The sequence below is a fragment of the Stegostoma tigrinum genome, chromosome 1 (assembly GCF_030684315.1).
Source record: "Stegostoma tigrinum isolate sSteTig4 chromosome 1, sSteTig4.hap1, whole genome shotgun sequence".
Classification (NCBI taxonomy): domain Eukaryota; kingdom Metazoa; phylum Chordata; class Chondrichthyes; order Orectolobiformes; family Stegostomatidae; genus Stegostoma; species Stegostoma tigrinum.
The window spans coordinates 160627192-160771370 of record NC_081354.1 but is presented as its reverse complement, the minus strand read 5'-3'; the positions used below and the strand labels follow the sequence as shown (position 1 = coordinate 160771370).

Genomic DNA, 144179 nt, shown 5'->3' with positions numbered 1-144179 from the left:
AGTTACCTGTATGTGGTCTTTGTGACACATCTGTACAGTTGGAATCATTCCATGATAAGTTAACGCTCCAAGTAATGGGTTATTTAAGAATTTGTTACACTCAATAGTAAATTACCAAATGAGCTTGAATGTTTGCCAAATATGAATATGATCTTGCAAGCAACGAGCCTCAGAAATCATGTAATGAGATATCGGTTACTGCTGAACTGTTATAGAATGGCTTAAATAGAACAACAATCCAACCCAATAAATTTTCCATTACGGCCAATGAAAAGCAAGATGGAAAAATATTTCTCTGATGAAGGGTCTAGGCCCAAAACGTCAGCTTTTGTGCTCCTGAGATGCTACTTGGCCTGCTATGTTCATCCAGCTTCACACTTTATTATCTTGGATTTTCCAGTATCTGCAGTTCCCATTATCTCTGGAAAAATATTTACCACTTTGTAATTTGCTTCAATAAATCTCGTTCCACCTCTGTTCAAACAATTGGAAGATCATGTTTCTCTTTTGCTTTATTACTACTTTGACCATTTCCATATATCCTGAAACTTAAAACTAACTCCTTGATTTTTTTTAAAATACACATTTGAATGTTTTCACATTGGGATAGTTTGGAACTTCATTCTTTAAAAATATATATTCTACTTAAGTAATGAACATTCCATAACAAGATCATATGGGAAAGAGTATTGTACAAAAGGCTGGCCAACTAGCCTGTAGATTAACAGCAGTAAGATAAGCGGAAAACTGATAGTGTCGATTCCTAAACATATGGATTTAAACCTGGTCATCTCTTTTGGCATGGAACATTAAGACTGTCAGTCTTTCTACTTGGGAAGATTTTCTCATGGTCATTCTTGCAGCTCCTAGAGCCTGGGATGGAGTAGCGTGGTTGATGTTCATTGAATTTGGTACTATTGGTCAATACTATTGGGATATTCCTTCATGCTTACCCCTGAATCTGTCTCTGATGAGGTTATATGGAGTCTCAATACAAACCATGCCTATCAGTATGGGAACTTTTTCATCCAGCTTTCAGCCAACTAACCTGTTTATTGTGGATTGCACTGGGTAATAATTTGTTTTCTCAGTTGAAGAAACTACATTTGAATAGACAGATTCGTCTTCAGTGAAGGTTCAGAAAATGCCTATATGGCCATTTTTATGAAGGCTACATTAAAAATAGTTGAGAATTATGGCTGTATTTCTATTACTTACCATAAAGGGACAGTATTGTTCAAACATCACAACAATTCAAACAGACAGGCAAACAATTACAGCAACTCTCCAACATAGCAATGTTAATTCACCACAAAGAAAATAGCAGTTTTGTTCTACAGATTGTCACAATTTAATCTTGTATCACAAGCAAACACATGAAAAACGCTCTTCATGTCATCTGCTTAAATTGAAAATATGATGGTAGAGTGGATGCTACCAAACTAGAATAAAAGAAAAAAATCCTGGAAATATTTAGCAGGCCAAGCAGCATTTGTGGAACTGGGATCAGAATTAGAGTCTCAGGCCAACAACTTTTAGCACAATGTTCATTCTCAGCTTTTAAACAAGGAGTTAGATCAACTGGTAAAGGAAATGCATATTGGGTTATAGAGAAGTCAATATATCTATATTACCCTCAAGGGGGTAGGAAAACAGTGTGGAGTTGTTATAGTGAGAACAAGATATTTATAATTTAAAACTCATAACTGTAGATGAGCTTAATGATCTTTCTTTGTTCTGAGCTTATGTTTTATGAGCACAGAGTCTTTGAACCATAAAATTCGATGTGAAAACAAGCTTCTAAATGGTATGGAGATAACAAGGTGTGGAGCTAGGTAAACACGGCAGGCCAAGCAGCATCAGAGGAGCAGGAAAGCTGATGTTTTGGGTCTGGACCCTTCTTCAGAAATGGGGGAGGGGAAGGGGATTCTGAAATAAAGAGAGAGAGAGAGAGAAGATGGGTTTCAGTTTCAGGGCCGAAGAGATTACCAGAGGGTTGCAGTGGGAGAGAGATCCACTGAGGTCTTTCCGGAGGGAGGAGGGTAACTTCTTCAAGGTAGGCAACCTTTGAAGAGGCTTCGCAGTGGGTTTAAAACTCACTCAGAGATAGTAGAAACTGCCAATGCTCTAAACGGTATGTTTTACGCATGTTCTTAGTTCGCGGCAATTGGGATGATTCTTATTTTTACTATTTCTACAAATTCTTTGGTTCCTGCTTCATCTCAAACATCCCATGCCCACTGTAACAAGTACCTCAAACCAAAAACCTCTTCTCAAGTGGAGCCAGCAGCTTACCAGGAAGAAAATGCATGGTGACATTTTACACAGGGGAATGGTTTTCGAGATGATCTCCTTTGAAATTATCAGAACAAAAAAAACTTATTTTGAATGAAACATAGAAGATAGAAACAGAAGTAGATGTTCCGAGTCCTCGAGCCTACTCTGCCATTCGTTGTGATCCTGGCTGATCATTGAGCTCACTACCGTTATCCTGCCCTCCCACATATCCCTTGATCCTTTCAGCCACAAGAACTATATCACTTCCTTCTTGGAAACATCAAATGTTTTGGCCTCAACCACCTTCTGCAGTAGTGAACTCCACAGGCTCACTACGCTCTAGGTGGAAACGTTTCTCCTCGTCTCAGTCTTAAAAAGGTTTACCCCTGATCTTTAAACTGTGGACTGTGGTTCTGGAGTATGCCTGCTCCCAATGCTCCACTGCCCCACCTCCACCAAGGCACATAGACACACACACACCTCCTTCCTTCTCCACCTCAGTAAAAGTGAATCATGATTTCAGGAAGATAAGAAAGCAAATCTTGAAAATTGAGTAAAATATCAATATGAATCTTAGAGATTTCTAAAAATTCATTCATAGAATGTAGGCACTGGCTAGACCAGCATTTATTGTGCATCCTCAATTGCCTGCAGTCAACCACATTGCTGTGACTCCGAGGTCAAGTATCAGCCAGACCAGGTAAGGTTAGCAATTTTCTTCCTTAATAATACATTAGTAAACCAGATGGGTTTTTCTGACAATCAAAGCATTCTTAATTCTAGGTTTTCTTTTAAGAATTGAAATCAAATTCTATCATCTGCCATTGGTGGGAGTCAAACCCAGGTCCTGATGAAGGGTGTAGACCTGAAATGTCAACTGTCCTGCTCCTGTAATGTTGCCTAACCTGCTGTATTCCTCAAGCTCCACACTGTATTGTCCCCAGAACTTAAGCTGAGTCTCTAGATTAACAGCCCGGTGATAATACCATTAGGGTGTCAGCTCCCCATGTCAAAAAATGCCAGATACGTGTAAAAATGGTTCACTTCAATTTCGTATTTAAAATACCACCTGAAGATTTGGCACGTTTTGTTGTTAAGTATTGCATAGGAGATGGTTTCAGACAAAAACAACAAAGATTGCTTCAGGATTGACTCCCATATGTTGTGATGCTGTGAGAATTGAGCTAATTTTAAAGATTTAAAGGGAATTAATCCAAATCTGTAAAATACTGAGATGGTCAGGTAATGTAAATGTAAGCACACTATTTAATTTGGACTTTGAGTGCAGAACTAGAAAGAGCTGAGTTATACCTTTAAGGAAGGGATGGAAAATATTAATTCAGAACGCAGCATTTTGGCTTGGAGTCTCCAGAAAATAGTCATTTTTCTACCTCTGAGGAAATTGCAATCTTAATATGATAAAATTTTACACGCAGCTTGAATGCAACACACTTCTTTCTAACATTAAGATCTTAGAAACAGAGCAAAGGAAATTGAGGGTATAAGGGTCATGTTTGGCGACAATTGGGAAAATCTTATTGTAAAAAAAATTTGATGGGAGACAGGAAATGGTTGGCACTCGAAGAAATATGATAAGATCCACAAAGGATATGCATTGCTCTAAGGCACATTCGCCCGAAAAGGAAGGTGGGTCAATTGTGTGAAAGGAATGAAGTCAAAGAGTGCATTAGGTCAAAGAAAATGGCTTTTATTAAAATTGGAAAGAATGATAAGCTTGAGGATTGGAAACTAATTAGGACCATCAAAGATGAACCAAGAAGCTGAAAAGGAAAGCCAAAGGAGAATATGAATGCAAGCTAGTGAGCAACATGAAGGAGGGTGGAAATGTTTCAAGCAATGTGAAATGAAATAGATTAGAAAGGATAAATATGAGCCCATTTATCATGGGGGCAGGAGAATTTATAACGGAATGCAGGGAACTGACAGATAAACCAGGCCGTTACTTTGCATCTGTTTTCACCATGGGAACAGACAGATCTTCCAGAAATATTAGGTAACAGTGATTGAATAATCAAAGAGCTAAAAAAAATTCATATCAGTAAAGGGGTAAACCTTGAAGAATGATTTTGATTGATGTTTGAAAAACCTCCAGGACCAGATGAGTTTCATCCCAGACTATTGAAGGAAAGAGGCAATCTAGATAATAGGTGCATTGATGATTATCTTTCATAATTCTACAGTTTCTGGAAAGGACCCTGCTAACTGGAAGGTAACCCTGCTATTTGAGAAGGGAGGAAGAAGAGTGCAGAACTGCAGACCTGTTAGCTCAATGTCCACTGTAGTGAAAGAGTTAAGAATCAGATCCTTTTATAATGGATTCTAAGTGGCTTGACAGGGTAAATGCTGAGGATGTTTCCCTGCGTGAGAGGGTCTAGGACCATAGGGCATAGTCTCTGAGTAAAGGGGTACCAATTTAAAACTGAGATGAGTGGGAATTTCTTCTGAGCTATTGGATCTCCTTGCCACAGAGAGCTGTGGGGACTGAATCCTTGTGTATATTTAAGGCTGAGATAGATAAATTTACAATCGATAGGGGAATTGAGAGTTACAGGGGAAGAGTAAGAGCGGATGTGAGGAATGTCGAATCAGCCATGATTCCATTGAATGGTGGAGTAAACTCAAGGGGCTGAATAACCTAATTCTGGTCCTATATCTTATGGTCTTGTGATCATTGAGCATTTAGGAAAAGGCAACATGTTTGACAAACATTTGATGATGTTACAAGTAATATGGAGAGACAGCAAATATTGTGTATTTGAATTTTCCGAAGGCAGAAAAGGAGAGCAAAGGAGCTATATGTAGTTCTTGCCTAGTTCATTCACAGGATGAGGGTGTCACTGGCTAGGCAGCAGTCATTGCCCATCCCTAATTGCCCAGAGGGCATTACGAGTCAGCCACATTGCTGTGGGTCTGGAGTCACATGTAGGCTAGACCAGATAAAGATGGCAGTTTTCTTCCCTTAAGGACATTAGTGAACCAGGTGGGTTTTTCCAACAATTGACAATGGATTCACAGACATCTTTAGACCCTTAAATCCAGATATTTTATTGAATTCAAATTCCACCATCTGCCAAGGCGGGATTCGAATCCAGGCCCCAGAACATTATCTGGGCCTCTGATTAACAGTCCAGCAATAATACCACTAGGCCATTGGAATTGCACTGGCCTGACAATGATTGGAGTTTAGAAGAATGAGAGATGATGATTGAAAAAAAACATTTACTCATGTCTCCTTTAATCCTCTAACTACCTTAAATCTATGCCTGTGGTTAGTGACCGCTTCCCCACTAGGGGAAGAAAGGTATCCCCCATCCACTTCAATCAAGCCCCACATTATTATGTACATCTCAATAAAGTTATCGCACAGCCTCCTAGCCAGCTCCACAATCCTAGCCAACCCAAATTTTCCATATAGCTGCAATTTTCATGTCCAGGCAACATTCATACAAATCCCTTCTGTGCTCCTCACACAATTAGGACTTTCTTGTAATGTGATAACTAGAAGTGTACACTACGCCAGCCTAGCCTGTATCCTACATAGTTTCAGCATTACATACTTTCTTTTATATTCAAAAACTCATCCACAGTAGTATGTATGCTATAAGGTGGCCACTTGGTCCAGTATTAAATACAGATGATTCAATTTTAAGGTGATTCTACCAAGCAATGAGTTAGCATCATTTTGGTCAGTTCAGTAGCTAAAGAAAATTATGAAGCCATAATAAGTTTTTAAAAGCAAAAGTTGATTACGGTTGTAACAGCTTCTCTTGGTCTATGTAGATAAAACACTAGTGAAGGCAAATGTAATTCCATTGCAATCAGAAATAGGGTATGTTATAAATTGGGAACAAAGAAATCAGAGGTGGCTGAGAGTCATGGTGCCAAGGTGTACAAAGGAGGAGCCATTAAGAGAGTGGGCCAGTGTAAGATTGGCCATTGGTCAAGAGGTTTTGGCGTGAAGAGGCTCAGCAGGGGTAACAGGTAAGTGCAGGTAAGAGCTCTTTAACTCTATTTTCTTTTTGCCCAGACTGAAGGCAGTGGGAATGGCAGTTAGGGCAGTAGCATGGTCCTCTTCAAGGATGCGGGAGATCAGGAAGATTTCCATTGTCCCTGGTGGCTATCTCTGTGAGAAGTACATCCAGCTGCAGCTCCTGACAGACTGCGTTAGGGAGGTGGAGCTGAATCTGGATGCACTCAGGATCATCTGGGGTGCAGAGAACATCAGTGGTAAGAGCTTTAGTAAAGTGGTCACTGCTAAGGTGCAGGCTGTAGGTAGCTGGGTGACCACCGGAAGGGGTAAGTGTGCAAGGCAGATAGTGCAGGATTCCCCTGTGGCCATTCCCCTCAATAACAAGTATACCGCTTTGGATACTATTGATGGTGATGACCTTTTAGGGGTTAGCAGCTATATATAGTCAAGTCAGTGGCACTATGGTCAGCTCTGAGGCTCAGAGGGAAAGGGTGCAGTCAGACAGAGCGATACTGATAGGAGATTCATCTGTGAGGGGGGCAGACAGGAGATTCAGTGGCTGCAGAATAGATACCAGGATGGTATGTTCTCTTCCAGGTGCCAGGGAGGATGCCTCGAGCGATTGCAGGTCATTCTGAAACGGGGAGGGTGACTGGTAAGGCAGACAAGCTCAGAGCATGGATTGGCTCTGGGGACTGGAGTACTATAACCATAACAGAAACATGGCTGAGAGAAGGGCAGGACTAGCAGCTCAAGTAAGCACAGAATGGGGAGTTGCCCTTTTGATACGGGAAGACATAACCAGTGCCTAGAGAGGATATTCTTAAGGAGACATCAAATGAGGCCATATGGTTAGAACTTAGAAACAAGGAGGGGATGGTCACTCTGTTGGGACTGTATGGGCCCCTATCTTACTCAGCAGCCTCCTGTGCAACACCTTGTCAAAGGCAAAGGCATTCTTGAAATCCAGGTAGATAAAATCCATTGGCCTACCCTGCTCATTACCTCCTCAAAGAACTGTAGCAGATTTGTCAGGCATGACCTCCCCTGGATGAAACCATGCTGACTTTGCCCCACTTTACCATACACTTCCAAACATTCAGAAATCTCGTCCTTCACAATGGACTCCAAAATCTTACCCACGACCAAGGTTAGGCTAATCAGCCTGTTATTTTCCAACTTTTGCCTTACTCCCTTTTTAAACAGGGGAGCCACATTAGGATCCTCTGGGACCCTCCCTGACTCTAGCAATTCCTTAAAGATCACCATTAACGCTAACAGCTATCTCAGTTAGAACTCTGGGGTGTAGTCCATCTGGTCAGGTCATTTGTCCACCTTCAGGCCAATCAGTTTCACTAGCACTTTTTCTTTTGGGATGGCCACCATTCGCAGGTCTGCCCCCGGCTCATTAATTTTTGGGATATTATTCAATTTTCTACCGTGAAGACTGACGCAAAGTAATTATTCAGTTCCTCAGCTATTTCCTTGTTCCCCACTACTATCTCTCCAGCGTCATTTTCCAATGTCCACTTTTGCCTCTCTTTTGCCCTTTATATATCTATAGAAACTCTTATAGTCTTCATTTACATTACTGGCTAGTTTACCCTCATTTAATCTTCTCTCTTCTCATTTTTTAGTTGTTGCCTTCTGTTGGTCTTTATAAGCTTCCCAGTCCTCTGGTTTCCCACTGTGCTTCGCCACATTATATGCTTTCTCTTTTGCTTTTGTTATCCCTGACTTCCTTAGTCAGCCATGGTTGCCTCATCCTCCCTGTACCATGCTTCTTTTTCCAAGGAATGAATTTTTGCTGTGTCTCCCGAATTATTCCCAGAAACTCCTGCCTTGCTGTTCCACTGTCTTTCCTGCTAGGCTCCACTTCCAAACAATTCTGCCCAGCTCCTCCCTCACACCTCTGTAGTCAACTTTATTCAGCTGTAATACCATTAACTCTGATTCTATCTCCTCTCTCTCAAGTTGCAGAGTAAATTCCACCATATTATGATCACTGCCTCCTAAGGGTTCCTGCACCTTAAGTACAAGTCTGCCTCACCGCACAACACTAAATCTAGTATTGCCTGTTCCCTCGTGGGCTCCACCACAAGCTGCTCCAAAAAGCCATCTCGCAGACAATCCACAAACTCCTTTTTTTGCAATCCACTACCAACATAGTTTTTCCAGCCCATCTGCATATTAAAATCACCCATGTTAACTGTAACGATGCCCTTCTTGCGTGCCTTTGCTAGCTCTTGGTGGATAAGTATGGCAGGTTATATGAACCTTGGATGACTAGGAATGTTATGGCCTTTGTCAAAAAACAAAGAAAGGAAGCAGATGTGAGGTTGAGGAGGACAGAAATTGACAAAGCCTTTTAAGTATACAAGGAAAGTAGAAAAGAACTTAAACAAGGAAATAGAAGGGCTAAAAAGGCATCATCCAAAGTTATTAGCAAAACAGGATGAAAAGGAGAATCCCAAGGCTTTTTATACATATATAAAAAGCAAGAGGGTAGCTGGGGAAAGGGCTGGCCCACTCAAGAATAAAGGAGGGAATCTCTGCACGGAGCCAAAAGAGGTAGGTAAGCTCTTAAATAAATTCTTATTGTTATTCACCAGAGAAGGAATTGGTGGAGGATGAATAGACCACACTTAGAATATTGTGTACAGTTCTGGTCACCACACTACCAGAAGCATGTGGATGCTTTGGAGAGGATAGAGCAAAAGGTTTATTAGGATGTTGTCTGGTATGGGGGATTTTAGCTATGAAGGAAGGTTGGATAGACTAGGTTTGTTTTCACTGGAACGCAGGAGATTGAGGGGCAACCTGATAGAAGTTTACAAGATTGTAAATGGCATGGATAGAGTGGGAAATATGAGATTTTCTACCCAAGGTGGAGGGGTCAATTACCAGGGGACACAGGTTCAAGGTACGCAGTGGTTGCGGGGTGGCGGCGGAGGGGGGTGGGGATGGCGTTGATTAAGACATGAAAGAGACATGTTTTTCACACAAAGGGTGGTGAGCGCCTGGAACACACTGCCAGAGGTGATAGTGGAAGCAGGCACAATAACAACATTCGAGCAGCACCTGGATAAATACATAAATAGGAAGGGAATAGAGGGATATGGATCCTGTAAGTAAAGAGAGTTTTATTATGGAAGGGCAAAGCATATTAGCACAGACTCAGAGGGCCAAAGGACCTGTTCCTGTGCTCTATTGTTGTTTGTATGTGCATACGAAGGAGGAGGGTGACAGCCCTTCGAATCTCCTCCACCATTCAATAAGGGGTGACGCAGCAGTTCAGTGGTTAGCACTATTGCCTCACAGTGCTGGGAATCTGGGTTCGACTTCAGCCTTGGGTGACTGTGCAAACTCTACACACATTCTCAGTGTTTGCACGGGTTTCTTCTGGGAGCTCCAGTTTCCTCCCACAGCCCAAAGATATGCATGTTAAGTTGACTGGCTATGCCAAATTGTTTTATGTATTCAGGGTTATGCAGGCTCAGTGGATTAGATACAGTAAATATGGGGTCATGGGGATAGAGTGGGATGCTCTTCAGAGGGTCAGTGAAAACTCAAATGGGCCAAGTAGCCTGCTTCCACACTATAGGGATTCTATGATTCTAAGACCCGTTTGTAACCTCAAATCTACATCCCCTCACTTGCTCAACAAGAACATACCTACTGGTCCAAGTTATTCTCATAAGACAGCCTCCACATTCCATGTATTTGTCTGGTAAACTTCCTCTGAATTGCCCAATGTAGCTACATGCTTAAATAAGCTGACATCATGTATAGCCCAACACACCCGCGCCCTGTGTAACTGAAGTATAAACTCTTGCTTTTTTATTCCATTCCCGTAATAGCAAATGACAAAACTATTTGCTTTTCTGATTACTTACTGTGCCTGCGTATAAACCCTTTGCAATTCATGCACACACCCCTCTATATTTGGAGTTCTGCAACCTCCGATCATTTAGATATGCTTTTTTGTTCTTCCTGCCAAAATGGCTTCATATTTTCACGTTATACTTTATTTTCCACATCTTTGCCCATTCACTTTAAACTATCTAGCTATATCATTTTGTAGCCTCATGTCCTTTCTACTATTCTTGCTTTTCTACTTGCCTATGCAAGGTCAGCAAATTTGACAACCACATCTTCCATTCTTCATCCAAATCATTGTTATAAATTACAAACAGTTGAGGTTCCAGCATCAATCTCTGTGGTGTACCACAAATTATATCTTCCCAGGATTAAAAAGGGCCATTTATTCCTCTTGCTGGTAGCCAGCCAATTGTCTAACCATGCCAATAATGCTAGCCCTACACCACAAACTTCTCACTTCCTCAGTAACTTTTCACACAGTACCTCATCAAACGCCTTCTGGAAATGCAAGTACAATACATTACATCCACCAGCTCCCCTTTATCTACAGCATGATGTCTCCTCAAAGAACTTGAACAGATTGGCTAAACATGATTTCCCTTTAACAAAAACATGCTGATTCTACCTAACATTTTCCCTATGACAAGTCTTCTGACCTGCCACTTGATCTTACACAAGTATATGTTTTGTTTTCTCTTGGTACGATATTTTGTTTAATATTCCTGTTAATCAAGGATGGCAGGTTCATTTCTTGGAATTCTTCTTATTCGTTGGACTGTAATTGACTGTTCCAAAATATCCCATTATATGTCTGCAATTGCAGCCTTTAATTTTAAAACCCATCCTCTAATCCAAGTTAACAATTCACTTTAGCCAGTTCCCAAAAAATTGCTACACTATTAATCCAGATACCCAAATAACATGGTGGACCTAGGTTCAAATCCTGCCATGGCTGATGGTGAAATTTGAATTCAATAAAAATCCTGAATTAAGAGTCATATGATAACCACAGAACTGTTTTTGTCTGGAAAATCAATCTTGTGACAAGGAAAGCCCAGGATTAGGCTTGCTGTAGCGGCAGCTGTGTGTGTGTGTGTGTGTGGGTGTGTGTCTGTGTGTGTGTGTTGGTTGACATAGCTTTATTGGCAGAGACAGGAGGGGAGGAAAGAGCAAGTCACACCTAGGTGAAAAACCAGGAAGCTCCTAAACAATCAGCCCAAGAGAAAAACCAATACTGCTGGAACTGAGGCCATCAAAAAAAAACACCACAAAAGACAACACGGCAACTAGCATGTGGGAGCATGCTGTCTTTACTCCTCCATTCTACAGAACTGCTCTGGGAAGAGTAAAGCTCTCTCATCTGTCACAGGTCCTCCAATTTCTTTGCCTAACTAACTAATGCACAGTATCTCAACTGCTGCCTCTCATTAAAATTTATATAAATTATCGACTGCCCTATTCAGTAAACTCTAATCATTAACCTCCCAAATGTCAACGTTCATCACTTCTAAATGCCCTGTATCCTTCAAGAGCAGATACTAATCCACATCAGCCTGCAGTCTATAATGGCTACAAAGTCATATTTATGCATTTCTATTTGTACTGTCCATTCATCTGCTTTGTTTTGAACACTACATATATTCCAGTTTGGACTCTTGGTTTCATCCTTTCACTGTTTGTAAATTCTAGTCTTACCCGTTAGTTTTCTGACTGGTTCTCTCCCTCCCCCTTCATTTCAGTTTGCGTATTAAAACTTCTGATTTAACACATCTCCCCAGACTTTATGCCATGCCCCCACCATTTTAGTTTAAAATTGTGTCTACTTCCTTTGTTGTACAGTTGGCAAAACCACTCATCCCAGGATGTTCAAGTGGAGATTATCCCATCAGTACAGATCCCATGTTCTCCAATCCTGATAACTAGTGCCCTGTGAAGTGGAACTGAGTTCTCCCATATTGTACTTTGAGCCATGTTTACAAGTCTTTCTAATCTGATGTGCCCTCTGCCAATTGCTGGTGGCTTGGATAAAAATGCAGTGATTATGACCTTTGAAGTTTTGCTTAATTTGATGCTTAACTCCTCATACCAACTTAATTCTCCTGCCCATGGTCTTTGGCACATACATGAACTATGACCACTAGATTCTCTTTGCCAAGGGCTAAGCAGATAATCTGAACCTTGACACCAAGCGGGCCGAAGGCGGAATCGGCACCACATCATGCTCCCACGAGGAGCTCAAACAGTTCATCCACTTCAACACCTTCCACCCCAACTTTAATTTCACCTGGACCATCTCTGATACTTCTCTCTCCTTCTTGACCTCTGCTTCCATCTCTTGCAAACACCTGGAAACCAATATCCATTTTAAGCCTACCGACTCCCACAACTACCTAGAATACACCTCTTCCCACCCACCTTCCTGCAAAAATGCCATCCCCTATTCCCAAATCCTTTGCCTCGGCCACATCTGCTCTCAGGATGAGGCATTCCACTCCCGTACATCTCAGATGTCCTCATTTTTCAAGGACTGCAACTTACCCCCACAGTGGTTGAGAACAGCCTCGACCTTATCTCTTGCATCTCCCACAAATCCTCCATCATACCACCTCCCCACAATAACAACCAAAACAGAATCCCTCTCATCCTCACATACCACCCCACCAACCTCCAGATCCAACTCATCTTCCAACACTTCCACCATCTGCAATCTGACTCCACCACCAAAAACATTTTTCCCTCCCCACCCTTATCTGCTTTCTGGAGGGACCACTCTTTCCGGGATTCCCTTGTCTGCTCCTCACTCCCCTCCAGCCCCACCACACCTGGCATTTTTCCTGCAACTGCAGGAAGTGCTACACCTGCTCCTACACCACCCCTCACACCCATCCCAGGCCCCAAGCAGATCTTCCACATCAAGCAGATGTTCACCTGCACATCTGCTAATGTAGTATACTGTATTTGCTGTTCCTGTTGTGGCTTCCTCTACATTGGGGAAACCAAGCGGAGGTTTGGGGACCACTCTGCGGACCACCTTAACTTGATTTGCAACAACTGCACCTCCCAGTCGCGAACCATTTCCACTCCTTAGACGACATGTCCATCCCGGGCCTCCTGCGGTGCCACAATTATGCCACCCAAAGGTTGCAGGAACAGCATCTCATATTCTGCTTGGGAACTCTGCAGCCCAATGGTATCAATGTGGACTTCACAAGATTCAAAATCTCCCCTGCTCCTCCCCCTCCCCCTCCCAAAACCAGCCCAGCTTGTCCCTGCCCCTCTAATCTCGCCTCCCGCCCATTCCTTCCTCCCCCTCAAGACCCACCCCCATCTCCTACCTACTAGCCTCATCCTGCCCCCTTGACCTGTCTGTCCTCCCTGGACTGACCTATACCCTCCCTAGCTCCCCACCACTCACCTTTACTGGCTCCACCCCTGCCTCTTTGACCTGTCTGTCTCCTCTCCACCTATCTTCTCCTCTATCCATCTTCTATCTGCCTCCCCCTCTCTCCCTATTTATTTCAGAACCCCCTTCCCCTCCCCCACTTCTGAAGGAGGGTCTAGGCCTGAAACGTCAGCTTTCCTGCTCCTCTGATGCTGCTTGGCCTGCTGTGTTCATCCAGCTCCACACGTTGTTATCTCAGATTATCCAACATCTGCAGTTCTGACTATCTCTAGGCGACAAAATCATCTGGACTGAAGCACTTTGTGTGAGAATGATGTCACTCATTATACTGTATCCTACCCTAAAAGTACATTCCTGAACCACAGTGCTATAGTCAGTTAGCTCATACACCATTCATCCCTGCAACTCATTCAAACAAGCAGAAAGAAACACTATCCAGTTGCAACTGCAAAAGCTGAGGTTCCTATGCTACTGTCCTCTAGGTTCCCTTACCTGCCACACTGACCAAAGTAGATGACTCAGCCCTAAGGAAATGTGACTGCTTCCCAGTACAGAGAATCCAGGAGACCTTTCCCCCTCCCTGCTGAATCGTAGTGTCTTTCATTCAGCCTCCAGCTTAAATCAAGCAACAATGGCTCAAATTTCAAAACAAAAAACTAAATATGTGTTTGCTCTGTACCAAACTGGCATACCAAGAATTCTCACTGTGCTGCAACTGTGATACATGATCCAATCTGCCCTCTTTACCGCATGCTCCAAAAATTATTTTATTCAGTTTTATATTTAATTATGTCTTTACATTTTATTAACCTTACCACCAGTTGGTACACAATGGTGAATTTCAGGAATAGATTTTAATTACACACCAAATACTCAGCTACAGGAGAAGAAGCTGGTTAAGAAACAATTCCTGAGGATGAACATTTAGTGAGAGCAAAAGCAACAGAGCATCTTGAACGTCTTTCATTTTTCTCTCTTAATCACTTAACTCCGACAATTTATTGATAGATGTACATGCTCAGACAAATGGCCTAACACAAAATGATGATCTAGTTTCTACTGGTTCTTAACTAAGCTACTCTTTCACTAAAAGCTTTGCTGTTTAAGGCCAGCAACTGCAGAACTTGAAGTGTAGATTCCAGTTTAAGCTAATTAAAAACTGAATTGGATTTGGACACCTCTATGTGCCACAGGGCAAGAGTTATAGATGTGGGGGGGGGGGCAATTATAATGCGATTAGGCAAGACTTAGGGGACATAGAATGGGTTAGCAAAATGTAGGGGATGGGGACATTTGAAATGTGGAGCTGGTTTAAGGAACAGATATTGCGTGTCCTTGATAGGTATGTCCCTGTCAGGCAGGGAGGAAGCGATAAGGTAAGGGAACCGTGGTTTACTAAAGAAATTGTATCTCTTGTTAAGCGGAAGAGGGAGGCTTAAGTGACGATGAGACGAGATGGTTCAGATGAGGCGATGGAGAGTTACAGATTAGCTAGGAAGGATTAAAAGAGAGTTAAGAAGAGCAAGGAGGGGACATGAGCAGACATTGGCAGGTAGAATAAAGGAGAACCCTAAAGCTTTCTATAGATATGTGAAGAATAAGAGGTTGACTTGGGTAGGAATAGGGCCAGTCAAAGACAGAAGTGGGATGTTGCGTGTGGACCCTGTGGAGATTGGAGAGGTACTAAATTATTATTTCTCATCGGTTTTCACTGAGGAACAGGAGAATATTGTAGAGGAGATGACTGATTATGGGCTACTAGAATTGAAAAGATTAAGGTTAGTAAGGAGGAGGTGTTATCAATTCTAGAAGATGTGAAGGTAGATAAATCCCCTGGGTCAGATGGAATTTTTCTGAAGATTCTCTGGGAAGCTAGGGAGGAGGTGGGGGAGCCTTTGGCCTTGATCTTTGAGTCCTCATTGTCTACAGGTTTAGTACCAGAGGACTGGAGGATTGCAAATGTTGTGCCCTTGTTCAAGAAGGGTAGTAGGGATGATCCAGGTAATTATAGACCTGTGAGCCTTACGTCTGTTGTAGGAAAAATTTTGGAAAGGATTATAAGAGATAGGATTTATAATCATCTAGCAAGCAACAATTTGATTGGAGATAGCATGGATTCGTCAAGGGCAGATCATGTTTTACAGGCCTCATTGAGTTTTTTGAGAAGGTGAGCAAGCATGTGGATGAGGGAAGGGCAGTTGACATGATGTACATGGACTTCAGTAAAGCCTTTGATAAGGTTCCATATGGTAGGCTACTGGAGAAAATACAGAGGCACAGGATTGAGGGAGATTTAGCAGTTTCGATTAGAAAGTGGCTTTCTGTAAGAAAGCAACGAGTGGTGGTTGATGGAAAATATTCAGCCTGTACTCTGGTTACTAGTGGTGTGCCTCAAGGATCACTGCTGTTTGTCATTTTTATAAATGTCTTGGACGCAGGCATTGGTAGATGGGGTTAGTAAGTTTGCAGATGACACTAAAGTCGGTGGAGTGGTGGACAGTGTGGAAGAATGTTGCATGTTGCAGGGAGACTTGGATAAACTGCAGAATTGAGCCGAAAGGTGGCAAATGGAGTTTAATATGGATAAATGGGAGGTGATTCAGTTTGGGAGGAATAATAGGAAGGCAGAATACCGGGTCAATGGAAAGATTCTTGGTAGTGTGGATGTGCAGAGGGATCTTGGTGTCCATGTACATAGATTCCTGAAAGTTGCCACCCAGGTTGATAGTGCTGTTAAGAAGGCTTACGGTGTGTTAGGTTTTATTGGTAGAGGGATTGAGTTCCGGAGCCGTGATGTCATGCTGCAACTGTACAAAACGCTAGTGCGGCCTCATTTGGAATATTGTGTGCAGTTCTGGTTGCCCCATTACAGGAAGGACGTGGATGCATTGGAAAAGGTGCAGATAAAATTTACCAGAATGTTGCCTGGTCTGGAGCGCAGGCCCTATGAAGAAAGGCTGAAGGACTTGGGTCTGTTCTCATTGGAGAGAAGGAGGCTAAGAGGGGATTTAATAGAGACATACGAGATGATCAGAGGATTAGAAAGGGTGGACAGTGAGAGTCTTTTTCCGAGGATGATGACTTCAGCTTGTATGAGGGGGCATAGCTACAAATTGAGGGGTGATAGATTTAAGACAGATGTCAGAGGCAGGTTCTTTACACAGTCATAAGGGTGTGGAACACCCTGCCTGCCAAAGTAGTTAACTCAGCCACATTAGGGGCATTTAAACAGTCCTTGGATAAGCATGTGGACAATGATAGGTAGTGTAGGGGGAGGGGCTTAGATTAGTTCACAGGTCAGCACAACATAGAGGGCTGAAGGGCCTGTTCTGCGCTGTATTGTTCTATGTTCTATACCTCATGAACAAATAAAAATGTGAAACCTCAACTATGTTATGCAACAACTGCATTCAGTCTCCTTCAATGTAGTATACTGCTTCTGGATTCAAGGCATTGGTGATTTGCAGGAAACTCCCATGTGCATTCCAACTTCTGCATTTCTACCTTCCCGTTAATCTTATTGTTCACATATAAATTAAAGTTACCTTTCCCCAACACCCATCTCAACATCTTTGTAGTGGAAATTAGGTCACACCTATTTAAAAATCTATATAGGATTAAATGTAATGCTAAGTGATATCTCAATTTATTTCATTTATGTTTTAATATCCTCTTAGGCAGTCCCTCAGGATCAAGGATGAATTGCTTTCGAGTTCAAAATTAATGTACAACCTGGACTTTGCAATGTAGAGGGGATAATGGGAACGTCAGATGTTGGTGAATCCGAGATAACAAGGTATGGAGCTGGATGAACACAGCAGGCCAAGCAGCACCTTAGGAGAAGGAAAGGTGATATTTTGGGCCTAAGCCCTTCGTCAGAAAGACACTGTTGGCAGTATTTCTCTCCAAAGCTTTGGAGGTACATGTTACAGGTGCCCAAATCCCTGAAGCATAAGTGCAGGTATCATCAAAACTCTAAATTAGGTGGCTTCAGACCCTGATCCTCTAGTATTCTTTTTCTGTCCGCTGTAAGCTAAGTTTGCACATTGGAAGCATAGGCAAATATCATCTTGAGGGATACGGGAAATTGTCTGGATTGACAAGATTCTGGACAACAATCTTAATTTTGCTGTGGGAATGGGTTGGAAGACCTTAGTAATTGAGATGATGAGGAATTTCTTCAGCCACAGGATTGAGAATCTGTGGAAATGATTGCAGCAGATGGCTGTGGAGGTCAAGTAATGGATTGCATTTAAACTGAGATAGGTTCTTGATTAGTAAATGGATCAAGGGATACAGGGAGAAGGCAAGAAAATGGGGTTGAGATACCCATCAGCTGCGATCAAATGGTGTAGCAGATTTGAGGGGCCAAACGACCTAATTCTGCTCTTCAGTCTTACTGTCTATGCAGATAATACTCAAATGATCGTAGAAATAATTTTATTTAGGAAGATGCTTTATGCAAATTGAGAGACCAAAACAGAAATAGTGTTCAAGAAAACAAAAGGATTGGTAAGAAAAATAAGTTTGAATCGTGGGCAGAAGAGAAAACATAGTTCCCTGGTTCTCTTTATGCCTGGGCATCAGGAGTAGCCTCCTGTACACAAGTACAGTACACTCTGCCCATGATAGCCTGAATTTACTTTGCAATTCACATCCTTTAATTAGTTCACTTATTCAGGAAAGATGTGTCTCAGTAGAGCTTCACACCCATCAATGAAGGGTGTAAACACAGCAACTGCCAAAACCAAAAGACCAGCAAGCTGTTCGACTGGCTCCTAGGTCAACGTGCTGCCTGCTTGCTACACAAAGTGACCGTATTTTTCTAGTCAATCCCTGGCAAACAATGTAGATAAGAGCCAGAATTATAGATGATCATCCTTTTCCTGTATTTTGCATCCAAGTGTAACCTAGGCACAAAGAAATGTAAAAGTTACTTCTTTGTTACATTGCACAGTCAAACATGAAAAAAAAATCCACATTCTCCTTGCCGACTGCCACTCCCCACCTCTCCTTTTTCATTTTACAGACTTCTGTGGAGAAAAATGCCTTCCTATTAAACTTTGCAGAAGATGATATTTTTAAACACCAGTTTCACATTAGTATGGGTGGTGAGATATGCAGAGTGCATTTATAGTGCCAGTGCCGTTTTCTAGTTGCATAACCTGGTGACTCACTTCAGCTTCCTGCTGTATCTTCGAGCTGAAATAGACTTAAACACACCCCACAATTAACCACCAACTCCAAATTAAAAATGTAATCTCCTTATTCTGGACGGACAAGTTGACTTTGTTATGACTCCAGTGGGAATAACACGCTGGAAATGGAGCTCCACAATTCCACACGCTGTATGGAAAGTGTAAATATCTTACTCAAATCACTAAACACAATAATTGTTTCACTTCATTATTGCTAACTAGAGCAAAAAATGATTTACATCAGGCTTTCCATTGAACTCAAAATAACATGTTTAATAAGGCTAAACCCGAGACTCTACAACTGTGGTGTCTCCCACCCGCCCTCCTCCTCTAACCTAGTTAATAAGGCAAGGTTCATTCTAAACTTTCTACATTGAATATAAGCTTGTTATTAATTTTATAGCAACTTGAACTAAGCTTTCTACTTTAGTACTGAGTGGGTGTTCAGATAAGTGGGGTATGGATGCTAGGGCAATTGCTTGCTCCTCCTGCAGAATGTGGCAAGTGGGAGACAATGGCACACGTCTCCGCCGGCTACATCTGCGGGAAGTGCACCCAACTCCAGCTCCTTGAAAACAGCGTTAGGGAAATGGAGCTGGAGCTGGATGAACTACGGATCATTCGGGAGGCAGAGGGGGTAATTGAGAGGAGTTACCGGGAGTTGGTCACTCCTAAGGCTCAGGACAAGGATAGATGGGTTACAGTTAGGGGGAGGAAAGGGGACAGACAGACAGTGCAGAGATCCCCTGTGGGCATTCCCCTCAGCAATAAGTATACCGTTTTGGATACTGCTGGGGGGGATGACCTACCAGAGGAAAGCCAGAGTAGTCAGTTCTCTGGCACTGAGCCTGACACCGTGGCAAAAAAGGGAAGGGGGCAGAATAGAAAAGTACTCGTGGTAGGAGACTCCATAGTTAGGGGAATCGACAGGAGATTTTGTAGTCAGGATCGGGATTCCCGGAAGGTATGTTGCCTCCCTGGTGCCAGGGTCCGGGACATCTCCGATCGGGTGTATAAGGTTCTAAAAGGGGAGGGCGAACAGCCTGAAATCATGTTACATATTGACACTAATGATATAGCCAGAAAAAGGATTGGGGATATAAAAAGTGATTTCAGGGAGTTGGGATGGAAGCTGCAAAGCAGGACGAACAGAGTAGTGTTCTCTAGTTTACTACCGGTGCCACGAGATAGCGAGGCGAGGAACAGGGAGCAGACGCAGCCTAACACGTGGCTGCACAGCTGGTGTAGGAGGGACGGCTTCAGATATGTAGATAATTGGGATGCCTTCTGGGGAAGGTGGGACCTGTACAAGAAGGACGGGTTGCATCGGAACTGGAAGAGTACCAATGTCCTGGGTGGAAGGTTTGCTCGAGTAGTTAGAGAGGGTTTAAACAAGTATGGCAGGAGGGTGGGAACCTGAGCCGTATACCGGAGGTGAGAGTTGATGCAGGTGAGGCAATAGCGAGAGGTAGACCAGCTAGTGGGAAGGATTTTCCTGGGAAGGAACCAAGGGATCAGTTAAAGTGTGTTTGCTTTAACGCAAGGAGTATCAGGAATAAAAGTGATGAACTTAGAGCACGGATCAGTACCTGGTGCTATGATGTTGTGGCCATAACAGATACACGGGTTTCTCAGGGGCAGGAATGGTTGCTGGATGTTCCAGGGTTTAAAAAGAATAGGGAGGGGGGAAAAAGAGGAGGGGGTGTAGCACTACTAATCAGAGAGGTTATCACAGCTACAGAAGCTTCCATTGTCAATGAAGATCTGCCTTCTGAGTCAATATGGGTGGAAATTAGGAACAGCAAGGGAGTAGTCACCTCGTTAGGGGTTTACTACAGGCCCCCCCCAATAGCAGCAGGGAGATTGAAGAAAGCATAGGTCGGCAGATTTTGGAAAAGTGTGGACGCAGTAGGGTTGTTGTAATGGGTGACTTTAACTTTCCCAATATTGATTGGAACCTCCTTCGAGCAGAAGATTTGAATGGAACTGTTTTTGTAAGGTGTGTCCAGGAGGGTTTCCTAACTCAGTACGTTGACAGGCTGACGAGGGGAGAGGCCATTCTAGACTTGGTGCTCGGAAACGAGCCGGGGAAGGTATCAGATCTTGTGGTGGGAGACCATTTTGGTGATAGTAACCATAACTGCCTCACATTCTCCATAGCTATGGAGGAGGAGAGGATTAGGCAAAATGAGAGAATATTTAATTGGGGAAGAGGAAACTGTGATGTGATTAGACATGAGTTAGGAAGCAGGGACTGGGAGCAATTGTTCCATGGTAAAGGCACTATAGACATGTGGAGACTGTTTAAGGAACCGTTGTTGCGAGTGATGAACAAATATGTCCCTCTGAGACAGGCAAGAAGGGGTAAGATAAAGGAACCTTGGATGACGAGAGCGGTGGAGCTTCTCGTCAAAAGGAAGAAGGTAGCTTACATAAGGTGGAGGAAGCTCGGGTCAAGATCAGCTCTAGAGGATTACAGGCAGGCGAGGAAAGAGCTCAAAAGTGGTCTGAGGAAGGCCAGGAGGGGGCACGAGAAAGGCTTGGCAGAACAGATTAGGGAGAACACAAAGGCATTTTACACTTATGTGTGGAATAAGAGAATGGTCAAAGAAAGAGTAGGGCCGATCAGGGATAGCATAGGGAACTTGTGTGTGGAGTCTGAGGTGGTAGGGGAAGCCCTAAATGAGTTTTTTGCTTCTGTCTTTACGAAAGAAACGAACTTTGTAGTGAAGGAAACCTTTGAAGAGCAGGTGTGCATGCTGGAATGGATAGAGATAGAGGAAGCTGATGTGCTGAAAATTTTGTCAAACATTAAGATCGACAAGTCTCCAGGCCCGGACCAGATTTGTCCTCAGCTGCTTTGGGAAACGAGAAATGCAATTGCTTCGCCACTCGTGAAGATCTTTGCATCCTTGCTCTCCACTGGAGTCGTACCCGAGGACTGGAGAGAGGCAAATGTAATTCCTCTCTTCAAGAAAGGAAATAGGGAAATCCCCGGCAAATACAGACCAGTAAGTCTCACGTCTGTCGTCTGCAAGGTGTTAGAAAGGATTCTGAGGGATAGGATTTATGACCATCTGGAAGAGCATGGCTTGATTAAATGCAGTCAACACGGCTTTGAGGGGGGCAGGTCATGCCTCACAAACCTTATCGAGTTCTTTGAGGATGTGACTAGAAAAGTTGATGAGGGTCGAGCTGTGGATGTGGTGTATATGGACTTCAGTAAGGCATTTGATAAGGTTCCCCATGGTAGGCTCATTCAGAAGGTCAGGAGGAATGGGATACACGGGAACTTAGCTGTCTGGATACAGAATTGGCTGGCCAACAGAAGACAGCAAGTGGTAGTAGAAGGAAAATATTCTGCCTGGAAGTCAGTGGTGAGTGGTGTTCCACAGGGCTCTGTCCTTGGGCCTCTACTGTTTGTAATTTTTATTAATGACTTGGATGAGGGGATTGAAGGATGGGTCAGCAAGTTTGCAGATGACACAAAGGTTGCAGGTGTCATTGACAGTATAGAGGGCTGTCGTAGGCTGCAGCAGGACATTGACAGGATGCATAGATGGGCTGAGAGGTGGCAGAAGGAGTTCAACCTGGATAAATGCGAGGTGATGCATTTTGGAATGTCGAATCTGAAAGCCGAGTACAGGATTAAGGATAGGATTCTTGGCAGTGTGGAGGAACAGAGGGATCTTGGTGTGCAGATACATAGATTCCTTAAAATGTCCACCCAAGTGGACAGGGTTGTTAAGAAAGCATAGAGTGTTTTGGCTTTCATTAACAGGGGGATTGAGTTTAAGAGTCGTGAGATCTTGTTGCAGCTCTATAAAACTTTGGTTAGACCGCACTTAGAATACTGCGTCCAATTCTGGTCGCCCTATTATAGGAAAGATGTGGATGCTTCAGAGAGGGTTCAGAGGAGGTTTACCAGGATGCTGCCTGGACTGGAGGGCTTATCTTATGGAGAGAGGTTGACTGAGCTCGGACTTTTTTCATTGGAGAAGAGGAGGAGGAGAGGGGACCTAATTGAGGTATACAAGATAATGAGAGGCATACATAGAGTTGATAGCCAGAGACTATTTCCCAGGGCAGAAATGGCTAACACGAGGGGTCATAGTTTTAAACTGGTCGGAGGAAAGTATAGAGGGGATGTCAGAGGCGGGTTCTTTACACAGAGTTGAGAGAGCATGGAATGCGTTGCCAGCAGCAGTTGTGGAAGCAAGGTCATTGGGGTCATTTAAGAGACTGCTGGACATGCATATGGTCACAGAAATTTGAGGGTGCATACATGAGGATCAATGGTTGGCACAACATCGTGGGCTGAAGGGCCTGTTCTGTGCTGTACTGTTCTATGTTCTGTGTTCTTCAAACAAGTAGCAAACTAGTTATCAACTAAGCCACACACAAATTAAACAATATCTCCTTAATCCCAAACACACATTTACGCATAACAGGGCAAAATGACATACATGACTGCAGAGATACGGGCCGGAGGTGGAAGAGGAGGGAAAATTAGGCAAAAAGAGTAAAACAAAATAACATCCCTCTGGGGACAAATTCAGATGACAAAAAGTGCTGACATCAGTTCCTTCAAGTTCCAGTCAATGATATTAGATTTCTGGACAGGTTCCAGAATGGAACATCTTCAGACTGGAGTTCAGATTTATCTAAAAAAAAAGTGTCCTGATATTTGAAATTTTCAGGTTGAGAGTTTGTTGACTAGCTCAGAGCTGGCTTGTTCTCATTCAGATGTTTTGTCACCATGCTAGGTGACATCATCAGTGGAAGCCTCCAATGAAGTGATGTTGTTCTATTCCACTTGGAATTTATACTGTCTGGTCCGTTATGGTGAGTAGTATCATTTCTGGTTTTGATCTGTACGGGTTTGTATACGGGGTCCAATTCTACGTGTTTGTGGATTGCAGTATGGATGGAGAACCATGCCTCTCGGAATTCCCGTGCTTGTCTAAGTTTGGCTTGGGCTACAATGATTGCCTTATCCCAGTTAAACTGATGGCCTTCATTGTTCGAGCATACCAATATTAAAAGGAAAATTTGTCATGCTGCTGGCTGATTTTCATCTGGTCTGATGGCTAGTTTCCTTCCTGACTGTCCAGTATAATGTTTGTGGCTATTGTTGCATGGCATTTTTAAAACCATGTTCATTCTGCATGTTGTGAGAATGGGGTCTTTAATCCTTGAGTGTTTGTCAGAGTGTGGCTGTGGGCTGCCATGATTTCTAGTGGTCTTCAGAGTCTTGCGGTTAGTCCCAATATGTTCTTGATGTATGGCAGTGTGGCCGGTGTGTTAGGGTGTGCTGTTTCCTCCTGTTGTTGTCAGTCTTGTAGGCACGTGGATGAAGTTGTGGGGATATCCATTTATAGCGAGGTGCTCTTCCTCTTCCCTGCATCGTTCTGGAGTGTTGTAGCGTTATCCGTCCTTTTTAAACAGTGTCCTAACGCAGCTTTGTTTGTGGGCATTCGGGTGGTTGCCGTGGAAGTTCAGGAATGGATCAGTTTTGATCAGTATAGGTTGCTTTTCTGTACACTTAGGTTTGGAACTACCCATTGATCATACACTCAATTTTAACATCCAGAAACTGAAGTTGATTGTTGTTTTCTTCTTGTGAATTTAATCCCCACAAATATGCTGATGAAGTGGTGGGTCTCTTCTAATTTGTTGCATTTAATAATCAAAGTTATCGTCTATGTACTGGATCCATCGTTTAAGTAAAAAGGTGTGGGATGGTGGTGTTCTAGTCTTTGCATGACTGCTTCTCAGGACTCATTGCAGATTGGTGGTCCCATTGTTGTGTTTGTACACGACATTAAAGACCAAGTGTGGGGTGAGGCAGAAGTCGAGGAATTTAAGTACATTGACACTGCTGGTCTGCGCAGATGTTTCCTCTAGTAACGTGGCCACTGTTTCTTTGGCTAGTGGGACGTCAATTGACGTGAATAAAGCAGTGCTGTTAGAGGATACCATAATCTTGTCACTGATTTATGTTCTTGGAAATCTTTCAAGGCAGTCCTGGGTTGAGTGAACGGAATGGGGCGATCAGTCAACTAGGTGTTTCAATCTGTTGCAGGTCTGTCCTTAGCCAGTTTGTGAAGGAGTGCCTGGATACTGACTCTGGGGGGCAGGGGGCGGAAGGGAAGGTGGTGGGAGAAGAAAGCAGGTGGAGATGATGTCTGGTTTGTGTACTTTGGGAAGTCCACTGAAGCGAGGGGCTGTTTATGCCTTCTGGTTTTGTTCTTCTGTAGTCCATCTTGGTTATCTGCCCTACGCCCTTTAGTCTCTTCAGTGCCTGGGCGATCCTATTACCCAGCTTTAGTGTTAGGTCTATCACCACCTGTCAGTAAGTGGTTGTATCTGCAAGCAATGCCTGTGCTGTGCTTTCTTAAGGTAGCCTGGTTTGCTCATAATTATGGTCACATGCCCATTGTCTGCTGGTAGGATTATGTCTTTTGTCTTTGAGTTTCTCTCGTGTTTTTCTGTGTGCAGGTTGTCCCCTTTGTTCCTTCTGTGTAGTGTGGGGATTAGTTTGTTGGATGGTTTGTTGTGTTTTGTCCACAAGTCTATTGTCTTTTAATATAGTCTCCAGGGCAACCATGAACTGTGGAGCTGGATGAACACAGCAGGCCAAGCAGCATCTTAGGAGCACAAAAGCTGACATTTTAGGCCTAAACCCTTCCCGAAATGTCAGCTTTTGTGCTCCTAAGATGCTGCTCGGCCTGCTGTGTTCATCCAGCTCCACAGTGTTATCTCGGATTCTCCATCATCTGCAGTTCCCATTATCTTAGCCGTGAACTCTTGTTACAGAGCTTTTGGAACTGCCGATGCTGGTGAATCTGAGATAACAAGGTGTAGAGCTGGATGAACACAGCAGGCCAAGCAGCAGAGGAGCAGAAAGCTGACAAAGGTACTCAACCCGAAATTTCAGCTTTCCTGCTCCTCTGATGCTGCTTGGCCTGCTGTATTCATCCAGCTCTACACCCTGTTATCTCAGCCATGAAGTCTGTTCTGTTTGCATCTTTGTTGTTATAGTTCAGTCTCCACAGTGGCAGCAAAACAGCATGATGAACTCCTCTTAAGTGTCAGTACACTCAGACAACGAAGGCCATCAGTTTAACTGGGATAAGGTAACCATCGTAGCCAAAGCCAAAACATAGACATGAACAGGAATGCCTAGAGGCATGGTTCTCCACCCGTACTGCAATCAACAAAACATAGAATTGGACCCCAGATACAAACGCATACAGATCAAAACCAGAAATGATACTGCTCACCATAACAGACCAGACAGTATAAATTCCAAGCGGAACAGAATAACATCGCTTCATTGGAAGGACAACGTCACCTAGCATGGTGATGAAACATCTGAACAAGAACAAGCCAGCTCAGTGAACTAGTCAACAACCTCACCCATATTCTGAGCTACAGATCTTTGCCAAAACTTTAAAAACTTTCCGGTTGTTTCTAAACCTTTCTCGATGAAACAGTTTGAAAATTTCAGTTGCAATGTCTAATGGATGTTGAGAGAAACAGCACTGCTTATTCGTGCAAACTTCAACAGCCAACCACAGCTTCTAGGCATGTGGTGAAGAAACAGCATCTACCTCAGTTCAGAAACTGTTGCTAGGCAATGGCATTATAGATCCATTCAGGTTTTCTGGGTCTGTTTTCTTAATTACAGAAATACACCTTCACCCTTAACTCGGAAAACACTTTGCTGGATGCTGCTTTCCAAAGCAATTTCATTATAAAAGTCAGCAAATATGCCACTGTCTCCTGCAACGTTGACCTAATACACAGACATTAAGTGTCATACAGCACAAACAGACCCTTTGGTGCAACCAGTCCATGCCAAACATAATTCCAAACTAAAAACTAGTCTCACCTGCCAGCTCCTGGCTCATTTCCCTCCAAATCTTTCCTGTTCATATATCCATCCAAATGTCTTTTAAATATTATAACTGTACCCACATCCACCACTTCATTAGAAAGTTCATTCCATATATGTGAACCACTGTAAAAAATAAAAAATTGCCTCATGTCTTATCAGGTCACCTCTCAACCTCTGACATTCCAGTAAAACAAAAAGATCCCTGCTTATCCAGCCTTTCTTTATAATTCAAATCTTCCATACCCAGCAAACATCCTGGTAAATCTCTTCTGAGCCCTCTCCAGCTTGATAATTTCCTTCCTGTAACTGGGCAACCAGAACTCCAGAAGAAGCCGCACCAATGTCCTTTATAACCTCTATGCAACATCCTAATTCCTATATTCAAAGGACTGAGCAATGACGGCAAGCATTCCAAACTCCTTTTAACCATCCTGTCCGTGTGTTATGGAAACTTTAAAGAATTACTTACCTGCACCCCTAGGTCCCTGTTTCTACAACGCCAAGGCCCTACCATTAATCGTATAAGCCCTACCCTTTTGTTATACCAAAATGCAATACTCACATTTATCCAGATTGAACTCTTGCCGATTTTTAGCCCATTGACCCTTTTGATCAAGATCCCTTTGTAATCTTAGAAAAACTTCACTATCTACAATGCCACCAATTTTGGGGTCATCTGCAAACTTACTAACCAGGCCACCCATATTCTCATCCAAATCATTCATATAAATGGCAAACAAAATAGGACCCAGCACTGATCCCTGAGGAACACTGCTGATCACAGGCTTCCGGTCTAAAAAGCAACTCTCCACCATTGTCTCCTGCCATTCAGCCAAATATGTATCCATTAGCTCACACTGAATCCCACATCTTAAGTAATCTTGTGACAAAACCTTCGTAGGCCACTAATAGCCAAACATGCCCATATTCTAATTCTCAGAATCTATATATATGCAACCACAATTTTAAGAAGTGTAGCATTACTTATTTAGTTACATGTAGTTCTTTCCTTCATACCTTCTAAGCTATGTTCAAAGAAAACCAGATGTCCTCTTGCTGATAAACTACTTTGACTGATCCTGAACAAATGGCATAATGATCTCTCAGGCAAAGTGTTAGTATCTGAGTAGTGGGCTAGTTTTTGCCCTTTTTAAGATGTGAACTTTGCAGCATCCTTAAACACGGGTGAGGTCCCGGAGGACTGGAGAATTGCTAATGTTGTCCCCTTTAAGGAGGGAGGCAGGGATAATCCAGGCAATTATCAGCCAGTGAGCCTGACGTCAGTGGTAGGGAAGCTACTGGAAAAAGATACTGAGGGATAGAATCAAGCCCATTTTTTTCCAAATGGGAATAAAGAGATGGCAAGACATGACCATGTCTTAGCAACTTAATAGAATTCTTCAAGGACGTGACAAAGTTGATTGATGAGGGAAAGGCTGTAGATGTCATATACATGGACTTCAGTAAACGTGTTAAGGTCCCCCATGGCAGACTGATGGAGACAGTGAAGTCACATGGGGTCCAGGGTGTGCTCGCTAGATGGACAAAAAAAAACGGGCTAGGCAACAGGAGACAGAGTAGTAGTGGAAGGGGGTTTCTCAAATTGGAGACCTGTGACCAGTGGTGCTCCTCAGGGATCTGTGCTGGGACGTGTTTGTGATATATTAAATGATTTGGAGGAAGGTATAGGTGATCTGATTAGCAAGTTTACAAATGATATGAAGATTGGTGGAGTAGCAGATAGTGAAGGGGATTGTCAGAGATTACAGCAGAACAGAGATAGATTGGAGAGTTGGGAAGAGAAATGGCAGATAGAGTTCAATCCGGGAAAATGCGAGGTGATGCATTTTGGAAGATCTGATTCAAGAGCAAACTATACAGTAAATGGAAAGTCCTGGGGAAAATTGATGTACAGAGAGATCTGGGTGTTCAGGTCAATGTTCCTTGAAGGTGGCAACGCAGGTCAGTAGAGAGGTCAAGGCGGCATACAGCATGCTTTCCTTCATCGGACAGGATATTGAGTACAACAGTCGGCAGGCTATGTTGCAGTTGTATAAGACTTTGGCTCGGCTACATTTAGAGTACTGCATACAGTTCTGGTTGCCACATTACCAAAAGGATGTGGATGCTTTGGACAGGGTGCAGAGGAGGTTCACCAGGATGTTGCCTGGTATGGAGGGCGCTAGCTACGAAGAAAGGTTGAGGAGATTAGGATTATTTACATTAAAAAGACGGAGATTGAGGGGGGGGGACCTGATTGAGGTCTACAAAATAATGAGGGGTATAGACAAGGTGGATAGCAAGAAGCTCTCCACCTCCACCCCCCCTCCCCCCAAAAGAGTGGGGGACTCAATTACTAGGGGTCACGAGTTCAAAGTGAGACGAGGAAAGTTTATGGGAGCTATGCGTGGAGAGTTCTTTACGCAGAGTGTTGTGGGTGCCTGGAGCGCATTGCCAGCGGAGGTGGTAGACGCAGACACGACAGTGTCTTTTAAAGATGTCTCTGGACAGGTACATGGATGGGCAGCGAGCAAAGGGATACAGACCCTTGGAAAACAGATGACCGGTTTAGACAGAGCATCTTGATCGGCATAGGCTTGGAGGGCCGAAGGGCCTGTTCCTGTGCTGTAATTTTCTTTGTTCTTTGAACTACAGAAGGTTAAGGGAACAATCAACCAACCGCTGACCTGAAATCAAAACCAAAGGCAGGCATTTGGTCTTCTGAATGCAAGTATGTAGTTTAAAATATAAAAATTCCATTAGTTCTAATCATTCACTGTTGTAACCTCTCAAGTTACATGAATTATTGAAGGGTTTAAAATCAGGGAGCAATTTATCAAAATTTGCACAGGTTATATTAACTACAAATCCACCTTAATTATATGCTGCTTCTTTTCAGTAGCACATTTCCTCCCAATTTAAGGCCACTTCCACCGCAAAGATATCTCCCACCCTTTAGCAACAGTATCTTGCACTTAAAGAGAGCAACAAATACCTCAAACGCAGAAGCAGTATTATCAAAACAAAAATGCAAGTCTAATCATTTCTGGGGATGGATGAAATAGGCATCATGACATTTTGTGAAGTGTTCATTGAGAATTCAGGGCACACTCCAATCATTATATCATAGCTCACAATACTGCCCCACATTCACACAAAATACAAACAAAGAACATCAGAATTAAAACTTTATTAGTGTATTCACTTAGTCTGCATATGCAACAAGCCTGAAGATATTTTCCTTTCAAATTCACCAGTTCTACCAATACAGAATTCTACTAGTAAAACAAGCTCACAAGTAGAATGGTGAAGGCTCTGCTAGTTTTCCTTTAAAAGGTCTGGCCCATTTTCTATTATTTGGTGCTACTTTCTTTCATTCCCAAAACTCTATGGCAAGCAGAACTGTCTCTGATGGCCTACAAATAGCCACAGCTGCACACCTTTTGGAAGCATTAACACTTGCCATCTCGGTTCTCAAAAAAAATAAGCTATCACTAGTTGCACTTACAAAGTACAGCACTAGTGTAATGTAAAAGGAATAAACAAAGAATTTAAAAAGCAATCCTGTAGCTGCCACAAAAATGATAATATGACAGACAGCTAGATCACAGAATTATTAGCAAGTTGTACATTTGTGTTCTATTTTACAAGTTACAGAGCCCCTCAAAAAGATCCCACCTGTAGCCACCCTGCCAAACAAATAGAACACATTAAAATGTATTCCCTAAGATTTTTGGGTACATGAATTTGGAGTGTTTGAGGATCATGAAGAACATGTACAGCTATAATCCAGTCATTATACTAAAATTGCAAGGTAGATTGTGTCTTTTTGTGGATATTTCTTAAACATAATTCAAAAGTGAAGTCAAATCACTGCTTCAAAGAAGCAATGCTTAAATGAAAACGGCAATACTAAAATGATTAAGACACTCCATTTATAACTTTACGCTACATTTCAGTGCTTTTTACAGCTTGGGGGAGGAAGGAGTAGAAAGTTAAGAAGTGTTTGTGATCAATTTCTACCTTCCTAATAGGGAATATTTAGCCTAATTGGATATTCTGCAAATATGAGAAGTCCAATTTAAGATTAAAAAAGACAATTTAAATCAGTAATAGATATTTACAAGATGCAACCAACGTTCATTACATTTTAAACATGATACTGCACTGGCAAAATGACTAAATGCAAAATTGACTAAAAACACTGAGGCAGCAAGTCCCTCAATTGTACTCTTTCAGCCAATGCTTAAAAATATGATTCATATAAACTTGTCTCTCCTCCCCTTCCACCCCATCTTTCCAGAAATGATCCTAAATCAGAATTCAACTTAAATGGAAATGGCACAGATCTCATCCAGAGGTAGCAACTCAAATGAAGAGCATCAACTGGCATCTATCAATAATAAACCCAAATATTTTCAATGCCACTTTAAATAATGTATTATGAAGAAAAGAGCCCTTTCAAACAAAGCCCTAATCAGCAATACTGTTAACTTCAAAAATTGCTCAACAACTTGCTGGAACAATCCTTCTGCTGGATCTGTTACTACCCCAGTTTCACAAATTTTCAGTGCTAGGAGAGGGAAAACAAATTTAGGGCAATATTAAAATTTGCACAATTAACAGGAAAAGCCAAGTACAATATGGCAAATTATCTGGTATGTGTGAAGGGTCTTCTAGTTTACCATTAAGACTGTCAGTGCCACTTTGGACAGTTTTAGAAGCCCTGACAAATACGAACTTTTGTCCCAAGATTTTCCCCAAATAGTGACAAAAGGAAATCACAGCAGGGACTTCAGTAAAAGTTACTGTAACAGTATGCAGAAGAACAGCTACAACCTCTGCTTAATACCAGGATTTGTGCGAACAGCATCAGTACCATATACATTCTAAAACAAATTTAAATGAAGTAGAGGCTAAAATAGCTTACAAGTTTCTCATTTATACACCATTTTGAAACAACATGATCAGAATTAGGCTCAACAGGTACCAAAAGTTAAATGAACTGTACTAAGCTGTTTAATCCAAGGTCCAACTATTTAACAATTTGATAAAATACTGTAAAATTTATGAAGTACTCATTTTATCCCCCCAAGTTCACTTAGGTTCTTATGAGCTACATTCAGCAGGAATTTATGCTAGTTTGATACTTTACCTAAATTGAATAATATGCCAGATCTGACTACAGTTCTGTACATTTCCCTCTGCTGACCATCTCTGAAAGTGTCTGTATAGTGAAATGCCAGTTTCAGCTACATTCATCTCTTCTAGTGGCAAATCCAAATTTAACTAACTTTGGCTGTCACAACTCAGTATTTCTCCAGCAGTAACAGCATCATGGCAATCTTTGGGAATTAAACTCACTTACCTGCCAGTGATATTTTGTTTTAAAAACAGAGAATTTATGGCAGTTTTAATCCAATGTGGAAACTAAATTCATGCTATGTTTCCCACTGCCATCGACTTTTCGATTTCTCATTTTAAATTCATTAGTAACTGTTATCTGCAATGTGTATGAATTATATTAAGGTACCCGTCAGATTTTAATTAATTGAAGGCAGGAAGGGGGCTGGTGGGGATGAGACAAGGATACAGGTTTCATTTAATGAAGAATCCCTAACTAAGTGTGTGTAGAATCACAATTGAAATACTGTACATGTCATTGATGGACCTCAGGCACTCAACGTGCATTAACACAATGTCATTTTACACAGCTTTCCCTTCACCCTCAGCCATAAGCTATATTCACGTGTTTAATACACAAATACATTTGTCATAATCTGGGTGTGGGGTAATAAAACTCAACAAGGTGCTTAAATTGATGAGATCAAGTGCCATTCTTTTTGATTTTGTTTTGTATTAACAGTCTCTGGGATAACACAAGTACTAAAACAGAAAAGCTGTTTAAGTCTGTTGATTGGACTCCATCTTATGTTTAGTCCCATCTTGATACTGAAATAGGAGTATAGTTATTTACGACATGCTTGAACAACGGACAGAGGGGGACCCCATTTGGGTTAAAACTTTGTCAAGCCATTGCAAGGGTCCATTCAGGTGAAGTTCAATCCAACAAGGAGTGCTCGTCACAGTCTGCCGTCTAAAAGAACAAAGTTGAAGCAATTAGTGCAATGTAATGCAGGTACAATATATTACAGTCAGACTAAATTATAATAGATTTTAAAATTAACAGGGTAGGTTTGGAATAGGAGAAAGATAGTTTGTCAAGAATAAAATCTTCCTGCCCCAAAACAGCAACTGCATTTACCTGGATGTGAGTTTGCTCGCTGAGCTGGAAGGTTCGTTTTCAGACGTTTCGTCACCATTCTAGGTAACAGTGAGCCTCCGACAAAGCCTCCTTCGTCAGAAGCTCACTGATGTTACCTAGAATGGTGACGCAACGTCTGAAAACGAACCTTCCAGCTGAGCGAGCAAACTCACATCCAGAACCTCAACCTGAGCTACAAATCTTCTCAAAACAAGCTAACTGCATTTACCCTTTTAATTCAAATAATAATATCACCAATTGATTCAAAATCTTATCAGTGGGTACACACCACTATGAACGTTAATCCAGATTTATACTCCAGTGCAATACTGAGCAAGCCTTGTATTGTCATGGATGCCCACTCTTGGATAAAAGGTTAAAACCAGGAAACCTTTAATTTCTTTAGATTGGTATAACAGATCAAAGTACAATTCAAAGAACAACAGACAGCATTCCAGTCTATTAGACAACATTCTTCCATTGGCCATCACCACTGTTACAACTATTTGGTTATATTTTAGTTTTTCGTCAGTCATTGAGGAATATCAACTGTTTGACACATTCACTTTTCAAAATTAATGCTTTGGTTATAAACAGCTCTGGTGAATTTGGTAGACTTACAAGTTTCATTAGAAATGAGCGTTTCTTAGCTTTATAAATGGAGGCAGTACTAACGTAATTAGGCTATGGTTCCCAACTTAAAGACTCACAACAAGCATGTTTTAAAAAGGTGAAGATCTGGTGCTTGCCTCACTTAAAGTAGTTCGAGAGCTTTAACTATCACAAGACAACTTATTTACATAACACTCAGAATTGTTACGGCACAGGAAAAAAAAGGTATTGACACATCACGGCAGCACCAACTCTTCAAACGTGCATTACTCCGTGCTCATCTCCTCTTTCACTTGCACACTAGTTCTATCCAACTAATTATCCAATGCTCTCTTGAATACCTCAATTGAACATGCCTCCACCTCATTTCCAGGAAGTGCATTCTATACTGTAACAAGTTTTTTCATCCCTTTTGCAAATCACTAATATCCATGCCTTGTCATTCTTGTTCTCTTTCTTTTAAGCAGGAAGAGCTTCTCCCCATCTACTTCATCCAACTTGACCAAAACTTTTGAACATGTCTACCAAATCTCCTTTGTCTTCTTCCCTCCGAGGAGAACAGTCCCCAACTTCTTCAAATCAATTCTCATAATTGAAGATTCTATTCCTGAATCAGGATTCCATTCTTGTAAATCACTTCTCATACTAAGGCATCCATAATTGTACACAGTACTGTCGCTGAGGCCCAACAAGTGTCTCATTCAAGTTCAGTAACTTATTTTTATACTCTATGCTCCTAATAAGCTGAGGACAGTTAAATAGAAACGAGTTACAGACAGAGGCACAGATCAGGTCAAATGAAATCAGAAAATTCTCTATTGCTAAATGCAGGTGATTAAAGTGAGACACGACAATCGATTAGATGATTGAAATATTTTAAGGCAATTGAACCCATTAACAGCAGTTGCCGCTGCATTAAATATTGAAGCTAAGAAATGACGGTAATAAATGAAAGCTTGTAGTCACTAGCTACATTAGCACTAGCGTACAAGTAAAGCAGCCATTTGACCCAATTGGCCAATGCCAAAAATTTATGCTCCACACAAGAATCTTCATGCTCATTATCCAACCCTAACATGTCCTTCTACTCTTCTCTCTATGATGCACTTTTCCAAGCTCTCCTTAAAAAGGCTATTCACCTTATGATCACAAGTTTTACATTCAAACTACTTTCAAGGCAAAGTCATTTCTCCAGAATTCTTTATAAAGCTTACGAAATGACAATCTGGCATTCATAGTGCTCATTTTGAAGTCCACTACAAATGGAAACACCTCTTCCCCTACTTGATCATACTGCTTTAAATATCCTCAAAAGCAGCCAGAAAGCTTAATGTTACACAGTTAATTTTTCCAAAATTGTTGTTAGATAGTTATAAAAATACTCAGTGGACTCTCTGTGGGTGTAATCAATAAGGATTAGCTGGGTGAAGAATAGCCTCACGTCATTCATCCCCACTGTTACCAGACTTATGAACAGACCTCTGTTGATATCACACTATTCTGCATTCTATTATCCTGACACACTTATGTAAGGTAATGATTTGTCAGAATTGCATGCAAAGCAATACCTTTTGCTGCATCTTGATACATGTGACAATACTAAATCAAATCAAAAGCAGTACCAAGCAAATATGATAACTAAAGTGAGCTTGGAGAACGATCAAATATAATACTTGATAGTCACAATTACACGGTGGCATGCCACTATCTACATTTTAGAACAGAGAACAGTACAGCACAGGGACAGGCCTTTCCGTTTAAGTCTGTGCCAACCTTGATGCCATTCTAAACTAACATCTGCCTACATGTGGTTCATAACCCTTTATTTCCTATTTGCTCATGTGGCTGTCTAAATGCCTCAAACTTTTCTATCTTACCTTCTCCTACTACCTCCACTGGTACCTACCTCCCTGTTTTGAAACAAAAACTGCCTTGCACATCTCCTTTAAAACTTTACCCCTCTCACTTTAAACTTGTGCTCGCTAGAATTTGAATTTCTAACCTTGGGGAGAAAACAAGATTCCTGACTATAAATGCCTCTCAATTTTATATACTGCTCTCAGGGTGCTCGTCAGCCTTTGAAGCTCTAGAGAAAACAATCCAAGTCTGTCCAACTTTTTTGAAGGCAGAATACTGGGTCAATGGAAAGATTCTTGGTAGTGTGGATGTGCAGAGGGATCTTGGTGTCCATGTACATAGATCCCTGAAAGTTAACAGCACTATCAACCTGAGTGGCAAGAAGGCATATGGTGTGTTAGGTTTTATTCGTAGAGGGATTGAGTTCCAGAGCCATGATGTCATGCTGCAACTGTACAAAATGCTAGTGCGGCCTCACTTGGAATACTGCGTACAGTTCTGGTCGCCCCAGTACAGGAAGGACGTGGAAGCATTGGAAAAGGTGTACAGAAGATTTACCAGGATGTTGCCTGGTCTGGAGCAAAGGTCTTATGAAGAAAGGGTGAGGGACTTGGGTCTGTTCTCATTGGAGAGAAGGAGGCTAAGAGGGGATTTAATAGAGACACACAAGATGATCAGAGGATTATATAGGGTGGGCAGTGAGTTTTTTTCCCTAGGATGATGATGTCGGCTTGTAGAAGGGGGCATAGCTACAAATTGAGGGGTGATAGATTTAAGACAGGATGGCAGAGGCAGGTACTTTACTCAGAATGGTAAGGGCATGGAACTCCCTGCCTGCCAATGTAATTCACTCAGCCACATTAAGGGCATTTAAACAGTCGTTGGATAAGCAAATGGATGATGATGAGATAGTGTAGGGAAATGGGCTTAGATTAGTTCACAGGTCGGTGCAACATCGAGGGCTGAAGGGCCTGTTCTGCACTGTATTGTTCTGTTTTCTTTACAGCTAATACACACCAATCTGGCAACATCCAGGTAAACCTCTTACAACTTTTCCCAAAACCACTACATCCTTCCTATGCTGTGAATAGCCAGAACTTTATAATACTCCAAATGTGGCGTAAGGTTTTATATAATTGCTACATGACTTGTCAATATTTTAATATTCAATGTCCCAATCCATGAACGTAAACATGCCATGTGCCTTTTTAAAATTTGATTCTCCCCACCAATGCTACCGCCAACTTGCAAAGTAAAGGCAACAAATTCTTCTGGGCAGGAATGCAGATTGCAATAAGTGGACAGAAATCACCTCTTGTCCATCCCATCCATGTTCACTTCTTTCATTATTCAGTCTAAGTGGGCTTTGCTAACTGGGCCGGCATTCATTGCCCATTCCTAAATGCCCTCTTGAACTACTGCAATTCATTGGGTGTACGTAGACCCACAATGGTCCTAAGAATTTCAGATTTTAGCCCATCAACAGTGGAGAAACAGTAATATATTTCAAGTCAGGATAGTGAGTGACTTGAAAGTAAACTTTCAGGTAATAATATGATGGTAGTGATTGTAGTAAAGTCACCATAGTCCCAGAGGATCGTAGGGCTCCCCTGATTAGAACAAGCTGACTGGTGGAGTGTTTAACCAGATGGGCATCAGACCCCAGGCAAGGGGTACGTTAGAGAGGCAGGACCTCAGCTGGACTGGGTATCAAACATCACTGTTCGCATCATTCTGTAGCCAAGCCAGTTATACAGCCAATGAAGCAAAACCCCCTAAGCATCCTGGAAATAAAGGTTTTCTCTATCAACCCGCTCCTGTCACACAACACATCCCCAGGACCATCAAAATCCAGTGTGCCCCTGGCCAATATGGATCATGTTCCATACCACAGGAGTAACCCCTCAGTGTGAGCAGACAAAATCCACAGTGACTCCAATGCATCAGTGCGCCTTTTGAATGCCCGAGGAACAGAATGTTCCAAGTCCAAGACCTTAAACCAGCACTAAGCTCATAGTATATGAAGGAGTATGATCCCTAACCTTTGATCTGCATCACAAACATGGATCATGTTCACCAGACACCTCAAATCCCTGGAGTTACTCCAGTGCTGCCTTCACAAAATCTTGGAAACCCAGATGCATGACCAGCTACAATCAGCAGGCCCATACTGTCCACATGCCCAACACAAAATTTCCAAAACAAGTGCTCTATTCAGAGCTCCACGATGGTAAGTAATCACCAGGAGGGTACAGAAACAAAAAGGACATTCTGAAAGCCCCCCAAAATAAATACAACATCGTGACTGACAAGCAGATATAACTTGCCCTAGAACACACAAACTGGAGAAGCCGCATCCACGAAGGAGCCAACCACTAAGCATCACCAAAGAACACAAAGGCTAAACACGTGCAGGGGAAAGAGTGTGCAGAATTCAGGACACGCCACCACCTGCCTCATCAACACAACCTGTGGCAGTCTGCAGCTCCACGACTGCACAATTCAGGAACCCCACCACTACCCTAGAGAGAGACCTAGCAAAGATGCTGGCACAGTGATATTTAGAACATTGAACATACACATGAACAGGACAGGCCCTTCGTCCTTTGATGTTGTGCCGACCTGTCATACCAATCTGAAGCCCATCTAACCTACACTATTCCATGTTCATCCATATGCTTGACCAATGACAACTTAAGTGTACTTAAAGTTGGCGAATCTACTAGCGTTGCAGGCAAAGTGTTCCATTCCCGTACTACTGAGTAAAAAAACTACCTCTGACATCTGTCCTATATCTTTCACTCCTCAATTTAAAGCTATGCCCCCTCGTGCTTGCCGTCACCATCCTGGGAAAAAGGCTCTCCTTATCCACCCTAACTATCCCTCTGATTACTTTATATGTCTCAATTAAGTCACCTCTCAACCTTCTAACAAAAACAGCCTCGAGTCCCTCAGCCTTTCCTCCATACCAGGCAACATCCTAGTAAATATCCTCTGCACCCTTTCCAAAGCTTCCACATCCGTCTTATAATATGATGACCAGAACTCTGCGCAATACTCTCAAGTGCAGCCACACCAGAGTTTTGCACAGCTGCAGCATAACCTCATGGTTCCAGAACTCAATCCCTCTATTAATAAAAGCTAAAACACTGTATGCCTTCTTAACAACCCTGTCAACCTGGGTGGCAGCTTTCAAGGATCTGTGTACACGGACACCGAGATCTCTCTGCTCATCTAAGTTTTATCTAACATTTAGTTCAACAATGGTCTTTGAAGCCTCCTAATTAACTTGTACCACGCTCCCTCAGATGAATCAGTATCCTGGTCATTGAACACTACTTGGACACAGAATTTACTCTCTGGGTGACTTCAGTGTCCATGAAGTGGCTAAGAAGCTCAACTACTGATGGTCAAATCTGAAAGGACGTAGCTGTTAAGACTGGGTCTGCAGCAGATGAAGGAACCAGAAGATGGAGGTGAGATTTTAATTGGGTACTTTGTACCTGTAATCACTGGTATAGAAATTAGTGAAGAGGAGTGATATACATGAACAAATTCCAATTTGGCATTAGATTTCTTAAAAAAAAATTTAAAATTGAATAATTTCTCAGCCTCCATGGAAGGGGACTGCAGGGGCCCTGACAAAGGCAGTTAATGGGGCAGGGTTGAACTAGAGAACTACAGGTCACTGAGTCTAACATCAACAGCTGGGCAACTTTGTTGCCTTTTTTAATTTCACTCATGGGACATGGGTGTCACTGGCTATGTCAGCACTTATTGCTTGTCCCTCGTTGCCCTTGAGAAGGTGCTAGTGAGCTGCCTTCTTAAACTGCTGCAGGCCCTGTGCAATTCACGTGTACCAGAGAGGCAAGGATTAATCAAGCACAGTCAGCGTGGCTTTGCCAGGGGAGATCAGGTCCGAAAGGTTTGACCGAGTTCTTTGCAATGACCAGATATATTGTTGAGGGTAGTGAAGTTGATTTGTCTACTTGGGCTTCAGTGAAGTTTTTGACTGTGTCTCACAAGAGAGACTGGTCAAGGTGGTCAGAACCCACAGGGGTGCAGGGTACTTCGAAAAACTGAATTAAAAATATGGCCTCAGGCAGAGGGTGATGATCAGAGGTTGTTATTGTGACCAGAAAGCCCAGTGTCCAGTAAGGTTCCATGCTGGGATTTTTGCTGTTTATTTTTACATTGAATAGTCTACACACAGACTTGACGTCTGTTGTTAGTGTTGACAAATGGCACAAAAATTAGCGTAGTAACCCACACAGGTGAGAAAGCCTTAGGCTACAGGACAGTATAGATGAGCTGGTCAGGTTGGCAGGACAGTGGCAAATGGGATTTAAATCAGGAAAAATGAGGTGATGCAGTTTGGGAGGACGAACAAGGCAAGGGAGTATTTAGCAGCTGGTAGGACATACGTTGCACGCTGAGGAACAGAGAGATGCTGGTGTGCACAGCCACTGATTCTTAAACACATCAGGTGGATACGGTGGTTAAGAAGGCATGTGAGATGTTTGCTTTTATTAGGTGAGGCAATGAATACAAAAGCAGGAATGTTGAGAACACAGACACAGAAGTACGCCACATAGCCAAAGAAACTACACTTTTTTCCTGAAGGAGGGCCTACACCCGAAACGTCAGCCTTCCTGCTCCTCTGATGCTGCTTGGCCTGCTGTGTTCATCCAGCTCTACACCTTGTTATCTTTGTTAGATTGTTAATGTGGGAAAATGTGAAATTATCCAATTTGAGAGAAAAACGGACAAACAGCATGTTTAGTAAAGACAAGAGCCTCTAGCAAATATTTGGTATGCAGAGGATTCTTGTCTGCAAAACACAGATTTAACACAGTTAACAATAAGACCAGCAAATGATCCTATTCTTTATTGCAAGGAGATTGGAGTGCAAGAAAAAAAAGCAGTTTTGTCACAATTATAGTCAGGGGTGAGACCTGGAGCATGGCATACATTCTTTGATTTATTCATCCAGAGGAGAGATGTAGTTGCATTAGAAGCAGTTTAAAACAGGTTCATTACATTGATTCCAGAGATGAGGGGTTTGGCTTATGATGAGAGATTGGCTAGTTTATGCTTACATTCTCTAGAACTTAGAATGAAAAAGCTATTTGAGGTGTAAGATGCAAAGGGGGACTTGACAAAGTAGATGCATAATAATGCCCGACAATTCTCATGATCAAAAGTAATCATGTGCTCACAACCTTGCATTGTACTGCAGATACAGGAATATCTCCCAGTGCAGTCTAACAATATAAAGTTTTAAAGGATTCATAATACCAGCTGGATAAAGGGCTGTGAAATCACATTTATTGTACAAGTGATTTTTGGAAAAAAAAAACTCAAGACTCCTGATCCACGTTACCTTAAGTAGAATAGTTATTTATTTTGGCCAAGTTAGATGCAATAGCTGAGAATTACGGCTCAGCAGTGAAAATCCTCCTTAATATTGAGAAAGCAAGAAACAAAAACTACAGAAATACCATTAATTTCTCACCTGTATTCAGCACCCCAGCCTTTCACAAAACTCATCCTAATTGTGCACATTCTGGTTAATTGATAAACAGCTTCAAAGCCTTGGTTTACAGACTGAGCTAGAAGTGCTGCAAACTCCTGGTTGTTGAATATTTTCAGGTTACAACCTGAGAAACAGAATTATAAAATAGCAAATTACATCTTTCTTGGCATTCAGAATAAATTTAGAGATAATTTATACAAGAGTAAGTAGCATATGCAGAACATTTCCAAGTATTACTCAATATTGATTTGTGCAAGCCAGATCTAACATAGGGCATGGATATCTTCAGGTGTCAAAAGTATTTGTGCAGCACTATTCAATGTAATTCCCAATCATTTGTTTCTAAAAACAGGATGGAAACTATATCCCAGCAGAGCCAAACCTTGAATTTGATAAAAATCTGGGATATAAAGCTAGCCTAATGTCATAAAACCTGATGGGTCTACTAATGTCCTTTGAGGAAGGAAACCTGCTATCCACTCCAAGATTGGCCTACATGTACAATGTAACAAGGTGGGGTGCCACAGGATTTGGTCCCTGGACCTACTATTTGTAATTTATGTTAATGACTTGAGAGGAGGGTTAGAGGTATGATAGAGGCATTTGCAGATGACACTATAACATGTGGGAAAGTAAGCTCCAATAAAGAAATAAATTGACAAATGATAAGAATAGGTGAGATGAATGGGCTAAAATTTAGCATATGGAGTTTAACATAGATGGGTATGACATTATCTATTTTGATTGCAAGAGAAGAAAGGCAGCTCACTGTCTAAATGGAGAGAACTTAGGATTACATTGATGCAGAGGGATCCGCATATCTGCATGCATGAATTGCAGAAAACTAATGTATAGGTACAGCAGGTAATATGGAAGATAACTGCATTTTGGTATTTATTGCTTAAGGAACAGAGCAGTAAAAACTCACAAAGTGTTGCTGCGACATTCGTGAGACCACACCTGAAGTACGTGTACATTTTGGCCCTCTTACTCGGAGGGACGTAATTGCATTAGAAGCAGTTTAGAACAGGTTCATTAGATTGATTCCAGAGATGAGGGGGCTTATGAAGAGAGATTGGCTGGTTTATGCAGACATTCTCTAGAACTTAGAATGAGAAAGCTATTTGAGGTGTAAGATGCCAAGGGGGACTTGACAAAGTGGACACAGGACATTTCCTCTTATGGGTCAACCTTGAACAGGTCAATTTTAGGATAAGGGGTAAAAAAGTTGAAAACAGATCAGAATGAAGTACTTCTCTTAAATGGTCATGAAGCTGTGACTTCATTACCCCAAAATTGTGGTGAAGTCAGGACATCGAGTAAATTTAAGTAGAGGTTTTTAAATAAATGATGGGTTGAAAAGTTATGGAAAGGGAGGTTAGGAAAGTGGCGTGAGGCCACGATGAGATCAGTCATGAGCGTACTGAATGGCGCAGCAGGCTCGAAGGCTGAATTGCATACTCTCGCTCCTAGTTTTTATGCACTAAGCTGTCTTTTGGGCAACAGATGCTGGCCTAGCTAGCAACATCCACATCTCATGGACACATTTTTTCAAAACAATGAATCAGCATAACATGCTTCAATTCAACTAGTCTTCACACTTCAGAGAAGAACTGAGGTCAAATTACCAATGTGAAATTAAGATTTTGTATGGAATTCTCCCATATCATATTTCACCCATTATGGAAACATTAATGCTGTTTGTAATTTCAACACCCTCTGGTAATAATTGTGTGGAGATAATACAGCATGCATTTGCATTCCCAAATTATGCAATAAATCCAAGGAGATTAAGTCTACAGAAATATAATCTTCCTAGGGTAGTGCTGGTAAATGTTTCTCACTCATACCAAGCCAAATAGGTCAGCACCTTAATTTCTATTTTGGTTTCAGATTTACAGTATCCGCAGTTGTGTTTTATTTTCGGAAAATAATTTAGTTTTAGAACATCCAGAAAATGTTTTCTTGTTAAGTGACATGATCTACTTTCTTGATGACTTTCTACCTCTTCCATTTAAGGTGATACATTGAGGTGGAAGTACAGTACAAGAAATTCTAAATTTAATCTTCCATTAATACTGTTGATAAAAAAATAGAAAGAGACAGTTAACCAAAGCTCTGTATCTTGCAGTTATCAGGACAAATTTCCAATGATCACAACTAATTGTACTACAGAAAAAATAATAATCACTCACTGATCGATTAGCAAGTCAACACCAAGTGGCAGAACATCGCCATCTAGAAGGCAAACGATAGACCACATCCCAAGGTGTTTTCTTTTAAAACGATATACAGAGCTTGTGTAGCTTGGCTAGCCCATTGACAGAACAAACATCTCCCAGCACTGCTGGCTCATGGACAGATTTTTAACTGCGATCATTAAAATACTCTAAGCAGAACTTGAAGTATATAACCATTAGCAAGGAATTCATTTTTGAATAAAAGTTTAAAGTTTGTTATACAGACCAGTTTCTTTTGGTTGGAAAGCAAGAGTTCATGTTTTTAGGCACCTATTAAATCTTTCTTACCAGGTGGAATTTTGCATACTGTTGCAGGATGCCAGCTGTATCTTTGATTACAGTTTGGACTTTGAACAAAGATGGCACTATCACTCAGACACTCCGCAAAAACCTCCCCACCAATGTAGTATAACCTTACTCCTCTACCTGAAAAGAAAAAAGTAACCTGGTGAATGTTTCTCCATTATAAAATCTGCATTTTAGGAAAAAGTGCTACAAACCATGAACTAATGACAGATATTTGGTTTTTCAAAATAAAGATTATATTGGGGGAGTATTGAAAACAGTTGATCAAGAAACAAAGCATTTAAGAACAATCAATAGATGTTATTTTCCAGGCTTTGTTGATTTTAAATGGAGAGGGTGGACTTTGCACAATCACTTGATTATGTACAACAGCCTGCATTTTCACAAATTGGTGTTTTAAATAATTAGGAAGATTCATCAATATGACAATTTCAAATCAAGCCCTGTTTCACTAGGCTGAGTACTCAGCCTTGGTTCACTGGTTGGATGCTCAATTCCACAAGGCTGTGGCTATCATCCCACTCAATGCACTTCACACTGCTTAAAGACTCATGAGCGATTTAATAACAAGCATTTTTTAAAAAGATCAGAAGAGACCTCGCCAGTGGTCTAGTCAATGTTTATCGTTCAACCAACTTCAGTGAAAAACACTTAAATCAACCACATCACACCAGTGTTAGTACTGTATGACCTTGTCGTGCACAAGCCAGCTAACATATCTCTTGAATTACTGTGAAGCATTTGTTGATATCCTGTGGTCACAAAACAATTTCCATTGTTGGGTTAAGAAATATGTTGCCTTTGATAAAGGAAAAATAACCCAAGGTTTTTCAAAGTAGTGTCAACAAATTGTTTCATTTCAGGAGATATCAGGGCAGATGTGTAAAATATTGTTTTTTAAGCTGTAATTTAAGGTGGTGGAAAGAATTGCCTGTTGTCACGTACCACTGGACCAGAAACGGAACTTAAAACTAGACTGCTGTGTGCTATGTTTAACAAACATGACTCACTCCTGCTTCACCTGACTGTGCTTTAAAACTGGAGGGCTTCTCAACCCACAAGGAGGACCACACAGCATCCTCAGGCAAGGCAAAGGACAGAGGGGTCCGCCTCCTCATCAAAGCTTCTTAGCGCTCAGTGTGACGGCCCCGCCAAGTTATTGTTCCTGGACCTATAATAATGAACAGTGACGTACTATCACTACTACCCGCCATCTAGACAGCAGCTTACATCCCAGGCCATGCAGAAGTGAACAGTGCACTTGAAATATACCCTGCCACAAATAACCTTGAGATAGAATACCCAGAGGCCTTGTTCATCATAGCCAGTGATTTTAACCAGGCCAACTTCAAATGTGTTACCAAGGTACCACCAACATGTCTCCTGTCCCACAAGAGGTCCAAACACCCTGGATGATTGCTACACAACCAAGGCGCCTAATGCACTGTCCCTGCCTGCATTTTGGTAAATCAGATCATAACATGAGGGTACAGTACAGAAAGTCATACGATGCTAGTCTTGGGTAATGGACACGTTCCTATTTGATTGCTTGGAGTGGGTGGATTGGTCCGTACTTATGAACTCAGTGCCCACCTTAATGAGTAGGACATTACTGTCAAAGACTTCAGAGCAAGTGAGTAGACTATTATGTGCCAAATTAATGAGCATTCCCCAACTGGAAATGATGGGTGAACTGAAGATCCACTGCCTACTGATGTCTGGGTCTGAGGCATTCAAGGAGCACAAAAGCTGACGTTTCAGGCCTAGACCATTCATCAGAAAAGCAAAAAAAACCTTTTCTGATGAAGGATCTAGGCCCAAAACGTCAGCTTTTGTGCTGCTAGGATGCTGCTTGGCCTGCTGTGTTCATCCAGCTCCACAATTTGTTATCTTGGATTCCCCAGCATCTGCAGTTCCCATTATCTAAGGCAATCAAGACAGGAGACTCTGGCCTACACAGGAAATCTAGGTACGATCTTCACAAATCCATCAGGGATGCTAAGGTACAATGCCAGACTAAACCACACGAACATACATCGGCTGTGGCAGGGCTTTCATGACAATGGGGCTTCAAAGTAAAGTCAAGTGGAATCACATCGCACCCCTCCCTAATGAGCTCAATGAACTCTACGCTTGCTATGAACTGAAATTGAGTGAAATGGCGTCAGCTGAACACTCAGTCACTGCCACATGTCAGATCTGTCTTCTTAGAGTGAAAAGGAGATAGCTGAAGAAACAGTAGAGCTGTTAGTGGTGATCTTTCAGGAATCACTGAAGTCAGAAAGGGTCCCACAGGATTGGAAAATTGGTAATGTAATGTAATGTAATGACCCTGTTTAAAAAGGGGAGTAAGGCAAAAGACAGGAAAATACAGGCTGATTAGCCTGACTCAGTCGTTGGTAAGATTGTGGAGTCCATCGTGAATGATGAGACTTCTGAATACTTGGAAGTGCATGGTAAAATAGGGCAAATTCAGCACAGTTTCATCAAGGGGAGGTGACACTGAGCAAATCTGTTAGAATTCTGTATGGTGATAACTTAGAGATTAGACCAAGAAAAGCCAAATGAATGTAGACTTGGACATCCTGGACTTCAAGGTGACCCGTGACAAGGTGCTGCACAAGAGGTTGCTGTGTAGGATAATGGCCCATGGAGTTAGAGACAAGATACTAGCATGGGTAGAATATTGGTTGTGTGGCAGAAAGCAGAGAGTGGGGTAAAAAGGGTCCTTCTCAGGCTGGCAGCCGGTGACGCATGATGTTCCACAAGAGTCAGTGTTGGGGCCACAACAACTTTTCACTTTATACATGAATGATCTAGGATGAGGGAACTGAGGGCATTCTGACTAAGTTTGCAGATGATACAAAGATAGGTGGAGGGGCAGCAGTAATTACATGGTGGGGAGGCTGAAGATTTAAACCAGTTAGGACAGTGGGCAAGGAAGTGGCAGGTGAAATACAATGTGGGAAAATATGTTAGGTCATGTACTTTGGTAGAAAGAAGAGAGGCGTGGACTATTTTCTAAATGACAAGAAAGTTCAGAAATCTGAAGCGCGAAAGGGACTTGGGAGCCCTAGTATAGAACTCTCTTAAGGTAAACTTGCATGTTGAGTCAGCAGTTAGGAAGGCAAATACAAATGTTGGCATTTATTTCAAAAGGTCTAGAATATAAAAGCAGGGATGTACCTCTGAGGCTTTATAAAGCTTTGGTCAGACTACATTTAGAATATTGAGAGCAATTCTGGGCTCCATACCTCACGAAGGATGTACGAGCCCTACAGGTCTACTGGAAGTTCCAGAGAATGAACCCAGAAATGAAAAACTTAACAAATGAGGAATGTTTGAGGACTCTGGATTTGTACACGAACTTTCGAGGGATGAAGGGAGATCCAACTGAAACTTATCCAATACCAAACAGCCCGGTCAGAGTAGATGTTGGGACACTGTTTCCATTGGTAGAAGAGACTAGGGCCCGAAGGCAGAGCCTACCAGTAGAGATCAAGATAAACTTCTTCAGCCAGAGAGTGGTGAATTTATGTAATTCATTGCCACAGAAGGCGAAGGTGGCCAGATCATTTAAATATATTTAAGACAGAGAGAAATAGATAAGTTCTTGATTGTCAAGGGGATCAAGGTTTACTGGGAGAAAGAAGAAGAATGGGACTGAGAAATTTATCAGGGACAAATGAATGGTGGAGTACACGTGATGGGCTGAAGGCCCTAATTTCTGCTTCCATGTATTAGTCATATAGATATGCATAAATCATTACAGGTGGTAAGGTATTGGAAAAGTAGGTCATTTTAAAAAGTTCAGGATCCCACATGTACAGGACATGAAGTACAAAAGCAAATCAGGCACGATAAATCTCAAATTGTTGGTTTGACCTCAAATGAAGTTTCGCATCCATTTGTGAATGCTACACTTTAGGATGGATGAGTGTAACTAAAACAGAAACAAGGAGAATAAGAATTTTGAACAACAATTTTTAAACAAAAAACAAGCACAGATGATATATAGAATATATAGTGAACTTCCAGAAAGAAGACACCATGCAAATCAAAGACCACAGAATTTGTTTTTAATTCATTCATGGGATACGGGCTTCACTGGTTGGAACTGCATTTATTGCCATCTCCAGTTGCCCTTGCAAAAGGTGGTGGTGAGCTGCTTTCTTGATGCATTGCAGTCTATTTGTTACAAGCAAACCCACAGTTACTTCTGGGAGGGAGTGGCAGGACTTTAACCTAGCAACAGAGGGAACAGCAATATTTCTAAGACTGCGTGGTAAGAGGCTTGGAAGGAAATGTGTAGATGATGTCCCCATAGATCTGTTGGCCTTGCCTTTCCTAGATGGAAGTGGTTGTGGGTTTGGAAGGTACCACCAAAAGGAGTCTTGAAAAATTGCTTGCACAAAAGCGTCTTGTAATTAGTACACATAGCTGCAACTCCGTATCAGTGGCGAGGTGAGTGGGTGGGCTGTTTATTAAGTGGACTGTTTTATCCAGGATAGTGTCAAGCTTTTTGACTACTGAAACTGCACTCATCCAGGCAGGTTTTATTTTTGAGGAATGTTCTACCACATTTGTGTCCTGCAGATGGTGGACAGGCTTTCTTTCAGAAGTCACAAAGTTAGAGGACTGCTCGGCCTGTGACCTACTTTCATAGCCAGTATATTTACATGGCTCGTTCAGTTCAGTTTCTGAGGAATGGTAATCCTCACCAACTGCACTCGCAAGTACTCCCGATGATATCAGTTTCATTCTTGCCCATGTGCAATCCATCTAGCTTTTACTGGTTCCACCTCTCCTAGAACCAGTCCCAATGTCCGAGGCGCGCGCACACAGCTGCTTTTTCATTTTTACTGGCACATGGCACTGGTAACGCTCCTGAAATCACAACTTTGAAGCCCTGCTTTTGAATGTGCTCCATTTTCTATATACGTTGTTTGGATGGATGTTTACCAAAACCACTGACTATTCATCCTTTCACTCCAGAATGTCTTGCTGACACTCAAACATTCTTGGCCCTAGCACCGCAGAAGCATGCTGCAGTCTTGTCTGCATCCACAAATGTGCCTGCTCCTCTTCTAATTGAAAACCCTATTAATATAGTCTTTTAATACTTACTCCTCCTCTCATGTAGAGAGGAGTCATACCACAGCACATCAGATTTGGCTGTTGCTACTTTCCTGAGAGGTTATTCCCTCATTAGTATTCAAACCAGTATATCTGTTTTTCAGCAGAATGGTAGGGGATCCCTGCACTGCCTGCCTGGTAGTCATTCATTCCGAACCTGCCTGTGGTACCTTAACCTCAGTGACTACCTGTCTGTACATGGAATCCAATACACAGCCTCAGAGATACTCCTGTGCCCTGGGTCTGGAACTCAGGCTTCCAGAGGATGCAGCTGTAGCCATATTCTGATCCCAGGCAATGGAACTGTGCTACTCTTTCAACATCAAGAAGAACATCACAGCCTTGCTCTCTCCCCAGCAGCACCTCCCCTTCCCTCCTGACTTTCCTGCTTAGCTTAAACTCAGACTGCCCTTACAATCAAATAATATTCGTTACTCTAGACCCCTCCCTCCCTGGACATCTGCACTAATGTCGATGCAAACTATAAACCCAAACTAAAACAGCAATAAAAATTGTATGAATTAACACCTGACCTTACTTTTAACCAACTGCTTCCACTTGCTTGGCACACTTCCCAAACTGTTTCACTGATGGTGACTGAAGAACACAATTGCCAGTCATTGCCATTGATGAAGTGGAGGGTAGCGGGGCTAAGGACAGTACCCTGAAGAACTCCAGAGATGCTCTGGAACTGAGGTGACTGACTTGGTGTTTTGTACGGTTCCAACCAGTGGTGATTTTTCACCTCCTGATTCCCAATGACTCAGGATTTTCTGGGGCTGCAGAAGGTGATATTGAAGCATTCGTGGCCTTATGTCAAGGGCAGCCACACTCACCTGACTTCTGGAGCTCAGCTCTTTTCTCCATGTTTGAACTACAGCTGTAGTGAGGTCAGGACCAGTGTGGCTCTGGTGGAATCCAAAGTGAACAGGAAGCAGGTTGTTGCTAACCACATGCTTCTCAATAGCACGTTGGATGATACCCGTGTGTCAATTTACTGATGATCGAGAGTAAACTGAAGGGGCTGTAACTGGTTGGGTTGGATTCGATTTGACCTGCTTTGACTGTAGGACGTATGAGTAATTTTCCACATTTGTAGGGTAGATCTCAGCATTGTAGCTGTACCGGAACAGGTTGATTCAGAGCACAGCAAATTCCAGAACACAAAACTTCAGTACTCTTGTGAAGTGTATCAGGGTCCACTGCCTTTGCAATATCTAGTGCCTTCAGCAATTTTTTTTTAAAATCACAGAGCCAGATTTGGCTGCATACTGGCATCTGTGATGCTGAGGACCGATGCAGGCGGCCAAGTTGGGTCATCCACGTGGCATTCCTGCTAGAAGATCGAACAAGATGAGGCTGAAGCATTTGTAACACAGATGTGCTGCGCTGGATGACAATGACATTGTGGAGCCTTCACCTGCAGTGAGCTGTTTAATTGACTAGTACCATTCATGACTTGAGGTGGCAGGTCTGAAGTACTTATATCTGACTCGTTGGTTGTGGAATCGCTTACTGCTCATGCTGTTTGAAATGTAACTAGTCCAGGTATTGTATCATCAGGTTAACAACTCATTTTTAGGTATACCTGGTGCTACCTTGACATATCCTCCTGCACTGTCCACTGAATAAAGATTGATCCCCTAATATGATGGCAACACTTGAGTAGAACATATGCTCAACCATAAAGTTGTAGATTTGTTGGGGACACTATTCAGCTGCTGCCGCCGGTGGCCCACAACATTCTATGGATGCCCAGTCTGGAGTTGCTAGCCTTGTTCATCATCTACCCTACTGAGCACAGTGAAAGGACTGCACAACACAATGGAAGTTATTCTCAATGTGAAGATGGAACCTTGTGTCCAAAAGAACTCTGCGGCAGTCACTCTTACAGGTCCTCTTATGGAGAGATATCTGTGGCAGGCAAACTGGTGAGGCATTCTCCCAAGGATAATAATAATAATAACTGCACATCCTGATGTTAGCAGATCTTGTTCCCACCTGAGGTCCAATCTGGCAGGTAAGCTGTCTTTGCAAAGCACCTGGACCACATGGAGGTTCACCTTAAGTGACAGATGGCTAGATTTATTTAGACAAGCAGCCAAATCACATTCTGTGCAGTCAAGACATCAAGTATGTTTTACATTTGTTGATTCCCCGACCACCTGCCAAATACTTAGTCTACCAGCTTTGTCCCTTAAGTCTCAACCAGCTCAGTCAGTCATCGGTAGTAGTGTTGCTATGGCATCTTTGGTGGTGGACTTTCAAGTCCCCCACCCAGAGCATATTCTGCACTTTTACCACCCTCAGTGCTTCCTTCAAGTGCTGTTCAATATGGAGGAGGAGGAGTACTGATTCATCAGCCAAGGGGGAGGCAGTAAATGGTAATCGGCACAAGTTTCTTTGCCCATGTTTGACCTGATGCCATGAGAAGTCATTGGGTCTGAAGTCAATGTTGAGTACTTCTACAGCAACTGACTGTACGCTACTGTGCCCCAATTTCTGCTTTGTCTGTCTATCTACTGGCGCATGGCATTCTTAAAGCAAGTATGGTGATGGTAGTGTAAGATTCCGTGGAGAATGACTATGTTGAGCTCTTGCTTGACTAGTCAAAGATGGCTCATCCAACTTTGGCACTAGCTCAGAGATAACAGTAATGAGGCCTTTGCATGGTTGACTGGGCTGCATTTGGCATTATTGTTTTCAGTGCCTTTGTGAATGCCAGGTAATCCATCTGGTTTCACTCCTTTTTCCCCCCTTTCTCACAGTTAAGAATCTCAAAGCGCTAGCATCCACATTTTAGTCCATAATATGGTAGGCATATGGAATGTTGGTCTTTATTTCAAAGGGAATGGAGTACAAACGTAGTGAGGTTTTGCCAAAACTATAACAAAGCACCAGTCAAGACCACAGCTGGAATTCTGTAAACAGTTTCAGGGAAAGGTTGAAAGAACTGCAGATGCTGTGGATCAGAAACAAAAACAGAGGTTTCTGGAAAAGCTCAACAGATCTGGCAGCATCTGTGAAGGGAATCAGAGTTATGTTTTGGGTCTGGTGACCGTTCCTCAGAACTGATGGTAGCTAGGAAAACATGGGGAGGGGAGTAAGTAGTAAATAACAGGTGGGGATAGCGCCCAGAAGAGAGAACAGTCAGGCAGACAAATGAGTGGATAACACAGTCTGGCTAGGAGTATTAATAGTTGTTAATGGACACTTAGTCACTAACAATAAAGTAGAGTATAATGGCAGACAGAGATAAGAAAGCCTGGTGTACAGGTTTGGGGACTAGGCCATGGGAGAGTTCTGGCCCTTAAATTATCGAACCCGATATGGTCTAAAGGGCTGCAGGGACAAAGTGAGAAGTGAGGTGTTGATCTTGCTTGTATTGAGCTTTGCTGAACAGTGCAGCACTACTGCAAGCCTGAGCCAGAGACGTTGGCTGGAGAACAGGATGGTGTGTTAAAGTGGCACACAACTGGAAGCTCAGTTTTTTTTGTGGGCAGAATGTAGGTACTCTGCGAAGTGGACCCCCAGTCCAGACTTTGGTTTCTCCAATTTAGAAGAGACCACATTATGAGCACCAAATGCAGTAGATTAGATTGTAACCTAGTAGATTAGAGCAGGATGTGACTGCAGGTCAAGCAACTATCAGGATTTCTACTATAAAGATTGATGCTAGATATTTTTCAGACCTACTGATTTAGACTGCACGTTTTAGGAATGAGGCCTCCTCAGGAGTCAAAAGTCCTCAAATTCCTGGGATGTGACTCAATTTTATTATAGAACCAAAACTGCACACAGCTTAAGCAGGTGAAAGACAAATATTACATTCTCCAGATGGAATATATGAATGTACAATGAAATAAAGTTAAGGATATCATTCAGAAGACAAACCTTAGCAGATGAACAAAAGTGATTAAGTTGGCAGCCGAGGAAGGTGGGGGGGGGGGGGGGGGGGGGGAAGGGAGGGGGGGGGAGAGGGGGGGGGGGGAGAGGGGGGGGGAGAGGGGGGGGGGAGAGGGGGGGGGAGAGGGGGGGGGGAGAGGGGGGGGGGAGAGGGGGGGGGGGAGAGGGGGGGGGGAGAGGGGGGAGAGGGAGGGAGGGAGGGACAAAAAAAAAAGTAACATATCAAGCCTCAAAACACTCTTCCTTGCAGTTTTCAGCTGTATGAGATGAATTGTTCTGGTAAAGTACAATTACATCCTACAATGCATGAACTCAGCTTACCTAAACACTCAAAGATGTATTAAAGGCTTGTGCAGAAACAATTCACAGGAATGGCTCCAGGAATGAGGATTTTCAATTAGGCATATAGAAAGAAAAAAAATTAAGACTCCTCTCCTTACAGAAGGCTGAGCAAAGTACCCAGAAACAAACTGTTTCTACTGGTAAAAGGAGACCAAATTTTAAAGACGGTTAGCAAAAGCAGCAAGGTTACAGGAGGAATAAATATGGTAGCAAGTTTTGAGAAGATATGGTAAATATGGTAGTTTGGGTCTTGGCTGAAGAAAGGTACATTACCAAAATATTTTGTCTTGTGCTCGAAAGAAAAAAAAAAAGTTGAAGAATGCCACATTTCAAATGATCACAAAAATACATACTACAGGAGCCAAGTTTCACAAGTTAACTGATTGAGTGAGGAATTGCCATGGAGTAAGCAAAAGGGAACCATGGGTTCATGAAGCTCCTGGGTAATTCAATATAAAACCATGAAGATCTGGGTGACATTTTTCAGAGAACAGATCCTGAGGTTTGAATGCACATTGCTCTTACAGAATGTAAAATGAACCATGTTAAAAAAGTGCCATTTATGCAGCTTTTAGAATATTTGGGATTACTCAAGTGCTGCACAATTACAGAATCCCATCTAACAGCCGATGAATTGTTTTGGCACCAAACTTAATACAGCTGCTTCACACTGCAATTGCACAACAGCAAGTGCTATTAAAAACAAGATGCTGCCAAGTCCAACGCAGTATTCTGCCAACACACAATTCAGAAATATCATGCATAAATTTCAGTTACATGACGATGCCTGCACATTGGTTATATGTCAAAACATTTGGCTAGTGAAAGTCAAGCATTTGGTTGGCATTTACAGAATGAATACAAGTACTACGCTATTCAAAATAATCATGGTTGATCTTGGGCTTCAACTTCACTTCTCCACCTGCTTTCTATATCCTATTAATGAGGAGAAACAATCTTTTTCAACCTTAATTACATTAGCGATGCAGTATCCATAACCCTCTTTAGTAGGAGATGGCAATGCTACAGATTACAAAGAGGAGCAAAGATGCAAGGAGATCACAGACAGCGCGATGAATAATAAAGTTGTAATAGTAGGGGGATTTTAACTTTAATCAACTAGGACCGTCACAGTGTTTAGAGTTTGGATGGAGAGAAATTTGTTAAGAGCATTCAGAAAGAATTTCTCATGCAGTACGTAGATGGCACTACTAAAGATAGGGCAAAACTTGCCCATCTCTTGGGAAATAAGGCAGGACAAGTATTAGTGCAGCAGCACTTCAGAACCAGCTATGGAAAAGGATAGGTTTGGTCCATTAGTTGTATACTGGGGCAAGGCAAATTTTGATGCTCTTAGACAGGAATTTTCAAAAGTTGATTGGGGGAGGCTGCTTGCAGGCAAAGGGACATCAGATAAGCAGAAGACTTTCGAAAGTGAGTTAACAAGGGTTCAGGGCCAGCATGTTCCTGTTAGGGCAAAGGATAAGGCTGGCAAGAGTTCGGAACCTTGCATGTCATTGAGGCCCTGGTCAAGAAAAAGGTAGCAATATAACATGTATATGCAGCTGGGATCAAGGGAATTCTTTGAGTATAGAGGGTGTTGGAGTACATGCGACAGCAATCAAGTCGTCTAAAAAGGGGGCAGATAAAGGTAAAGGAGAACCCAAAGAGATTCTATAAGTACATGAAGGGCAAAAAAGAGTAACGATGGAGACAATGGGGTCTCTTAAAAGACAGAGGTCATCTATGCGCAGAGCCACAAGGGATGGGTGAAACCGGAAATGAATGTGTCTGGTTAAGTATTTACTGTCTAGAAAGGCATGATGCTAGGAACTTGGGGAAAGAAGCAATGTCTTGAAGGGACATTACAGGAGATGTGGTGCTGGAAGTCTTAAAACACATTAAAAAGGTAGAGAAATCCCTGGGATCTGATTAAGTATATCCAAGGACTCTGAGGGAGGCTAGGGAGGAAACTGCAGGCCCCTAGCGGAGATATTTGTATCATCGACAGCCATGGGTAGTGAAGTGCCCGAATTGGAGGGTGGCTAACGTCGTGCCATTCTTTAAGAAAGGCGGCAGGGAAATGCCTGGAAACTACTGACTGATGAGCCTAATGTCTGTGGTGGATAACTTGTTACAGTAGATTGAGAGATAGGATCTCCAGACATTTGGAGAGGGACTGAGTCACTTGGAATAGTCAGCATGGTTTTGTGCATGGGAAACTGTCTCATTAATTTGATACACAGTTTTTTTGCAGGGGTGAAGAAGAAAGTAGACGAGATTTGTCTACATGGAATTAAGCAAGGCCTTTGACGAGGTGCAGCAATATAGCAGTAAGGTAAGATGGTCCAGTTTCTTACCCCCTCCCCCTTTCCCCACTGCATCCCCACACTCCGCAAACCTTTAACTGTTTTTAATTTCAACTTTTTAAACTCTAAACCTAAAGCAAGGATATGCGTCCAGTGGCCGAGCAGGAGCTGAGCAAGCAGGCCACGTCCTGCAGCAGCAGTTGAATGAACGCTGGCTGGAGTGACATTGGCAGATCCCACGAGGACCAAGTCCCCAGAGCAGCAGATGAAGAGCGTGCTTAAGACATCGTGGGACTGATTCCTGGAGCAGCACGTTTTTGGAGGTGGTGGTTGAATCAGCCAGCCTGTGAGCTGGGTTTTCAGTTTCCCCTGTTGTGTAGGCTCCCGACAGCAGTGTGGCATGGACTGATGTAGCCTAAAGCAGGATGCTCTCAGCAGCACAGCATGGACTAGAAAGCCTGGAGCGGGACTCTGGCAGTGGCACAGCAGTGCAGAAAGTAATCTGGACTCTAAATTATCTTTCTTTATTTTATTCTGTGAATGGCACTTATATATGAGCAACAGCCCACTTTTCGTTGCATTTTATTTTGAATACATGCGACAAAAAAGGATATTCAAATATTCAAGGCAACATTTGGCATGCTTGCTTTTTTTGGTCAGAGCACTGAGTATACGAGTTGGGATGTCTTGCTGCAGCTGTACAAGATGTTGGTCAGGCCAAGTTTGGAGTACTGTGCGCTGTTCTGGTCATCTTACTATCGAAAGGATATCATACCATTAAACTAGAAAGAGTGCGGAAAATATATACTGGGATGCTACCTGTACCGAAAGGTTTGAGGATAAAGGAAGAGCTGCATGGGCTACGGACTTCTTTCCATGGAGTGTAGGAGATTGAGGAGTGACCTTAGAGGTCTATAACATCATGACAGACATAGATAGGGTGCATAGCCAACAACCTTTCCCCAAGGTAGGGAAATCTAAAAGTAGAAAACAGATTTAAAAGTGAGAGGGGAGAGGTATAAAAAGGGACAATTTCACTTGCTGCTTTGGTGGGATTTGAATCCTCTCAGTATTAGTCAGCACTCCGAAGCTGTGCTGTAGTGTCACTGGCCTAACAATCTCCCTATTTTACTAGTGAGAAAGCTTTTCTGGTACATGGTCAGATTCTAGAAACATCATCCAAACGCAAGTTATTAATTCCTCTTTAAATTTATCTGTCAGGTTCATGATCCACCCTGGAAGTCATTCAGGGTGGTTATGGGGAAATTAAGGTGAGTGAAAACAAATCAGTGGGCGAAGCGAATAGGAGGGAAATCGTGTTGTGAAGTAGATTGACAATGTTGTCACACACTACTTCATAAAACTGATACCATTATTTAACATTAAAAGTTTACATTACAATTTTTATGGCTCAATGACTGGTTTTTCTAAAAACGATTTCTGATTTTTTAAGGTTACTATTTGGTGTCTTGATGTAAATGGAATTTTCCCGAGTTGAGCAATCCTAGATGTAAAGTTCAGTCAAGAAAAATACCATCAGTAATGTGTATGAAACTGGACTATTTTGGAAAGCGATGTAGGTTCACTAAAGTTCTTTAGGGAAGGAGGAATCTGCTGTCCTCATCAGGTCTGTGTGACTCCAGATCCACAGACATCAACTTGAAACTAACCTCTGAAAAATTATTTAGAGGTTACCAATTTATTGAGAAGGCAGCTCAATTATTCAACAGAAAACAAGGATAGACTATCAATACTTCAGATATGGGCTTCACTGGTAGCTGACAAATGAATTCAAGAACATACGCACACTTACCAATGTGCCGTCTCGTCATCTCAACTGTTGCATTTCTGTTGACATTAGACAACAAACCCAGACAGAACCTTTCTGAATTTGAAGGGTCTGTAAACCCATCCACAGTTAATGAAGGCTGAGATGCATGAAAGGTTTCACCCACTCTCTGGTTTAATTCGTAGTATGCTATTGAACACCAAAATGCCGGCTCTGAATAGGTTACAGGTTGTAGATCTGAAACAGACAAGACAAGAGAATTTTAGATCAAAATCTCTTCACAATTGAACCATGGCACTTAAGGCCTTTTGTTTTCCCTAAAATGAGTTCATGGAAATCATTGGCTAGGCCAATTTCGATTAGAACTCAAGATTGGTGATGAGTTACCTTCTTCAAAGTTTAAATCCTTGGAGTGTGGGTACAGAATTATGTTAGCAAAAGGGGTGCAGACAAATGTGCAGCGATGGTGTTCCTATATATCAGCTTCCCTTGTCCTTCTAGGTACTAAAAGCCACAAATTTGGAAGCAACTATTAAGTCAAGGAGAATGTACATAGTGTAGTTTGTGAATGGCACACGTTGTTGCTACTCAGGTGGTGAAGACAGTGAATACCATCATTGCAGGTCCCTCACAGATGAGAATATCTCTTCCACTCTCAGGAGTCCACAGGTGGAGGTGCAGATTGAATACAGCTTCCATAGGCTGTTACACTTGGGGCAGAAGGTGAGACGAAGGGGTGGGTAAAGCATTTGTGTGACAGCATGCTCTTAAGCTGTTTTTGCCTGGCTTGTCTCTGCTTTATCCCCCACAAGGGCAAGTCTCAGGGCACGTGATGGCTTCGTGAATGTTTCTCACCCACTTTGGGCGGTTTTGGGAAAGTGATCCTCAGGTGCATATTTCACCAGTTGGACCTTGCTGTCACTGAAGCACCTCCTCTGTCCCCCTAGTGCTTGTCTGCCGTTTTGGGGCTAGCAGCAGAGCAGCTGCTTGAGGATTCCTGTGTAGGTCATGCAGATAATGTGCCCAGCCCACTGCTGTCAATCACAGATGGTCAGTGCCTTGATGCTGAGAATGTTGGCCTGGTCAAGGAAACTGCTGAGGATGCAGAAAGACTTTCAAAAAAAAAAAATCACCCGTGCCATGACAGGTGCCTACGACTGCTAGTTGGATCATGCCTGATCAGAGCCAGGAGCAACAAATTTGGCCTTCCAGTGAACAGAAAAGAGTGAACACTGAAGCAATCATTTGGGATAATTTATCCTGGAGGGTGTTCACTTTGAATGGTATCAGAACTACACACTTTCAATGAAAGGGAGAACATCTCATCACATTCCTGACTCGTACTTGCACACGTATTAGAGACAGGAAGTGAGCCAATGAACTCTCAGCTTTGACATGTAGTAGTTACAGTATTTATATGGCTGGCCCAGGTCAATTTCAGGTAAACGATCTCCAAAAAAAAATGAAAGCAGAGAATTCAGCACTGGCAATGCCATGTAATAAATAACAGGGAGACAATGGCCTAGTGATCTTATTGCTGGACTGTTGATCCAGAGACCCAGGTAATATTCTGGAGAGACAACAAGGTATAGAGCTGGATGAACACAGCAGGCCAAGCAGCATCAGAGGTGCAGGAAAGTGGACGTTTCAGGTCTAGACCCTTGTTCAGAAAACCTTCAGCATTTTCTGAAGGTCTAGGCCAGAAACGTCCTCTGCTCCTCTGATGCTGCTTGGCCTGCTGCTGTGTTTATGCAGCTCTATACCTTATTGTCTCAGATTCTCCAGCACTGACAGTTCCTACTAACTCTAATCTTCTGGTGATATGGGTTTAAAATTCAGTCACAGCAGTTGACGGAATGTGAATTCCAATTTTTAAAAATCTGGAGTTAAGAGTCTAACAATGACCATGAATCCATTGCTGGATTGTCAGAAAACCCATCTGGTTCACTAATGTCCTTTAGGGAAGGAAATGGATATCCCTACCTGGTCTTGCCGACACAACTCTGACTCACAGCGATGTGGCTGACACCTAAGTGCCCTCTGGGTAACGTGGGATGAACAAGAAATGCTGCCTAGCCAGTGATGCCGAAAGCCCATGAATGAATAAAGGAAAAAAAATGTAACAGGAATGGTCAGACTCTCGCTCTGTCATGAAGTGATCATGCCTGGCACCTGGGTGGAACAAATATTCCATCAAATGCAATCATAGATCTTTAAACAACATCTGATGAGTCTGTTTTAAAGAGGCTATTAATTGCCCATTATCTTCTCATGTAAATAGTACTGGCGAGTTCACTGATCTAATGGGTATAAATATTGAAGATTCAAATGCTGTTCATATGCAATAACAAGCTATTTCAAAGTGTAGTCAACATTGTATAACGTCAGAACTCACTAAGACAGTTCACTAGAAATCAAGCCCTAATATTCCAGGAGCAGCCACAAATGTTACAAGTTAAATGAAACCATCAGAAATTCCAACTTGCCTCCCAGGATAAAAACAGAATCTTACCAAGTTACCTAAGTTTATAAAACTATTCACTGTAACACCTAACTTCAACAAGAACAGTAAAATAATTTCTAATCTATGTATCTTAAAGTTTACCACCTTTAAAGCTTATACAAAGCATGAGTTGCAGGAAAAACAAGAATTCTGCACCACAAGTCCAAAGTCATAATATTAAATGCGCTTGTTTCATAATCTTCAATTCTTTGATAATACCTTGTGCATAGCACTGGCCAGTCTGTAGATCAACGGTTGCTTGGTTGATTGGGGCCAGTCTTGTCGTCTTCAGACTTATTTCTCCATGTCTGAATGTCATTTTTTTACACTTTTGCCAGAAAATTGGAGAGGAGACAATGTTACATAAAAAAATGGGAGAGGAAAAAAAAAATTGATGCTGCTAGTTTCTGGGCGTCTCCTTGTTTCTGTTCTACTCCCCTCTCATAAATTAAACGTTTGATGCTAGACAGAGCTCTTTGCAACAAAAGTTGGCACTTTTGCCAGGAGTCAAAGTAGTAACCGGATTGAGTTTTACCAAAAATCAGCCAAATGAAAATTGTTCCATGGAGGATTCCTCTCTGAAGCCAAGCAAGATTTCCCATTCTTTGAAATTTGCCTCTTTACCCACATACCATGCCCATTCAATCCTCCCTCGCTTCCAGGGTTCCAAGTATGCACAACACTTCTAAAACAGTGTGAAACAGGTAAGTGCCGCCAGTCCAGAAATGCCTTATTGGTTCCTTCTGAGCAGTTCCAAAGAGGAGGCATACCAGACTCAAAACACAAACTGTTTCTTTCAACACAAATTCTGCCAGACTGGAGTTTCTCCAACATTGTTTATTTGTTTCAAATTTCTAGCAATAATATTTTGCTTTTGCATCTTCTCTCTGCTACCTCCCATGGTTTCAGCTATTGCACCCATAGCTCATCAAGGGCCATGCTATCGTTCTCACTGTCACATGCAATCTCTTCCCTTACTCATCCACTTTGGCCCAACTCGTCCATGCCAACCAGATATCCTAAAACTGATCTAATCACATTTGCCAACATTTGGTCCATATCCCTCTAATTCACACACCCACCCAGGTGCCTTCAATTCTGACTTCTCTCCACAGATGCTACTAGACTTAGTTTTTCCAGCAATTTCTGTTCCTGGTTCTGATTTTCAGCACCCGTAGTTTTACTGCTTTTGCTTTTAAATTGGCTTCAAACAGGCACTGGCAGGATTCAAATTCATTAATACATCTGGATAGAAATAATGAGCATTATTTAAAGGCCTGTGGGAAGCAATGGCCTACTGACATTGTGGATAGACTATTCATCCAGGAACTAGCTACTTCACTGGGGACACAAGTTCAAATCCCACCATGGCAAGTGATGGAAACTGATGACCATGAAATCACTGGTTGATTGTCAAAAACACCCATCTAGTCCAGTAATGTCCTTTAGGGAAGAAACTTTGTGGCTCTCACCTTGTTTGGCCTACCTGTGACTCCAGATCCACAACAATGCTGGGTGACTCTCAATTTCCCTCAAATAACCTAGGAAGCCACTCAGTTGTATCAAGTGCTTCGAAGTCTCAAAAGGAAAGAAACCGGAGGGATCATCTGGCACTGACCGAAGCATGAGAAAAGACAATGGCAGAACAACCCAGTCCACCCTGCAAAGGCTCTTACTAACATCAGGAGGCTAGTACCAAAAATTAGGAGAAATGTCTCACAGCTTGGTCAAGGAACAGCCTTACAGTCATACACTCAATCATACCTTACAGACAACGTCCTAGGCACCATCACTACCATCTCTGGATCTATCCTGTCGCACTAGGAGAGGCCCAGTAGATGTGGTGGCAGTAGTATAGAGTCAGGAGGGAGTTGCCCTGGTAGTGCTCAACATTGACTCTCTACCCCATGGAGTCTCAGGTTAGACACGAGCAAGGCAACCTCCTGATTACCATGTACCGTCCTCCTGCAGCTGATGAACCGGTACTCCTTTACGTTGAGTAACACTTGAAGGGTGCACTGAGGCAGCAAGGGCTCAAAATGCACTCTGGGCGAGGGATTTCAATGTCCACCTCCAAGACGGCTCAGCAGCAGCACGACTTATCAAGCTGGCTGAGTCCGAAAGGACATAGCTATAGACTGGGCCTGCAGCAGATATTGGAGGAATCCAAGAGGGAAAAACATACTTGATCTCATCCTTTCCAAACTGCTGGCTGCTGATGCATCTGTCCATGACAGCATCAGTAGGAGCGACCACCGCACAGTCCTTGTGGAAACAAGTCCCACCTTCATACTGAGAATAACCTCCATCATATCATATGGCACTATCAGCATGCTAAACAGGACAGACTATGAACAGATGTAGAAACTCAAGCCTGGGTATTCGTGAGGCACTGTGAGCTATCAACAGCAGCAGAATCGGACACCTGCACACTGTCAAGTCATGGCCTGGGATATCCCTCAAACATTACCATCAAGAAAGGGATCAAAGATAATGGGAACTGCTGATGCTGGAGAATCTGAGATAACAAAGTGTGGAGCTGGATGAACACAGCAGGCCAAGCAGCATCTTAGGAGCCCTGGTTTATTGAAGAGTGCAGGAAGGCATGCCAGGATCAGCACCAAGTATACCTGAAATTGACGACTTAACCTGGTGAAGCCACCAAACAGGGTTATTGCACATCAAAATAGCATAAGCAGCTAGTAGTAAGACACAGCAAAACAATCCCGCAACCAAAAAATCAGATCTAAACTCTACAGTTGTGTCAATCTGGTCATGAATGGTGGTGGACAATCAAACTCCCTGGAGGCAGCAGCTCCACAAATACCCTCATCCTCAATGATGGGATAGGCCAGCATATCAGTGCAAAAGATAAGGCTAAAGCAGTTGCAGCATTAGTCAGCCAGACGTGCTGAGTGCATGATCCATCTCAGCCTCCTCCTGTCATCCTGAGGATCACAGATGCCATTGAGTCATATAGCACTGAAAGAGACCCTTCAGCCCAATTCCATGTCAATCAAGTTTCCTAAACTGAACTAGTGCCGTCCGTGTGTTTGGCTCATATCCCTCTTAACCTTCCCTAACAATGTACCTACTGAAATGTCTGTTAAACGCTGTAATCTGTACCTGCTCCTAACACTTCCTCTGGCAGCTCATTTCAGACTTCAGCAAATTTAAATCAATCCATATGGTAGCAATTAATGGTTGGAGGCACTGGATACTGCAAAAGCTATGAGCTCTAGAATAGTGCTGAAGACTCATGCTCCAGAACTTGCTGCTCCCCTAACCAAGCTATTCCAGTAGAATTCCAATAGCTACCTGACAAGTGGAAAATTGTCCAGTTATGTCCAATACATAAAAAGCAGGATAAACCCAACCTGGTCAATGACTGCCCAGTCTTTTGATCATCAGTAAAACGATGGAAGGTGTCATCAACTGTGCTAACTAGAGTTGTCTGCTCAGTGACACCCAGTTTGGGTCCTGCCAAGGCCACACTGCTCCTGGCCTCAGTTAAATCTTGGCTCAAAACATGGAGGAAAGAACTAAATTCCAGAGCTGTGGTGAAGACTGCATTCAACTAAGTATGGCATCAAAGAGTCTGAGTAAAACTGGAATTAATGGGAGTTGGAGGCAAACTGCCCACTAACTGAATTCATACTTGGCACATTGGAAAATGGCTGTGGTTGGTGGTCAGTCATCTCAGCTCTGGGTTACCAAGGACCAGAAACTCACCGCATGAGCAGTGGCTGCAAGAGCAACTCAGCTGAGTGACTCACCTCTTGACTCCTCAAAGTTTTTTCTGTTAAAGATGATAGACAGGCTAAGAAAATTACAGTACAGGAACAGCCCTTCAGCCCTCCAAGCCTGTGCCAACCCAGTCCCTCTAAACCTATCACCTATTTGTATCCTTCTGCTCCCCACCCGTTCATGTATCTGTCTAGATACATCCTAAATGACACTTGTGCCTGCCCTTACCACCTCCGCTGGCAACATGCTCCAGGCACCCCCCCACCATTTGTGTAAAGAACTTCCCACCCATCTCCCTTAAACCTTTTCCCCCCTCACCTTGAAATCGTGACCCTAGTAATTGAGTCCCCCACTCTGGGGAAAAAGCTTCTTGCTGTCCACCCTGTCTATCCCTCTAATGATTCTGTAGACCTCAAATCAGATTCCCCCTCAAGCTCCATCTTTCTAATGTAAATAATCCTAACCTACACAACGTCTCTTCATAGCTACCACACTCCATACAAGGCAAAATTCTGGGAGAACCTCTTCTGCACCCTCTTCAAAGCATCCATATCCTTTTGGCAACGTGGCGATCTGAACTGTACGCAGTATTCCAAATGTGGTCGAACCAAAGTCCTATAACAACTGCTACATGACCTGCCAACTCTTGTACTCAATACCCCACCCGATGAATGAAAGCACGTCATATGCCTTCTTGACCACTATCAGCTGCGATGCCACCTTGAGGGAACAGCGGACCTGAACACCCAGTTCTCTGCGCAATTTTCCCTGGGGCTTTTCCATTTACCATATAGTTCGCTCTTGAATTGGATCTTCCAAAATACATCAACTCGCATTTTCCTGGATTGAACTCCATCTGCCATTTCTCTACCCAACTCTCCAATCTATCTATATTCTGCTGCATTCTCAGACAGTCCCCTTCACTATTTGCTACTCCACCAATCTTAGTGTCATCTGCACCTTGCTAAGTAGACCAACTATACCTTCCTCCACATCATTTATGTATATCACAACGACCAGTGGTCCCAACACGGATCCCTGTGGGACACCAGTGAACACAGTTGTCCATTTTGAAAAACTCCCTTCCACTACAAATGTCTCCTGTTGCCCAGCCAGTTCTCTATCCATCTAGTTAATCCACCCGGAACCCCATGCGACTTCACTTTCTCCAACAGCCTACCAGGGGAACCTTATCAAACACCTAACTGAAGTCCATGTATATAACATCTATGGCCCTTCCCTCATCTATCAACTCTGTCACTTCCTCAAAGAATTCTATCATCAAGTTGCTAAGACATGATGTTCCCTGCACAAAACCATGCTGTCTATCAATAATAAGCCCATTTTCTTCCAAATGAAAATAGGTCCTATCCCTCTCTCTTCTCTGGCAGCTTCCTCACCACTGAAATCAGGCTCACCGGTCTATAATTATCTGGGATTATCCCTGTTACCCTTCTTAAACAAGGGGGCAACATCAGGAATTCTCCAGTCCTCCATGACCTCACTCGTGCTCAAGGATGCTGTGAAGATATCTGTTAAGGCCCCAGCTATTTCCTCTCTCACCTCCCTCAGTAACCTGCGATAGATCCCATCCAGACCTGGGGACTTGTCCACCGTAATGCCTTTCAAGATACCCAACACTTTCCCCGCACCACCACCACCCCCCCCAATGCCGATATGACCTAGAATAATCAAACATCTATCCCTAACCTCAACGTCCGTGTTGTCCCCCTCCTTGGTGAATATCGATGCAAAGTACTCATTAAGAATCTCACTCATTCTCTGACTCCTCGCGTAACTTCCCTTTACCCTTGAGTGGGCCAACCCTTTCTCTAGTTACCCTCTTGCTCCTTATGCATGAATAAGGCGGCTTTGGGATTTTCCTTAACCCTGTTTGCTAAAGATATTTCATGACCTCTTTTTAGCCCTGTTAATTCTTTATTTCAGATTGATCCTACTTTCCTGATATTCTTCCTAAGCGTTATCTGTTGTTTGCAGTCGCCTGGACCTTATGTATGCTTCCTTTTTCCTCATTGCTGGTCTCACAATTTCACCTATCATCCATGGTTCCCTAATTTTGCCCTTTCTATCCCTCATTTCCACAGGGACATGTCTGTCCTGCGCTCTAATCAACCTCTCTTTAAAAGCCTCCCAAATATCAAATATGGATTTATCCTCAAACAGCTGCTCCCAATCCCCACTCCCCAGTTCCAGCCGAGTTTTGCTTTCGTTGGCCTTCCCCCAATTTAGCATCACCACCAACATCCCCGCTGCTCCTGCATCTTTCCATAATTTGTCCACATATTTGTACCTCGATCTCACACTCGCTGTTGGGAGGCCTGTGGTACAGACCCAACATTGCTCACGCACCCTTCCTATTTCTGAGCTCTGCCCATATTGCCTCACTGCTCGAGTCCTCCACAGTGCCCTCCTTCAGCACAGCTGTGATATCCTCTTTAACCAGTAATGCAACTCCGACCTCTTTTCCCCACTTTCTATCCCGCTTGAAGCATCTGCCTCCTGGGATATTTAGTTGCTAACCTTGCCCTTCCCTCAACCAAGTCTCAGTAATAGCAATAACATCATACTCCCAGGTACCAATCCAAGCCCCAAGTTCATCTGCCTTACCTACTACACCTCTCGCATTTAAACAAATGCACCACAGACCACCTGTCCCTTCATGTTCATCTGCTCTCTGCCTACTGTTCCCCTTGGTCACACCGACATCATCTAGCTCCTTACAGGCTTTAGTTACTGCCTCCTTACTGTCCACTAACCTCATTTGGTTCCCATCCCCCAGCCAGGTTAGCTTCAACCCTCCCCAACAGCATTAACAAAAGCACCACCTAGGACATTGGATCCAGCCCTGCCCAGGTGTAGACCGTCCGATTTTTATTAGTCCCACTTCCCCCAGTACCAGTCCCAATGTCCCAAAAATCTGAACCTCTTCCTCCTGCACCATCTCTCAAGCCACTCATTTATCCTGCCTATTCTTTCATTTTTACTGACTAGCACGTGGCACTGGTAGTAATCCTGAGATTACTACTTGAGGTCCTACTTTTTAAAACTTGGCTCCCAACTCCCTAAATTCTGCTTGTTGGACCTCATCCCATTTATTATCTATAATCACATATATGCACCGTGACAGCTGGCTATTCACCCTCCCCCTTCAGAATGTTCTGCAGTCAATCTGAGACATAAAGGCACAGATCAGGGGTGTGAGGGATTACTCCCCACTTGCCTGGATGAGTGCAGCACCAACAACACTAAAGCAGCTTGACAATATCCAGGAGAAACCAGCCTGCTTCACTGGCACCACATCCACAAACATCCATTCCCTCCACTACTGACACTTTATAGCAGCAGTGTGTACTGTCTGCAACATGCCCTGCAAAAATTCATGAAACATCCTCAACAGCACCTTCCAACCCAACAACCATCTTCAATAAGGATAATAACACTGGAACACCACCATCTTCAAATTCCCTTCCAAGTCACTCCCCACGCCAATTTGGGAATATATCATCATTCCTTCAGTTTTGCATCAAAATCTTGGAATTCACTCCTTAATGGCATAGTGGGTCAACCCATCGCCAGTGGATTGCAGCAGTTCAAGGGGGCAGCTCACCACCACCTACTCAAAAGTAAATGGTACAGGCAAGAAATGCTGACCAGCCAGCAACATCTACATCCCACAAACGAATTAAACGAAAAATCATTTTTGGAAAAACTCACTTTGATCAACTAGATATGTGACAATGTGCCTTTAAGAGGGATTTGTTCTGGCCTGTTTTTCTGGAAAGCAGGTGTTGTAAACCTGGTACCAAGGTGTCTGCACTATGGAAATCAGAGTAAATAGTTTTGTTTCTCTTTAAAAACTTTAATAAACGACACGAGCAGGTGGAGTCAGGCTCACAGACCTAGAGTTTTACTTTTTCTTTCAATTGCTGAAGTTGGGGTTTGGGAGTTGAGCCTGCTGGATACACCTCTGCTGTTGCAAAAGTACAAGTGCTCTCTCTGCTGCTAGATTCAGTCAGTGTTCATTCTCCTGGACAAGAGTAGGTACCAACTGAGGGAAATTTGTTTTGTAGCATTTGGCAAAGGCAAATTCAGCAATGCTGCTACATTGGAACAGTTGATATGTATAGTCACTACAATTACAATTTCTTCACAATCACATGGTCAAAACCTTAGAACTCTCTCCTTTACAATCAGAAGGACTGCACCCGACTAAGGCAGCAACTAACCACCAACTTCGCAGCAGAAATTAGGGATGAGCAATAAATACAAAAGTCATGCCAGTAATACTGGAGCACCTGAGCGACAGGCTGGGGCTGTTTTCCTTGGAGCAGTGAAGGCCGAGAGGGAACCTATTAGAGATGCATAAGATTATGAAGCGCATTGTTAGAGTGAACAGGGCACAATTTCTCTATCCAGTGGTACAGGGATCAACACCCAGGAGGCGCTAGTGTAAGGTATTTGTTCTTATTTTTAAAAACAAAAGGTTATGGACCAAGACCTTGTAAGTGGGATTAGTGTAGTCTAACCTTTGTCGTCTGGCACAGGCATGCAGGGATGACAGACATTCTGTTCTGCAAGCTTGAGACAAAGCAGAGTGTTTGGTCAACAGCCCATCCACGACCTTTAGTATTCATTCCTCCACCAACAGAAACAGTGCAAAATCTTGCCAAAGCTCCTTTGAGAACACCTTCTAAAATGTGACTTCTGCCATCAAGAACTACAGGCAGCAGATGTAACCACCAGCTGAAAATTCTCTGCAAGTTGCCAAGGCTTGGAATGACTGCACTATTACTTTGTCATGTATTCAAAATCCTGGAGGTCCTTGCCTTAATAGCACTGTGGATGTACCTGAATCACCTAGTTAACGTAGTGCTCATAAACGAAATTAGGGATGGACAATAAACGCTAGCATTGCCTATGTTCCTATCTCAAGGGGAAGTTAAATAAACAAGAGAAAAATCATGCATGTTTCAAATATAAAAACTTTATAAATATTTTGACTTACCCAAGCTATGATTGACTGGTGACAAGGTACTTGGTGACATTTCTGCAGGAGACCCTAAAAAGAGAAGGAAATAAACAAGTTCTTTTAAAACTACATCAACTCATACAGTCTACAATGAATAATGTTAAGTTCATTTTCCTCTGCTTGTGCTATGAACTCATTTGCATTCATAAAGTTGAAGAACTCAGTGTATTAAATCACGTTTTTTAATAATCATGAAAGTCACTTTCATTTGTACAATTCTTTGCATCCATGTTGGATTTAGCAGAAAAACCAACATTTCATACCACAAAAGGCACTCATTTTCAGAGTACTCATTACTACAATTGTCAAACTTTTTAAAATTCCCTTTTAAGTTAAAGAAGCAAAACAAACTTGATCGTAAATGCAAAACATTGTTCAGCACACTCAATTCTTCACTGCTAAGTGAACCAACAAATTATGATGGTTTACTATAGATTAACCAATAAACTATTTAGCCTGCAAGAAAAAAACTCACCTGTATCCATACTTTGGTTCATTTGCTGATCACTCGTCTCGCCATCTTCACTGATGTAGCCAGGTGGTGGCGTTTCTATTAAAAGTGGAACAGATGTCATCCTAGCCATAAAGCCAAGTTATTTCTCAAGTGATCAAAGGCATAACAAGTAACGAGAACAACTTACTTTTGTTTGCACATCTGATATGCAAAACAGATTGAATGTATAAATATGAACTGGATAAAAACAGGGACAGATTTTCTAAAAATTGAAGGAACTAGTACTAAATTTTCATGGATCAGGAATGAGTGCCTAAGTATGGTGTATGTGCATTTGATCTTGGTTTTCAAAGAAAATTAGATAAGCAACTGGAGAAAAAAAACTGCAGTGCTATGGAGAAAAGGGTTGTTGAGCAGCACCAGCAAGTTGCTGTTGGAGAGAGAACGGACAGGGGTCAAAGAGCTTCCTTCTGTGCTGTTATCCTTTTATAACTACAGATACGGAACATTTTAGATGGCACATGCCACATTGCACAGAAGGAACACAAAGTAAGTTTGTTGTTCAAAGTTAGAATTGCCTTCGATGTCAAAACAGTCTAATGCCCAAACTGTCTTATTTTTCCCCACAGCAACAAACTCCGCCTTCTGTACAAAATTCAATTTGCATTTCTTCTCATTTAGCATTCCTTGGCACATCTAGACAACTTCTCCACATTTAACAGACAAACTATATGTCCCTCACCACCTGTTTCCTATTATTAAGGATCAATGTATAACCATCTATATATTTCACCTGTAATATTTTACTTATGCCTTTTACCACTTTTATCTTGTAAAATTTTGAAAGGCAAGGTCTAAAATCACATCAGCTTGCTCTTATGACTAACGCACTGTAGATAAATATCCATGTAATAAGCCCAAACAGAACAGAATTTACAATGACAAATGACTAAACGTTTCTGATGCAACACATGCCAGATGCTTTTTTCTTACATTTGATGTTTAAGATAGCTAAAATTAAACCAATTAATTACACTGCAGTTACAGATGTTGTTCTAAGATACCTGGGATATAGTTGGTCTGTGGCTCTATTCCAGCTGGAAAATTAGTGTTTTCAGGAATGGAATGTGTGTAGTCATCGAGTGGGGGCAACTCTGCTGGAATTTCTGTATGTCGTGGCACCAATACAGGAGGCAAAACTGAAACGAAAAGCAAGCATCATTAATTTTTCTGTAACAGACTTCTCCCCCAGTTGTGCATGGTGCCACAGTTACAGAATACTGCAGTATGAAAATAGCATAAACATGCTAGATAGGTATTGTATTTATTTAGAAACATCCCATGAATTCTCGGAACTTAGCATTAACAGGGGGTACCAACTTTCTTGACCTCAAAAACGTGCAACAATTCCCATTCAATGTCCACTGAAGGTTTCAAAGAATCTCATACTTGAAGCATTAAAGCATAATTAACCCAAACTGATATGGCACCTGGTGCTCCAAAAACTGACAATACCGATTCCTACTCTTCAAAGTGAAGCTAAATATTATAAAAGACAATTAATATTCTTCATTCAAACTACTACAAATAAACACTTAAAATTAACTGGGCCGTTTCTTTGAATGCTTTCCTTCTCAACATGAGAACTACTCAGCAAAGACAGTCCACGAAGACAGCATGGTGGCTCAGTGGTTAGCATTGCTGTCTCACAGCAGCAGGGACACAGGTTCAATTCCATCCTAGGGTGAGTGTGTGTGGAGTTTTCACATTGTCCCCATGTCTGCGCAGATTTCCGCCAGGTGCTCCGGTTTCCTGCCACAGTCATGCGTATTAGGTGGATTGGCCATACTAAATTGCCTGTAGTGTCCAGGAATGCATAAATTAGATTGAATAACCATGGGAAAAGTAGGGTTAAAGAAAAGCGTAGGCAGATGGGTCTGGGTGGGATGCTCTTCAGAAGGACAGTGTGGACTTGCTGGGTTGAATGGCCAGTTTCCACACCTATGATTCTATTCTATGAATCAGTATCAGAAGCCAAGCAGAGTGGAAGTCTAAAGACTACTCTGGTGAAAGACAAATAAATAACTTAGCAGACACCATTATTCTGGAGGATGTCAACACCACCAGATCATCACTAGCCTTTGAATGATTCAGGTGGCTTATGCACAAACTTAGCTTGCATTGTCGATGGCTGCAGTGGGCAGGCGATAACCTGCAAGACACCAAGTATATGCTGATACTCCAGCTGCAGGGCGACACTGGAAACAATTCACATTACTGCACAATGGTGCTGAAGTGAAGATGGGCAAGAGCATCAAGTTCCTCCAAGTGATGGTCACCGACCATCTGTCCTGGTCCACCCACAACTGACAACGGTCCAGAAAGTACATTAATGTCTCTACTTTCCCAGAAGACCAAGGAAATTTGACAGGTCCCCAAGGATTCTTCCCAATTTTTTAAAATAGGTATACCACTGAAAATATCCTACTCGGATACATCACTGAGACCACAAGAAACTACAGAGTTGTGAACAAAGCTGTACAGGATGTTGGTGAGGCCACACTGTGTTCAGTTTCGGTCACCTCGCTATAGGATGGATGTTATTAATCTGGAATGAGTGAAGACAAGGATGTTGCCAGGGACTGAGTTAAAAGGGAGAGACTGGGCAGGTTAGGTCTTTTTTCTTTAGAGTATAGGAAAATGAGGGCGATTCTTATAGAAGTGTCTAAGATCACAAGAGGGATGGAAAGGATGAACGCACTGTCTTTTTCCAAGGGTTGGAGAATCAAGGACTAGAGGGCAACTGTTTAAGCTAAGAGGGGGAAAAATAAATGGGAACCTGAAAGGCAACTTCTTCATACAAGGGTGGCATACATATGGAATGAGTTGCCAGCAGAAGTGGTTGAGGCAGGTACATTAACCACATTTAAAAAGATATTTGGAAAAATACACGGGCACGAAAAAGGTTTAGAAGGCTATGGACCAAGTGCAGGGAAATGAGGGTGACGTGGATGGACATTTCCGTCATTATGGACTAGCTTGGGTCAAAGAGCCTGTCCCCCATGCTATAGGGCTCTATGACTCAATGATACAGCCCAATCCATTACGCAAACCAGCCTTCCATCCATCTATATTTCCCCCTGCCTCAGGAAAGCAACCAACATAATCAAAGATAACAAAGTATAGAGCTGGATGAACGCAGCAGGCCAAGCAGCAGAGGAGGAGGAAAGCTGACCTTTCAGGCAAAGAACCTTACATAATCAAAGGCCTCTCCACCCCAGTTATACTGTCTTCTACCCTCTTCCATCAAGCAGAAGATATCAAAGTTTGAACACACGTAGAAACAGATTTAAGAATGGCTTCCCTGCTGTTATCAGATTTTTGAATGGACCACTTGAATATTAATTCTGATCTTTTGCTGCAACAGTCACACTGTATTCTGCTACCCTGATGCACTTTGCATGGTACAACTTGCTTGTATAGCATGTGAAGCAGTCTTCATTATCACAATACATGCGATAACAGTAAGGCAAACTCAAACTCCTCCGTTGCGCAATCAATGCAGACTTTAAATAGGTTTCTGTATTCTATTGAAAACTCAGGAGTTTTATTCAACATTAATGCAAAAACTTTGCAAACACAAACTGCAGCTACATCTTAGACTAAGCTATAATGGAATGCATAGACAAAAGGAATATCCAAAGAACATCCACAGCATGCAGTAAATTCTCCATCATTCCAGAATTACATTCGAAGTGTTAAAATCAACAGGACATTTTGTTTACACACTACAGTTTGCAACATCCTACCAGGTTTTGCAAGGAGTGCTCTACACAAATGACAGAATCCTGAAGCTCACATTTATAAATTAACATTAAAAGCCTGGCATCCTACATGCAGTTAAACTTAGCCATATGGATCTATGGTCAACATAAATTGCTTTGCTACACAGAAAACATACTATGCTCGTATACAGCGAGACCCAAAGGTCCCAAGCAAAAGACATCTTCAATGCTTCAACAATGACTTTCCTCCAAAGTCAGGAATGAGAATTTTGCCGATAATTACACAATGTTCAATACCATTTGCAGCTCCTCAGATAATGAGGCAATCCATGTCCATACACAGCAAGGTGTGGACAATATTTAAGATGGGGTTGACAGTGGCTACACTGATGACAGACAATTAATATCTCCATCAAGAGAGAATCTAACCTCCCTGTGGTAAATAGGGAGATTTACCGATTCTGGTGGCTTATACACAGGCTTATCATTAGTGACTTTATGCTACAGTTAAACAGGAAAAGTCAAATTGGCTGGATGGGAAGTTCATAGAATACTTTCAAAGACTGTACTGCTGAAAGAAACTTTCTGGACCAAACACAGTAGACTGTCAGACTTGGCATTGTACAATTAGAAGAGGCAACAGTCCAAATGGTATTATCACTGGACTGTTAATCCAGACACCCAGGAAATGTTTTGGGGACACTGGTTTGAATCCTGTCACAGCCAACGGTAGATACTGAACTGAATAAAAATCTGGAATTAGGGGTGTAATGATGGCCATGGATCCATCGCCAATTGTCAGAAAAATCCATACGGCACACTAATGTCCTTTATGGAAAGAAACTGTCTTCCTTACCTGGTCTGGCCTACATGAGACTCCAGGTGACATTTAACTGCCCTGTAGGCAATTAGCACTGGCCAAGCCAGTGATGCCCTCATCCCATGAATAAATTCTTTATTAAAAAAAACCTTATCTACAAAAGATAGAGGTCAGGAAGGTGACAGAAAGCTCTCCAAAAGTGGAGTTGAGCATAACTCCAACAACATTCAAGCAAGACACCACCCAAGACAAGGGAGAATGCTTGATTGCACCACCTTCAGTATTTACTGCCTCCAAACAACATAGTGGCAATGTGCAAAAAAGATGCAATACAGAAAGTTGTCATGGATGCTTCAAAATTCCTTACTCACAACCTCTATTACTCAGGAAGACAGGGTAACATATTTGGAAAGCACTGCTTACAAGTTCCCCTCTAAATCACACACTGTCCTGACTTGGAAATATTTCACCCTGAATATCACACGTCTAAACCCTGGAACTTCCTAACAGCACTGTAATATGCATGTACACCAGACAGATCACCCTAGTTCAGGGCAGCTGCTCACCAGCACCTTCAAGGGCAATCAAGGAAGGGCAACAAGTGCTCCTTTAAAGAAAGATTTAAAAAATAGCAAAATGGACAAAATTCAAGTTGTAAAAATTAATTTGTAAAATCTAGCTTTAGCTTGCACTCACCTGGTGTCTCCACCCTCTGATAGTGGTATGGATTGACACACACTTCATCCTTTTTAAGATTGAAAGCATATTCACAAGTTTCAATGGCTCGAAGCTCATGGTGACTGTGAAGATCAGGCCATCGCCACAAGCGACAGTAAATAACATGAGGCAAACCTTTGCGATGTGAAACTTGCAGCCGACCATCAAGTGATCTGTACAAAAGAGACAAGATAATGTAGAATGCTGAGGAAATCAGACTATAAATTCTAACTTTATAAAGTTATTACTGAGAAAGTCAGAGTTAATACCTAATTTACCAAAGGAAAATCAACTGACCACTTATTATCACCTTGTGGATTATAAAATTACGGTGGTGTCAGTGAAGGGCTAAGTGAGGGCTGCAGTTAAATTCTCAACTTACAGTACTTTGTTGCAAATCACAGAACATTCCCAGAACCAGTTACACTACAGACATCAAATCATTTTATTCATGAGATTGAGGGCATCACTAGCTGGGCCAGCATTAATTACCCATCCTCAACTAGGGTCAACCACATTGCTGTGGGTCTGGAGTCACAAAAAGGCCAGAGGAAGTAGGCAATGCAGTTTCCTACCTTAAAAAGGACATCCATGAACTAGATAGGTTTTTTCAACCACTGGTTCCACGGGCATCATTGGGCTCCAAATTCAAATTCCACTATCTGCCATGGTCAGATTTAAACCCATATCCTCAGAACATTATCTTGTCTCTGAATAATCATTTAGCATCAATCCAATTAGGCAGTCTCCTCCCCTAGGATATTATACTAGCACTTGCTGAATTCAAAAACTCAGTTAGGTTTTAGTGAATTATACATTCCACCTTAGTATTTCTTGCTTTTGGAAAGGATACCTTCACCTGTAATCCAATTACTAAACTTGCAATAGCAAATTTAACCTTACCGAAGAGGATTTAAATTCAAAATGATCATTCAGACCTAGTTTCTTGAAGATTGTTTTTATGGTATATTAAGAAAAGAAAGACTGTCACCACAAAATGTTTATTTGATCGCTAATTCATAATTGATTTGAAAATATCTATCTTCTGCCATTTTTTTGAAAAAAGTTAAAATTGTGTAAGATTAGAATGGACACATTGTGAAAAAAGGTAGCACAAACTAGCGCTGTCACCTACTGAAATCTGGAACAGCCAAACGTTGTTTGATTGAAACATGCAAAATCGTGAGGGGGCTTGACACAGTTGACATGGAGACAATATTCCCTCTCAGAAGACTTGTAATAAGGGGTCATTGTTTAATGATAAAAGGATTGCCCACTTAAGATTGAGGGTCATAGGTCTCAAACTATCATCTTTAATTGGCAGCAGAAGCAGAGTCTTTGAATATTTTTAATGCAGAGGTAGAGAGATTCTGGATAAGAAAAGGGTTGAAAAGTTAAGGATGAACAGGAGCAGGGTTGAGGTTACAATCAGGTCTGCAGTGTAAGGGGCTCAACAGACCAAATGGCCTGCTCCTGCTGCTTTTAAGACCATAAGAGATAGGAGTGGAAGTAAGGCCATTCAGCCCATCGAGTCCACACTGCCATTTAATCATGGCTGATGGGCATTTCAACTCCACTTCCCTGCACTCTCCCCGTAGCCCTTGATTCCTTGTGAAATCAAGAATTTATTGACCTCTCCCTTGAAGGCATTTAATGTCCCGTTAAACCTTCATGTTCATGTTAAATGCCTATTCTTCCTTGCACAGAAAAATGGCTTAAGAGTGATTAACAATTCAAGCCATAAGATCTGAGTAAAAGGCAATATTTCTGCTGTTACATACAGTACTGTTGCCAGATTGAAGTCATAATCATCAGTGCAGGGCAAAAAGCAAACAAAATAATTTTAATGAAATTTATATTCAATAAAACCAGGTTACAAAATCACAAGTTTGGAAATTCAAGTTTCACACTAGAACTTCAATACTTAAGCAAGACTGACACTCCAGTGCTATAAAATGACTGTTTGCATTGTTGAGGGGAATAAAAGCTGGACAGTGTGTTAAAAGTAGTCAATTGGCTAGGTTCAAGTGCTCTCCTGTTATGTGCCATTCAACCAAGATGATCAAAGAAATTAAAACTCATTCATCTCACTGCTATTTTCAAATTCTTAATAGCTGCCATGCTTGATAACATAATTGTCTGTGTTGTTCAATTTAGAAAGCTTATGAAGGGAAAAAAAAGTCTAAATTAGATTTGTTCATCGATGAATTATTGGATCATAGCAAGTCCAGCAGTTGCGATGTCGTGACTTGACCTAGGTATGTCAGTAAATTAGAAAAAACAGTCAGCCAAGATTTTCACTCATGGCAATGAGGAAGTACTCTCATGTGGATAAGAGGAGGACAACATGAAGATTCAGCAAAACTGCCCTCTTAGTCAAAATCCTGTCAAAGCAACCTCAGCGATCATACATGTAGAATGACAACTTGAGTCAGGTATCAGGGAGTTACAAACAAACAAAATCATCAGAAAAGGATAGGTGTCTCAAATGAAAAGATTAAGGAGATAAAACTACATTGAATCAAATTACCACTAAGTATGAACATTCCAATTTTATGCTCAATGAGTAGGGAAAATCAAAAAGAACAGAAGAGTGGACATTTTGGTTCACATGGAGGCTTGGTCAAGCAGTTCAAACAATTACACAACATAGGGGTTGCGTTACCATTACAGCCATTTGTCTAAGCAGCACTGAATTTCAGACATGCTCTTTGGTGCTTGCTTTACAAGAATTGCAATACTAAAGAATCAATTTTTAACCAACCAGAAGACAAATCCAAATAACAAGATGAAAACCATTAAAAGTGCAGACTTGTAAAGCACTCTTATTTTTCTTCCCCTTAGTTATAACAATTGATTAGGTGTACAAAAACAGCAGAGGCCAAAGATAGCAGGCTTCTTTGTGATGACTAAATGCAGGATGGTGAAAAAGGGAATTGTTTTGTCTTGCTGGAGAGTGTTAACAAGGTAAAACAGTTTTACATTTGACTCTAACAATGGCTTAAGATCAAACACTTTGGGTTTTGGAAATTTGAAAATATTCAGCAAATACTGCCTGACCTGAGTATTTCAGTATCTGTGGAAAGAAATGGTTAAAATTTCTGGCTGATGAGCAATCATAGAAAACGTTACAAATGTTAACATATTTTAAACAAGAACAAAGACAATAGTGCAGAAGTACAATAGGAAAGTTCAATGATGGAGTGGAAAGTGATTAAATAAGAGATAATGGGGCATGGCAAAAGGAGGCATGTATGGAACATGTTAAAATAAAAGCTGGATCTTGAGAAGGGCAAGGGTAACAGCAGAATCACTACCAGGATCTGCTGCTTAAAAGTAGTAATTATGATCTGAAATTGGTCAATGTCATTTTGAATCTGCAAAGTTCATGTGTGTCTTTGCTGCAGAAGAGCAGTAAGTTTCCCAAAGACAAATTACGAGGTGGAATGAAATGGAAGAACTCTAAAATAATCACCTTCACCATTGAGGTATTGGGAAAACTATTAGAAAGGTTGACAATTCTCAACCATATGATGTGTTGACTGGGTATTAAAGGAAGTGGCAGCAGTAATAAAATGTGAGGCTGGATGAACACAGCAGGCCAAGCAGCATCTCAGGAGCACAAAAGCTGACGTTTCGGGCCTGGACCCGCTGAATTAGAACATAGAACATAGAACAGTACAGCACAGAACAGGCCCTTCAGCCCACAATGTTGTGCCGACCATTGATCCTCATGGATGCACCCTCAAATTTCTGTGACCATATGCATGTCCAGCAGTCTCTTAAATGACCCCAATGACCTTGCTTCCACAACTGCTGCCGGCAACGCATTCCATGCTCTCACAACTCTCTGCGTAAAGAACCTGCCTCTGACATCCCCTCTATACTTTCCACCAACCAGCTTAAAACTATGACCCCTCGTGCTAGCCATTTCTGCCCTGGGAAATAGTCTCTGGCTATCGACTCTATCTATGCCTCTCATTATCTTGTATACCTCAATTAGGTCCCCTCTCCTCCTCCTTTTCTCCAATGAAAAGAGACCGAGCTCAGTCAACCTCTCTTCATAAGATAAGCCCTCCAGTCCAGGCAGCATCCTGGTAAACCTCCTCTGAACCCTCTCCAAAGCATCCACATCTTTCCTATAATAGGGCGCCCAGAACTGGACGCAGTATTCCAAGTGAATTCTCCATCAATTCTCCAGCATCTGCAGTTCCCATTATCTCTGGCAGCAGTAATAGTTATTGCACTGGCTAGATTTCAAAATACCTTGTATGTTGGAGGATTCTAGTGGATTGAAAAATAGCTAATGTAACGCATTTACTCAAGGAAGGAGGGCGATAGAAAGCAGAAAACAAGAGCCAGTTAACCCAACCTTTGTTTTAGGGAAACAGCTAGAACCCATTATTAAAAGGGAATACGGCAGAATACGTGATGCAGTTAGGTAGAGTCAACACAACTTTGTTGACGGGAAACCAAAGAGCGGCAGATACTGTAAATCAGGAACAAAAACAGAAATTGCTGGAGAACTTCTGAGGAAGGGTCACCGGACCCGAAACATTAATTCTGATTTTTTTTCTTCTTCACAGATGCTGCCAGACCTGCTGAGCTTTTCCAGCAACTTCCATTTTTGTTCCTGTATTTGTTAAAGAGAAGTTGTATTTAAACATATTGATTAGTGTTTGTTTTGAAGAATAAAATATCTAGCAGATAAAAAAGGGACTCAGACTCTTTGGATTTCCAAACAGCATTTAATAGGAACACAGAACAGTACGTCACAGGAACAGGCCCTTCAGCCCAGCATAATGCAATGACCATGATGCAATTCTAAACTAATTCCATCCACCTGTACATCATCCACACTTCTGTTCCCTGACGTTCATATGTCTAAATGTTACTTAAACTTCAATAACACATCTGCTTCTGCAACCTCCCGTGAAAGCACATTCCAGGCACCTGCTATGCTCTACATACAAGAAACTTTGCCCCTGGTATTTTGACATTTTCACTGTGGGAAACAGATGCTGACCATCCACCCTACCCATTCACCTCAAATTTTGTGTTCTTCTATCAGGTCATCACATCAAAAGATTGTTTGACAAAATAAGAACATATGGAATAGAGAGTAAATTATTAGCACTAAAATAACTGGCTAGCCAATAGAAAGCAGTCAGTAGTGATAAATGGAACTTTTCAGATTGGCAGGCTGTAAGCTTTGAGGGTGCAACAGGGACCACTGTTGAGGTCTCAACTGTGCATCCACTTCTTTCTTACGCAGGAGCTGAATGTATATCAGCTAAGGATTTTTTTTTCAGAACACCAAGATAGGTAGCAGAATAAATTGTCAAGAAGAGTGTGACAGCCTACAAAAGTGGACACAAAAAAATCTTGCAGATGAAATATAGTGTGGGAAAATGCAAACATTTATCCACTTTGTCAAAATGAATGGGAACGCTGTAACACTACTAAAGTGAATAGAAATTACAGAACTTGACATACAAAGACATCTAAGTGCATTGGTGTAAGAATAATTAAGTTAGTGTGAAGCTACAGCAAGTGACTAGGATGAGAACTAAAACATTCTTGGTTATGGGAAGGAGGGAAATGTTACTGCACCTAGACAGAACTGATCACATTTCCAGTACTGCTACTGTTACAGGTTTTTCTTATTTGAATAGTTTGACAGACTGGGCCTGCACCAACTTAAGGTGAATAAGACGTGATCTAAGGGACACAAAGATTCTGAGAGGATCTTCGTGGATATGAGGAAGACATTTGGTCATCAGGGAGACCTCCACTCGGGAACACAGCTGAAGAAATAGATACTTCCCTTTTAAAGTGGAAATGGAGAATAACTTCTTGCATAGGGTTGTTAGTCGAGGGAATTCGCTTCCTAGAAGGTAGTGGACGTGTGTAATTGGACATATTCATTGCTGACTCCGACAGATCTTTGGTAGATGAGAGAATCAAGGGGGGAGTCTACATATAGGACAGTTGGGTCAAGAGACCATAATCAGATCACCTATGCATCAAGTGGTACAATTACTCTCATGCTCCAATAGTACTGACCACCCCTTGTACAAAAGGTATTCAATTCTCCTTCAAAATATCGACCACCAATCTCTCCCTGTACGTCTCTAATGCCAAACCAGCCCTGTCGAGTTATGTGAAGGTGCTAGTGTTAGACTGGGTTCGACAAGGTCAGAAGTGTAGATTGATGATATCAAGCAAACCTGTTGGACTATAACCTAGTGTCATGTGACTTCTGTCTATGGCAACTTATCTTTGAGGGGCATTCTTCTAGGAAGAAATTCTAAACATGCAACATTGGTACGGAAGGTTACATCATGCTAATCATACAACCCATTTCCAACTTCTCCCATCCTGTACAGGTAGGTGGACATGTGCACGTGCACGTGCACATGCACGTGCACATGCACAAGTCTTTGTCAGTGTAGCAGGAGTTAGGACAGCGAGGAATGACTGGTGATGATTTCACCTGGAGGGTCACCACACCTCAGGTGTGGTTCAGAAGGTAGTTCCTTCACGGTATCCTCAGCTGGTAAAGGAATTGAACCCATACTCTTGGCGTCACTGTACATTACAAACCAGCTGTCCCAAGCCAACCAACCCATGCACGCCCCAACGCTCCTCAACAATTTCTGAAGGGTCCCAACCCAAAACATCAAGCTTTCCTGCTCCTCTGATGCTACTTGGCCTGCTGTGTTCATTCAGCTTCACACCATGTTATTTCACATCCCAACACTAAATGGCATGCCTTCAAGGGGCTCGATCACATTTTCTATATCTATTCTCATACCTTGCCATGTCTGCCTTACAGGAAGTGATGAGCTACCACTTGTCCCAACTTTCAAAAAAGTGTGGCCTTCACATTTCACACCCTCTTATACCATTTCCACACCCCTGCAGCACAACTGCACGAAACACCTTCAGCTCACCTCACCATCAGCCACACCGGGGTCCTCACAGAAGTACTGGAGATACAACATCTATCCTTTACCTCCCTTCAACCTTCTAGGACAGCAAACATTTCTTCTGCATGATGCAACAATTTACTTGTACTTCCTTGAATTTAGCGTATCTTTCTCAGAGGGAGCTACTTTGCGAACACTGGAAAAACCAAAAATCAGATCGGAATTTCAGTTTCGTAAACACCAGCAAGCATAGCCCCAAAACTTCCAACAATAGCCAGAATAAGGCTTCTACCAACTGTCATCTTTGTCCCTTTAGAGATATCTCAACAATAGCTCAAGAAACACCTCTCTCAATGAGAGATTTTGCAGTCTTCCAACACTAAATATTGTTCAACATTTTCAGGTCACAGCCAGAATTTGAACTGCATCCTCCAGGTAACAGTGCTTATTTTATCATTGCTAGTTACAACTCTGGGTGCATCTTTTGTTTCTTTACTTATCACATTGACTCAGACCTGCATTCCACCCAACTGCAGATGACGCACTTATTCTTTACTCCAACTTCCTTCCCCTTATACTACCTTAAAAGCGGTTGCATCTGTGGTTCATTCCAGTTCTGACAAAAGTTACGAACCTGAAACATTAGCTGTTCATTATGCTGCTTAACCTATTGAGCATATCAAGCATCTACATAAAATTAGCTAGGTTCAGTCATTTAAAAAAGATAGCAGATTACAAAGTTTGAGAAGATTTGTAGCTCCTGTGGACGAGGTTGTAGACTTGTTCGCCAAGCCGATGTGTTTTTGTTTGCAGACATTACATCACCCTGTCAGGCAACATTGTCAGTGCGCCTCCAGTGAAGCACTGGTGTTCTGTCCTGCTTGTGATGTGTGTGTCTCGGCTTGCTGCAGTGATTGGCACCACTTCTGATTCTGTTTCTCAGTGATCTGTATATCAGGTTAGTTATACACCCGATATACAAACCATTCAGAAACGAAACCAGAAGCGATATCAACACCCCAGCAAGCCAAGACACACACAACAAGCAGGACAGAACAGCAGCGCTTCACTGGAGGCACACTGATGATGTTAGCTAGCAGGGCGATGAAATGTCTACAAACACACCAGCTCAGCGAAGTCTACAACCTCCGATTCCAACATATTCACCTTGTACCTTTTGACAGCAAAACAACCCATGTGCTTCATGGAAGTGGAGAAGCAAGATAGGCATTGTCACATATTAGGGCAAATGACAAAAAATCTGAAGTCAAAAAGAGATAGGTGTTATGGTGTGCCTTATTCAATGAAAATGATAGTAAAATTTAGGCAGAATTCCCGAGCTGAGGCAGCTGAAAGCTCAGCCAGCAATAACAACCAGCATTAAAATAAAAGGATGTTCAAGAGGCTAAGTTTAGATAAATGCAGATACCTTGAGTTTTAAGGTTAGAAGAGAGATGTGGGTGAGGCCACAGAATTTGAAAAGGACAATGAGAATTGGGAAGCCAAAGTGCTGCACGAGCAGAAGATCAGCAAGCAAAGGTGCGAGGGCTTAACACTATTAAGGACAAAGGCAGAGTTTTGAATCAACCAAGTTACGGAGTGTAGAGTGCAGGTGACCAGTCAGGTGTATATTGGGGTAGCTAAATCTAGATGTAACAAAGATGGAAATGTGAGGCTGGATGAACACAGCAGGCCAAGCAGCATCTCAGGAGCACAAAAGCTGACGTTTCGGGCCTAGACCCTTCATCAGAGAGGGGGATGGGGAGAGGGAACTGGAATAAATAGGGAGAGGGGGGGAGGCGGACCGAAGATGGAGAGTAAAGAAGATAGGTGGAGAGAGTATAGGTGGGGAGGTAGGGAGGGGATAGGTCAGTCCAGGGAAGATGGACAGGTCAAGGAGGTGGGATGAGGTTAGTAGGTAGCTGGGGGTGCGGCTTGGGGTGGGAGGAAGGGTTGTGTGAGAGGAAGAACCGGTTAGGGAGGCAGAGACAGGTTGGACTGGTTTTGGGATGCAGTGGGTGGGGGGGTGGGGGGAGCACGGGGAAGAGCTGGGCTGGTTGTGTGGTGCAGTGGGGGGAGGGGACGAACTGGGCTGGTCTAGGGATGCAGTAGGGGAAGGGGAGATTTTGAAACTGGTGAAGTCCACATTGATACCATATGGCTGCAGGGTTCCCAGGCGGAATATGAGTTGCTATTCCTGCAACCTTCGGGTGGCATCATTGTGGCACTGCAGGAGGCCCATGATGGACATGTCATCTAGAGAATGAGAGGGGGAGTGGAAATGGTTTGCGACTGGGAGGTGCAGTTGTTTGTTGTGAACTGAGCGGAGGTGTTCTGCAAAGCGGTCCCCAAGCCTCCGCTTGGTTTCCCCAATGTAGAGGAAGCCGCACCGGGTACAGTGGATGCAGTATACCACATTGGCAGATGTGCAGGTGAACCTCTGCTTAATGTGGAATGTCATCTTGGGGCCTGGGATGGGGGTGAGGGAGGAGGTGTGGGGACAAGTGTAGCATTTCCTGCGGTTGCAGGGGAAGGTGCCGGGTGTGGTGGGGTTGGAGGGCAGTGTGGAGCGAACAAGGGAGTCACGGAGAGAGTGGTCTCTCCGGAAAGTAGACAGGGGAGGGGATGGAAAAATGTCTTGGGTGGTGGGGTCGGATTGTAAATGGCAGAAGTGTCGGAGGATGATGCGTTGTATCCGGAGGTTGGTAGGGTGGTGTGTGAGAACGAGGGGGATCCTCTTGGGGCGGTTGTGGTGGGGTCAGGGTGTGAGGGATGTGTTGCGGGAAATACGGGAGACGCGGTCAAGGGCGTTCTCGATCACTGTGGGGGGAAAGTTGCGGTCCTTAAAGAACTTGGACATCTGGGATGTGCGGGAGTGGAATGTCTTATCGTGGGAGCAGATGCGGCGGAGGCGGAGGAATTGGGAATAGGGGATGGAATTTTTGCAGGAGGGTGGGTGGGAGGTGGTGTATTCTAGGTAGCTGTGGGAGTCCCCTATTCCCAATTCCTCCGCCTCCGCCGCATCTGCTCCCACAATAAGACATTCCACTCCCGCACATCCCAGATGTCCAAGTTCTTTAAGGACCGCAACTTTCCCCCCACAGTGATCGAGAACGCCCTTGACCGCGTCTCCCGTATTTCCCGCAACACATCCCTCACACCCTGACCCCACCACAACCGCCCCAAGAGGATCCCCCTCGTTCTCACACACCACCCTACCAACCTCCGGATACAACGCATCATCCTCCGACACTTCTGCCATTTACAATCCGACCCCACCACCCAAGACATTTTTCCATCCCCTCCCCTGTCTACTTTCCGGAGAGACCACTCTCTCCGTGACTCCCTTGTTCGCTCCACACTGCCCTCCAACCCCACCACACCCGGCACCTTCCCCTGCAACCGCAGGAAATGCTACACTTGTCCCCACACCTCCTCCCTCACCCCCATCCCAGGCCCCAAGATGACATTCCACATTAAGCAGAGGTTCACCTGCACATCTGCCAATGTGGTATACTGCATCCACTGTACCCGGTGCGGCTTCCTCTACATTGGGGAAACCAAGCGGAGGCTTGGGGACCGCTTTGCAGAACACCTCCGCTCAGTTCGCAACAAACAACTGCACCTCCCAGTCGCAAACCATTTCCACTCCCCCTCCCATTCTCTTGATGACATGTCCATCATGGGCCTCCTGCAGTGCCACAATGATGCCACCCGAAGGTTGCAGGAACAGCAACTCATATTCCACCTGGGAACCCTGCAGCCATATGGTATCAATGTGGACTTCACCAGTTTCAAAATCTCCCCTTCCCCTACTGCATCCCTAAACCAGCCCAGTTCGTCCCCTCCCCCCACTGCACCACACAACCAGCCCAGCTCTTCCCCCCCACCCACTGCATCCCAAAACCAGTCCAACCTGTCTCTGCCTCCCTAACCGGTTCTTCCTCTCTCCCATCCCTTCCTCCCACCCCAAGCCGCACCCCCAGCTACCGACTAACCTCATCCCACCTCCTTGACCTGTCCGTCTTCCCTGGACTGACCTATCCCCTCCCTACCTCCCCACCTACACTCTCTCCACCTATCTTCTTTACTTTCCATCTTCGGTCCGCCTCCCCCTCTCTCCCTATTTATTCCAGTTCCCTCTCCCCATCCCCCTCTCTGATGAAGGGTCTAGGCCCGAAACTTCAGCTTTTGTGCTCCTGAGATACTGCTTGGCCTGCTGTGTTCATCCAGCCTCACATTTTATTATCTTGGAATTCTCCAGCATCTGCAGTTCCCACTATCTCTGTAACAAAGATGGAGCAGCGTTTAAGCAACAAGTGTGCGGCAACTGAGGTAGTCAGGCAGCATTGTTGGGATGATAGTACAGATAATATTGTTCGAGGGCACATTGCTTCTTCCATGCCAACAATATGGGATAAGCCAAAAGCACTCCATGGTAAACTGTGCCAGAAAGGAAGGTTTACACATTAGTAACTTTGAAACTAAACACTTCTACCACTGCAATGTTATTTTATGTGCAACATGTTACCACTCTGAAGTTACAACTTTAAAATACAGATATTATCGTACTCAGGTATTTGAGTGTTAAGGTTCTCTTTACTTGGACTACTGAGTTCTTCGCAACAGCAAAAATAAAAGAAAAACAAAGTGATAACATGCGATGATTCAATAAGAAAAAAAAAGACACCAACACATTAGGACATTATGCTCATCATCCCTGTCCTATCTTTTGAGTTATCCAATTAGTGTCACTCTGCTGCCCTTCCCCACCAGGCCGACAGTTTTCCCTGCTAATAATAAGATTTCCCATTTGGTGGTCATTCAACCTGCTTCCACTTCCTTTCAGCTAGCACAGGGAGTCACTGGCTTAATCACACTACACTATTAATTCAGAGACCCAGTAATATTCTGCAGACCAAAGTTCAAACTCCGCCACGGCAGACGAATGAATTTGAATTTATAAGAAAGTCTGGAAGAGTTCAACAATGATCATGAAATCATGTCAACTGTTAGAAAGACCCGTCTGAACAAAAAGGCTGTTCCTTTGCTGTACTGTTCTTCGGCCCACTAGCTGTACCAACGCAGGATGGTCTGTAGTTTAGAAAAGTTTATGCTCTACATTGTCCATATCACTATTTCCTGCCTTTTTGTGTATCTGCGAAGACATCAGAAGTTGCTGTAATATCTGTTTCTGCCACTTCCTCAGGCAACACATTCTGGATGGAGTTTGTGCCTAGAAAAAAAAAATTGCCTCTCAGCACCTTTAAACTTGCCCTCTTTTACCTTAAACTTGTGTCTTCCAGTAATTGACATTTCTACCCTGGGAAAGAGACTCCAACTATCTAGGTTTCTCAAATGTGTAATGTGTAAGCTTTCATCAGGTAACCTCTCAGACACCCAACATACAAGTTTTTCCAGTCTCTCAAAAAAAGTCTGTGGAGGGTAGAAAAAGCAAGCTTTTTTTCCTTTATTCTTTTTCCAATCTAGAGTAAATGGAATGAAAGCTACAGCAGTTGCATGCTCCTCTTACAGGGCGTGGGAGGTAAGGGTCACCACTAGTGTCCCTTTTGACTTAGCCTGCAAGAAGTGCACACAACTTCAGGTCCTCACAGAGCACATTAGGGAACCGGGGCTGGATGAACTCTGGATCATTCGGAAGGCTAATGGGGTGATAAAGAGTTATAGGGAGGTTATCACACCCAAGTTACAGGACGAAGACAGGTGGGTGACTGTCAGGAGGGGGAAGAGGGAATAGACAGATAGACAGTGCAGGGATCCTGTGGTCGTTGCCCTCAACGGGGGACAATCTACTGGGGAAAGCCATAGCGGCCAGGTCTCTGGCACTGAGTCTGGCTCTGTGGCTCAGAACAGAAGGGGCAAGAATAGGAGAGCAATAGTGACAGGAGATTCAATGGTTAGGAGAACTGACAGGAGATTCTGTGGTACCAAGCGAAACTCCCGGATGGTATAACAAGATGTAGAGCTGGATGAACACGGCAGGCCCAGCAGCATCAGTGGAGCAGGAAGGCTGCTGTTTTGGACCTAGAGCCTTCTTCAGAAATGAATCTTTCTGACGAAGGGTCTAGGCCTGAAACGTCAGCCTTCTGTTCCTCTGATGCTGCTTAGCCTGCTGCGTTCATCCAGCTCTACACCTCGTTAGCTCAGATTCGCCAGCATCTGCAGTTCCTGCTATCTCCCAGATGGTATGTTGCCTCTCAGACACTATGGTCAAGGATGTCTCAGATCAAGTCTACAGGATTCTTAAGGGGCAGGAAGAACAGCCAGAAGTTGTTGTACACATTTGGTACCAATGACATAGCTAGGAAATGGGCTGAGGACTTGAAAAGTGAATATAGTGAGTTAGGATGGGAGTGAAAAGCCAGGACGAGCAGAGTAGTAACCTCAGGATTACTATCGGTGCCACTGGCTAGTGATGTCAGGGATAGAGAGCAAGTGCAGGTGAATATGTGGCTACTGAGCTGGTGTAGGAGGGAGGGCTTCGGATATATGGATCATCGGGATACCTTCTGGGGAAAGGTGGGATCTGTACAGGAAGGGCGGATGGCACCTGAACTGGAGGGACAAGAATATCCTGGGCGGGAGGTTTGCTAGAGCTTTTCGGGAGGGCTTAAACTTGTTTGGCAGAGGGACGGGAACCGGAGAAACCTATCAGTCAATGGGGTAGCTGATGTACGGGCTGATACAGCAAGCAGAGATTCTGTGAGGAAGAATAGGCAGTTGATAGGGCAAAGTAGCAGTAAGTGCGATGGGTTGAGGTGTGTATTTTAACACACGTAGTGTCAGGAATAAGGGTGACGAACTAAGAGCATGGATCAGTACTTGGAGCTATGACGCTGTGGTCATTATGGAGACTTGGATAGCACTGCGGCAAGAATAGTTGTTGAGTGTTCTGGGGTATAGATGTTTCAAAACAAATAGGGAGGGAGCGAAGAGAGATGGAAGCGTGTCACTGCTAATCATGGATGGTATCACAGTTGCAGAAAGGTCGTGGAGGAGGGTTTGTCCATTGAGTCAGTATGGGTGGAAGTCAGAAACAAGAAAGGAGCAGTCACAATTAGGAGTTTTCTATAGACCGCCCAACAGCAATAAAGACATGGAGGAACAGACTGGGAGACAGATTTTGGAAAGGTGCAGAAGTAATAGGGTTGTTCTCATGGGTGACTTCAACTTCCCCAACATCGACTGGAACCTAAGTGCAAATAGTTTGGATGAAGCAGATTTTGTCAGGTGTGTCCAGGAAGGATTTCTGACTCAATATGTACATAGGCCAAATTGGATTTAGTGCTTGGCAACAAAACAGGCCAGATGTCAAATCTTAGTGGGAGAGCATTTTGGCGACAGAGAACACGACTCCCTGACCTTTACTACAGTCACGTCTAGGGACAGGAGCAGACGGTATAGGGAAGTATTAATTGGGGAACGGAAATTATCATGGGAATTATTAGGCAAGAACTGCTGAGCATAAACCAGGATCAGTTGGTCTCAGAGAAATGCATGACAGAAATACAGAGGTTGTTTAGGGAGCAGTTGCCACAAGTACTGGTTAGGTTTGCCTAACCAAGGCAAGGAAGGGGTTGTCAACAAACTTTGGATGACAAGACACGGGGAACATTTAGTCAAGAGGAAGAACAAAGCTTAAGGTTGAGGAAGCAAGGATTGGATGGGTCTCGAAAGGTCGATAAGATAGCCAGGAAGGAACTGAAGAATGGACTTAGGAGAGCCAGAAGTGGCGTGAGAAAACCTTGGTGGGTAAGATCAAGGAAAATCCCAACAGCACTCTATGCTAATGTGAGGAACAAGCAGATGGCCAGAAATGAGAGTAGGGCCCATCGGGGATAGTGGAGGCAACGTGCACAGAGTTAGCAGGTAGGGAAGGTCCTTAATACAGGCCATCTGCACGGGGAAATGCAAGTATTGTTGATCAGTACACAACGAACAACTACACCTCTCAGTTGTGAACCATTTCAATTTCACCCGCACCCACCCACCCCCACCCCAACTCCTCGGATGACATGGCCATCCTGGGCCTCCTGCGTTGCCACAATGACACCACCCAAAAGATGCAGCAGCAGCATCTTAATTCGCTTGGGAACGCTGCAGTTTAACCGTAGGAATGTGGGCTTCACAAGCTTCAAATCTCCCCTCCCCCAACCACATGCCAAATGCGGCTGCTTGGCCTGCTGTGCTCATCCAGCTTCACACTGATCTCAGATTCTCCAGCATCGGCAGTTCCTACTATCTCTGTAATGTCCTTAATGACTACTTTGGTTCAGTATTCACCAGTGACAAGGACCTCGACATTTGTGAGGACAGTGTGAAACAGGCAGATATGCTTGAACAGGTTGATGTCAGGACGGAGAATGTGCTAGAAAGTTTGAAAAACATGAGGATAGATAAGTCCCCTGAGACAGATGGGATTATACTCAAGGTTCCTACGGGGGGCAAGGGAAGAGATTGCTGCCCCTTTGGCGACGATTGGAGGGTGGAAAATGTCATTCCCTTGTTCAAGAAAGGGAATAGGTACAATTCTGGGAATTACAGACCAATTACACTTATTTCTGCGATGGGCAAATTATTGTAGAGGATTCTAAGAGACAGTATTTATGATTATATGGAAAAGCACAGTTTGATTAGGAATAGTCAGCATGGCTTTGAGGAGCGCAGATCATGCCTCAAGCCTTACTGAATTCTTTGAGGATGCGACAAAACACATTGATGAAGGTACAGCAGTGGATGTGGTGTATGTGGATTTTATCAAGGCATTTGAGAAGGTTCCCCATGGTAAGGCTCATTCAGAAAGTCAGGAGGCATGGGATTCAGGGAAATTTGGGTGTGAATACAAAACTGGCTGTCCAATAGAAGACAGAAGGTGGTAGCAGATGTAAAGTGTTGAGTCTGGAGCACAGTGACCAGTGGTGTTCTGCAGGGATCTGTTCTGGGACCTCTGCTCTTTGAGATCTTTACAAATGACTTGGATGAGAAAGTGGAAAGGTGGGTTAGTAAGTTTGCCGATGACACGAAGATTAATGAAGTTGTGGACAGCGTGTAGGGCTGTTGGAGGCTGCAACAGAACACTGACAGGATGCAGAGCTGGGCAAAGAGGTGGCAGATGGAATATATCCCAGAAAAGTGTGAAGTGATTCATTTTGGAAGGTCAAGCTTGAAGGTGACTATTACGAGGGGGCACAATTTTAAAGGTGACTGGAAGAAGCTATCAGGGAGATGTCAAGAAGTAGGTTCTTCACACAGTGGTGGGCACATTGGAACGCACTGCCAGCAATGGTGGAGTCAGATAATTTCGAGACTTAAAGCGCCTCTTGGATAGTAAAATAAAGAGTATGTGGGGTAATTTGATCTTAGTAGGATAACAGGTGGGCACAACGTCGTGGGCCAAAGGGTCTGTACTGTTCTGTGTTCTTGCGTGGAAGCAGGCCATTCAGCCCATCATGTCTACACAGACCCTCCAAACGGCATCCCACCTAGATACACATCCGACCTTATCCCTATAACCTGCATTCCCCATGGCTAATCCACCTAACCTGCACATTTTTGGACTGTGGGAAGAAACTGGAGCACCTGAAGAAAACCCTCGCAAACATGGGGAGAACATGCAAAATCCACATAGACGGTCACCAAGGATGGAATCGAACCTAGGCCCCTGGCAGCAGCATTAACTATTGAATCTCTCCAGTTATACCCTCCAAACCAGCAATACCTTAACCTTTCCTGTACTCTCTCCAAAGCCTTCACATCTTTCTTATATTGACATGCCCTACTCCAGACTCAGCATCCAACATATCCTTCTCCTTTGTGAATACCAATTTGTTAAATATTTGTTCAGGCCTCACCCACTTCCTTCAGCTCCTCACAAATTTCATCCTTTGTCCTTGAGTGGGCCTATTTGTTCCCTAGCTATCCTCTTGCACTCGATATACATATATTTGGGATTATTCTCAATCCCGTTTTGCCCAGGACTTTGCATGGTCTTTTTTACACCTCCTAAAGTTCTTTCCTGCTTTCTTTATATCGTTTGAGAACTGTCTTCAGTTTCTTAAACCTTAGACATTTTCTTTTTGACTGACCTCACCATTTCTCTCATCATCCAAGATTCCCAAATCTTGCCATCCTTATCCTTCATTTTCACAGGAACATGCTAATCCTGAACACCAAATCAACTGTCCCTTAATAGATTCTCACATGACAGATATGGATTTACCCTCAAAACAGCAGCCCCCAAGCTCTATTCCCCAATTCCTGCCTAATATTGTTAGTTAATCTTCCCCAACTCAGTATTTTAACACGTGGAGCACTCCTAACCACAAGCAACTTAGAAAGCTTATGGAATTATAGTCACTGTTTCTGAAATGCTCCCTCACAAATTTCAACCACCTGGTATCAGGGAATGAACCCAGCCAAGTCCAGCGCAGCTCTTCACCTAGTTAGGCTACTTACGTATCACTTCAAGAAACCCTCCTGATCACACCAACTAAGGAAGTTCCAGTCAAGATTGGGAAAGTTAAGAATCACCCACCACAACCACCTGGCGTTTTTGCATTTTTCCAAAATCCATCCACATATCTGTTCGGAGGCCTGTAAGACAACCCAAAGTGAATGCAACCTTCCGATTCCTGAGATCTATCCATATGGATTTACTGGATGAGCACAGAGGTGTCCACTCTCCGTACAGCTGGGACATTCTCCCCAATCAATCACATCATTCCCCCACACCTCTTAAAATCTATCACACCTGAAGCATCTAAATCCTGAGAAGTTATGCTGTCAGTCTGATCCCTCTTTCAACCTAGTCTCAATAATAGCTCCAACATCATTATTATGCATATTAATCTAAGCTCTAAAAACTCATCTGCTTTACCTGTCATACACGTTAAAACAAATGCTTTAGACTGCCATTGTTCAATACCCTTTCCATCTGTTCTTCCTTTTAGCTTGAGCACTAATGTCCTTTTGGTAAGGAAACTGCCATCTTTACCTGATCTGGCCTACTTGTAAGTCTAGGCCCACAGCAATGTAACTGGCATTTAAAGGTAATTAATTAAGGCCAATAAATATCTGAAGTCCAAATATCATTCTTGCAAACCTAAGTGGCCTAAAAAAACTCCCGATTACAAAAATTCACTCTAGCTTTTTGATGAAGTTGCAGATAGTGAGGAGGATTGTCAGAACATGATATAGATCAGTTGGTGGCATGGGTAGAAATATAGCAGATAGAGTTTAATCCACACAAATATGAGGTGATGCATTTTGGAAGGTCAAGTGCAGGTGGAAATCATACAGTGATTGGCAGAACTCTTAGGAGTATTGATAAGCACAAGGATCTGGGTGTGAAGATCCAGATCAGAGAGGCTGGCAGCACAGGTAGACAAGGTAGATTTTTTATAAACAGGCTTATAGTATGGCTGGCCTTCATTGGAAGGAGCATTGAATGTAAGGACAGACCAAGTTATTCTGCTGCTCTATAGAACTTTAGTTAGGCCACACTTGGAATATTGCATATAGTTCTGGTCACCACACTACCAGAAGAACATGGATGCTTTAGAGAGGGTACAGAAGAGGTTTACCTAGTATGAGGATGTTGCCGAGTATGGGGGATTTTCTTTTAGCTAAGAAAGGTTGACTGCAGGAGGTTGAGGGGCAATCTGAAAGGTGGTTAAAAGATTGTGAATGGCATGGTTAAAGAGGAAATTAAGAGGCTTTTACCCCCCAGGGTGGAGGGGTCAATTACTAGTTGACATGGATTCCAGGGGCACTTTGAGTGTGGGGGATTGCACTAGTCTACAGGAGATACGCAAGGCAAGTTTTTTCATGCTTAAAAAAAATAAAAAGGGTGTTGAGTGCCTGAAACATACTGCCCAAGGTGGTGGTGGAATCAGACGCAATAGTAGCATTCAAGAAACACCTAGACAAACACACGAAAAGGAAGGGACGAGAAGATGCGGACCCTGTAAATGAAGGTAGTTTTAGTATGGAATGGCAAAATACGTTGGCCCAGACTTGGGAAGGCGGGAAGGCTCGAAGGCCTATTTCTTTGCTTGTTCATTTTTAATTCCCTTTTTCTGATTGCTAAACATTCTGCTACTGGAAACATTTCCACTTTGTTTTTCCAACTGACAAACAAACATTCAAAACTTAATTGATTTTTAGTCTGCTCAGATCTAATAAGAACAATCCCAGGTTCTCTAGTATCACCATGCAACTGCAGTCTTGAACGTCAAATACCATGCCAGCAACTGCACTGGCACCTTCTTCAAAGTTTTGGTATAATTTTCAGTGTTTTGTTCAAAATTGGATTCAATACTCCAGATGGCATCTAACCTGCTAGTTATGAAGGTTCAATGTGAACTCCTTGTTTTTGCTTAGAACATTAAGGACCTCAATATCAGAACTGGAGTAGGCCAGTCAAACCCTCAAACCTATTTTGCCATTCAAGGAGATCATTGATGATCTGTGGCCCAACCTCAACACCTGTGTTTGGCCTGTATCCCTTACTATCTTGCTTAACGGAAAAATCTCTCATTTAAAATGAATAACTGATTTAGCATCGACCACCACTTGTGGAAGTGAGCTCCAAATCTCTACATGGAAAGTGTGGTAGAAGTGCCTCCTAACAAGTCTAAAATTTAGGACCAGACTATGCCCTTAATTCTACAGTCTCCGGTTTAGTTAGTTAAAGTAGGTATGCCTTCTGAAACATTAACCCAAGAATTGGAAATCAATTTACAAACTGGAACTATGGAATAATTTTAAAAACTGTCAACAAACCTGGAGTTACAATCTCGATTGGAATCATAACTCCCTTTGACTGAAAACTGTACAGAAGGGCAAATGATACATTACAATATTGCTGAAAGCTTATTTGTAACTAATTACAACGCTCAATTTTTGTTTTTCCCCCCATGATAAGTAACTAGACAGCCATCCAAGAATTAAGTATTTAGAGGAGAATTTCTTTTCAACATCAGGGCAGATGTATGTCTGACGTGAACAATGCAAACGTTACTGCTTCTTCTCTTTAGTATTTGACTCAAACCAGAGAAATCTACTGGTGAAAAATTGATATCCCAAGAATGTCCTTCTTAGCCAAGATACAGGTATATTTGTCAAAATGAAGAGGCTACACTAGTTCCACAATGAGTGGGCGAATGTGGAATAAGAAGAAAATTGAACTTCAACGAATCAAATGTTCAGGCTTATCAGCAACATAAAGCCAGTCAAAAATGTAGAGAATCATCATCCACAAAGAAACGTGCCTGTCTTACATGGAAAATACTGCTTCAGATAATCATTTCCAGAAAGGTTAATGGTGATGCTCATTAGGACTACAAGCTGTAAGTTACACAGCTGCCCAGAGGAAATGGGACAAGTGATATTCGTGGGTCAACCACATATTGCTTTCATTTGGGATCTGACAAGTTTAACAAGACAAAGCTGTCTTTAAATCTTCCACATTATTTTTCTTTAATAAATACTGGAAATACACAGGTCTGGCAGCATTGGGTGAAGTGAGAGTGAATGTGGAAATGGAATGAAGGAGTGTAGGAGATTGTGTGGGGGGCAGTGTGCAGCAAGTATAAGCAGGGTGGGTAGGGAGAGCAGGAGAGAATAGAGGTGAGGAGGTATGCTTCATCAAATACAAAAAGTTGGTTTCCGTTCTCCACCAATGCTACTAGATCTGCTTCGTTGTTTCAATCAGAATGATGGAAATAGCACTACATAGTGAAAAAAACTAAACATTTTGATTAACAATATTCAAAGTATTAACAAGACTAAATGTATATAAAAATACAAATTGCTCACCTTCCGCAAAATATTTTAAAAACACTTTTTAAAGCATGTATTATGAATATTAGCACAGCTACACTCCAGTTAACAATTTTTAAAATTACATTCCCATTGCTGATAATGGTTAAGTCAACCTAGTAAACATGATTGTTGTTTGAATAGATAACCTGTTATTCATTAATTGTAATTAGCCTTTATGTATAAGATACATATCCTTTGTATTTTGTGAATCAAATAAGATTTGTTGTAAAACCAGATTTAAAGTGAGAAAATACTGTAAGTACATATTAGGCACATCTGTGAAGAAATAAGATACGTTAACCTATTTTGGGTGTACACCCTCTTTTCAACGTAGTTGTGCCATGTATTTCCACCATTTTTTTTCTGACCTCTGTTTTAGAATCCACAAAAAGAGAAAACTAAAATAAAAACACCAAGCGTGAATTCAAACATTGACAACTCTCAAATGTCCACAAGTTAATCCCAACATCCCACTGTGTGGAAAAACAGAGCTTTTAGTGACTGTATATTCACCTGGTTTGCTCAGGAAAGCTGTAAAGGCCTGTTGTATCCCACTGATCTACTGTACCAGGTGTACTCAGTCCCCAAATTTCAGAGCATGTGCTGTGCATAAAATTAGAAAAAAAAAGGTAAACATGGGGCATGGTGTAGTGGAAAAGCTGATGGAGGGTTATACAAGTAGACAAACATAAAAATAAGTTGCTTTAAAATAAATGTCAAGATTCCAATCAAACAATAAGCTTTAGGGAAAAAAAAAGAATATGCATTTGTTCAACTTACCATGGAAGCTTACTGCATAGTGGTTGATGTTCCACAATGCATGCCAGAAACAGACATTTTTCACAAAGCATGCTTCAAAATAAAATGTTCAGTGATAAACAGGTAGGCACACATATTCCCTTCCCCAAATCTACAAAATATTCAACATAATCAAAGTAACAAAGGCATTAAAAGATAATGTGTATTGAAAATGGATATTAAACTTCGTTCAAAAGAAGGAACTTTAAAGCATTTGAATTTCTACTGTAATCACAATATGCAATATTAAAAAATAAAACCAACTTTGAAAGTGCATGACATATCTTTTAGTTTGGAAGTACACACAAGTTTTTAGGTCTACATCCGGTACCATTTTTTGAGCATGTTATTGAATCTTAGACAAACTGTGCCCAAGGGGAGAGGACAGATTTGCCAATTGCCTTTGTTAGATACTCTGGAACGATAGGGATCAGAGATTTGAGTCATTTTTAAGCAGCATGCCAAATCAAAATTCTGCAATAGTTTATAGCTAGAACAATAGTAAGCTACTACAGTCACCACAACAAATGCTATTTAGAAATAGCATATTGTGTACAGAGAAAATGTTGAACGTGGCCTTCCTGCCTTTCAAGCTGATATTCTTCTTGGTCTTTGGCCAAATGTCCACTGACTCCTTTCCAATTATCCCATACTGTAGTTGTTGAGTCTTGAAGACCTAATAGTTTTTATAACTTTCATTCTTAAACTGTAATCATGACATTTTAACTGAAATATCTCTTGCTCCGTTTGCAGACTTAAACATCAAATTTTTAACATCAGGCAGGCTAATCAGTCCTAAAAAGGAGGAAATACTAGAGAAACTTGGGCCTGGTGGCATTTGTGAACATAACACAGAGTTAACACTTCAAATCGAATGTGTCTTCTTCAGAACTGAAATGAAGTTAACTGCTTCTCTCTGCAGAGACTGCCACACCAAAGTTTCTCCAGCATTATTTCTTTTTAGATCTAATTTCCAGCATCTGCAGTATTTGACCTATCCTTGGGCTAATCAGATTTCTGGCTTCAAGAGCTCTCTGAACCATATTCCTAGGAATACTATATCTCAAAACCTAGTCACATGCCCTCTCTTCAATCCAGATATTTAGATTTTCATTTTCTCATTGAGCCACAACCTACTGTCCTCATGTAACTTGTTTTGGAAGTTATGGAAGCTCTAAATTCCCAACTTATTACCATTTTCAATTATTCCAGGGACTCTGCTAAACATTTTGATGAATCATCACTACCAGAGATCAAATCTTTTAACAGACTCCTCCTATGATACCATATGTTCACAACAGTCACACAAATCGTTCCAATCACTCTTGAACATGTAACTATTTATCAATTAACTCGAGGATTCTCAAAGTAACCTCAATGGTTACTTCTCACTTAAACATATTTACTAGATTATTTTTACTCCTACCAAGCATAGTTCTCATTGCAATTTAATTTCCAGTTTGCTCCACATTCTTTAATGAATGAAAATCATGCTCCATCTACCCAATATTCTAATGCACTTTCAGAGTCTCATTCAAGCTGCGCCATTCCCCTTGTCAATTAACATTATCCTCCCCTAGGTTGTAAACAATTAGCAGTATTTCCCCACCCATGAGTTCACGGTCCATCTCTGATGGATGCGTCTCAATGTCCAACAGACTGTAATTCTTTTCTAAAGAGTGTTCTATTCTCCTTTGAAGCAAGATTTCAGAGGTTCAACAGCACTTACCAACAAGGTTTCTCTCCCCAAAAAATTCTTCTGTTCCCAGCCCAAAGTACATCCTGCTGACCAAGACTTCCACCAAAATATCTTGTCAAGATGTCCAATATAAAGGCTTGCTGGCCTATTCAATTACTTTTTCAGGCTTTAAAAAAACACTTTCTGAAATTTGCAGAACTACTAAGTCCACGACAGCAGCCTATAAAAACCAACGTTAAAAATTCCAACAATGCAATTTATAGAAACAATTTGGATGAGAATATAGGAGGCATGGTTAGTCAGTTTATAGATGACACCAAAATTGGTGGTATACTGGACAGTGAAGATGATTATCTAAGAATAAAAAAGGGATCTTCATTACCTAGGACAACGGCCAGAGGAATGGGAGATGAAGTTTAATTTGGTTAAACGTTAGGGAGCGCATTTTGGTGAAACAATCAAGGGCATGGTCCTGGATAATGTTGTGGACCAGACAGACCTAGGGGTTCAGGAACATAATTCTTTGAAATATGCACAGGCAGGCAGGGTGGTTAAGGTGTTTAGCATGCTTGCCTTCATTGCTCAGGCCTTTGGTGAGTGGATGAGTAAGTGGAACGGAGTCTCAAAAAAGATCAGCCATGATCTTATTAAATGGCAGGGCAGGCTTGAGGAACCAGATGGCCGACTCCTGCTCCTGGTTCTTGTATTATTTGCGTATAGGAATTGAGACGCCATGTTGAGGTCGTACAAGACGTTGGTGAAGCCTGATCTGGAGTGCGGTTCTGGTCACCCTATTTAGGTTTATTAAATTGGCCAGAGTTCAGAAAAGATTTGAGAATGTTGCCAGGTTTGAGTTATAAAATAGGCTGGGACTTTGCTCACTGGAGATTGAGGAGTGACCTTAGAGGTTTACAAGATCATGTGGGGCAGAGAAAAAGTTAATAGAATGTGTCTTCTCCCCAGGGTGTAGGGGGGTGGGGGGGTGCATTTTTTCAGATGAAAGAAAGTAGTTTTAAATAAAAGGACATGAGGAGCAACTTCATTCTTTAAAAACAAAGTGGTTCATGCTTGGCATGAACTGATCCAAATGGCATTCACCACTTTTGAAAGTACATGAATAGGAAAAGTTTAGAGGGAAATGTGCTAAATGCAGGCAAGTGGGACTAGATTAGTTTGGTAAAGTGGGTGGCATGGACTAGTTGGGCCAAAGGGTCTGCTTCCACATTGTAGGAAGCTACGGGACACCCAAAAGAAAACAGGTACAATTAGAACATAGAACATAGAACATAGAACAGTACAGCACAGAACAGGCCCTTCAGCCCACAATGTTGTGCCGACCATTGATCCTCATGGATGCACCCTCAAATTTCTGTGACCATATGCATGTCCAGCAGTCTCTTAAATGACCCCAATGACCTTGCTTCCACAACTGCTGCTGGCAACGCATTCCATGCTCTCACAACTCTCTGCGTAAAGAACCTGCCTCTGACATCCCCTCTATACTTTCCACCAACCAGCTTAAAACTATGACCCCTCGTGCTAGCCATTTCTGCCCTGGGAAATAGTCTCTGGCTATCGACTCTATCTATGCCTCTCATTATCTTGTATACCTCAATTAGGTCCCCTCTCCTCCTCCTTTTCTCCAATGAAAAGAGACCGAGCTCAGTCAACCTCTCTTCATAAGATAAGCCCTCCAGTCCAGGCAGCATCCTGGTAAACCTCCTCTGAACCCTCTCCAAAGCATCCACATCTTTCCTATAATAGGGCGCCCAGAACTGGACGCAGTATTCCAAGTGCGGTCTAACCAAAGTTTTATAGAGCTGCAACAAGATCTCACGACTCTTAAACTCAATCCCCCTGTTAATGAAAGCCAAAACACCATATGCTTTCTTAACAACCCTGTCCACTTGGGTGGCCATTTTAAGGGATCTATGTATCTGCACACCAAGATCCCTCTGTTCCTCCACGCTGCCAAGAATCCTATCCTTAATCCTGTACTCAGCTTTCAAATTCTCAAATTGTTGTCCAATTTCTTATTTTGTTAGGAGTTAAAGAAACTGAACATCAGAAACTATAATTTTATACTAGGTAAGCAAAGAAGTGCAAGGTGATGCATTTTTGGGAAGGTTAACAAAGGCAGGATATAAACAGTGACTGGTAAGTCCCTAGGGAGTAACAAGAAACAAAAGAAAAGGACCCTGGTGTACAAGTCCATTGGTACCTGAAGACGTCAGCACAGGTAGATAGGATGGTGAAGATGGCATACGGGATGCTGCTCTTTATTAGATGGGGATGTAGCATATAGGAGCAGGGAACTCTTGATGCAACTTTATAAAAAGTTGCTTAGGCAACGGGTGGAATTGTGCGTGCAGTTCTAGTCGCCTTACTATCAGAAGGACGTGATTGCACTTGGGGTTCAGCCGCATGCTGCCTGGGATAGAAAGTTTCAGTTATGTGGACAGACTGGAGAGGCTGGATTTGTTTGCCTTGGAGCAGAGATGGCTGAAAGGGGTGATCTGATTCAGGTACTCAAAATTATGAAGCGCAGGCAGCATAGGTCATGAATGGCTCTTCGCCAATAGCAGACATGTCTAAAGTCACAGGACACAAGGTTAATATGAGGATCAAGTGTTTAAAAAAGGAGACTTGTGGAAAATAATAAAGGCTATTCTACACAAGTGCTATTTTAACTCACCCAGGTGGCAGATATATGGAATGTGCTGTCTGAAGGTGGTGGAGGCAGATACTTTCACCACATTTAAACAGCATCTCAAATGAGTACTTAAAATGCCAGGGCATAGGACATTATGAACAAAGCGTAGATACCAGGTGCATAGACATGGTGGGTTGAAAGAGTGGTTTCTATTGTGTACAACCTGACAAAAAGGGCAACTAGACTTGCTCTGAAATTACTTTTCAAAAGTCAGCAATTCTATTCACTTTCAGTAGGTGGTTTTTGTAATCCAATGATGTGTGGAGTACTTGAGCCAAAGGCAACTTGAAACATGTTTTGCCATTTTTTAAAATGTTTTATATAAAAGAAAATGAATGACATTGAGGGGCAATAGTATGAAATGTTAACCATCACTGAATTCTCCAACATCCTGGGGGTTACCATTGACCAAGCATTGAATTAGTCATGCAAATATGATTTGCTTTTGTAGCCACTAGAGGCCAGGAATCCTGCAGCAAAAAGTAATTCAGCTCCCAACTCCTCCAAGCCTGTACACTATTTACAAGGCAAATCAGATAGGTCATTGAATACACAATACTTGCCTGGAGGAGGAGTGCAGTTTGAACAACACTCAAGTAGCTTGCCAACCATCCAGGGCAAAGCTGCCTGCTTAGTTTGCACCACATTCACAAACATCTTCTACCTCAAACATTGTCAATCAGTACAGTAGCACCATCTACAAGATGTATTGCAGATATTTACCAGGCACTTTTATAGACAGCCCTGTTCAAACCTATGACCGTTTCCAACCAGGACAAGGGCAGCAGCTACATGGAAACACCACTGCCTGCAATTTTTCCAAGCAGCTCACCTCCTGACTTGGAAACATATTGCCATTCTACCTACAGCACAAACTGCAGCAATTCAAGGTAGTAGCTCACCACTTTCTCAAGGGCCACTAGGGACGTACTAAAACACGGGTCCAATCAGCAACACCCACATCCAATGAATAAAAAAAACACGAGTTAAAACCCAATGGTTCAGGAAAAGTACTAAAAGAATATCACTTCCTCTTGCTGTGAAGATTTAGGGTAGTTAAACAATGGCTTCATTAACTGCAAACATGGAACTTTAATTATACGGTGAACAAAAGATGCAGTTTCCTAATACAAGTAAAAACAGTACCAGAAATGACAACCTGATGTGAAGGGAACAGTGAATAGCAGCTGTTATATATTTTCCACAAGGTTAAAACCACACAGTTTTATAACACCGAAGGAAGTCATTCAGGATGTTTTGAAACAGCTCAGTTGATCTTACTTTTCACTAGTAGCCATGCAAAAGTATTGCTTTTTCCAAATTCCTACTTGAATTTACTATCTTACAAGCAGTGTAGTCTCAATCATGACTAATGCAACTGAATATCTATATCCTTTATTGGGTCTCAGAGCTCTTAAAACATTTACATCTTTCGCATTAGAATCATTAAAGCCCAATAACATTAACTGCAATATTTTGCTGTTTTTATAAAATCTCAATCTACTATTGCACTCCTTCCACCTCGGCAAGGATGGAATTTTGTAAGGAGCAACTGCCTTTTGATGAATTGCTCGCTCTACCAAACCTCATGAGGCTTCTGCTTCAAACTTAATCCAGCCCTTGCTAGAAATATGTACATTTGTTGGACATGGGCTACTGAATCATGATAAGGATGAGAAATAGACAATTCAGCCCCTTGAACATTATCTAAGACTCTTGTTACTTTTCCTCTCATCAGTCCAGAAGAATTGAACTAATTGTTGTACCTGAAGTGAGATCATTTATGGCCAGGGTGAACCACACAAGATCTTTATATTCTACAGTAAATGACGCTAAAGTGCCTCTAACTTTTATACCACTAGGGGAAAACCCCAACTTGTTTCTTCATTATATCACAGCCTTGCCCGGCTCACTAAATCTTCTGCTCAACTGATGCAAAAGTAGTCTGTAGGACGAACTGAAAGACACCTATGAGCAACAGGAATGAAGGAGCTCCAAAGCCAAGTGCAAATATCTATCAAAATTCACGAATAAAATGCTTCTTTACCAGCATTCCTAATACGAAGTTGCCAGAAAGATCTTCAAACAAAACAAGTATACTCCAACTGTTTTGTTCAAAGCAGTGTCAACATTTTACGGAATTACTGCAAAATTTGAATTCAAGTGGAGGACTACCTTATTTATCTCTATACATTATAGTGCACTTTTTCACAGAAAACAATACCACAGCACTGGATCTAATTTCAGTAACATTTTGGTGTGTATATTAAGTGTATCATGATCACACATTAAAACTAGCAGAGTCTTGGTGCAATGCTTCTGATCATTGAATGTAGACTGACAGTCTTGAATTAGGGAAAAATGAAACTAGGTATGATGCTGACAGCAAGTGTAAGTGACGGGCACTGAAACTTATAGAATAAAAGCATCACCGAGATCAAGCACAAGTATTGTTTTCCAGAGAAGATTAGTAGCTATATGCCAAATTAAATCTTTAGACATATGCTAACCATAATCTTCAAGGGTGATTAGGCATGGGCAATAAACGCTGGCTCAGTGTCACCAGATCCCCTGAATGAATTTTAAAAAAAGCAAGTGTCACTAAACACAAGGCTATAATTGCACTAGAGTACAAGGGATGACATGTTTCGTGGGGGGAGATTTTTTTTTTTAAATTGTACAGTAGAACTAGTCTGGCTTTTGTGAAGTAAATAGGATGTTTTAACACTTAGTCATGTTATAAATTCCCCAAATGCAAATAGGTAAATATCACATTCAACAAAATCCACAAGATCATTCACAATTTGAGTCGTCTTTTAAGGAGTGCACAAAATTTCTAACAAATCTCAAAGTACGGAATTAAAATTCCATCAAGATTCATACAAAGCAGAACTAAATGGGGGGTGGGGCATCAATGGAATAGCATCCTGTAGACAAATAGCACCAAAGAAATCAGTGCAGGCACCACAATTACTTACAACATTATTAATGACTTGGAAGACAGATGAGAAAGTATAGTACTTCATTTTCAAATATTTCCAGCTGTCTTTTGAAACCTGTGGAATCCAACTCCACTCTCCCAGAAAGCACATTCCAGTTTCTAATTACTGAATAAAGAAGTTTCTTCTCAGCTCACTACTCGCTCCCTTGCTTGAAACTGTGACCCCAGTTTACCAACAGAAACATGAGAACAGGATATTCTTACCCTGTCAAAATTGTTCATTGTTTTGAAAGCCTCAATAAAAGATCATCTCAATCTTTTCTGCTCCACGGAGAAAAAGCCCAATCTCTCCTTGTACCTAAAACCCCTCATTCCTGGGGACATTTTAGTAAATTTCACCTGAACACTCTCCAGGCCTTGAATGTCCTTGCATAAAATATTAATTAAGACAGAGAATCCTGGATGTGAGTTTGCTCGCTGAGCTGGAAGGTTAGTTTTCAGACGTTGCGTCACCATTCTAGGTAACATCATTATCAGTGAGCCTCCGACGAAGCGCTGGTGTTATGTCCCGCTTTCTATTTATCTGGTTAGGTTTCCTTGGGTTGGTGATGTCATTTCCTGTTCTTTTTCTCAGGGGATGGTAGATTGGCTCCAAGTCAATGTGTTTGTTGATGGAGTTCCGGTTGGAATGCCATGCTTCTAGGAATTCTCGTGCATGTCTGTTTGGCTTGTCCTAGGATGGATGTGTTGTCCCAGTCAAAGTGGTGTCCTTCCTTATCTGTATGTAAGGATACGAGTGATACCACTTGTGGTGAAATACCGTGCCTGAACTCAAGCCACTTGCTTCTTGAAGGTAGCCCACTGTTCAGTTACTGATCTTCCTGCCCAGTTCTGTCCCAGCCCAAACAAAGTCCAATTATTTTTCTAGGTAACAAAGTGTGAAGCTGGATGAACACAGCAGGCCAAGCAGCATCTCAGGAGCACAAAAGCTGATGTTTCGGGCCTAGACCCTTCATCAGAGAGGGGGATGGGGAGAGCGTTCTGGAATAAATAGGGAGGGGGGGGGGGAAGAAAGGGGAGGCGGACCGAAGATGGAGAGAAGATAGGTGGAAACGAGAGTATAAGTGGAGAGGTAGGGAGGGGATAGGTCAGTCCAGGGAAGACAGGCAGATCAAGGAGGCAGGATGAGGTAGTAGGTAGGAAATGGAGGTGGGAGGAAGGGAATGGGCGAGAGGAAGAACAGGTTAGGGAAGCAGAGACAGGCTGGGCTGGTTTTGGAATGCAGTGGGGGAAGGGGAGATTTTGAAGCTTGTGAAGTCCACATTGATACCATTGGGCTGCAGGGTTCCGAAGCAGAATAGGAGTTGCTGTTCCTGCCACCTTCAGGTGGCATCATTGTGGTACTGCAGGAGGCCCACGATGGGCATGTCGTCTAAGGAATGGGAGGGGGGGGGTGGAGTTAAAATGGTTCACGACTGGGAGGTGCAGTTGTTTATTGCGAACCGAGCGGAGGTGTTCTGCAAAGCGGTCCCCAAGCCTCCGCTTGGTTTCCCCAATGCAGAGGAAGCCACACCGGGTACAATGGATACAGTATACCACACTGGCAGATGTGCAGGTGAATATCTGCTTAACATGGAAAGTCATCTTGGGGCCTGGGATGGGGGTGAGGGAGGTGGTGTGGGGGGCAAGTGTAGCATTTCCGGCGGTTGCAGGGGAAGGTGCCGAGTGTGACCTAGAATACACCTCCTCCCACCCGCCCTCCTGCAAAAATTCCATCCCCTATTCCCAATTCCTCCACCTCCACCCCCAGGATGAGGCATTCCACTCCCACACATCCCAGATGTCCACGTTCTTCAAGGGCTGCAACTTAGCCCCTGCAGCAGTCAAGAATGCCCTTGACCGCATTTCCCGCCACACATCCCTCACACCCCGACCCCACCACAACCCCCCTCGTTCTCACATACCACCCTACCAACCTCCGGATACAACACATCATCCTCCGACACTTCCGCCATCTACAATCCGATCCCACCACCCAAGCCATTTTTCTATCCCCACCCTTGAAAAAGCCTTCCCAATTATTTTTCACTGGATTGTTTCAAGTCATTCTCAAGCAACAGCTTGAACTCTAAGGATGTAAGGATCACAGTTTCTTAAAACATACCCACACCAAAACTTTAACCGCTTGGCCAACCTCATTTCCTAGGAGGAAAGTTAATCATACTTCCACATTGCAATGTGCATCTGTACTGTTCTACAAGAATATCTCAACACATTAAAATTTCTCCAAACATCAAGTGCAGAGTCTTTGGCAAGCATTGTCAAAAGCCAGCCAAACATTAAAAGAAAAACTCAACATTCAGAGATAGTATTAACTGAGACGCTGGAGAATCTGAGATAACAAGGCGTAGAGCTGGATGAACACAGCATTTGCCAAGTAGCAGAGGAGCAGGAAAGCTGACGTTTTGGGCCGAAAACCTTCTTCAGAAATGGGGGAAGGGAAGGGGATTCTGAAATAAATAGGGATAGGGGGAGAGGCAGAACCTTTGGGTAGCATTGTTGTGGCACTGCAGGGGGCCCAGGATGGACATGTTGCCTGAGGAATGGGAGATGCAATTGTTTAGTGCGGTTCAAGCATAGGTGTCCCACAAAGCGGTCCCCAAGCCTCTGCTTGGTTTCCCCGATGTAGAGGAGGCCACAACAAGAGCAGCGGATGCAGTATACCACATTTGTAAAAATGCAGGGGAACATCTGCTTGATGCGGAAAGTCTTCTTGGGGCTGGGGGGCGGTGAGGGAGGTCGTTTAGGGGCAGGTGGAGCACTTCCTGTGGTTGCAGGAAAAGTGCCAGGTGTGGTGGGGCCGGAGGAGAGTGCGGAGCAGACAAGGGAGTCACGGAAAGAGTGGTCCCTCCTGAAAGTAGATAAGGGTGGGGAGGGAAAAATGTCTTTGGTGGTGGGGTTGGATTGCAGATGGCAAAAGTACTGAAGGATGCAGCATTGGATCTGGAGGTTGGTGGGGTGGTACACGGAGGACGAGGGGGATTCTGTTTTGGTTGTTATTGCGGGTACAGGGTGTGAGGGAAGAGCTGCAGAAAGTGCAGGAGACACAGTCAAGGGTGTTCTCGACTACTAGGTGGGGGTAAGAGTTGCAGTCCTTGAAAAATGAGGACATCTGGAGATGTACAGTAGTGGAATGCTTCATCCTGGGAGCAGATACGGTGGAGGTGAAAGAATTGGGAATAGAAGATAGCATTTTTGCAGGAAGGTAGGTGAGAGGTGGTGTATTCTAGGTAGCTGTGGGAGTCGGTGGGCTCAAAATGGATATCGGTTTCTAAGTGGTTGCTGGAGATGGAGACAGGGGTGTCCAGGAAGGTGGCAGAGGTATTAGAGATGGTCCAGGTGAGCTGAAGGTTGGGGTGGAAGGTGTTGGTGAAGTTGGATGAACTGTTCGAGCTCCTCGTGAGGGCACAAGGCAACATTGATACAGTCAATGTAACGGGGAAGAAGTGGGGTTTAGGGGCCAGTGTAGCTATGGAAGAGGGATTGTTCCACATAATCTACAAAGAGGCAGGCACAGCTTGGGCTCATGCAGGTAAGCATGGCCACCCCACTTTGTCTGTAGGAAGTGGGAGGAATTGACCTTAAAAGGTTGCAGGAACAGCAACTCATTTGGCTTGGAACCCTGTGGCCCTATGGTATCCATGTGTACCACCCCACCAACCTCCAGATCCAATGCTGCATCCTTCAGTACTTCTGCTATCTGCAATCCGACCCCACCAAAGACATTTTTCCCTCCCCACCCTTATATACACAAGCTTCAAAATCTTCCCCCTACCGCATCCCAAAACCAGCCCAGCTCGTCCCCACCTCCCTCCCACTTCAAACCCCACCCCCATCTCCTACCTACTGGCTTCATCCTGCCCCCTTGACTTGTCCACCACCACCACCACCAAGCCCCCGACCTATCTCCTACACTCACCTTTACTGGCTCCATCCTCACCTCTTTGACCGGTCTGTCTCCTCTCCACCCATCTTCTCCCCGCTTCCCCCCTCTCCCTATTTATTTCAGAACCCCCTTCCCCTCCCCTATTTCGGAAGGAGGGGCTAGGCGCGAAACATCAGCCTTCCTGCTTTTCTGATGGTGCCTGGCCTGCTGTGTTCATCCAGCACTACACCTTATTATCTCAAATTCAACATTCACTTTTACATTAAAAAACCAGAGAAATAAAATAAAAAGTTTAGAAACTGAATGGACAGGGAAGAGAGGGATATGGTATGCACAGAAGCAAAAGAAGGTTCTAGTTTAGAAAGGCATCATGTGTTGCCGCAGACTTGGTGGGGCAAAGTGCCTGCTCGTGTTGTTCTTTCTTTAATATTCTCACCAACTGCTTTAACTCAGGTGATGCAGATATGCAAAAATACTACCTTCCATGTTTGTGTTGATGCAAGTGCTATGAGACTCAGAAGCAGAATTAGAAAAAGTTCACCAATAATTATCAATCCTGCATTAAGCTTAAAGTCTCCACACACAAGGAAACAAAACATTTTCTTAGACATCAAAAGGCAACAGGTATAAGTTAGCAACAGAAGGTATTTTCCCCCGCACAATAACTGACGTTTCTAATTACAAAAAAAATCCTAAACATTTTCCAGACTGGAAGAGTCACAGCAAATGCATTCCCTCTCATGCACAAAGCTGAAAGATTTTAACCATGTAATTTCTACCTTTTTTACTGTATCTCGAATTGGAATTCAATAATTGATATTACAATAGAATCCACTGCATTTCCCCACCCTGCCATTTAGGTGCTTTTGAACATATGCAGCTTTAAGCTAGGGAACCAACATCCATTTGCAAGATATCACTAACTTAGCAATATCAAGTTTTCTACAGTTCAAATTAGAAAGAAAAAGTTCAGATTTTAAACATTATTCATATCTTTTACACCTTCACAATCACTTGCAATTCTGTTTGTGCCATCTGCACTGCTCTTCCCCTCTCGCTGCCCTTGCGCGTTCTTTGCTCTCTGCTCTATGCCCCATTCCCCATGCAGCCTCTTTCTCCATCCTGACAACATGCTCAATTCTGATGGAATTTTCCTTGGGCAGTGCGGACTTCCCTATATTGCAACTAAAAACTGGTAACCTAACGTCTTTTAGTTTTAAGAAAAGGTTACTGACCTGAAACATTAATACTTTTTCCACCGATGCTGTCTTGTGGAAGATTTTCATAAAGGTGATAGGAAAAGGGAGGAGTAGGCCATTAAGCCCTTGAATGTTCTCTATCATCCAATATCATCATTGCAGATTTTCTGGCTCAACACCACTCAAGGAGAGGTGATAGCATAGTTATACTGTCATTAGCAATCAAGCACCCTCAACACTCTGGGGTATGGGTTCAAATTTCATCATGGCTGCTGAAGAAATATGAATTTAATAAAATCTGGAATTTAAAAAAATGCCAGTCTAATTGTGACTATGTAACAACTGTTGATTATCATAGAAACATCACCTGGCTCACTAAATGTCCTTTAAGCAATGCAAAACTGTTTCCTAACCTGGTCTGGCTTACATGTAACTCCAGGCCCAAAGCTATGTGGTGGACTCAACTGTCCCCTGGGCAATAAAGGATGGACAATAAATGCTGTCCTAGCCAGTGATACCAATATTCCACAAACAAATTTAAAAAGCCAAAAACTACCTTTCCAAATCAAAATACTCTTGAAATCCAAAAATCTATTAAACTCACCTTGAATATACGCACTGAGAGTTTCCATTATTTCCTGCCTTCTCAGCAGCATACAGATTTTGGCTAGATACAAGTTGTGCTTTTATATCTAATTACTAACAAATTGATTTTATACATCAGTAATAACCTCATGTAAAAAAAAACAATTTTTCTTTATGAAAATTATTATTTTAAACCAGTTTAAAATGCTTTTTTTGTGTTGACTCAATTCAGAATCACTGACACCTGAGAAATAGATTTAAGTGCTCCGATTAACTGTTGCTACAATAAGTTATCCCACTTAAATCAGTACTTATTGAAGCAAAAGAGATGATCTAATTCAGTTTCCCAATGGTTTTATGTCACTCTTCTAAAGCAACATTAAATTCCTGTAACTCTCCCACTTTAACGCCTCCACCCTCATACAGCCCACAATAGCATAAACTTTACAGAAAATGTACCCTGCCTTTGATTTGTCAGGTCAAGTGAGCCAGACTTTATAAAAGACCTTAAAGTAAGGGAACACTTAGGAGGCAGCGATCATAATATGGTAGAGTTCAGTCTGCAGTTTGAAAGAGAGAAGGCAAAATCGGATGTAATGGTGTTACAGTTAAATAAAGGTAATTACAGGGGCATGAGAGGGGAATTGACGAAAATCGACTGGAAGCAGAGCCTAGCGGGGAAGACAGTAGACCAACAATGGCAGGAGTTTCTGGGTGTGTTTGAGGGCACAGTACAGAGGTTCAACCCAAAGAAAAGAAAGATTATCCGGGGTGGGATTAGACAGTCATGGCTGACAAAGGAAGTCAGGAAATACATCAAAGAAAAAAAGAGGCAGCCTATAAAAGTGGCCAAGAGCACTGGGAAATCAGAAGATTGGGAAGGCCACAAAAACAGACAGAGGATAACAAAAAGAGAGCAATAAGGAAGGAGAGGATCAAATATGAAGGTAGGCTAGCTAGCAATATTAGAAATGATAGTAAAAGCTTCTTTCAATACGTAAGAAACAAACGAGAGGCAAAAGTAGATATTGGGCCGCTCCAAATTGATGCTGGAAGGCTGTTGATGGGAGATAAGGAAATAGCTGAAGAACTTAAGTACTTTGCATCAGTCTTCACAGTGGAAGACATGAGTGGTATACCAACAATTAGGGAGAGCCGGGGGCAGAATTGAGTACGGTAGGCATTACAAAAGAGAAAGTGCTGGAAAAGCTAAAAGGTCTAAAAATTGATAAATCTCCTGGCCCCGATGGGCTACATCCTAGAGTTCTGCGGGAGGTGGCTGACGAAATAGCGGAGGCTTTGGTCGTGATCTTTCAAAAGTCACTGGGGTCAGGGAAACTCCCAGATGATTGGAAAATTGCTGTTGTAACTCCCTTGTTTAAAGGAAGGATCAAAGCAAAAGATGGAAAATTACAGGCCGATTAGCCTAACCTCGGTAGTTGGTAAAATTCTAGAATCCATTGTCAAGGATGAGATTTCTAAATTCCTGGAAGTGCAGGGTCAGATTAAAACAAGTCAGCATGGTTTTAGTAAGGGGAGGCCGTGCCTGACAAACCTGTTAGAATTCTTTGAAGAGGTAACAAGTATGTTAGACCAGGGAAACCCAGTAGATATTATATATCTAGACTTCCAAAAGGCCTTTGAAACAGTGCCTCACGGGAGGCTGCTGAGCAAGGTGAGGGCCCATGGTGTTCAAGGTGAGCTACTGGCTCGGATTGAGGATTGGCTGTCTGACAGAAGGCAGAGGGTTGGGATAAAAGGCTCTTTTTCGGAATGGCAACCAGTGACGAGTGGTGTCCCACAGGGTTCAGTGGTGGGGCCACAGCTGTTCACCTTATATATTAATGATCTGGATGAAGGGACTGGGGGCATTCTGGCAAAGTTTGCCGATGATACAAAGATAGGTGGACAGGCAGGTAGTACTGAGGAGGTGGGGAAGCTACAGAAAGATTTAGACAATTTAGGAGAGTGGTCCAAGAAATGGCTGATGAAATTCAGTGCAAGGTTTTGCACTTTGGAAAGAAGAATACAGGCATAGACTATTTTCTAAATGGTGAGAAAATTTGCAAATCAGAAGTGCAAAGGGATCTGGGAGTGTTGGTCCAGGATTCTCTAAAGGTTAACTTGCAGGTAGAGTCTGTAATTAAGAAAGCGAATGTAATGTTGTCATTTATCTCAAGAGGGTTGGAATACAAAAGCAGCGATGTGCTTCTGAGGCTTTATAAGGCTCTAGTTAGGCCCCATTTAGAACACTGTGTCCAATTTTGGGCCCCACACCTCAGGAAGGACATACTAGCCCTGGAGCGTGTCCAGCAGAGATTCACACGGATGATCCCTGGAATGGTAGGTTTAACGTATGATGAACGGCTAAGGATACTGGGATTGTACTCATTAGAGTTTAGAAGGTTGAGGGGAGATCTAATAGAAACTTACAAGATAATGTATGGTTTAGAAGGGGTGGACGCTAGGAAGTTGTTTCTGTTAGGCGGGGAGACTAAGACCCAGGGGCACAACCTTAAAATTAGAGGGGGTAAATTTAAAACTGAAATGAGACAACATTTCTTCAGCCAGAGAGTGGTGGGTTTGTGGAATTCATTGCCGCAGAGTGCAGTAGAGGCTGGGACGTTGGATGCCTTCAAGGCAGAGATCGACAAATTCTTGATCTCAAAAGAAATCCAGGGCTACGGGGAGAGTGCAGGGAAGTGGTGTTGAAATGCCCAGCCATGATTAAAATGGTGGAGTGGACTTGATGGGCCGAATGGCCTTACTTCCACTCCCGTGTCTTATGGTCTTACGGTCATTTTAAAGCTAGAGGCTGTCAATATCTGAATTTGTGCAAAATTCACGTAAAAAATATAAATATAGAAAAGATGCCTGCATACACCTCATGAAACATAATGGTTCCAGTATCCAATACTCAAACCATTACTATAAACGAGAGGTCTATATATAATGTTTTCAGAAGGAGATATACCAAAAGACATCAGTATGCAAATAACTTCTGTAATTTGAGTAAGACAGAATGGTCACCCACTGATGATTGTTTAAAAGGAGACAATTTTAAATGTTGTTTCTTAAATAACAGAACAATGTGTGGCAGGTCGTTCATAACAATAAAAGCTCACTTGTTGAAAAGTCGTGATTGAAACTATGCTAATACAATGAATAAGGAGCTCAGCACTTAAACAGAAATGGAGAGAAAATAAAATTGTGGGAGCATTCCAGTGATAATGTAATAGTAGCGCAGCTACTAAAAATGCACTGCTCTCATACACTTTCTTTTGTTAGTTCATAGCACATCCAGGCAGACTGTAGATCCTTAATTCTGTGATGCACATCATTTCTTGGGCTCATTAAGTCAAAGTATGGTTTAATTACTGGTTGTGTTTTTGGGTGTTATATTAGCAGCTTTGTTCATTAATATTAACAGTTCTGTCCCTCAAGTTATCCAAAAATCTGAGAGTTAAATGAGCCCACAAATTCACACAGCTCTGTAATCCTGCCACATCCAGTTATGAAAGTAGCAGAAGCCAAATATGGGATGGCTGTTCAGCACAAACATTGAAATTTTCTCTAAAATTGTAACAAATTACTGAAGACACAATTCATCCGGCATTTGTGGAATGAGAAACAGGCTTAACATGTTGAGTTTGAGAGTCAGTTGTAAAGCATGGAAACAGGCTAGTGGGTTCAACCCTTCCATGCCAACCAGATCTAAAGTAATCAAGTCCCATTTGCCAGTATTTGACCCATATTCCTTTAAAGCCTTCCTATTCATAAATCCATCCAGATGCCTTTGAAATGTTGTAACTGTGCCGTCCTACACCACTTCCTTTGGTTGCTTGTTCCATATGTGCACCACCCTACGTGTGAAAAGTTGCCCCACAGGTCATTTTTAAATCTTTCCTCTCACCTTAAAACTGTGCCTCCTAGTTTTGGACCCTGGGAAAAAGACCTTAGCTATTAACTCCTTCTATGCCTCTCATGATTTTATAAACCTCTACTCCGTAAACCGTCAGCCTCTGATGCTACAGGGGAAAAAAGCCTCACCCTATTCAGCCTCTCCCAATAGCTCAAATCCTCCAACCCCTTTTCTGAACCCTATCAAGGGTAACATCATTTCTAAAGCAGGGAGATCAGAATGGAATGCAGTATTTCAAAAGTGGCCTAACCAATATCCTGTACAGCCACGACTCCGAGACTCAGTGCACTGACCAATGAAGGCAAGTGTGCCAAATGTCAACGCCACCTTCAAAAAACTGCATTCCTAGCTCCATTTGGTCAACAACACTCCCCAGGGCCCTATCATTAACTGACCCAATTTATCTTACCAAAATGCAACAGCTTATATTGATCTAAATTTAACTCCATCTGCCACTCCTGGGCAGTTGGCCCATCTGATCAAGATCCTGTCATACTCTGAGGTAACCTTCTTTGCTATCCACTATACCACGAATATTTGCATCCAAATCATTTTATATAAATGAAGATAAGCAGTGGACGCAGCACTGATCCTTATAGCACATCGGTGGTCACAGGCCTCTAGTTCTGAGAACACTCTACAAATACCGTCTCCTTCCTTGAAGCCAATTTTTTTTTAACCCATTTGGTTAGCTCCCCCCGAATTCGATATGATCTAACCTTGCTAGCCAATCTACCATCCAGAAGATCAAGTACCTCAAAGTCAATACAGACACTTACTCCTCTGCCTCCAATCTTTGTCACTTGTTTAAAAAAAACGAGTCAGAGGCACGATTTCCCACATACCAAGCCATGCTGACTCTCCCTGATCAGTCTTTGCCTTTCCAAATGCATGTAAATTCCATCCATTGGGTTTCCTTCCAACAACTTGCCCACCACTGTCAGGCTCCTCAGTCTATAGTTCTGACTTTTCCTTGCTAGCTTTCTTAAATGACAACACGTTAGCCAACCTTCAATCTTTTGGCCACTCACCTCTGGCTTTCAACGATCCAAAACACATGTTGAGGTATTTGTAAGTTAAAATTCCCCTAGCATTACAACCCTATTATTCTTACAGATATTTGAGGTCTCCTTACATATTTACTTCTCAATTTCCACACTGGGGAGCATATAGTACAATGCCAATAATGTGATCGCCCCTTTTTTATTTTTCAGTTCAATTTAAACAACTTAACTGGACATTCTCCCATGAATACCCTCCCTAAGTGCAACCATGATGTTATCCTTAACTAAAAGCACCAATCCCCCTCCTCATTGGTGGGGCTCCCAAAACAGACAAACAAATCAGGAAATCTGTTTTGCCATTAGTTGTGGGGTAAACATTGGGGAGGGATCATGGAAAATTGCTATCCCTGCTTAAATATTGCAGTAGGATCATTTATTTCTATACAACATAAAAATTTTGCAGACAGCAACAATATAGCATTTCCTACATTTTATGCAAGATTATGCACTTAATCCAGAAATGGTACGCAAATTCACCATCCTCTAACTCGTGGGGGAGAAAATCCAAGGTAATAATGCAATCTAGTCAATGCTCATCACTTACAGAGGAACTGACTGCTGTTTCTGACCACCAAGAGCAAACTTTAAATGCTTAGAAGTGATCATCCCAAAAATTGAAATCAAAACTTGTTAGTGAAAATTTGGGAGTTTCATTCATCATTTAATAGACCCAAAGACCATAAAAATAGAAACAGACGTCAGCTATCCAGCCCCTCAAGTTTGCCAAAATTCAACAGCATGATGGCTGATCATGCCATTTCTCACATCTACTTTTGTCCATTTTCACTATAACCCTTAATTCCCAAACTGATCATGAATCTCTCGCCCTTAAATATATATAAGGATGCAGCCCTCAAAGCTCTCTGCGGAAAGGAGTGCCAAAGACTCTCAACTGTCAGAAGAAATTCCTCCTCCTCGTCTCAGTCTTGACTTAGCATATCTTCATTCTGAGACTAAGCCCCTCTTACTCAAAAGAGAAACATCCTCTCAATTACCCTGTCAAAGGTGTTGGGGTATAGGAATAAAGAAGCATTACTCAACTATACAAGGTGCATCTGGAATACTGAGAGTGTTTTGGACCCCATATTTAAGAAAAGATTCTATGTTTCAATGAGATCACCTCTCATTTTTCTAAACTCATGATTAGAGTCCCGAACTGTTGACTCTTTGCTTACAAAGCCATCCCTCCATACCAGGGATCATTCTAGCATGTCTTCTTTAAACACCTCTGGAGAAGTGGTATCTTTTCTTAAATATGGGGGCCAAAACTCTCTCAGTATTCCAGATGCACCTTGTATAGTTGAATAATGCTTCTTTATTCCTATACCCCAACACCTTTGACACAAGAGCCACCAACCCATTAGCCTTCCTGGCTATCTGCTGAGTGCAGTCGCTTGGTTTTGTGCACACATTCCTCTTCCACCACACCCCCATCCCCCACCCACAGTCCTTTGGTGTTGCTGCTTTCTGCTGTTTTATACCAGTGAAAGTGTATTCTTTTGTTGTTCCTTCCAAAATGAGGAACTTCACATTTTCCCCACAGTATATTCCATTTGTCAACTTTTTGCCCATTACTTAAATCTATCAATAACTCTCTGCAAACTGTTCACCTAGTTGTGTCATCTGAAAATCTGGCTATAGTGCATTCACTTCCTTTCTCCAAGTCGTTAATATATGTCAAACAGTTGCAGTCCCCAGCACCCATCCTTCTGGAACCGCACCTGATTACAGATCACCAACCTGAAAAAAATCTCTTAGCCCCACATGTTGTTTCCTACCCATGAGTCAATTTTCTATCCATGCCAGTTTACCACTTCCAACAGCATAGGCTCTTAAAACAACCTTTTAAGAGGTAACTTGTCAAATGCCTCCTCGAAATATAAACAAATATATAAACACATCTACCGGTTCCCATTTATCCATTCTGGTTGAGACTTCCTCGAAAAATTCTACTGAATTAGTCAGACATGATTTCCCTTTCATGAACCTATGATGAAAGGGATAGTGGAGGCACTTATTACAGTAGACTCTCTCACAGAAAAGTACTATTTTTTGAGAGAAAAAGATAAAGCAGTCATGGTCTTACTAAACCGTAGGATGCTCTTATGATAAGACTGGCATTGGTTTAACCAGAGGTCACTTCAGCCAAAATTGATTTTGTACAAGAAAAAAAAGTCAACCCTTTGACCCAAAGCCTAAAATACAAGTTTTCATATATGTGGAAAGTTCAAAGTTAACCCTAATTTTTCAGGTATCTAACAATGTTAAGATTATTAGTTACTGTCTAATAATTACTAAATCATAAAAGTCAAAATTTTTCCCCCCAATTCTGGAGGAAATTTCCCGGTTAAAATTGAGAAAGCTCTCATGATGCTATTGTGAAAAAACAATCAACAGAAACAGCTCAATTCTGCCAACTTGTCTTCTGACATGGACAGAAAAATGCACAATTGACCTGCATTTGAACTTCAACTTCAGCAAACAGGACTGTTTCCAAGAATGGGACGATTGCCTCACAATCAGCACTTGAAGTAGCCTGCGAAGAATATCAAGTGACGCAGAGCCAAAGAAGCAAATGAGGTGTTCTTCCTGATTATGTGGGAGCTCTGGCACAGTTCCTTTCCCTGGGACTGTAACATGTGCATGAACTGTCTCCACATGCAGCTCCTAGAAGTGCAAATTTCAGAGTTGGAGCAGCAGCTGGGGACAAAGGCAGGGAGGGAACGGATGACCACCAGGCAGACAGAGGACTAGACAGGCAGTGGAGGAATCCCGTGGCCATTCCCCTGCAAAACAGACACACCACTTTGGATTGTATTCGAGGAAAATGGCTTCTCACAGTAAAGTAGCAGCTGTCAAATTCATTGTTATATTATTAGACACAGTAAACACAAGAAGGTTGTTCCCAATGACTGGGGAGTGCAAAACCAGAAGTCAATGTCTAAAGGAACTAGGTAGGCCATTTACAACTGGGATAAGGAGAAATTTTTCAATCCAGAGTGGTTAGACTGTGGAATTTTGTGTCACAGAAAGCTGTTGAGAACAGAAGTGAATGTTTTCAACGAGGACTAAGACAGGAATTGTGGAGCAGGTTCAAAGGGCTAAATGGCCTTTTTAAAAAAATCAATTCACGAGATGTCACTAGATAGGCCAGCATTTATTGCCTGTCCCTACCTGCCCAGATGGCATTGCTGTGAAGTCACATCTGTAGCCAGATCAGGTATGGATGGCAATTTGCTTTGTTAAAAAGGGCATTAGTGAGTCAGTTGGATTTGTCTGACAATCACTTGTTTCATGCACTTCAGCCCTTAATTCCAAAGTTTTTTTTTGTTGAATTCAAATTCAACTATCTGCCATGGTGGGACTTGAACACAAGTTTCCAGAACATTTGTATTTCTGGATTATTAGTCTAGCATTAATACCTCCTGACTGTCATCTCCTTGCTCCTATTTTCTATATCTCTATGTCAAACTCAAAAGGGCTATGAGAAGACACCAGTTCACTGTGGTTCCATCTTGTGTGACAGACTGCCAAAAAAAATATGAAAGCCAATGTGATATTCAAGTGGAAAAAAAAGACAAAATTAAGAAAGGCGCTGCTGTCCATGTTCACAAAGATCACTGGATGAATGAAAACAATTACAAGGAATGGATCAAAGGGAGTGTGCCACGTGAAACTAGGAGAGCATTGTAAAGAAAAGAATTTGGCTGGGGATATGTTCAAATTCTACATCATTGATACAGTGATGCAAGATGGGCGACTTTTTTTGAAAAGGGGTATAAAACATGAGTTTGTGATCAAATCTACACCCTCAATTTTTAATGGAGAACAATTCAAGTAAATTCCGATTAAGCATAATAGTTGAACAAAAAGTAAATCACAGGGGGTCAAAAACCAGACCAAACAAGAGAAAATGCTATCGCAATCAGCTACTTTAGGGGAATGTGACAGCATAGTGGTATTATGCCAAGACAATCAATCCAGAAACTCAGCTAATGTTCTGGGGATAACAAAGTGTGGAATGAATGAACACAGCAGGCCAAGCAGCATCTCAGGAGCACAAAAGCTGACGTTTTGGGCCCACCACACCCGGCACCTTCCCCTGCAACCACAGGAAGTGCTACACTTGTCCCCACACCTCCTCCCTCACCCCCATTCCAGGCCCCAAAATGACTTTCCATATTAAGCAGATGTTCACCTGCACATCTGCCAATGTGGTACACTATATCCACTGTACCTGGTGTGGCTTCCTCTACATTGGGGAAACCAAGCGGAGGCTTGGGGACCGCTTTGCGGAACACCTCCGCTCAGTTCACAATAAACAACTGCACCTCCCAGTCGCAAACCATTTCCACTCCCCCTCCCATTCCTCAGATGACATGTCCATCATGGGCCTCCTGCAGTGCCATAATGACGCCACCCAAAGGTTGCAGGAACAGCAACTCATATTCCGCCTGGGAACCCTGCAGTCCAATGGTATCAGTGTGGACTTCACAAGCTTCAAAATCTCCCCTTCCCCCACTGCATCCCAAAACCAGCCCAGCTCGTCCCGTCTCCCTAACTTGTTCTTCCTCTCACCTATCGCCGCACCTCCATTTCCTACCTACTAACCTCATCCTGCCTCCTTGACCTGTCCACCTTCTCTGGACTGACCTATCCCCTCTCTACCTATCTTGTTTTCTCTCCATCTTCAGTCCACCTCCCCCTCTCTCCCTATTTATTCCAGAACCCTCTCCCCATCCCCATCTCTGAAGAAGGGTCTAGGCCCGAAACGTCAGCTTTTGTGCTCCTGAGATGCTGCTTGGCCTGCTGTGTTCATCCAGCTTCACACCTTGTTATCTTGGATTCTCCAACATCTGCAGTTCCCATTATGTCTAATGTTTTGGGGATCCAGGATTGATTCCCCCCACAGCAGATGGCGGAATTTGAATTCAATTTAAAATCTGGAATGAAGAATCTACCGATGACCACAAAACCATTGCTGATTGTCAGATGAAAAAAAACACACCTATCTGGCTCACTAATTGCCCTTCAGGGAAGGGAAAGGAAATCTGCTATCCATACACGGACCTACCTAAATGTGATTCAGGCCTACAGCTATGTGGTTGACACTCAACTGTTCCCTGGCTTGATAGGCCATTTCAGTTTAAGGGCAGGTAGTGTCAGGCAATAAATGCTGGCCAGCTAATAATGGACATGTCCCACGAATGAACAAAAAAACAAAAAGGTCAGGCAGTGTCAGCTGAGTAGGAAACAAAATTGTGTTTCAGTTCAATCATCTGATTTTTGGCCTGAACTGATTCAAATACAAGTCAAAAGGATAAGAGAATCAATGGTATTTGGAACAGAACCATAGAAATGAGTTCGTAGAAGACATGATACCAATGAAAAGATGCTGCCAGACCTGCTGAGCTTTTCCAGTAACGTTGTTTTTGTACCAAAGAAAAGGCTTGATGTGGGGGAACTGATGCAACAGAATAGGTGGTGTTCTTAATCTTCAACGGAAGATGGAGGAGTAGGTATTCAGCCGAACTAGCCTGATCTCCCCCCACCCCCCCGAAACAGATCATCACTAAATCATTTACCCAAATACCACTTTCCTAGGCTATTGCCATATGCCTTCAGCACATTAGAATACAAAGGTCACAGTCTTGAAATGACAGCAGGATGATGTTTCAGCTTCCACAGTCTGTTAAGGAAGAAAATTCCAAAGATTCACCACCACATATGAAGAAATTCCTATTAATCTCATTCCTAAATGCCTTAGCCCTTATTCTGAGATTGAGTCTAGAACTAGGGGACACCAGCCTGTAACAACCTACGTATATCCTTTTCATACACAAAATTTTCAAAACTCCATACTGAATACACAATTCCCACATTGGTGTGTATCAACAACTGTGAAACAATGCAGTACATCCACACATCCAAAACATGTAGAATGTGAACAGCTGATCCAAACACTGCTCTTTGGAATAACCCAGTACTAACAGCCAGCAATTCCAAGAATGGTTATTCCTACTTTGCTTTTTGTCTGCTAAGCAATTCTCAAATGATATCAATTTAGTACTCCCAAACTCATGTGCTCCAATTTTGTTTATTAGCCTCTCATGTGGAACCCAAATGAAAAATCATCCAAAAATCCAAATGCAATACATCCATTGATTTTTATCTATGATACAACACCTACAAAAAAACTCCAGTTTTGTCAATCATGATTTCCCTCAATTAACTACATCGTTGTCTCTATCCAAAATAATAATTTAAGTGTCTAATAAGCATTGCTTCTGAAAGTTTCCCTGTGATTGATGTCAAACTAAAAAGTCTGCTATCCTCCATTTTACTTTTGCAGTTAAGTAGGAGGTTAACAGGACAATATCATCTTATTTGTATGTTTTTTTTAAATTGAGCTGAAATGAACAATAAACTTTTAAAGCCAGTATTTTAAAGGATTGCTGCATGTTTTCAAAAGCATGTAACCGGATACTTATGGAAAACATTCAGTAAATTCATTGTTTGAACAAGTAGCAATTGAAGTGGTTGTCAACTAATTAGAGGTGAGTATACTGTACAGATGCTGATCAGTGGCAACAAGGAGTTGATTGCTCTATGGACTCATGACCAGCTATCGATTACAGCAGTCTTTTGCCAACAGCCTTATTGATTTTCAGATAATTGAACAGCTTGAGGACTGGGAACAAAATACAAAAGTGTTTTGGTCTCCACCAGTACAGGAGCTGACTTTCTCTTTTCTGCAGTTAAAACTCCTTTTAAACCTGAAGAAAACCAGTTCATCTCACCTTAAGCTGACATTGTAAACTGAGTTTTAACCAATAAGTCGGATACCTTTTACATGAAAACCAGTTACCTCGAGTCTCTTGCAAACTAGTGGAAGCAGAGGAAAAAGAACTGAAAAGCAACATTTGACCAGCACAGGAATCGCAAAGGCCATCTTAGTAGCCTGTGACCAGAAACTGTTGAACTATCTGCCAATTTTCCTCTGCCATAACATATTTTTCCCTGTATATTTGACGATGCAAGCATGTACATGTGACAGAATTGGATATCAGGGATTTCAGGAGTCAGGTCATCAAATAAAAGGTGGTCAATCTTTGCTGCCTGGAAGTAGCATGCAGTTTTGGCAAAAGGGAACAAGGCAAAATGGGCACTTGTTCCAAATTACAAGGACGTCAAGAAAACACTTCAAATTCACTCTGTTCGCAACCTGGCAACAATGACAGCAACCTGTCAAAGCTTCTTCAGCAGCACTTAAATCCACAACTACCACAGCCTACAAAGTAGCAGATACAAGGGATTATCATCACTGGCAAACTCTCTTCCAGGTGTGACAGTCCTGACTTGGAGGCATATAGGCATTCCTTCAGAGTCAAAACACTACCACACAAGGCTGCATGTGTATTTACACCATATGGACTGTAAGGATTCAAAGGTAGACCACCATCACCTTCTCAATAGCAATTAGAGAATAACCTCAAAATACTGGCATCAAAGAATAACAAAAAGGAAAATAATGGTTCTTATACAAGCATTTATGTAGCAACTCTTCACATCTACTACCAATCACAGTCACAGAACTGAGGATGCACAAGAATGGATCTGTGATTCTACCACATGAATGACAGAGGCAGCTGACAAAAATCAGTCTTCCCTGTCCAAAAGCAGAATTAAATGAGAGCTAACTGCACAAAAATGCCTTAAGTTTCAAAACATTAATAACTGAATAGATGGAGTTGTGAATAAAGTCCATACCATTTCAAATATAAGAGAAAGAAATAGCATCTTGTTTATTACAGCACTTGCTCCAAGGGAAAACTGTGCACTAACAATGCAATAACAGTATCATAGTTCAGTCAGTAATATTCTGACCCAAGGCAAGGTCATGGGTTCACGTTTCTTTGCTGTGCAATACAGATCTGCTATGAACGCAGGGTATTAACTTTTCCAGAACCTGAAAAAAGCCTGAAATGTCACTGATTGCGAAGTAGACAATCATGGGAGTTGCAGTAATATCAACAAGGCAAGTCTGGTGATAAACAATTTGAACTAACTGAACCAAATCAATACAAGTAGAATACAATACAAGTAGAATACAATACACGTAGGCCAAGCAGTTAACTATTATAGCAAGGATCTGCTATTATTTGAGACAGACTTGCTGGCCAATAGAATTTGCATGAACGGATCCATCAGTGGGGAGATTAGAATTTGCACCACCCACAAGTCAGTTCTGGATAACCTATATCCTCAGGAGTACTATCATTTACACTGGGCAAAAATTATAAGCTTACCACTTTAAAAACTGTTCAGGTCGTCTAGATAGCCTCCATCGACACTCCTTGGCTTTGTCAAACTGCACACATGTTCATTCAATGCACTCTCAACGTAACGGATTTTGCCCGGAGTGATCAAAAGCACCACTGCTGTGGCACACATGCAGATGTGGCTAGTTACAGCAATTGGGCATGACAGGACTCTGGCTGCAGGCGGCATCTGTGTGCACACTGACAGCATCCTGACATTCTGTGCATACCAGGAACAGTGTAGTGGGGGTGTGCACCTGTGAATTGGGATGGTTGTGGGGGGCTCCTTTATATCTGGAAGTGACAAGAGGAAGGCTGTAGCATAAAATAAACTCTTTATTCTGACATGCAGGCCACTTTAGTTTACATCCCAGGTTTGAACAGATAATTTGTACCTGTAATTACACAGACAGTTCCTTCCATCATTTGGGAATGACACTAGATTTTACCTGCTCCTTGCACCACTCTAGAAGCTCACCACCACCCAAGACGAAGCAGAAATCTTAAAGCAGCACTCACAATATGCATAGTAGCAGCTAATCAACAATTCTTCAACAGCTACTTCCATCTCTGAGCTCACCATCTAGAAGGGCAAAGTCCTCTCCAATTTTCACACCATACCATTTTAGAAATGCAGGACTTCAGTGGATCGAAACCATGGAACTCATTTAAACAGGGACTAATGACACTGACTGCAGCACTTCACAGTAATAGCTCAGCTGAACCAAGGGAATTTAAATAGGCAAAAAGTGCTAGCCTTGAAAGCACTGTCAATACCACACAAAATATTTCTTTTAAGAAGGGAATTTAAAGAATTTGAATTTGTCAAGACAACTGAACTTTCAATAATTGTAAAACTAAAAATATCAGATACTGTATACCAAGACCTTCCAACTAATACTTTAACTCTAGCTTCAACATTCCACAAGCCAATGCATGACAGAATCATTACCCATCCAACAAAAGTTGCATTCAAATTCTTGCAGGGACCAAAGTATCAACAAAGTCATAATAATAAACAAAACAGCACAAGTGTGCCTGCACATGGGCATCATGGCACAGGAAACTGGAGACTGCCAATTATATGCAGTAAGTACTCTAGCTATGCCAGAATGCTTACAAAACAATGCGATATATCCTAATCACATGCATCAGCTGCCATTATATTAGCTTACTAGTAATATTCTACAATTATGTTAACAGAAGTAGAATTTCAGAACTTTTGCATTTGAACTATTCCAGAAACTAGAGTAATTCAAAAGGATGAGTGATAATGGGGACCAGTACCCGGTGTGGCTTCCTCTACATTGGGGAAACCAAGCGGAGGCTTGGGGACCGCTTTGCAGAACACCTCCACTCAGTTCGCAATAAACAACTGCACCTCCCAGTCGCGAACCATTTCAACTCCCCCTCCCATTCTTTAGATGACATGTCCATCATGGGCCTCCTGCAGTGCCACAGTGATGCCACCCGAAGGTTGCAGGAACAGCAACTCATATTCCACTTGGGAACCCTGCAGCCCAACGGTATCAATGTGGACTTCACTAGCTTCAAAATCTCCCCTTCCCCCACCGCATCCCAAAACCAGCCCAGTTCATCCCCTCCCCTCACTGCACCACACAACCAGCCCAGCTCTTCCCCTCCCCGCACTGCATCCCAAAACCAGCCCAGCCTGTCTCTGCCTCCCTAACCTGTTCTTCCTCTCACCCATCCCTTCCTCCCACTCCAAGCTGCACTTCAATTTCCTACCTACTAACCTCATCCCGCCTCCTTAACCTGTCCGCCTTCCCTGAACTGACCTATCCCCTCCCCACCCATCTTCTTTTCTCTCCATCTTCGGTCCGCCTCCCCCTCTCTCCCTATTTATTCCAGAACCCTCACCCCATCCCCCTCTCTAATGAAGGGTCTAGGCCCGAAACATCAGCTTTTGTGCTCCGGAGATGCTGCTTGGCCTGCTGTGTTCATCCAGCTTCACACTTTATTCATTCAAAGGGATGCTGGGTACCTTTGCACCATTCAGAAAGTTTTTTTAAAAAAAAAGAGGAAATTTCTTGAGAAAAACTGACAGACAATCTACAAATCCTCTCTCTTAGGACCAGAGTTAAAGGGGACGAAGTATGCAAACTGAATGCAATGAGTTTAAATGGAACAGGAAGTAGATACCCAAAACAAAAACAAGTTTGAAAACAACTCAAATGAAGACAAGTGATACTAAATTACCTACAAACCTGCAGATCCTACTCTAAAAGGCAAGGAAGGCTGGTCAGAAAGTCAAAATTCCTGCATAGTCCAATATTTTTGATGCAAAAAATATATTGTTGCCCCTTCCCACTTGTGCAGTCACCAGCTAAGCAACACAGATTGGGGGCATCCTAGCTGCCGCTTCAGAGTAACAATAAGAAAAGCAGTTCATGTGTCTTAAGAATCATGAGTCAGTAAAGATGTTACACTGAAAATTCATCCTCATTAGGAAAACAACAGTGTAGTAGTAATGTTATTGGACCAGTAATCCAGAGTCTCAGTGCTCCAAAGAGTTCAAATCCAATTTAAATCCAATTTAAATTCAATTAATTGATCTAAAAGAAACCTAGTTGCTAAGATCTGATCATTAAACCTCCATTTGCTACCAAAACCCACGCGGTTCACAAATATCATTCAGAAAGGAACATAGTGACTCTCTACTATCGCCTGGCCACTACAAAATCCTGGCTCATACCAACATAGTAGCCATTTTACCACCCGCTGGAATGGCCTAACGAATATTACATAGCAGAAGTTGGCCATTTACCTCAGGGTCTGCTCGACCATTCAATGAGATCATGGCCGATTTGATAATCCTCAACCCCACATTCCTGCCTTTTCCCCATAACCCTTGATCGCCTTACAGTTTTAAAAAAAGCTCAAATTTGATTACAAGTAATGACTCAGCTTTAACAACCCTACACAGTCGTAGGCAGCTCCTGCTGAAAAGGCAATTAATACTGGCTTTGCTGATGGCACCCACATCCCAAGAACAAATTTTAGAACCTCTGAATTCAACTTTCTCAAAACACATGACGGTGCAAAAAGGAGTGAAGTGGTACAAGTCTTAGTGGGGGAAAACATGTTAAAATTATGGAAATTGACAAGAATCACCAAGTGAAAATATTCAATTAAGAAGAATGAATTTCAATGAGCTGAGACTGAATCTGGCCCAGTTAAACTGCTGCAGACAACACTGGCTGTGTTGGATGCGTAAAGACCTCCAGGCAGTAGTGAATGGATAGGGGATAGTATTAAACAAGAAACTAGAGACGCATGTGAGAAGGGTGCTATAATAATCATACATGATTTTAATTTGCACACAGACTGAACAAATCACACCAGTAATAACACAACGGGTAACTTTTGAGCGTGTACAAGATAAATTTTTGCACCGGTGTTGAGTAGCCAACTCAGCAAGCTATCCTAAATTTGGGTTTGTGCAATGAGAGGTTAGTTAATAATGTTGTTGAGTGAGGTCCCTAACATGATGAATTCTTCACAGGCATGGAAAGTAAGGCAGTCTAATCCCAAATTACGGTCCTAAATTTAAACAAAAGGAAACCACGAAGGTATGAGGGCAGGCTGACTACCTATTCATTTTAAAGTACTGTTTTAATGTAATGATGATAATGAAAGAAAATGCATGGATTTCAAAAGTTATGTATTTCTTTCATGCAAAAGAAAACAAAACAGGAAAAGTGACTCCATCATGGTTAATAAAACAAATTAAGAACAGGGAGAGATCCAAAGAATCGAAGTTGCTGGAAAAAAGTGACAAGCCTGTGGACTGGGAGCAGTTTAGAATTCAGTAGAAGAGGGCCAGGCAGTTGATTAAGCGAAAAAAGAACAAGAGAGTACGACAGCAAATTTTCAAGAATCAAAGCAGACAAGAGCATCTACAACTAAGGTTAGTGAAGACAAATTTAGGCCCATTGAAGCCTGAAACAGGAAGGCTGATAATAGAGAACAAGAAAATGGTGAAGCAATTGAACAGGTACTTTAATTCAGAGAAAACAAATAACTTCCCAAAACAAAAACAAAAGAGGTTAGGAAACAAGGGCATTTTGAGAAGATGAAATGAAGGAAGTTATGCTTTGCAAAAGATAAACTGCTGAAAAGATTAATAGGACTAACAGTTAAGAAATCCTCACAGCCTGATAATTGGGGAGTGAATGGCCCAGTGGTATTATCGCTGGGCTGTTAATCCAAAGACAGATAATGTTCTGGGAACCCAGGTTTGAATCCTGCCATGGCAGGTGGTGGAATCTGAATTCAATTAAAACAGATATTGGGAATTAAGAATGGCCATGAATCCATTGTTGATTGTCAGAAAAAAAACCCATCTGGTTCATTAATGCCCTTCAGGGAAGGAAACTACCAACCACACCTGATCTAGCCTACATGTGACTCCAGACCCACAGCAACGTGGTTGTCACTGAACTGCTCTCTGGGCAATTAGAAACGGGCACTAAATGCTGCCCTCATCCTGTTAATGAATAAAGAAAAAAAAATCTACATCCCATGTTGCTAAAGGATAGGAAATAGGGGATGTTTTGAGGGAGGACAAAAATCAGGAATTACAGACTTGTCAGTAGTCAGAAATGCCTGTGTTCGTTACAAACAAGGCAATAATGGGACACTGGAAATACAACAATATTACAGTCAACAGATTTATGAAAGAAAAAAAGCATTTGACAAACTTTTTGGGAGAATAAATTTTTTGGAGAAGATCAGATGAGGGAGATATCAGTAATGTATTCTTTTTTCAATACAGAAAGTTTTGATAAGAGTCCCAGAAAACAGGTAATGTGCAAAATCAGTGCATTTTAGATTGGTGGAAATATATTGATATGAATTAAGGCCATAAAACACAAGAATACAATTAAGCCATTTGGACCATCAAATCTGCTATGCTAATCGATGAGATTATAGCTAACACAATAATGTTAAGTAATAGTGAAATGAAATAAAGTAGAAAATGCTGGAAATAGGCCAGCAGGTTGTACTACATCTATGGAGAGATACAGGATGCATGCAAGGCTGACAACCTTATCAGAATTGATCGGTGACCACAAATACAAACTGCCTCTGTTCTCAGATGCTTCATGAAGTGCTAAACGTTTGATACATGGTCTTTATTTCCGATTTCTAATACCAGTATGGTTTAACTTTTGTGCTGGGCAGGAATGGATGGGTCAAAGACAGTCATTGCTGGAAAAGCTCAGCAGGTCCAGCAGCATCTGTGAAAAAGTATCACAGTTAACATTTTGGGTCCGGTGAGCCTTCCTCAGAGTTCTGATTTTTTCTTCACAGATGCTGCCAGACTTGCTGAGCGTTTCCAGCAACGTCTGTTTTTGTACCCAATATACGGCATCTGCAGGTCTTTCAGTTTTTGTTAAGAATAAATGGATGTTTCTTTTCTGACTGGTTTAAGTGTATAGTGGTAATTCTTAGTATTAGAATCACTGCTCTTATCAAAAAGATTAACACAAGTACATAGGAGGGCATCATTTCAAAGTTACAGGTATCAAAACTCAACAGTAGTAAAAGGTAAATATGATATTAAGAGACTGCTAACGACAGACTGGTAAAATGGAAACAAATGGCAGACGTAATTTTATAAACTAAATTTGCCACTGATTCCAAGATAAATACAAAAGTCAGTGAAGAGGTAGAGTCTGCAAAAGGTTACAGAAAGTTTAGGTGGGTGGGCAAAAATTTGGCATATGGGTATAAAGTAGGAAAACATGAACTTATTTACCAAGAAGAAAAAGAAAACAGCTTACTACTTAAAAGAGAGATTATAGAACTTCATACACAGAGATCTGGGTGTCCAATCATAAAGTTAATGCAGGTACAGCAAGGCAAACGGAACTCTATTTTATTCCATTTGCAATAAAAGCCAGAGTAGGAAGGTTTCACTGCAGTGTTCACAAGAGCATATCTGGAATGCTGTACAGATTTCGGGTCTCTTTACTTGGCTAAAAATATATAGATGTATTAGAAGCAGTTCAGAAAAGACTCATTTGATTCATTCCTAGTATGAAGAGCTTACTGTGACAAGTTGAACGGTTTGCATCTATACCCACTGAAGTATAGAAAAACAAAAGGATAGCCAAGGGGACTGAATGGGGTGAATAGCAGGAGGATGTTTGTTTTCTATCGTGAAGGATACTAGAAACAGGGGCCAAAATTTAAGGAGGTCTTCCTTTTAAAAAGAAAAATTATTTTTCTCTCCAAGGGTTATCATCATGTGGAGCTCCCTTCCCCGGATATCAGTGGAAATGGGTCATTGAAATTTACTGAAGTCAGCTGCGTAGATTTTTGAAAGTCAATGATTATGAAGGACAGACAGAAAAGTGGAATGAGATGACAACCCCAAGCCATGTCCTTACTGTTATGCACAAACAAGTGGCCAAATTGTGCTCTTATACTCCTGTTTTGGCAAGATGACCAAGTGCAGCAATTATAAAATAACACTTCAACAGTCACGTGCACAACTGGTTACCCTTGGGGAGTATGAGGTTTTCACGACCACTGGGAACCACACAATCTGACTGCATCATGTGCTTTGATTTATTTCATATTAAATTGTATTGTTCGCTGAGAACTGCAAGTGCTGGAGATGGGGAGCAGTTCTGGCAGTGTTTGTGGACAGCAAAGACACAGTTAACGTTTCAAGGCCAGTGACAATTCATTAGAATTAAAAGCAACTGGGAAATGGTGGTATTTCCAACAACGGGGAGGTGGGGACGGGGGTGGAGAAAAATGGAAGACAGAAGAAAAAGGAGTTGCAAATTATAATACTACCATTTAGTAAGTTGTTTTATTTTAATTTGATTGATTGCACATCTTTTAAAACGGGGGCACATTGTCTTAACTTGATACTAGAACAGCCAATGGCACTGATGTCAACAATTAGGAAAGACATACAGGAGATTTATTACAGTGATACCAGGAAAAAACATTTCACTATGAAAAGATGACAAAAAGCACATTTATGTACCTTACAACAGAGATGAAGGAGAAAAAAATAGGAGGGACATTTAAAAAAAGGCTTCCAGGAGAACAAGTGAGAAAGCTATTTCCCAGTGACAGAAGGTCACATTTAAGGCAACCAAAGAGATTAAAAGGCAACAAGAGGAGAAAAAGTTGTTAAATTGACTCATTCTGTAACGCATTGCTTGAAAGTATGATGGAAGCTGACTTAAGTTTTCAAAAGAAATTGAATAAATACTTGAAATACAAAAGTATGCTGGAATTTATGGGGGGAGAAAAGACAAGAAACTAACTTTTGATAGCTTTCACAAATCATGTACAGATATGATGGGCCAAATGGCCTCATGATTCTAGAAACAGCAAAATATTCAATACACAGAAATAAAATTAAATTTACACTATTAGAGGTCTGATTCACATTTGCCAGTGAACTCCTATTGGCAGAACTAGCCAACTTTAAAATATTACTAGCTATACAACCATAAATAAATCCATCCCATTTCCACGTAGATCGAACTGGTGTAAAATTTATAGATCAATGCTAAAGATGAGCTTTGGACATTTGCACCAAACTGGAATACACACTCAAGATGCATATTAAATAATGCTGGAACTTGGTTCTTACCCAAACCTGTTGGACACAGTCAGCATTAAATAAATTACATGAATACATTAAAAAGGAAAGATAATTTAGGCTAATAAATCATTTGGGTTTTTCGCCACTTTTCCATAATGGGAAAACACAATGCTGGAAATGCATAAATAACTTCATCAGTATTCAAATATGTAAAAACAGGCCATTAACAGGGACATAACTTGTTTTTGTTTGAAGATCTCCAACATTATCCATTTGCATCAGATACTGAGGATTTTCAGTATCTTCTGCTAATGCTGTAATTATCCAATGATTCTGTTCAGCTTACAGTTCAAATTTTGAGTTGTTACAAATTAGAACAATTGAAGATTCTGTTCCAGGAAATAAAAACTCACGACATTCCAGGAGTCTACAATAAATTTCTACAAGAACACAGGCAGGTTTTTAAATGGAAATGCTCCACAACATGTGATGAATTAAAAAATGGAATGACTATTAACTAAAAAGGTCATTGTTTTTCCTCTCAGTTATTAACTAGGCTACCAGCCTAAATGACTCAGAACTAAACTGCAGAAAGGGACTGCAGTTATAATATATTCACTATGTCTTCTGTGCCCCTTATTTGGGCGAGAAAACGATAGCATGCCAAGATAAACACAATAGTTCCATCATTTTGGCTCAGATGAATAAACATTTCTTATTTCCGCTAGGGGATCAGATGTGAATTTCAGGAAAAAGAGCCCTTCTTTATTTTTGCCATGGCATTTAAGAAAGTGCATCCATTTTAAAAGGGAAAAAAGTTGAGCACAAAAAACAAATTCTGTAAAAATATTTTAATGGAATCTCAAAACATTTGTTTCAAGAAACTATCCACTAAAGAAATCAGATTAAAATCATCCTAATGACAGCTACTTACATCCTGCATGCGCTTCTCCGTATAAAATGGAAAAAAGTTAACCACATTCGTAACTATTGCTACCGAAGAGGCAAAAACAGTGGTATGGAAATACTGCCACCTCCAAGTACTACCATTCTAACAGACATAATCAAAATACTGAAGTTTCCTATCAAACACCTTCATGAAACCATCACTGTAAGGAGCACTTTCTCGAGGCAACACAGACTGATAAGAAATGCAACTTTAACAATATGCCAAAAAAGGAAAACCCTGATTTCCCCCTAACAATGTTTTATATAAAAAGTTCTAATATCAAATCCAAAGCATTAACCAGGGGCTTGAGTCTGTACTTGAGCAGAAAACACTAACCTTCAACAAACAGTAATAACAACTTATTTTTATGCTAACTGAAGATAAAAAAAGTTTCTGAAAAAAGGGTCCCGACCCAAAACGTCAAGCTTTCCTGCTCCTCTGATGCTGCTTGGCCTGCCGTGTTCATCCAGCTTCACACCATGTTATCACAAAAATTACAAATTTATCCAAACCAGTATGCTGTTCAATGGAATAAAACTGTCCCTTTTTATCATCAAGAAAATTATTATGGTTTTTGAACAAAGCTACATTAATGAAGTTACAACCTAAAATTACAAAGTTAATACACATTTCTAAAAATCTAAATACACATCAACCAAGTGTCAAGTATTACCAATGTTTATAATTAGCAGAAACTGGAACAAAATATTTCCCTCAGATTCCGAAAATAAAAAAAGTGAAACAATCGTGCATTTGGCCACAGGGCCTACGGATACACTCGTTGGTAAATAATCGAGTTGACTTTTAAAATAACAAAGATAAACTTGTCCCAAAAAAAGTGTATCATTAAAATGTAACAACTTAACCTGGCTGCACAGTTTAGGAAGAGAGGTTTGGCAGAAGCTAGGCGTTCCTTACCTGGGGATGGTCACGCACTTGGTGTTGCAGCTCTGGGTGGTGATGGCCTTCTCCAGCTCGTCCAGCTGGCCCGTCTTCTTCAGCTTCTTCACCAGGCTCTTGACGGCTTTCTCGCACCATTTGTCGTCCTGCCCGTTGTTCTGCTGCTGCTGTTGTTGCTGCTGCTGCTGCTGCGGCGGCGGCGGCGCCTGCGACGGAGACTGAGAAGACGGAGACTGCGACTCGCCGCCTTTCTTCCAGCCCAGCAAACGCTTGACGATGGGCGGCGTGAAGGGCAAGATCGACATGGTTCGAGCCAGGAATGGGGAGTGGGAATGGGGGGGCGGGGGCGTGGGGGTATAGGGCGACGGTGGGTGGGAGGGAGGGGGAAAAATGAGAAAGGTAAAGAAGAAGAGGAAAATAACAATAAAAGGGGCTAACTGAGGCTGGAAAAGGAGGGGAAGAAAACGGCAATCACGATTCAAAATTTCACACAATTGTGCCTCGCGTTGCTCGCTAACCGCCGCTTATCAACCGAGACGATTCGAGAGAAAATAAATCAAAATTGCCCTCAAAAAATGTCGTTAGCCTTCTGGGTAATTTATTATTAATTCTCACATCCTCCCCTGAGGAGATTTTATTTTATTTTTTCTCTCCCTCGCTCCCCGCTGGCCTCTTCGCTCCCTTTTTCTTTGATTGACGGAGAAAAACGATTAAACAGCCTCCCCCCGACCGCTCTCTCCACCTGGAAATCCCACCCCCAGCGCTCGCGCGTCCCCCACTCTCATTGGCCCGCCTGCCCCAGACGCCCCGCCATTCGGCCACATACCGCGCGCCTATTGGACAGAATCCCCCGTCAATCAATCCAACAGTGCGCGGGGAACGTCCGGTTAACAGGTTTGGTTGATGCCTCAGCAAAACTTTTTTCCTCCCTTTCTTTGGGGAAGGAGGGGGAAGGCAAAACGATCAAGGGGTGTGTTCCTCCACTTGAAATAGTTCCAGCGGTTACGTTCAAACTAATCACCTTTTTCGATGCGGAAAGGACTTGAATTGAAAGCTGGAAATCCATTTTTTTTGCTAATATAAATCCAAACGTTGTTAAATTGGCCTATCAGTTAAAGTTACCTATTATATGAGCTTATTATTCAAAATGCCCTTTGGGTGTATTCTTCCGCCGGCTCACTCCTATCTGCTGGATTTTCAATGCAAGGAAGAACAGTTTGAATTTTCTCATCAGCTTTCTACTTTGTGTTAGAATTGCTTAGTTATCATGTACACTAATTGGAGCATCTTCCAACTTGATATATTCTGGGATGGCTACTATTAGCGTGAAACACATGCAGTTTGAACATTTGGTTTTTGTATTGATATTGTTTAGTATCCAGGCTTCAGTGCTTTTGAAATCCTAGATATCAAAAGAGTTGAAAATTAAACAGACTGGTGGGCATTTTGCTTGCAGCCTTGAACCTATCTCCTCAGCACCACCGTCAAAAAAGTCCAACCTTAAAACTCCAATTATCTCATTGTTTTATGAATGGTAAAGGGCTGAAAACTATTTTAAGTATGTGGCAATAATTGTGTTTCAAAACTAGATTAACAAGCCATTTCTTGTCTTGATCTGATCTGAACCCCTACATCTGCCACCGTTATGTTACATATTTATGAATAATTTTGTATAAATCATGAGTCCCTACAGTGTGAAAACATCCCCTTCTGCCAACAAATCCACACTGACCCTCAACATCCCACCCAGACACATCCCCCTATAACACACCTAATCTATACATCCTTGAACATTATGGGCAATTTAGCACGGCCAATCCACCTAGCCTGCACATCTTCGGACTGTGGGAGGAAACCGGAGCACCCAGAGGACACCCACGCAGACACGGGGAGAATGTGCAAACTCCACACAGACAGTCGCTCAAGCTTGGGATCAAACCTGGGTCCCTGGTGCTATGAAGCGGCAGTGCTAACCACCAAGTCGCCCCTATGTATATGCAATATTTTTTCACATTTTCTATCACATGCAAATTAGGAACAGAGTAGACCATTTGGCCCCTCGAACCAATGCTCCACTGTTAAAGAAGATTCTAGCTGATCTGTTTGTTTGAATTCTACACTTCCCTCTAACCCAATAACTTTCATTCCCTTGCTTCCAACTTCAAATTGTTTGATGACCCAAACAATTATCTTCTGAGGCAGAATGTTCCCAACCCACGCACAAACTTAACAGTAAACAATTTACGCCCCAAAAGGCATTTCTTAATTTTCAAACAGTACCCGTTAATTCTGTGCTCAACCATAGGCTCGAAGCGTCAGCCTTCCTGCTTGTCTGATGTTGCTTGGTCTGCTGTGTTGATCCCACTCTGCATCTTGTTATCTCATATCCTCTTCATAGCCACCTTTAAGGATCTTGTAGACTTCAACAAAGACTTTCCTAAACTCCAGTAGAAACAAACCCAGACTGTACAACATTTCCTTAGAGGGCAACCTGTTCATACCTCAACTAAACACTTCCAATGCTTTACATCCTTGGGTAAAGAAACCATAGTTTTCCAGAAGTGGTCTCACCAATGCCCTAGTATTCTAGTTTTATGTTCAATTGCTTTTGTAATAAAGGATAGCAGTCTATTAGCCTTAATAATTGGGATATCTGCATCACCATCGGCAGTCCTTCGCAGATGAGAATGACACTTCCATTGTCAGGGTGAGTCCATAGGTGGCTGTACAAATCAATTTGACTATCATAGGCTCTGTTACATTTGGGGCAGGTAGTGCTCACGAGAAACTGGTGTGGCAGAACAGTCCTTGCGCTGTTTTCGCCTGCCTCCCAATTTTTCCCAATGGCAAGTCTCAATGCCTTCTTGATGCCTTCCTGGATGAACCTCCTTCACTTTGGACAGTCTTGGTCTCTGTGGGAATGCTGTACTTCATCAGTGAGGCGTGAGGGTAATACTGAGGCACTTCCTCAGTGCATGTGGTGCTTGCCTGCTGTTTGAAAGCTGGGAGTAGAGCACCTGCTTGGGGAGTCTCATTTTGGTCATGTGGATGACATATCCAACCCATTGTAACCAACCAAAGATAGTAAGTGCCTTGACACTGGGAATGTTGGCCTGGTCAATGAAGCTGGTGTTGCGTCTTTCTTCCCAGCAGATTCACAGGATCTTGCACAGGCCGCATCGGTGGTACTGCTCCAGTGCCTGGAAGTGCCTTGGTTTTTTTTTGAAAGTTGGAATAGTAGGGACGGCATGAAGGGGTGGAGTCAAGATCCTGCAGAACCAGGATTTTAGTTTAAGCTTTCAACAGTTGCTGGGTTTTTGAAGCTGGATGTGGAAGCTATTCTCTCCCTGTTACTGCAATAAGCTGGGGTTCTCTTCTTGCCTTGCTAGAATTGCATGCAAGACAATCTATTTTACTGAATTTGCCTTTGCCAAGGATATGTTTATTGAATGGTACTGTATTGGAACAGTCACTGTTTACAAGTTAAATAATCTATTATTCTATTAAGCTTTCCAATAGAGTTAAGCTCCAAAAAACAATGCAACAGCTTATAAAATAGTAATTACTGCTCCAAACGTGCAAGGAAACCAGTTCCAATCCTGAAAATACCTCAAAAAAAAGGAGCAGCTCTTACAACCATAATTTTTCCCCTTCTTCCATTTTGGATTGCCTAGGATCCTTTTTGGAGGGTTTGAGCTACAGGGAGAGGCTGAATAGGCTGGGGCTATTTTCCCAAGAGTGTCAGAGGCTCAGGTGTGACATTATAGAAGTTTATAAAATCATGAAGGACATAGATGGGGTGAATGGTCAAGGTCTTTTCCCCAGGATAGGGGAGTCTAAAATTAGAGGGCACAGTTTTAAGTGAGAGGAGAAAAAATTAAAAGGGACCTAAGGGGCTGTTTTTCCACACAGAGGGTGGTGATGTATGGAATGAACTGCCAGAGGTAGTGGTAGAAGCTTCTACAATTCCAACATTTAAAAGGCATTTGGATGGGTATATGAATAAGAAGGGTTCAAAGAAATTTGGGCCAAATGCTGGCAAATGGGTCTAGACTAATTTCGGAAATCTGGCCAGTGTTGACGAGTTGGACTGAAGGGTCTGTTTCCATGCTCAGCTGTTGTATGATTCTCTGACTCTAAGTTATTCCAATTTTTTTTTGTTTGCATTTTACTAAATGTAAAAATAAAGTGTGTTCTGCTTCAAGCTTGGTAGTTGACCAATTGATTTGTAGCCAGGACTCAACACCTTACACCTGCCTTTAAAAATAAGAAAAAGTTGAAGCCCAAACTATCTTAAATGTTTTTGAGGCGAGTTTGTCTGGACCATAAAATTAGCTGTAACTTCTTTAATGATAACACCTTGACCATGGCAGATATCAAGCTAACTTGTCAATGGTTTCCTGTTTTCTACCTCTCTTCCTTCTTGAATACATGGGTTATATTTGTTGCTCTCCATTCTGACAGAATCTTCCCAGAATCTAGGAAACTTTGGAGAATTAACACCAACACATTTTTTTTATTCACTTGTGAGACACGGGTGTCAATGACTGAGCCAGCATTTATTGCCTGTCCTTAGTTGCCCTTGAGAAGGTGGTGGTGAGCTGACATCTGGTGCACTGCAGCCCGTTCACTGTTGATAGACCCACAATGGCGTTAGGGAGAGAACTCTAGGGCTTTAACCTAGTGACATTTGAAGGAACTGTGATATATTTCCAAGTCAGAATGCTGAGTGGCTTGAAGGGGAACTTGTAAGTGGTGATGTTCCCATTACTTGCTGCTCTTCTCCTTCTAGAAATGGATGGTTCTGGGTTTTCGAAGGCACTATCTAAGGAGCTTTGGCGAATTACTACAATGTATTTGTAGATGGCACTCTGCTATATCTCACCATCATTGGTGGAATGACTGAATGTTTGTGGATGTGATGCCAGCCAAGTAGGTTGCTTTGTAGACAAACAGGAGGCTGGAAGAACACAGCAGGCCACGCAGCATCTGGCGGAAAGGAGCAGTCAACATTTTGGGTATTACCATTCTTCAGGTTGCTTTGTCCTGGATGGTGTCAAGCAGCTTGAGTATTGTTGGTGTTGCACTCATCCAGGAATCTGAGCAGTATTCCATCACACTCCTGACTTGTGCCTTGTAGATGGTGACAGACTTTGGGGAGTCAGGAGGTGAGTTCCTTGCCACAGTATTCCTAGCCTCTGTCCTGCTATTGTAGCCACTGTATTTATCTGGTATCTGCAGCTCAGTTTCTGGTCAATGGTAACCCCCAGGATGTTGATAGTGGATTATTCGGTGTTGGTGATGCCACTGAATGTCAAGGGACAATAGTTAGATTATCTCTTTTGGAGATGGTCACTGCCTGACAATTGTGTGTCTTTGGAACTCTTTGCCACTTTTCAGCCCAAGCCCAGATATTGTCCAGGTCTTTTTGCATTTGAATATAGACTGCTTCAGTACCTGAGGAGCCACATTTTTTAAAAAAATTGTGTGATGTGGGCATCACTGGCTGGCCAGTCTTTATTGGAACATAGAACAATACAGCGCAGAACAGGCCCTTTGGCCCTCGATGTTGCGCCGACCTGTGGACTAATCTAAGCCCCTCCCCCTACACTATCCCATCATCATTCATATGCTTATCCAAGGATGTTTAAATGCCCCTAATGTGGTTGAGTTAACTACATTGGCAGGCAGGGCGTTCCACGCCCTTACCAATCTCTGAATAAAATCTCGTATGCATCCAGGACTTTGGCTACAGCAGACCATAAATACACCCAGATAGAGAAGCAAGGTTTGGTGGTCATATTTGGAGTCAACATGTTCTATCAACACCTTTTATGGCTAAATTTGTAGTAACAATGGACCACAAACCCCTGCTAGATTTATTTAAACAGGACAAGGTACTGCCACTCATATTTTCAGGTCAAATTCAGCAGTGGGCTCTAATACTAGGCGCATATAATTACAACTTGGAACACAGACAGGGAGTCCAAGTCACAACTGTAGATGTGTCGAGCCACCTCCCACTGGTAGATACACCACTCGTCATATTGCCACTGGAAGAGTCCATAATGGTTTTAAATTTTCTGGACGCACTTCCAGTCACAGCTGACAATATCAGCCTTTGGACGCAATAAGATCTGGTCCTGGCAAAACTAAAACAGCTGAATGTGATGGCGTAAATGAAAGGGCCGTCACAACCAGAACTGAAATCTTTTTGGAACTGTTGAGACCAGATCACGGTAAAGGATGGCATATTATTATGGGGAGCAAGAGTGATTGTCCCTAGCAAAGGTCACCACCAGATACTGGCTGAACTCCACCAGGGATTTACAAAATAAAGATAAAAATTGACAAGAAGTTATGTCTGGTGGTCAGAGCTGGATGCAGACATAGCCATGATGGTTGGACAGTGCCCAGAGTGCCAACAAGGTTAAAGTTACCACCAGCGGCTGCCCCACATTCTTGGAAAAGGCTGGATAAATCTTGGATTCGGTTACACATCGACAATTCATGGACTCAATGTTCTTAGTCATTATAGATGCTCATTCAAAATAGCTGGATGTGCATAGAGTTCATTTATTAGACATGAGGAGCACATATCTTTTGCAATACATGGACTCTGGAAGAAATGGCCACAGATAACAGGCCATTGTTTACCAGCACAGAATTTGGGTATTTCCTATATGTCGTAAGAACTGCTCCATACCAGCGATCATCCAATTGTTTGTCAGAAAAATCAGCCCAAACTTTGAAGGCAGGCTTAAGAAAACAGTCTACAACTTCACTAGATAACAAACTGCCCCTGTTCCTATTTGATTATAGTACCACCCCTCATGCAACTACAGGGATAGCTCCAGCAGAGTTGCTAATGGAGATAAGACACCTTACCAGTTTAAATCTGATCTTCCTGGAGATGGGTTGGGAGGGTGAAACGGCATCAGGAGCACCAATGTAGGACACAACAGTCTGCTCATCGAGAGAGACAGTTCACTTCAGGGGACAAAGTTTGGTATTGGAACCACAGGACTGGCCCTGCATGGGTAAGAGGCACGGTTGAAGTGAGGTGAAGTCTAGTGACATATAAAGTTCTAGTTGGTACAATGTTCCTGAACATGCATGTGGACCATACAAAAACTGCAAACACGCAAACGGTGTGGGAACAAAACATGCCTCGCTCCTTGTCAGCCTGACTGACTGTTCTGGAACCCATGGGTGCTCCCTCTCCATCAAGTGTTGAAGGTACACTGGTATCTGAGATGGGCACGGCAGATGTCACCGCCTCAATATCTTTGCTTCCTGAAGAAGAGAATGAATTTTCTTCCGAGATGCTCTAGGCACAAGAGGTGAACTACTGTGTGGTACAGTTAGCTGCCTGTATTAGAGGCACAGTTGAAGGCACCTGTCCCTGGGTGAGTTACTAATGTTTTCGGAGGGGGAGAGATGTAGTAATTGTAACAAGGTCAGTCAGGTTAATCTCACAAAACATGAGTTCCCTGATTGGGGCTATTAATCTAGTCCAATCTTGTCACTGTAGATGATAGATAAGAACAGGAGTGTCAGAAATCCTGTTCACTCAGGCAGCTGGATCAATGTTAATAAAAAGGTATAACTCAAGGGTGACTTGGTGATGGGATATCAGCCGCTCTGGAGATATTTCAGCTTCAGCGCAGAGGTATCTGGATGTTTTCTTGCATGAATCACAGAAAAATAGAATGCATGTGTTGCAGGTAATGAGGAAGGCAAATAGAATTTTGGCATTTATTTCCAAAGGAATTGCGTATAAAAAGTTGGCAAATGTCATTACAATTGTATAGGGTATTAATGAGACTGTATCTGGAATATTACATACAATTTTGGTTCCTTACTTGAATGGTATTGAAGTAAATTTTGAGGAGGTTCATTAGATTGATTTCAGAGATATGGGGTTTATCTTATTTAAGGAAGAAGGTTAAAAACCTGGAGCAGAGAAGATTAAGAGGTGATCTTATTGAGGTGTTAAAAATTATGAACAATTTTGCAGGATAAAGAGGATGTTCTGTTTCCACCAATTGGTATGTCAATAACTAGGAGTCAAACTTTCAAGATTGTCAGCAAGAGAGCTAGTAGTGAGATGAGCCAAAACTCCTTTACTCAGAATTGTTAGGATTTTGAATGTGCTGCCTGGGAGAGTGGTGGAGGTGGATTCCATGTGAGGTTCCAAAAGAGAGCTGTAGGGCAACAGAGATTGGGCTGGAAAACGGGACTCATTGAGTACCTCCTTCGGGAGATGGTACAAGCATAATGGGTTGATTAGCCTCCTTCTTTACTGTAAATTCTATGATTTTAAGAGAGGTTGAGCAGTTTAGGACTATACTGTCTGGAGCTTAGAAGAATATGAGATATAATTGAAGTAAATAAGGTGCTAATAGGAATTGATAAAATTGACGTAGAGAGGATGTTTCCTCATGCAGGGCAATCTGGAATGAAAGATCATAGTTTTAGGATAAGTATTCACAGATTTAAAACAGCAATGAAAGTATGAGTGGAGCTGAGGACAACTCCCTAATAGTAACTACCATGGGCTGGTTGTGATCAGGGGACAGCAAATAATCACAGATGATTTTAATATGTTTATCAACAGCGACCCTGGTGATGCAGTGGTAGTGTCTCAGCCACTGGACCAAAAGGCCTGGGTTCAAATTACACTAGAGGTGTGTAATAACACCCCTGAATGGGTTGATTAGTAGAATACGTTAAAGTTTTTTAATAAAAGAAAAAAAAAATCAGACTGACAAAGGTACCCTGGATGATGAGTTCAGAGAATGCCTTTGAGATGCTTTCTTAAAGCAGGAACATCTGGAACCAGTCAGAAAGCAAGTAGTAGTGGACTTGGTTTTGTGTAATGTGACAGAATTAGTTAATGACCTCCGAGCAAAGCTACGATTGATTATTACATGCAGTTCGAAAAGGAAGAGATTGAATCTAACATTAGTATTTTAAACTTTAATAACAGCATAGCATGAAAGCAGAGCTAGCTAAAGTTACTTGGTTAGCAGGCAGATCAATACAGAAGCAGTGGCAGAGTTTAAGGAGGTATTTCAGAAAAAATAATGTTCCGACTATAAAGAAACAGGGTGGACCCTCCATTCATAATTAAGTAAATATGTTAGGAAACCCATGAACTTAAGGAAAAACATGTAATTGCTCAAAGGTTTGGACAGAATATAAAGGCTGGCAGAGAATGGCTAAAAGACTAAAAGGGAGGTTTTACTAAAATTATACAACAAACCACAACTGGAAATCTGCAAACCGTTTTGGGCGCTTCATCCAAGGCAAAATATAATGGCATTGGAGGCTGTGCAGGGAAAGTTCATGAAGGTGATACAGGTATAAAGGGACTGTTTTATGAGGAGGTTGAGAGGGTTGGACCTGTACTCATTGGAATTAGAAAAATGAGAGTTGATCTTATTGAAACAAACAAGATTCTGCAGAAGCTTGACAGGATGGATGTGGACAGGTTATTTCCCTCTTTGGAAGAGTCTAGGACCAGACGGCATCATCTCCGAATAAGGGATCGCACATTTAAGACAGATGAAGAATTTCTTCTCTCAGAGGATAATGAATCTGTGGAACTCTTTCCTGCAGAGGGCTATTAAGGCTGGATATTTAAGGATGAGATAGACAGGTTTTCAATCACGTAATGAAATCAAGGGATATCGGAAATGGCAGGAAAGTAGAATCAGGGATTATCAGAGAGAAGATGATGACCCAGTGGTATTATCACTGGCCTATTAATCCAGAGACTCAGGTAATGTTCTGAGGACTTGGTTCAAATACCCCTGCATCAGATAGTGGAATTTGAATTCAGGGAAAGAAAATTGGAAATAAGATTCTAATTATGACTATTGTTGATAGTCAGAAAAATCCAAATGGTCCTCTAATGTCCTTTAGGAAGGAAACTGCTATCCACACCTGGTCTTACCTACATGTGACTCTAGACCCAAGGCAATGTGTTTGCCTCTTAAATTTTATTATCATGAAATAGGGATGGGTAATAAATGCTGATCTTTACAGCAATGCCCGCATCCTGTGAATAAATTTTAAACAAAGATTGATCATGATGTCATTAAATGGCAAAGCACTCAATTGTCTGAATGATGATGAGGTGCCTTAATTTAACTTCAGCACTCTTGCTTTTCAATGTAATTTCTTCATAAGATGCAATGCCCAAGTGGTTCTGCAGTTTCTAACCCTTCTAACCGAAAGGCCTTTGGCAACATTTCTCCACTGTGCCTTTTCAGCAACTGCCCTAAATGTTTTTGTGTCCCTCAGCACATAATCCTGGGTCAGGAACGTGCTGTCTGCAGCACTCCAAACTAGATAGGATTTGAGGACTTCCCTTCCTCCATCCTCAGGAATCTTGCTGGCAGCAGGAACAACTGCCCCTTTATGCCCCATGAATGGATGTCTCATCAACAAGATAGGGCTTGCAATGTGATGACATCTAAATACAAGTGTCTGCCTTTAGTTGTGCTTAGCGTGCCAAACGTAAATGTTAATGGAGACAGGATGGTTTTGTCCATTTGGTTCTTCAAAGGAAACGCACCAAATTACTACTTATTAACATAAAGCTGCTGTGCATGCTCACTCTATTGTACAGACTAATTTCATCCTTCATGTGGTTTAGATAGTTCCCTGCCTACTGGGATTAGGAGCTTCTTGTTTCAGTTAAAACCTACTGAATGCTTATTTCAGTTCAAAATAGATTAAACTTTGATGAATTCCAAATCAATTATATAATGCAATTTATTAAAACAAGGTACACTATATAAAAAGAATGTACTCCATTTATATTTTTCTGGCATATAATTGAGTATAAATTCACCATGCACTCACCTTTTACATGATGCAGTACAAGATAATAAATGGGATTCTTGTCCCCCTCTCAATTAGATTCCAAGACTAGGATTTTTTAGTCCTGATGGAGTCACGAACAGAGGCAGGTGAGTACTAAAAATAGCATCATTGTCAAGCAATTCATGTAATGAATGACTTCAGCACTAATCCAACCCTGCTGGAAATCATGAAACAAAGAAGTTTTGGAGATCGTAGGACAGCTAAGAAGGACCAGCAAGATTTCATGCACCAGATGATGCCCCTTTAACCAACTGCCAGAGCAGTGAATGAGGAAAGGCACCTAGTACGAGGAGAAATTGAACAGTTTAAGCCTATACTCACTAGTGCTTAGAAGGATGAGAAGAGAACTAATTGAAGTGTATAAAATGATAAAGGGGTTTGATGAAGTGAGTAGACAGGGGATGCCTCCCTTTGTGGGGGCATTCTAAAACAAGAGGTTCTAGGCTAAGGGATGGCAGATTTAAAACCGAGAAGAGGAGGAATTGCTTCTTAAAAGGGTCATGAATCTGTGAAATTCATTATCACAGAGTGTGGTGGATGCCAGGAACAAGGCAATTTAAGGAGGAGCTGTTTTTTTTAAATTACTGGTTAAAGAGTTATGGGGAGCAGGCAGGAAAGTGGAATTGCGGTCAAGATGAGATCAATCATGATCATATTGAATGGTGGAACAAGCACAAGGGGCTGAATTTCTTAATGCCACTCCTAGTTCTTATGTTGTTATGTATTCCTGAAGTTTAGAAAGAAGTTCTAGACAAAAGTCGTTATTGTACACATATACTCATACACATGTAAGGAAAACTTTGTTCTAACACAACACAGTTGCAGAGATATTTGATAGAGGATGAAAGGTCAGATTTATTCAAACTTTGAAGAATTTTACACGTCTTGACCAGTTGTAAGAAATAGGTAGAATTTTGCCTTTTTTGGGTGGGGATCTCCAATTGTCCCAATTTGGGAGAAATTGGAGGTATTGATGGATGCAAGAGATGGCCTCTGAAAGCCAGTACCACATCCTGGCCTCTGAATTCCCTAAACACCTATCTTACCTCAGTTCCCACCTTGTGACAAGATGATAAAAACCACTTACCTCTTACCACTAGATCCATTGGGGAATAGGCCTCAACCATGAATATTTAGAACCGAGAAGCTGCTGGCCTCTGATTAGTCTGCAATTTTTGGTGACTTAGGATGGCATGTCAAGCCAGCAGTAGGTTGAAAAATTCTCCTGTGCTCTACATATCAGTCTTAATTCATTGCTGGGCAGGCAGTACATCAATTTTACTTCAATGGTGAAGGTAGCATGTTAGTCACTATCTGACATGCCTGGGCCCTAATTTTTGGCTAAAAGTAGGGAAACCATACCCAGATAATCTAAACAGATCTATGGTAAAACTGCTTTCACATATTTCAGGCATACACTTGTCCCCACAATATGAAAAGTAATAAACTATGTTTGTTTATGGCGGTGCAACAGGTAATGAAAATGTCAGAGGGTAAAAAATGTTAGGAAGGTGAGGGTACAAACCTGGCACAAACGGCTCAACGTAAAGCGAATATCAGGCAGACTGTATAATAGACTTCTGACCTCATTTGGAGGCCAACATGAGTCATCGACTGGACACTTTGCCTTAGGCTGGTTGAAATGTTTCAGTCTTTTGCATTGATGTGCTGGGATTGCTGACTGATGATGATGATGATGGAAGTTTGTTGAGCTTCCTCCTCTGGTTAGTTTAGTGTCCAACAGCATTCAGGACTCAATGTTTCAGACCAGTAGAGACTTGATTTGAGCCATTGGTTATGGGATGGCTTACCTGTACTGCATGCTGTTTCAGCAATTTTGC

At 42.2% G+C, this 144179-nt stretch overlaps 1 protein-coding gene across 4 annotated transcripts; it reads right to left on the bottom strand.

Moving 5' to 3' along the window:
- Positions 1-29829: 29829 nt before the first annotated feature.
- On the bottom strand, positions 29830-132177 carry smad2 (SMAD family member 2). 4 transcript variants are annotated; one of them, XM_048529437.2, is made up of 10 exons: positions 131461-132177; positions 95319-95408; positions 74008-74201; positions 69771-69905; positions 68728-68802; positions 68229-68282; positions 56977-57189; positions 43453-43590; positions 40904-41048; positions 29830-32751 (listed from the first exon to the last, which is right to left on the bottom strand). In XM_048529437.2, the coding sequence occupies exons 1-10, from the start codon at positions 131745-131747 to the stop codon at positions 32628-32630; spliced, it is 1455 nt and encodes a 484-aa protein (XP_048385394.1). In that variant the 5' UTR covers positions 131748-132177; the 3' UTR covers positions 29830-32627. The 4 variants fall into 4 exon arrangements, with proteins under 4 accessions (XP_048385394.1, XP_059505803.1, XP_048385402.1 ...); XM_059649820.1 differs by lacking the exon at positions 43453-43590; XM_048529445.2 differs by lacking the exon at positions 95319-95408.
- Between the last annotated feature and the right edge of the window lie 12002 nt (positions 132178-144179).

Excerpts from the sequence above, each read along its gene's own strand:
- smad2 (XM_048529437.2), bottom strand. The coding sequence starts at position 131,747 with ATGTCGATCTTGCCCTTCACGCCGCCCATCGTCAAGCGTTTGCTGGGC. Across the intron at positions 95,409-131,460 it reads AAGTGCGTGACCATCCCCAG|CACATGCTCTGAAATTTGGG; the intron begins GTAAGGAACGCC and ends TTTTATGCACAG. Across the intron at positions 41,049-43,452 it reads AGTATGCAAAATTCCACCTG|GTTGTAACCTGAAAATATTC; the intron begins GTAAGAAAGATT and ends TCTGTTTCTCAG.